Raw genomic sequence first — 144,179 nt, forward strand, 5'->3', positions numbered from 1 at the left:
TAAAGGTGATCACGTGATCAGGGACCAGAAAATACAGCCCTGTTTGTGTTCTCCATGGTCTCAGCTACCCCAGGTGGATGAAACCTAGAGCTTTTTGGACTCTGTGGGGGGGCGCTATACCCTTATAGCTGAATGCCATTTTAAAACGGCGATGAGGGAATAAGACCCCTTAGCGGCCACCATTTTAATGTGTATCGGCGGTCGTTAAGGGATTAAAGGTATGGAATCTTAGCAAACTTCTGACAGAGCTTTATAGGTGAGGGATAAAACTTTTTATGCATACCTAAGTTGATGGTTATGCTGCTTGCATGACTGATAAAATCAAGTATTGATTCCCTTTGTACTGCATTCACAAGTGTCCCGTGGGTCGTCACTTGATGAGAAGTGCCCTCACTGAATGTTTCTCAAACCTTTCCATCTGCTTTGAGTGATAACTGTATTGTCCAACATTGAGATCGCTAGAGCTTTCACATAAGAGTAGAAGGGAGGTGTTGGAAGCATTCAGTGCAAAGAGGCCAGCACTCTTCACACGAAGGGACTGCCAAACTTGTGATCTTAGCACATGTGAAAGTATAACATAACTTGTTTTCCATAGTATGCAAGTACTATAACCATCAACCTAGATATATGTAAACTGTTGCAGCCTTTACCTTTCTCCATTTAATATCAATTGAGTAAAACATACCCAATCCATAATGCACAGGCTGTCATCACAATAATGTAATATCTGAAGAATGAGCAAAAAAGTTCCAGTGACACACCAAATATCTACACATTATTACACAACTGGAAAAAATTGTTAGATATTCTTTCTCAATTAATTTACCCAAGTTAATGTAACTTTATTAGTTTAATATCCCCAAAAAGAACCCAAATATCCAGACGTAACATTATTTTTGCACAAAATAATTTTACATTACAATATTACCTCTTATCATACACTAAATAAAGTACTGTATATACCCAAGTAAAAGCCAAACCGAGTAGAGGCCGAGACACCTAATTTTATCACAAAAAAAAAAAACCTTATTGACTCAAGTATAAGCCGGGTATGCATTGTCCCCTCATCCCTATCCTGGTATACATTGTCCCCTCATACCTATCCTGGTCTGCATGGCTCCTCATCCTTACCTTGTATGCATGGCTCCTCATCCCCATCCTGGTATGCATGGCTCCTCATCCCCATCCTAGTATACATGGCTCTTCATCCCTATCCTTGTATGCATGGCACTTCATCCCCATCCTGGTCAGCAAGGCTCCTCATCCCTATCCTGGTATACATGGCTCCTCATCCCTATTCTTGTATGCATGGCTCCTCATCCCTATCCTTGTATGCTTAGCACCCATCAAAAAACATTAAAAAATCCCATCCAACTTACCTTCCCTGCGCTTCCTCGCAGAGAATTGTTCCGGTGCAAGCAGTTGATTTATACTTGTAAGAAGCACATGGCAGGGACGTAACGCGCTGCTTACAAGCGGAGGACAGCTGCCAGAATACTCACTGCTCTCCACGCCGGGAGGGCAGTGAGTATTCATTGCTATTAGCATGCACAGAGTCAGCTGCAGCCGTCGGTTCCAGCAGCAGCTGGACAATCACATGTGCCCATTACTTAAGACAAATTAATATTCATTTCTCTCCACTCCCATGCCAGCGCAGTGAATATTCATTTCTATTTAGCAGGGGGCACAGGCTTTAGCCACAGCAGTGGGCTCCTGCCTCCTGTGACCCACTGCTCCACCACTGCCGCTCCACCACTGCCACTCTCCCTCCATGTTCTGGGACCCTCACTTGAGTATAAGCCATGGGGGGCGTTTTCAGCATACAAAAAATGTGCTGTGAAACTCGGCTTATACTCAAGTATATATAGCAATATACTTTTTAACAATCTTAACTTACTGATATTACTTTGTTCCCAAATTGATAACCTACCTGGTCAGCTTTAATTTTTTTTAAGATTGATGAAAATGTGCAAAAAAATTTAACTTTAAATGAGGTTAGCCAATTTTATCATACTACAATTTACACTTTTGTCACAGATAACAATTTTTCCAATTTAATGAATGACACCATAATGAAAATGAAACAGTCTCTAAAATAATTATATATATTTATGTTTGCGTCCATCAACTACCATTGGTATCCATCATATGATGAATCTAACTCATGCTTGAATTCTGTTTTATTGCTATAAATGTGAAAGCGAAAGTACGTCATTAGTTTTTCTGTTTTCTACCTAAAAATATGTTTTCAATATAGGTTTTTAGTTTTTCAATGGACACAGACTAAATAGCACAAGTTATTTAAGTTTGGATCCACACATACTACTTTTAATGCAGTTTTTGTTGCCTTTTTTAGTTTCTTCATAATTTGTTAATTGTTTCAGGCTGAAAATATAATTGTTTCCTTTATACTAACCCTAAACCAATTCCATGCCCTTGTTTCAATCCACTACTGGAAAATTGCATGTGCAAATTCTAGCCAAAGAGCATGTATTTAATTTAAGTTCTTATTTTGCTTTTTTCTTTTTAGCTAATTTCCAGATTTTGGACGTTTACATACCTAGAATTTATGTTGTGCATTATGACATATCAAAACATAGAGTAAGCAAATAATGAACAAATCTACCAGGAAACTATATATACAACATTGTATTGATATCAAAATTTATTGATATTTGTAAAACACCAAAAATAATTAGATTGCGCACACAACACAAAAAAAAATGAAGATAAACACAAAGAAAATGAAGCAGTCCATTTTCCCTAAAAGCATGACCGTATTTTAACAGTGCTAGTAGTGGTGAGCTTGTTATACAGTAGCTTTTCAGATTAGCAATGTGTAGTATGTCAATGAACTGGCATAGCACAAAAGTCTGCAGACCTGTCAATCACACATTGCTGACTGTTACTGATAATCAAAAATTCCAGGTACCATAAACCTTAATAATACAAAATCACTTTTAGATCAGATCAGGAACATTGAGAATCTCGAGGGCAACAGACAATGCAAGGGATCATTTTTTATATTTTCCCATTACTTTCTGAAAAGTCTTCTAATTTACTTTGTTGATCACTGTACCAACAATTTTCTTTGCATTCTTTAGCTGCTAATGCCAAATGCAATGCAATGTCGTATTTTGTCTCTTCATTCAAGCTACTTTTATTAGTTCATTGATGCACAGTTATGGCCCACATATTTTATATAAATTATTTTCTACATACTTCCGGCACGTGGTGGATATACTCTTCTGTATGTGAAAACATTTCATATATGCAAGTGACAGTTAATGTTACTCAATCCGTATCAGCAAAAAAACTCATTGGGCTGGCCTTCTGGCTTTGGTATTGCTTCAGAATCCACACTGGACCGTGCAGACAGCAACCTATTTGATTCATTTAGATTATGTCGAGTCAAATATTCTCCTTCAGTGCCCTTTGCTTTGGAATTGGGTGCAAGGCTTTCAAATGTCACATAGGAGTCTTGTATGTCTTTAGATTTCTGACCTAGCCCCTTTTTGAATCTTCTTTTCAAAGCTCCACAGCAGACCGTCAGGGTTAATGGGACAGCAATGACACAAGCTACACTGATCACCACAACATTAATCAGTTTCTGCGTTCCACCAGCACTGACAGCTTCATCGGTGGAAAAGATGATGCATTGCTCTTTTTTAGGTACAAGACCTTTCACACAAACACATGCAATATATTTCGTTTTGGGAATTAGACCATCTATGGTAATTTTGGTTTTTCCAGGCTCTACATTGATCCTTCGCATTTCTTGCTCTCCAAAGATTGCATAGAGAACACTGAATACTGTTACATTTTTGGCAAGAGGAGCTTTCCAAGCAAGAGATGCACTGTGGTCGGTGTCACCTATAACTTTCACCCCTCTAACCATCCTTTCTGTCACTGGCTGTTCTGTTGGTGAACTGAGCATGATATTGCCTGGATCTTTGATGTCCGGTTTCATAGCAGAATTAGGATTAATATTCTGTAGCTCGCTTTCCTGCAGCCTATTACCAGCGACTTTAATTTTTTGCATTCCAATGATCTCCTCTGTTGACTGATATTTTCCTGAAAAAAAGCAGAAAATCAAGGGAAATAGCAATACAAATAACCAAGCAGAAGTTATAAAACATGTTCATCACCAAAATATATATTTTTTCAAAAATATAATTCTCATTGATGAATGAGATGGAGAATTGGATTGTTTAAAATCTTACTGGACTTCCTTGCCTTCTCCAATATGATGCCAATCTTTCAGCTTGATGCTAAAGAGACCCTCTTGTCCAGAGATAAACCATATATGATAGGTTCTAACATGGATTTTGACAACACATGTCCCCTCAGTGTTGTCACAATATGACCGTAGCACTTCCTAGACTACATGATAGTGGTCAAAAAGTCTGAAGCATCTTCTGATCTCAGTTTGCCAAGTAGCTAGTCACTTGAAATCCACTGCAGAGGTGCATAAAATGTCACCTGATAAAATGACTCCTTACATTATATTTTGTTATATTTTGTCCCTACTGGTGATGATTAAGTGTGCTCATTACTCGAGTTTTTCAAGCATGCTCGGGTGTTCTCCGAGTATCTTGGGCATGCTCGTAGATTATGTTTGAGTCCCCGCAGCTGCATGAGTTGCGGCTGCTAGACAGCCTGAATACATTGGGGATTCCCTAACAAACAGGCAATCCCTGCATGTGTTCAGGTTGTCTAACAGCTGCAAATTATGCAGCTGTGGGAACACAAACATAAACAACGTTCACACCCAAGATACTTGGAGAACATCCGAGCATGCTCGGAAAACTCGAGTAAAGAGCACACGAGCTCATTACTAGCCCCTACAACATAAAGCTACAATGCTTTTTCACTTAAGAAAAAAAATAGAAACTTATTGTTTAATGGCTTATTTCAGATATCACTAATGAGGTCAACTCCATACTCTTGCCAAAGGGAAATGAACTTCAAAGGGTTTGAATATGGGTGGATCAGCAGTATCCAACTAAAGCCATTATACAGTTGATGGAGCTGTGTAGTTCCGCTCTCCAGCTGACATCCAGTGACCGCCAGCACCGAGTAAAGCTGACAATGAGGGTGCCAGTTGTAGCTCCCCACCAATCTGATATTGGTGATATTGGTGACTTATGTGAAGGATAGACCCTCAACAAAAAGTACCAGAAAACCCCTTCAAATATCCTAATTGGCCTAGTCTTTCATCATCTTGCGACATGCACAACTGGAGTTCTTCAAAAGTAAGAAATTTGTGACATGAGGGAACAGAACACTACCACAACATCTCAGCCATATAACCGAATCCAAATATTATTATAACAGGTTGAGGATCCAGTCAACTGCGGCAAAAAGGTTACTTCTGGAAAGCATTGGTTTCCAACTTGCTACTTTTCAATAATCCAATTTTTCTGAAACTTTTTTTAGCCTTAGAATTACAGTTGTGGCCAAAAGTATTGACACCCCTACAATTCTGTCAGATAATACTCAGTTTCTTCCTGAAAATGATTGCAAACACAAATTCTTTGGTATTATTATCTTCATTTAATTTGTCATAAATGAAAAAACACAAAAGAGAATGAAGCAAAAAGCAAAACATTGATCATTTCACACAAAACTCCAAAAATGGGCCAGACAAAAGTATTGGCACCCTCAGCATAATACTTGGTTGCACATCCTTTAGCCAAAATAACTGCGACCAACCGCTTCCGGTAACTATCAATGCATTTCTTACAATGCTCTGCTGGAATTTTAGACCATTCTTCTTTGGCAAACTGCTCCAGGTCCCTGATATTTGAAGGGTGCCTTCTCCAAACTGCCATTTTAGATCTCTCCACAGGTGTTCTATGAGATTCAGGTCTGGACTCATTGCTGGCCACCTTAGAAGTCTCCAGTGCTTTCTCTCAAACCATTTTCTAGTGCTTTTTGAAGTGTGTTTTGGGTCATTGTCCTGCTGGAAGACCCATGACCTCTGAGGGAGACCAAGCTTTCTCACACTGGGCCCTACATTATGCTGCAAAATTTGTTGGTAGTCTTCAGACTTCATAATGCAATGCACACAGTCAAGCAGTCCAGTGCCAGAGGCAGAAAAGCAACCCCAAAACATCAGGGAACCTCCGCCATGTTTGACTGTAGGGACCGTGTTTTTTTCTTTGAATGCCTCTTTTTTTCTCCTGTAAACTCTATGTTGATGCCTTTGCCCAAAAAGCTCTACTTTTGTCTCATCTGACCAGAGAACATTCTTTCAAAACGTTTTAGGCTTTTTCAGATAAGTTTTGGCAAACTCCAGTCTGGCTTTTTTATGTCTCGGGGTAAGAAGTGGAGTCTTCCTGGGTCTCCTACCATACAGTCCCTTTTCATTCAGATGCCGATGGATAGTACAGGTTGACACTGTTGTACCCTCGGACTGCAGGGCAGCGTCGGCTGTCTTATAGCCAGTCAGCAATTCCAGTCACCCAGTCATCATCATTCTGCTCAGGTGCTTTGTAATCAGCCTCACTACCTTCCTTCACCAGAAGAGGGAGTTCATCAGACCTCAATGGTGAAGGGGAAAATGAACTCACAACATTAGCCACAGTGCCATGGGCTTTAAAGTTCTTGATGACACTGGCACGGTAGACACAGGAAAATTCAGGTCTTTGGAGATGGACTTGTAGCCTTGAGATTGCTCATGCTTCCTCACAATTTGGTTTCTCAAGTCCTCAGACAGTTCTTTGGTCTTCTTTCTTTTCTCCATGCTCAATGTGGTACACACAAGGACACAGGACAGAGGTTGAGTCAACTTTAATCCATGTCAACTGGCTGCAAGTGTGATTTAGTTATTGCCAACACCTGTTAGGTGCCACAGGTAAGTTACAGGTGCTGTTAATTACACAAATTAGAGAAGCATCACATGATTTTTTGAACAGTGCCAATACTTTTGTCCACCCTCTTTTTTATGTTTGGTGTGGAATTATATCCAATTTGGCTTTAGGACAATTCTTTTTGTGTTTTTTCATTTAAGACAAATTAAATGAAGATAATACTACCAAAGAAATTGTGTTTGCAATCATTTTCAGGAAGAAACTGAGTATTATCTGACAGAATTGCAGGGGTGTCAATACTTTTGGCCACAACTGTATGTGCGCTGACTTTAAAAGTGTTGGCCCACCATTATATATATTGCATCTTATTCAATGCATAAATGATAAAAAATGAACAATATTTCAAACATATGGTAGGTAACAAATGTGAAAACACCAGAAGAAAAGAGTACAGTATAAGTACCATAAAAATTGTTTTTATTAAATATATAATTAAAAAGATCATATATGAAATATACAATTGTAATACCAGAGGCTGCAAAAAACTGTATACTGAATCAGGGGAGGCCAAATCACATGTATTTTCCCCGAAAAAAAAAGATCCTACCATATGTCCACAAAATTTAGATCCATATGTCCACAAAATTAGTAATACTAATTACTAATGAAAGTGCATATAGGGTAAACAAGCTGCCTAGTAGTGTGCAAATGTAATAATGCATATTAATGAAGGGACTTACATTGGAGGACAGGGTACAGTGATGGTGCTCCCATCGCCCTAATGCACGTTTTGTTATGTAACTTCACAGTAGGCATGTGTTGGGAATGGGGGACATGGTATATATAAGTCCGGCCAGCCAATAAAGGCATAAATACACAAGTGATGCACTAAAATCTAGATTACCGAGGTAATCATAGGCTGGTGGCGTGTCCATGCCTGGCGTATGCGCAGTGTCCATCCGGCACCAATATGATACTTCGGCTTGCGGTCCAGTGGAACACAAGCAGAAGCACGTCATGCATGCGCAGAAGCCCAATTGGACCATTCACCAAAGCATCTGCTGCATACCCACCACTTAAGCGCACCAGAACATCAGAGCAAATAACAATGGTATGTGTCGTATGACAAATAAAAAGTTAAGAAAAATGGCTAAATATATTGGTGGGCTACAATGGGAAAGGAAAATAAAATAATCAAGTGGAAACATTGAAAAGTGAAAAAAGTGATATTGTAGAAAGAAAGGTGATCACGTATGGGATTAAAATATGAAAAACAATATATACGACAAAAATCATATATATAAAAAAAATTGCATGGAATAAAGACTATGTGAATGTGCAACCAATAAATATATAGTATATAGTGTGAGGGAGGATAAATATGATAGAAAATAAATATGTGAAGGAATAGGCATACTATAGTGATAAATGTGTAGATGGAGACAACCATATGTCTTGAATATGTCAAAAAAATAAAATGAAAGTGAAAAACATGAAAAAAAAATACATCGGGACAGAGTTACACGTTACATACTATAAAATACTAACATAAGGTACAAATATAAATAACCAAGATAGTCAAGTCAATAATCCACAAGTCCCATTGAAGCCAGATGTTAATCCGATGATGTATAAAACAAGAAGAACCTCTTCATGTCTAAGACACGATATTTGATCTTGACCAATGAAGGAGAAGGTAAATTAAAACAACAGCATAAGCAAAGTTGTCCCTTATGTTAGTATTTTTTAGTTTATATTATGTAACGTGTAATTCCGTCCCAATATATTTTTTTCATGTTTTTCACTTTCATTTTATTTTTTGACAATTTGACAGTGTGACAGTTTTTTATTTATTTAGAGCGCAGGTGCTGGTTGATGAATACTCCCATCCGCCGCTCCTGCTCTCACTGTTATTAGCGCCGGTAGCAGGCATGGGCTGATGGGAACAGTAGCGCCTTCAGCCGACACCAGTGACAGGAGGTAAAATTAATACTGCCGATCGCAGCTGCGGGCTCACACTGTAATTTGACAGTGTGGGAACCGTGGCTGTCTAACCGGCGGTAATTATTTTATCGCCGATCAAGAGCTGTGTTTGCCGCACTGTCATGCACATGACAGCATGACAAACACACAGTATTCGAGGGGGCCGAACCCAAACAGTAACACAGACTTCCAGGTGAAGTCTGTGTTCGGTCCCCGTGCCCGACCAGTAGGTGTTCTGTACGGATGGCAAACTTTACTGTTCGGGTTCGCCCATCTCTAATTATAAGTAAATGCAATAACTCCTCATTGGGTCGCTATTTTAACTGCAATGTTTGCTTGTTTATGATCTGCACAGTGGGTGTATTATGCAGTGTAAGGCCATCTACATTTATAAGAACCTGTCATGCTATCCATTCCTATCTGCAAACCTCATGGTATTAATCATAAGGCGATAAGGATATGATTGATATATAGGTTAGTGGGAAAGATTTTTTTGTAAATCGAGTAATAATTAGCAGTTGACAGCTATCTTTGTATGCACATATATAAAGGTACATTATCAATGACTAACTAGGACCACCCACTTGGCTCCTAAACATAAAAAGAGCAAAATTTATACTGTAAAACTATTACTTGATCTGTTCAGCACTTTTTGCTGTGTAATATGCTGCCTACAGTCCAGACACTATAGGCTTGATTAATCAAGACCAGCATTTTTCACTCCGATCTTGGTGAGACTTGCTGAAGTCAAACTCTCCTGATTCATGAGCATTCATAAATCAGGAACGTTGGACAAGTGGCATACACCTCTCTGTACACTTCCCCACAAATCCTACTCCAGTCCCTGCTAGATGAAGTGAAACAAACCAGATAGAGGGCATTACCATCAAGATAAAAAGGCAAATGGATCCGATAAGTGTAGCTAAAATAATAAAATTATTTTGTTTTATTATGCAAGAAATACAGTACATTGAAAAAACATTATGCATTATGGCTACATCCAGCCTTCCTTAGGTGCATGTATGCATGCATGTAAAAAGAATGCATGTAAAAAGTGATAAAAATGCATGTAAAAAAGAATACACTAAAAAAACTTGATGAAAAATGAATGTAACTTTAAAACGTGCAAAAAATTTAAAACATCAAAAACTCACAAAAAAATCATTGTGGCAAAGTAGCCTAATAGTATAAAGTTAGATTAGACTAAATAAATTAGTCACATTTTAAAACTGTCTAGTCTAAGTTTGTGTTGTCTAAATATATACTGATAATTGTTGTTTAATGTTTAATGAAGTCTCAGATATTAATTTATAACCCGCTTCAAACTGTTATTCTCAGAATGTTCCCAGAAATTGTTTTGAATGTAATAGCATTATTGTAGAAAATTTTTGGTGACTACTTTCAATGTTTAAAGTAATCTAGTTACCACATTTTTTCGGATTGTAAGACACCTTTTTTCCCAAAAAATTTGGGGGGAAAATAGGGGTGCATCGCACAATCCGAATATAGCTTACTGGAGGGCAGCTGCAGCGGAACGGGGTCCCAAGAGGCAGGGTCTCTACTGCAGGAAGCTCCAATCTGCACTGCACCGTCTTTGACAACCATTTTTCCTAAAATCCAGTGAAATTTATGGGAAATGAAGGGACTCCGTCCCTGGTATTTTTTGAAAGACCGGAGCCCGCAGCAGCCTTGCACCACCGAACACCCACTCCTTCCAGCCCGGGGCATGCAGCATCGCCCCACTACTGCCACCACCACCAGCTTTCTGCAGCAATGACCCTGCCTCCTAGGACCCTACTGCACTGAAGCTGCCTCCCTTCAGTAAGCTACCATAAAAGCGGACTATAAAAACACACCACAATTTTCTAAAAAAAAATTCCTACTTTCCTATCCAAAATTTGTGGTGTGTGTTTTGGTCCGATGCGTTTTATAATCTGCAGTATACTGTAGTTGTGTGTAGTAGAATTCATGTAATTGTGCTGTTTGTGTGTTTTTGTCCATTTATTGTGATAAATATGCATTGAAGGGGCTCGCTACCCCATTGTTATAAAAAAAACCTGTATGGCTCAAGTGTGCTATAAAAAAAAATAGAAAAGGTGCTTGCCAACTCCAAAAGAGAAGAGAGGAGATCAAAGGAGGACCAGGACAGCAGGACAGAGAAGTTGGGGGAGAGTACTTATTATAAGAAACCGGTAGAAAATCTCTTTAAGTGCTTTCTAACATACAGTATGACGTACTAGTGCGTTATATAAAATCAAGAATAAATATCATCTATAGATACTCTGCAGTAGGAAATAAGGAGCAGTAATATATGTCAAAAACATAGGGTACTTAGCTAAAACTGTTTTCATTAAAAAAAAAATAGGCCTTCTGGCACATAGTGACATGACTCACTAGAGTTAGGGATCAAGTTAATTAGGTACACTTTGTCACTGTGAGATGGCGTTTACAGTCTTTTGATTAAAATAGTGTTAACTAAGTATTCTATGCTTTTTACATGTATTACTACTCATTATTTACTTAGGCTAGTTTCACACTTGCTTTTTTTTGCAGCGCGTTTTTCCCGCAAAAAAACGCATTGAAAAAACGCATACATAAGCATACAACTGCTGCGTTTTTTTCAAGCATTTTTATGAGCATGCATGAAAAAAACGCAGCGTTTTTATGCGTTTGTATGCGTTTTTAGCGTGTTTTTACCGCGTTTGCGTTTTTTTCCAACATTTTTAGGTGGCCCCTCACACTACCCAAACCATGACTTTACTAACCCTAACCCTGACCCTAACCCTAACCCTAACCCTGACCCTAACCCTAACCCTAACCCTGACCCTAACCCTTAACAAAACCATACTTAACCCTAACCCTAACCCTAACCCTGACCCTAACCCTAACCCTAACCCTAACCCTAACCCTGACCCTAACCCTTAACAAAACCATACTTAACCCTAATCCTGACCCTAACCCTGACCCTAACCCTAACCCTAACCCTGACCCTAACCCTTAACAAAACCATACTTAACCCTAACCCTAACCCTAACCCTGACCCTAACCCTAACCCTAACCCTAACCCTAACCCTGACCCTAACCCTTAACAAAACCATACTTAACCCTAATCCTGACCCTAACCCTGACCCTAATCCTTAACAAAACCATACTTAACCCTAACCCTGACCCTAACCCTAACCCTGACCCTAACCCTAACCCTAACCCTGACCCTAACCCTAACCCTAACCCTAACCCTGACCCTAACCCTTAACAAAACCATACTTAACCCTAATCCTGACCCTAACCCTGACCCTAATCCTTAACAAAACCATACTTAACCCTAACCCTGACCCTAACCCTAACCCTGACCCTAACCCTAACCCTAACCCTGACCCTAACCCTAACCCTAACCCTAACCCTGACCCTAACCCTTAACAAAACCATACTTAACCCTAATCCTGACCCTAACCCTGACCCTAACCCTTAACCAAACCATACTAAACCCTAACCCTGACCCAAAACCCAACCCTAACCCTGACCCTGACCCTAACCCTAACCCTAAACCCCCTTAACTAACCCTAACTCTAACTCAAACCCCTAAATTCCATGGTTAAAAAAAAAAAACGCATATGCAAAAAAACGCTTACATGAGCATGCCAGTGCGCACATATGCGCATCCATAGGCTATAATGGCCCTTTTTAGCGCAAAACGTGCGCATATGTGCGCATGCGCTTTTTTGCAGGGCCAAAAAATGCAACATGATGCGTCTGGAAAATCCAATCGCACACCCCAAAAAAACGCAGCGCATGAAAATCGCATACATGCGCTTACAAGCGCGCAAGTATGCGCACCCATGTTAAAGATAGGGGAAAAAACGCATGCGCAGGTTAGCGTTTTTTTCCAGCGCTAAAAAACGCAAATGTGAAACCAGCCTTACTGCAGGGTATCTATTAATTGTTTTTATACTAGGCTTTGTTAGTTAATGGCTGCACTGTGAATGCAAATGTTCACATTCCACTTCTACTAAGTGTGAGTGTGCACCTACACATTGCACTTATAATTACAGGAATGCTGGCGCATGGTTTCATTTAGCTTCAGTTTCTTGTACTTAGTACATTTGGGGGTGGAGGGTAAAACCACTCCCATTTGGGCTGTGCATCTTGTCTATTTAGCTTTCCACAGTAAGGTTTGGGTCCTACTCTACCATCTTCGTTTCTGAGACCTGCAGGCACATATTGAGGTTAGTCAGTAGAGTTGGGGACCATCCCGATTGTGTAAACATAGTCACGGTGAGATGGCTTTTACGTGCTTTTAATAAAAAATGTGTTAACTAAGTACCCTATGTTTTAACATGTACAGTATAACTACTGATTTATTTACTACATGGTATCTATTCACTTTTTTTATTCTATGTATACTTATGGTTTATGTCTGACACATCATATGTCTGATCCCCATCTTAAATACAAGATCATGCACCCATAATTCATGGGTGACATGCGCTGTGATAAACAGCCAGAATTTCCCTTTAACAGCAGTGAGTGGAACTAAGCTCCACTTGAGGCCTTAAAACTTGAAAGGAAACCTGTCAGCAGGACTGTGCACAGTAACCTACAAACAGTGTCAGGTCGGCGCCATTATACTGATTAAAATGATACCTTGGTTGATAAAATCCATCCTGTGGTTGTTGTTTAATCTTTAGTTTCAGTTTTGAATTAATGACATGATCGTGCTTCGGGGTGGGGCTGTGTGGGGGGGTCTTTATGTGGTGCTCTGATTAGGTATTCACCAGAAAGGTTTCTGACTGGTCAGTGATCCCTCAGTGATCTGCCCCCAAGTTTACTTAATGAATGAATACATGTACATACTTAAAAAAAACAACCCTTCTGCAGGCTGGTGCCAGCAATAGCACCAGCACTGTAGCATAATCGCATGTTTAATGTGCAATTAATAACTGTGCTTGATGATTTCCTGAGAAGTATAAAAAAAATCCATTTTAAAATGGCGCCCGCCACACCTGCACAGTAGCAGCTATTGGTGTATATAGAGGTAATCCAATAGCTGCTACTGCGCATGCGCCAGCAGCTCCTTCTTGCTAGAGTAGAAAAAAAATTTCCTCCTCCAAGATGGCATCACCTGCGCTTGCAGAGTAGCAGCTATTGACAATCACCAGAAAATAAAGATTAAACAACAACCACAGGACGGATTTCATCAACTAAGGTATCATTTTAATCAGTATAATGGTACAGACCTGACGCTATCTGTAGGTTACTATGCACAATCCTGCTGACAGGTTCCCTTTAAATGCTACTGTCAGGCCTGGGGGGGGTCACCATTCCAAGCACCTATTGGCCCTTTTCAATGTGATCACTGACGGGTTCAACACTATTGGGTTTTCATGGCATCAAAGGGTTTGCTGAAGGTCCCCTTACCTACCAGGATGGTAATCCAGGGAAGATCACCCTGTGGTTGGCATTTATACAATAAACTTTGCTATATAATGCAAAGGTATTTTTGTATGTTATATAAGCAATTAAACAATCACAGAAACATAGTAGAACATAGAACTGAAAAAAGTATAAAAATTCACATCACCCTACCATTTCCCGATTCAAAAATAAAGAAATAAAAAATATAAATGAATAAACAAGTGGTCTTGCTGCCTCTGTAAAAGGTCAATCTATTCAAATCTATATATATTCAAATCTATAAAATCTATAAAATTAAAAGACTCGATCAGTAAATGCTGCAAAGAGAAAAAAAATCAGCACCACCACAAAAAATGCAGTTAGGGTATATGCACACGCTGCGGATTCTGCTGCGGATCCGCAGCGGTTTTGGGTCTGCGGGTCCGCAGCAGATTCTGCTGCATTGTACAGCAAGTTTAATTCCTATGGAAAAAAAAAACGCAGTGCACAAGCTGTGGATTTTTCCGTGCGGTTTTGCTGCGGGTTACAATCCACAACATGTCAATTCTTTGAGCGGTTTCCGCTGCGGTTTCACACCTTATCATTATAAGGTGTGAAACCGCAGGGCAAAACCGCCGGCCAATCCGCAGATAAACCGCAGGACTTTTGTCCTGCAGATTTACCTGCGGATTTTCCAACAAAATCCGCACACCCTAAAAACTACGTGTGCACTTACCCTAAGAAGCGGTGAAAAAATCCTATCTACCCCAATTCATATCAATAACAACATCACTTCAAAAAAGCTCTCCTACAGTTCCATTGAAGGAAAACTTAAAATGCTTTGGCTTTCTGAAAATGGTGACAGATGTCAATTTTTTTTGTTATTTTACGAATCTCCAATTTTTTATTTTCACCATTTAAATAAAAAAAACCCATAAAAGCTTGTCACCCTGTAATCATACTGACATGAAAAATCATAATGCCAGGTAATTTTTAGAGAAAAATGAATGATGTTAAATCCAAACCCAAAAAACAACTGCTGAATCGCAATTTTTAGCAAAATTTCACCATATTTGGAAATGTTCCTTTTGTTTCTAGCATGTTAAATGGCAAAATGAAGGAAATCATTCAGTAATGCAACTTGTGATGCAATTAAACAAGCTCTCATACAGCTATGTGGGCGAAAAAATTAAAAAGTTATGACTTGGAAAAAGGAGAGGAAAAACAAAACGGGCAAAAAAAAATAAAAAAATCACCTGGTCGGTAAGGGGTTAAATTGGGAAATTTAGAATGAGATAGCAAATGCTATAGCAACACATTACTTACATGGGCTACTTACCACTGTCATTTGGCTCATCAGTTGTGTTAGAGTCAGTGACTAGAACTGAAATAAAGGCTTCTGCCATTCCCATATTATTTCTAGCTTTACAGATATATTCACCAGAATCTTTGTAGGTAACAATAGGTAAGTTTAGCATGGACCAACTCATACCGTCACTTGAAATTTCTTGATGCACTGAAAAACAAAAGAAAACAAGCTTTATATTTCAATTTCAAATTATTATTACAAATTATTATTATGGATGTTGAAAGGGAAATAGGACTGTGGTGCTTGTTATGTTACTGTGCTTTCGCTATCTGTAATTCCAGATTCCCATCATCCCATCAATAATAACTGGGGATGGTGGTGGTGGAGATGGTTCAAAGGAAGCAATTTATTTTTTGAGAATTGATTGGTGAAACATGTTACAGTTGTGGCCAAAAGTATTGACACCCCTGCAATTCTGTCAGATAATACTCACTTTCTTCCTGAAAATGATTGCAAACACAAATTCTTTGGTATTATTATCTTCATTTAATTTGAAAATGAAATGAAAAAACACAAAAAGAATTGTCCTAAAGCCAATTTGGATATAATTCCACACCAAACATAAAAAAGAGGGTGGACAAAAGTATTGGCACTGTTCGAAAAATCATGTGATGCTTCTCTAATTTGTGTAATTAACAGCACCTGTAACTTACCTGTGGCACCTAAAAGGTGTTGGCAATAGATAAATCACACTTGCAGCCAGTTGACATGGATTAAAGTTGACTCAACCTCTGTCCTGTGTCCTTGTGTGCACCACATTGAGCATGGAGAAAAGAAAGAAGACCAAAGAACTGTCTGAGGACTTGAGAAACCAAATTGTGAGGAAGCATGAGCAATCTCAAGGCTACAAGTCCATCTCCAAAGACCTTAATGTTCCTGTGTCTACCGTGCGCGGTGTCATCAAGAAGTTTAAAGCCCATGGCACTGTGGCTAACCTCCCTAGATGTGGACGGAAAAGAAAAATTGACAAGAGATTTCAACGCAAGATTGTGCGGATGTTGGATAAAGAACCTTGACTAACATCCAAACAAGTTCAAGCTGCCCTGCAGTCCGAGGGTACAACAGTGTCAACCCATACTATCTGTAGGTGTCTGAATGAAAAGGGACTGTAAGGTAGGAGACCCAGGAATACCCCACTTCTTACCCCGAGACATAAAAAAGCCAGGCTGGAGTTTGTCAAAACTTACCTGAAAAAGCCTAAAATGTTTTGGAAGAATGCTCTCTGGTCAGATGAGACAAAAGTAGAGCTTTTTGGGCAAAGGCATCAACATAGAGTTTACAGGAGAAAAAAAAAGGCATTCAAAGAAAAGAACACAGTCCCTACAGTCAAACATGGCAGACGTTCCCTGATGCTTTGGGGTTGCTTTGCTGCCTCTGGCACTGGACTGCTTGACTGTGTGCATTGCATTATGAAGTCAGAAGACTACCAACAAATTTTGCAGCATAATGTAGGGCCCAGTGTGAGAAAGCTGGGTCTCCCTCAGAGGTCATGGGTCTTCCAGCAGGACAATGACCCGACCCAAAACACACTTCAAAAAGCACTAGAAAATGGTTTGAGAGAAAGCACTGGAGACTTCTAAGGTGGCCAGCAATGAGTGCAGACCTGAATCCCATAGAACACCTGTGGAGAGATCTAAAAATGGAAGTTTGGAGAAGGCACCCTTCAAATATCAGGGACCTGGAGCAGTTTGCCAAAGAAGAATGGTCTAAAATTCCAGCAGAGCATTGTAAGAAGCTCATTGATGGTTACCGGAAGCGGTTGGTCTGTTATTTTGGCTAAAGGTTGTGCAACCAAGTATTAGGCTGAGGGTGCCAATACTTTTGTCTGGAGTTTTGTGTGAAATGACCAATGTTTTGCGTTTTGCTTCATTCTCTTTTGTGTTTTTTCATTTAAGACAAATTAAATGAAGATAATAATACCAAAGAATTTGTGTTTGCAATCATTTTCAGGAAGAAACTGAGTATTATCTGACAGAATTGCAGGGGTGTCAATACTTTTGGCCACAACTGTATGAATCTTAAAAGTGTGTGGCAGAACAAGGCGAAACACTACAGGATTAACAACGGAAACTGTGTATGCAACATTCACATACAAAAATCAACAGCAAACTTATTTAATTGGAATATATTTTATATAAAGACATAATTAATAAACTGCACAACCTTGCAAGCTACATGTCTTTCAGCTGCCCACTGTGATTTACAGTGCCAGACAGTATTGATGCTGAGAAACGTATTTTCTTGAGGGTGCTCAAACATGAAACAGCATTGAAAGTAGGGTTCATTTTTGAATAAGCTTGTTGCCAAGCTCTTGCTTCATCACCCCTTGAAAACAGCTATGGTAGACTGTTCCTACTTCCTAAATGAAGGAATAATTTTTTGACTGCTTGATAAATATCATTTGATTTTGCTCAATAATTATGTTATACATCCCAAAGAGGTATAACTTTCTCAATCCTATTTGAGAAAGCATTCCTTCTTCACATTCAAAGTAGTACACCTGTTTTCTCTACTTAAATAAAGAGATAATTTTCCCATATATTTAAACCTTGCTACATTAAAGGTTGAGGTTACTTGGACAGTAAAAAGTCTGTAGTTGCATTATAGAGCTCAATATGGCTTCAATCCACACCTAGAATACCTCAGTGTGTTATACATTTATGGTCATGTAGTCACTCCTAAAGGTGGAGAACCCAGTTTCTCATACCTATCTATGCTCCTAATTTACCCTTACCTGATCTCTCCCCCATGCAGGAAAATGAGGGGCTGAAGTGTATAGAGAAACACTAACCAGACAGACAGGGGAAAAAGATAGGGATAAAATAAAACTGCAATCATACCAATATCCCCACCAAAACAACAGAGTGGGAAACAGAGGAGATATAGGAAGTGGAAACCATATGAAAGAGGATAAGGAAAAACATGCAAACCAACACCACACAGCAATCACCAGAAAAAGTTTCCAATGGCCAACTCCAAACACTGAACTTTCTCCTTCACCAAACCAGGAGGTAGAACTATCACTGGCAACTCCCCAGTGCCAGGGGAGAGCATATATACCAGAGGGGAGTGGCTAACATAGAACAGCTGACAATTCAGGATGGGGCAGAACAGTGGCTCGGTGGTTAGCACTGTTGCCTTGCAGCACTGGGGTCATGCATTGAAATCCCACCAAGGACAACATCTGCAAACAGTTTGTATGTTTTCCCTGTGATTGCATGGGTTTCCTCCGTGTACTCTGGTTTCCTCCAACATGCCAAAGACATACTGATAAGGAATTTAGATTATGAGCCTCAATAGCGTCAAAGATGATAATGTATGTAAAGCGCTGAGGAATGTAACAGCGCTATATAAGCAAAGCGTAATAAATAATAACTAAATGGAGAGCTACAGGAGATCTGTTCAACTAATTAACCCATGCCATGACAGCAAGGAAACCTTCCCTGTGTAACAGGATGGTGAAGCAGTTCTAATAGAATAAGTTCTGGAGTTTGTGTAACCAGACTCCATGATCATCTTGGCCCTCTCTGTCACAGTATCCCCTTGACAGTACCTCCCCTCCTAAAAGGGACCTACAGAACCTCAAACCAGGTTTATCTGGATGTGGAGCATAAAAAAACTGACAGAGCTATGACCTTGTTGTTTGCCAAGTATTCTAAAGCATTATACATTATATGGATCACTGCTCCAATGTCAGGTGTAGCCCTGTTTCTGAAAAAAAGCACCATGTTTTTCTAATCTTTTTCTAATTTTGGATAACCACTTTAATAGGTTAACAATTAGCTGCATGAAAAAGTGACATGCTTCCTTAAGCCCCCTTCACACATGGCGAAATCGCTAGTGATCTCGCTAAAGCGTCACCGATTTTGTGATGCAACAGCGATATCAGTAGCGATCTCGCTACATGTGACACTTACCTCCTACCTTCCTCCCCGCTGGATATCACTGATCGCGTGAGATCGTCCTGGTCCATTTCTCGTCGTCAGCTTCCTGCTGGCGCCGACGAGCGACTCCATGGACATGGGCGGAAGAAGTGGCTGCGTGTGACAGGTAAGTGGCGATCGCCGACCGCTGCTGCATCGCTGGTAAAATTTGCCTGTTTGGCAGCTTACTAGCGACCATTTAGTGATGCACCAGCGATCCTGACCGGGTCGTATCGTTGTCGGGATCGCTACATGTAACGGGACCTTTATTCTAAAACAAAATGTCTGCGGTGCCATTTTCCTCTTGCTATTCCATGACCAGCTTCCCCACCCAGCTTAGTGTGATTGACATGTTACTCCCTAAATGCCAAGTAGACATTTTGGCAGGGCCTACAGTGAAATTCAAATTACTTTTCAATGCGCACCGCCTTACCGTTGTACCATTGATAAGAGGGATTCAAAGGACCACCAGGGCTGCATACCCACAACCAGGAACTGCTGGGAGTTTGATGGTGCATAATGATGCAGTGTCAAACCCGCAAGCGGCCAGCTGTGACAGCATAGTTGGTGGGATTTCTATTTCCACTATGTGTGCACAGTTGCCTGAGCATCACCCGCGGACCCTGACATGCGGTGGGTGAGATGCTAGTCTCCACAACAGAAATTGCATCAACAGAAATGTATGAAATGCGGTAAATCCACATGGTTCAGTGAACTCATGCGGATCTACCTGTGTTCAATAGAAGGCAGCACTTTGGGCGCAGTGACCATACATTGCATCCAAATTGCTGCTAGTTCCAGATCATGGGCACATAGCCTAACAGTGACCAATTCTGACAATGTTCTATATATCATTTTAAATATTGTAGCTAAAGTTAAAAAAAAATCCTAATTTAGAGAAATGTTGCATTATTGTAGGTTGGTTAATGTCTTTTAGAAAATTTTGGGATACATTTCAGTTTTATTAACTATTTTAGTGTAGAATATCCATGAATTTTATCTTCTTCAAACTTGTTTTAATAAATTTTACTTACGGTATTTAGAAAATGCCTGGAATTTTCCTTGAGGTTATATGACTTAAAGGGGATGAAAATAAAAAACTAAAAGTTAGTAGTAAGGATGAATAAATCTTTTGAACTTCAGATTTGCCAGCTTTATCAAATTTTTCCTAGAAGTTCAATTTGGATTGCAATACTGCAAAGCCTCCAACTGACCAGAAATCACACGTATAACATTCTAAGGTCTCCCTTGACTCTGTTGATATTTTTTCTGTGTGGCAGCTCACTAGTGACCAATTAGAGATGCACCAGCGATCCATATCGTTGTCGGGATCGCTGGTGCATCGCTTAGTGAAACGGTACCCTTAAACTAATCTTGAATAATACATACTGTATATCTGTGATTTACCTTCGTCTACATACATTTTGAGTCTTTAACACTGTGTATAGACTCTTTCATGCTTTTACTGCAATGTTTACTTTACTTAGTAGTATTATTTATGAGTCATATAGCCACTTATTTTCTTGATTTGACTATGCTATGGTCTTTACCACTATATATTATTAACTATATGCATTTTACTTAAATATAATAGCACTAAAGTTTTATTTTTTTATAAATATTTTTGTCCAGCGATATCTTTTTCTAATTAAAGTCCTGTTTGGGGTGCAGCAACATAGCAAAATTTGTTGTTTGATAAATTAAGAAACTACAGATTCTTAACAAGCTTTCCTAAAAGTACCATATTTTTCGGACTATAAGACGCACTTTTTTCCTACAATATCATTAAATCAAAACTGAAAATAAAGATGAAAAAACAACCACAATTCGGATTTCATCAACCAGGTATCATTTTAATCAGTATAACGGCGCCGACCTGACACTGTCTGTAAGTTACTGTGCACAATCCTACTGACAGGTTCCCTTTAAGAATGATTTAAATTCCTAAATATTTCCCTGGTCATGCCAACTACTTTTTTAAAACGGTTATATTTCTCTAATACATTTTGCCTAAATTCAGTTGTGCGCCAGACAGAGAACTTGAGTTACTTTTCACAATTGCAAAGCAGCTATAAATGTTGTTGCTAGTGACAATTCTGCTCTCCACAGTGCAGCACCCCCCTACATCTCCTCCCTCATTTCTGTCTATCGGCCTAACCGACCGCTGCGCTCTGCAAACGACTATCGACTAACCTCTGCACTAATCTGTACCTCCCACTCCCGACTCCAAGACTTCTCCCGCACTGCGCCAACCCTCTGGAATGCTCTACCCCAAGAAATTAGGACTATCCACAATTTTCATAGTTTCAGGCGTTCCCTCAAAACAGATTTGTTCAGAGCGGCCTATCACGTTCACTAATCACAGTTCTTCTATGTGTAAGTGTGCATTTGTAGCCCATTCACTATCTCCATCCATCCCTCACTCCCTCAAGATGGCTGGACCATCATTGTAAATACTCCATTGTAAATACACACCTGTACTTTGTATCTCCCCCACCTCATTGTAGATTGTAAGCTCTCACGAGCAGGGTTGTCTTATTTTGCTTTAATTATTGTATTGTTAACGTTGTTACTTATGACTTGTGTTTTGAAACTGTTAAACTGTAAAGCCCGAAGGAATATGTTGGCGCTATATAAATAAAAATTATTATTATTATTAATTACAGTTGATGAGGAGCCATAAAGCGTGAGATTTGCCCCTTTATCCTGATGAGTAACTTGTCCTCTGTATAACTTTTGGAACCCATTTTCAGTTGTAATACTGTTTGACAGCACTTTGGGGAGCGGATGCAACATTGAGCACTGTTGCTGATGGAGATATGATTATGTTCACTAAGGAGGATGTGGAAAAGTTGTGGGTGAAGGTGGATAATTGTAGTGGTGGGGGGCTGACGGCTGAGGGTGGCGATTAAGGTGGTGCTGAGGAGATTCTGATGATAGTGCAGATAAGCGGGGAAGGTGTGCTGTGATGCTGATCCCACAGAACTGGGGGGTGACCCACCTCTTGGCGTCGACAGACACGAGACAGAGACAAGAGTTATATTCAACAGGCTCCGCATTTATTGGCCGCTCTTCTGACGACAAGCACACTTCTTGACAAGAATGTTACACAGTTCCTTTGTTCACAGGGCCAAGTACCTTCATTTATTGAATGTCACCGTCATGGTGTCCTTCATGGCTCTTTCCACCGTGGCTGCCCTAGGCCAATCCATCACGGCGTTTCACTCTTTGAAGTACACCGAACACCTGGTACTCACAGGCTGTCTCTGTCTGCAACCGCTGTCTTTTAGGGTCACCCCCCGTGACCGTCTCCACTGTCAGTTAGTCTCTGTAGGGGTATTCCACTTTCCTTCCTACAGAAGGTTCTCCTCTCTAGTGAGCTCCCTGGGCTGACTGAAGTTTCTAGAAGCTTACCTCAGGATTTATACTCTCAGCCCAGGTAGCCCTGCCCACTGTCACCTGACAGGGACCTCCGACCGATGAGAGTGACCTTGACCTCTGGCAGTTATGTAACACTCTCTTGACAGCTACATAACCACCCTTTGTCAGCTCATCACTGCCCTCTAATGGTCACTCTCATTACGGCACCCTATTTTTTTCATCTGAGTGCCTCTGTCAGGTCAACCTCCACACATAATCACCACCTGTTGGAAGAAACATAGCTAATGCCCAATTGTGAAAGTGTAAACACCTCAGTGTGCCATGAAAGACATATACTTCCCCTGTAATTAGTTGCTGCTTGTGTTATCTCAGAAAAGGAGAGAAATTATGGAGTCTGTGTATCTGGAAGGTGGCCAGGTTGGTAGTTGTGGCAACTGGCTGTACGGTTCTCACACCCTGACGCCCCACATATGAAATATAATATCTTTCCTGCTTCATGTGCAGCTTGTGCAGCACAGAAGAACACTCACATTCACTGCCAGAGTCCTCTCGGCTGCAATCACTCTGGTTCTGCATCCATGAACTTCCCAAACCACTTCAGAGTCAATGTCTTTTTCCAACAGTTTAACTTTTTCTGAGCAATAGGGTATCCATCACACATGCAGCACCATCTACACAGAGTGTCATTTCCTTAGCATTCCCTGATTCTCTTGCAGTCTCTTTCTCCTTCCGGCAATCCATGCCTTGTTTTGGTACAATATCTGTCCCACTCCTAGACAATCCCTGTCCAGCTTCAGGACAATCCCTGTCCCGTTCATGCTCCAGGCCCACCAGCTTCCTACCATTCCCAGGTCCGACTTCAATAGGAAAAGGTGCCAGGTTTGCCAGCTCAGTTTCACCTGCCCCAGTCGTAGACCCTGGATCCTCTTCGCGTTTGTCTCTGTTCTAGCCGGTGACTGCCTGCACGTTCCTCAGCCTGAGGCCCTTTCCTGCCATAGCAGCTTTAGCCCCATGGCTGGCAAACTGTCCTTTCTCACTGTTCACTGCTCCATCCTGACTGCACTCAGACGTAAGCAGGAAGTGCCATCCTATATCTCACTGCTCTGTGTTGCCCTGCTCTGTAGCCCCTCCCAACAGGAAAACCCCTATGCTAACTAATCCTAAACTAGTAATCCTATTCCCTCTATTTAATGTGCCCCATCAATCTAACCCCACTATTTTCCTATAGTAACTTCTATACTATCCCTACTTCTACACATATTAAATACATCACAATACAGTACACAAACAGTACAGCACATTACACTAACATTAGCAAACGACAGGTGCCGCACGTAAGACAGATGTACAGTATCCACAGGGGGAAAGAGACCTGACAGACCCTGTCACCTCCTTACATATCTTCAAGTAAGGTTAAGCACATGGCATAATTTCTCAAAAGGCAGAGAAGTTCACTAAGTAGTTCAGCAACGACTGCAGCAACGACTGCATCACCAGTACGTTGACCAAATAGGGATTGAGTTGGCACACAGGTAAATAATTAGGAATATCATCCTATTTTATACAATCAGAGGTAAATATTTGCTTATGTAACAGAGTATAACAAACAGTAATTGTGGATTATGATGTAACTGACCATGTATACACTTGAGGATATGGCCTGATTACCACAAATGCAAACAAAAGGAGAAAGGGCACGATGACAACTTGAGCCTTGCTCATATTGCCTCATTCCACACTCGTTCTTTGATGACAAAATCTCCTCAGGACCCTGATCTGTTTAACATGTTCTGTACACCACATACAGTGGAATGTAAAAGTTTGGGCACCCCTGGTCAAAATTACTGTTATTGTGTATAGCTAAGCAAGTTGAAGATGACATGATCTTTAAAAGGCCTAAAATTAAAGATAAAACACATCCTTTGTATTTGAGCCCCCAAAAATATTATAATGTTTTACATTATAAAAATTACAAACAGGAAAATGGACTGATGCAAATGTTTGGAGACTCTTGGAGATTTGTGTGCTCAGATAAGTTTGACCAAGGTTTTGGACCTTAATTAGCCTGTTAGGATTATGGATTGTCCACTATCATCAATCGGAAAGACCAAGTGATGCAAATTTCCCAGTTTCATAAAAACACAAACTCCTCTAACCTTGTGCCAAAAACAGCAGCCATGGGTTATTTTAAGCAGCTGCCTAGGACTCTGAAAATGAAAATGATGAAGGCTCGCAAAGCAGGGGAAGGCTATAAGAAGATAGCAAAGCGTTTTCAAGTTGCCCTTTCTTCAGTTCAAAATGTAATTAAATGGGTTTTCCCACAAACAAAAGTTAATTTTAATCAATAGATCTCAGAAAAATAATACATTCCACAATTGAATTTGCTTAAATAAAATGTTCTTGCTCTGAGATAATCTTACAAATGTGCGCCTGCTGTGTACTGTGTAATGGCTGTGTCTGACCGTACAGGAACATGGTACGATCATACCACAGGACCTGGGCAGGGTCAGGAGAAAAAAAGTATACAGTATTACAGCATGGGATCAAAATGATTCTTTATTTGAAGTAAACCATTGTTTAAAAACGAGCAGGAAAATGTTTTACTTCACAAAAATAATCAGCTGTGATCCCCTGCTATAATGTCTGTATACTCTTTTGCTTCCTCCCCTGCCCAGGAGATGTGGTGTGATCAAACCATTTTCTTGTACAGTGAGACACAGCCATTACACAGTACACAGCAGGGGCACATTTATAAGATTATCTCAGCACACGAATATTTTATTTGAACAAATCCAATTGTGAAAGTTATTTTTCCAAGATCTATTGATTAAAATCAACCTTAGTTAGTGGGAAAACCCTGTTAAGAAATGGCAGGTAATTGGAACAGTTGAGGTCAAGATAAGGTCTGGAAGACCAAGCAAATTTTCAGTGAGAGCTGCTCTTGGATTGCTAGGGAGACAAATTAGAACTTCTGCTTTACTTGACCTTTATACAGATTTAGCAGATTGTGGCACATTGTTCTAATGTTCAAAGACATCTGCACAAATATGACCTCCATGAAAGTCATCAAATGAAAACCTCTCCTGAGATCTCATCATAAAATTCAGGGTCAGAAGTATGCAAAAGAACATCTAAACAAGTGTGTTGCATTTTGAAATCAAGTCCTGTTGACCAATGAGGTTATAATAGAACTCTTTGGCCACAGTGATCAAGGGAATGTGTGGAAAAAAAAGGGTATAGAATTTCATGAATTTTCATGAAAAGAACATCTCGACAACCATTAAGCATGGGGGTGGATCAATCATGCTTTGGGGTTGTGTGGCAATCAATAGCATGGAAACATTTCATGGGTAGAGGGAATAATGGATTTAATGAAATTTCAACATATTCTTGATGCAAACATAACACTATCTGTAAAAAGCTTTAGTTGAAAAGCTGATGCTTCTACAAATTGTTAATGATCCTAAACACACGGCAAAATAATCCACAATAGATGACATCAAAAGGTGCAAGCTGAAAGTTTTACAATTCCCTCACAGTTCTCTGATCTGAATATCATTGAAAATCTGTAGCTAGAGTTCAAAATAGCAGTGCATGCAAGATGACCCAGGAAACACACACCTGGAAGAATTTTACAAGAAAATTTTGATGAAATTCCCTCAAACAAGAATTGAAAGACTCTTGGATTGCTACAAAAAGCATTTACAAGTTGTGATAATTTCAAAAATTGCTGCCATGTACTAACCATGCAGGATGCCCAAACTTTTGCTTTGGCCATTTTCCTTTTTTGTAGTTTTTAACCCATTAACCCCCGGAGCTTTTTTTGCATTTTTGTTTTTTGCTCCACTTCTTCTCAGAGCCATAACTTTTTTTATTTTTCCATCAATATGGCCATGTGAGAGCTTGTTTTTTGCAGGACGAGTTGTACTTTTGAACGACACCATTGGTTTTACCATGTCTTGTACTAGAAAGCGGTAAAAAAAATTCCAAGTGAGGTGAAATTGCAAAAAAAGTGCAATCCCGCACTTCTTTTTTGTTTGGCTTTTTTACTAGGTTCACTAAATGCTAAAACTGACCTGCCATTATGATTCTCCAGATCATTATGAGTTCATGGACATCAAACATGTATAGATTGTTCTAGGTTCTTTTTTATCTAAGTGGTGAAAAAAGTTTGTTAAAAAAAATTTGTGCCATTTCCGATACCTGTAGCGTCTCCATTGTTCGTGATCTGGGGCTGGGTGAGAGCTTATTTTTTGCATGCTGAGCTGATGTTTTTATTGATACCATTTTGGTGCAGATGCTATCTTTTGATCGCACATTATTGCATTTTAATGCAGTGTCACTGCGACCAAAAAAAACATAATTCTGGCATTTTGACTTTTTTCTTGCTATGCCATTTAGCAATTATTATTATTATTATTATTATTTATTGTTATAGCGCCATTTATTCCATGGCGCTTTACATGTGAGGGGGGTATACATAAAAACAAGTACAATAATCTTAAACAATACAAGTCATAACTGGTACAGGAGGAGAGAGGACCCTGCCCGCGAGGGCTCACAATCTTCAAGGGATGGGTGATAATACAGTAGGCGAGGGTAGAGCTGGTCGTGCAGCGGTTTGGTCGATCGGTGGTTACTGCAGGTTATAGGCTTGTCGGAAGAGGTGGGTCTTCAGGCTCTTTTTGAAGGTTTCGATGGTAGGTGAGAGTCTGATATGTTGTGGTAGAGAGTTCCAGAGTAGGGGTGATGCGCGAGAGAAATCTTGTATGCGATTGTGGGAAGAGGAGATAAGAGGGGAGTAGAGAAGGAGATCTTGTGAGGATCGGAGGTTGCGTGCAGGAAAGTACCGGGAGACGAGGTCACAGATGTATGGAGGAGACAAGTTGTGGATGGCTTTGTATGTCATGGTTAGGGTTTTGTAATGGAGTCTCTGGGCAATTGGGAGCCAGTGAAGGGATTGACAGAGGGGAGAAGCTGGGGAATAGCGGGGGGACAGGTGGATTAGTCGGGCAGCAGAGTTTAGAATAGATTGGAGGGGTGCGAGAGTGTTTGAGGGGAGGCCGCAGAGCATGAGGTTGCAGTAGTCAAGGCGAGAGATGATGAAGGCATGGACTAGGGTTTTTGCAGATTCTTGGGTGAGGAATGAACGGATGCGTGAAATATTTTTGAGTTGAAGTCGGCAGGAAGTGGAAAGGGTTTGGATATGTGGTTTGAAGGAGAGATCAGCATCAAGGATTACTCCGAGGCAGCGAGCTTGTGGGACTGGGGAGAGTGGGCAGTCATTTACTGTAATTGATAGGTTCGTAGGGGGGGTCACGTGAGATGGGGGAAAGATGATGAATTCTGTTTTGTCCATGTTGAGTTTCAGATATCTAGTGGAGAAGAAGGATGAAATAGTGGACAGACATTGAGGGATTCTGGTTAGTAGGGAGGTGATATCTGGTCCAGAGATGTAGATCTGTGTGTCATCAGCATAAAGATGATACTGAAAGCCATGAGATTCTATGAGCTGTCCCAGGCCAAAGGTGTAAATAGAGAACAGCAGGGGCCCTAGGACTGAACCTTGTGGGACTCCGACAGATAGGGGGCGAGGTGAGGAGGTGGTGTGTGAGTGGGAGACGCTGAATGTCCGGTCTGTTAGGTATGATGAGATCCAGGAGAGGGCCAAGTCTGTGATGCCGAGGGATGAGAGGGTCTGTAATAATAGGGAATGGTCCACTGTATCAAAGGCAGCCGACAGGTCCAGGAGGAGGAGGACAGAGTAGTGTCGCTTGCTCTTGGCAGTTAAGAGGTCATTGGTGACCTTAGTAAGGGCAGTTTCAGTGGAGTGGTGTGACCGGAAGCCAGATTGTAAGCGGTCGAAGAGGGAGCAAGAAGAGAGATGGGAGGACAGTTCAAGGTAGACGTGTTGTTCCAGTAGCTTGGAGGCGTATGGGAGAAGTGATATAGGGCGATAGCTAGATACAGAGGATGGGTCAAGAGAGGGCTTTTTGAGGATAGGTGTGATGGAGGCATGTTTAAAGCTTGAGGGGAAAACACCAGTTGTTAGTGATAGGTTGAAGAGATGGGTTAGGGTTGGGATGAAGACTGTGGTGAGGTTTGGGATGAAGTGGGATGGGATCGGGTCGAGTGCACAGGTGGTGAGATGTAATCAGGTTAATCCTTTTTTTTATTGATAGATCGGGCGATTCTGAATGCGGCGATACCAGATATGTTTATGTTTGATTTTTTTATTGTTTTATTTTGAATGAGGTGAAAAGGGGGTGATTTGAACTTTTATTTTTAATTTTTTTTTTATATTTTTAAAAACATTTCTTTTTACTTTTGGCATGCTTCAGTAGTCTCGATGGGATACTATAAGCTGCCTCTACCCGATCGGCTCTGCTGCATACAGTGGGTAAAAAAAGTATTTAGTCAGTCAGCAATAGTGCAAGTTCCACCACTTAAAAAGATGAGAGGCGTCTGTAATTTACATCATAGGTAGACCTCAACTATGGGAGACAAACTGAGAAAAAAAAATCCAGAAAATCACATTGTCTGTTTTTTTTTCATTTTATTTGCATATTATGGTGGAAAATAAGTATTTGGTCAGAAACAAAATTTCATCTCAATACTTTGTGATATATCCTTTGTTGGCAATGACAGAGGTCAAACGTTTTCTGTAAATCTTCACAAGGTTGCCACACACTGTTGTTGGTATGATGGCCCTTTCCTCCATGCAGATCTCCTCTAGAGCAGTGATGTTTTTGGCTTTTCGCTTGGCAACACGGACTTTCAACTCCCTCCAAAGGTTTTCTATAGGGTTGAGATCTGGAGACTGGCTAGGCCACTCCAGGACCTTGAAATGCTTCTTACGAAGCCACTCCTTTGTTGCCCTGGCGGTGTGCTTTGGATCATTGTCATGTTGAAAGACCCAGCCACGTTTCATCTTCAATGCCCTTGCTGATGGAAGGAGGTTTGCACTCAAAATCTCACGATACATGGCCCCATTCATTCTTTCATGTACCCGGATCAGTCGTCCTGGCCCCTTTGCAGAGAAACAGCCCCAAAGCATGATGTTTCCACCACCATGCTTTACAGTAGGTATGGTGTTTGATGGATGCAACTCAGTATTCTTTTTCCTCCAAACACGACAAGTTGTGCTTCTACCAAACAGTTCCAGTTTGGTTTCATCAGACCATAGGACATTCTCCCAAAACTCCTCTGGATCATCCAAATGCTCTCTAGCAAACTTCAGACGGGCCCGGACATGTACAGGCTTAAGCAGTGGGACACGTCTGGCACTGCAGGATCTGAGTCCATGGTGGCGTAGTGTGTTACTTATGGTAGGCCTTGTTACATTGGTCCCAGCTCTCTGCAGTTCATTCACTAGGTCCCCCCGCGTGGTTCTGGGATTTTTGCTCACCGTTCTTGTGATCATTCTGACCCCACGGGGTGGGATTTTGCGTGGAGCACCAGATCGAGGGAGATTATCAGTGGTCTTGTATGTCTTCCATTTTCTAATTATTGCTCCCACAGTTGATTTCTTCACTCCAAACTGGTTGACTATTGCAGATTCAGTCTTCCCAGCCTGGTGCAGGGCTACAACTTTGTTTCTGGTGTCCTTTGACAGCTCTTTGGTCTTCACCATAGTGGAGTTTGGAGTCAGACTGTTTGAGGGTGTGCACAGGTGTCTTTTTATACTGATAACAAGTTTAAACAGGTGCCATTACTACAGGTAATGAGTGGAGGAAAGAGGAGACTCTTAAAGAAGAAGTTACAGGTCTGTGAGAGCCAGAAATCTTGATTGCTTGTTTCTGACCAAATACTTATTTTCCACCATAATATGCAAATAAAATGGAAAAAAAACAGACAATGTGATTTTCTGGATTTTTTTTTCTCAGTTTGTCTCCCATAGTTGAGGTCTACCTATGATGTAAATTACAGACGCCTCTCATCTTTTTAAGTGGTGGAACTTGCACTATTGCTGACTGACTAAATACTTTTTTTCCCCACTGTAGAGGCGATGATCAGATCACCTCTCTATAGCATAATTGCTCACTTGCTATGAGCACCGACCACTGGGTGGCGCTCACAGCAAGCTGGCACTGACAACCATAGAGGTTTCCAGGAGATCTCTGGCTATCATGCAAATGAACTGGCTGAGCCAGGAAAGATGTGGGCTCAGCGCCGGAGCCCACTTCAAAGTGAGGGAGTCCGACAACAGCGTACTATTACACCTGATGTCGGAAAGGGGTCGGAATTGTGGTCTATAAGTAAGATACAAATATATATATATATATATATATATATATATATATATATAGTATATATAGCGTGGAAAAAACAAAGGCAATGTATCATCTTTAACTTCTGGCCTTTTAGAGATAATTTCATCTTTAACTTGATTATTTGTTCACCATAACGGTAATTTTAATCAGGATACCAAAACTTTCACCTGTCACTATACTCATTATTATTGTCATCAACATCCCTCACTCAGCTGAAAGTTTACTCAGTGTGGAAAATGCCCCGAGGTCCATCCATCCTGTCTGACTCACAATTCTAGATTTGTCATGCCATAGAATGCCACCAATACCACCACAACTAACAGAACGAGCAACACGGCTACGTATTTGACTTTTATCTTTTATCTAGGTAGTGGATTTTCTGAGCTTTTATTAAAAGGCTTTATTATTTTGCTAATAGTGTATTCACTTTTAATTGATCACTTAGATCAATGCAGATGTAGAAGTATTTTGAAATAATATTTATGTGTGTATTGGAAATCATGAGCATCATAAAAAGAAGAAAAGGCAGTTGTTAAAGGTTCTTACCTGTTCCATTAATTTGATTCCCATCAGCTCTTCTCCAGCTCAGTTCTGGGATTGGGATACCTATGGTGCCACATCGTAGTAAGACTGTGCTGCCAATCATTGTCTTGAGCTTTGCCACAGAAGTTTGAATTACAGGACTCTGACATTTCCTCAACTCCACTTGATTGAATGGTACTCCAGCAAGGCTGCGTGGTGAATAGCACTTTAGGCGAGGCTCTATGAAAGCTACTGATGGAGATGGGAAGTTGAGAAAATGAACCATTTCATACAGGCTGCAATCACATAACCAAGGGTTGTCCTGTAGACCTGAAAATAAAAGGATATTTTTATTTGTAGCATTTGCTTTACATCTTTTTCATTACCCAATCACAAACTTTTCTTATTAATTAACTTTTTATGTAGTTTTATTAACTGGAGAATCTGTACACTCAAAAACAGACACTGTATACTAATATCATGGTAAAATTGTAATTTTATTCGATACAATATCATAACAGTTCCATAAAACAAACACTAATGAGAATGTAAAGGGTGGCTAGGGTTCAGGTTGTAAGGAGCACAATACATACATCAAAAAAATGGAAAAAAAATCTACTTCAATTACATGTAAAGAATTGCACATTGTCTAGAGAACCAAGTACATGCGCAACAGCAAAGAGTCAAGTGTTCATACCCAATAAATATGTAGTGTGAAACTAGCAAACCCTCTGCACACTGACGTTTGGGGAAATGACTATGCCAATATGCAATTCATTAAATAAGCAATTTCAGCTCAAACATTTCTGTGCCTTGTCAGGCTGTTTGCTGTTGTTTATTTACAATGAAGGATTCATCCTCAGGACTAGAGTTGAGCGACTTTTGGTTTTTTAGGGTCGCGTTTCATTTCGTGAAACCCGACTTTTCCAAAAGTCGGGTCGAGCAAGATCGTCCGATTATAGGGAAAAGTCGGGGTCGTACCGAAACACGAAACCCAATGTAAGTCAATGGGGAATAAAAGTCGGCAGTGAGAGGAGGACAGGAAACACACCAACAGTGCCCATTTGAATGCCAAAAGCATCAATTCTTCTTACTTAAGCTTGTCAACCTTAATTAACTTCATAATACAAGTTACGCACTGAAAAATGGGGGTTATTTGGCTACAGTTGTGGGGGGGAGGGCTGGCTCCAGGTTTTCATGTGCCCTGGGCGAAAGAGCGCCCCTTTAACACATACCACAACTCATCATGCTCCGATACGGCAGAGAAATAGCGGTATAGTACAATGAAAAATACTTCACTTTTTACATCTCATGACAAGGCCCATCTATTTCTCCATACAGAATCATTGGTCCCATATAATGTTTGAAACAGTATATGATGAGCTCCACATAATGCTACAGTATATGTTGGTCCCCATGGATGAAGCTCCACTGTCTTATGGGCCCAAATAATGCTCCAAACATAATGGGCCCCATTTCTAATGCTCTAGTGTATAATGGGCCCTGTAAATGCTGCTCCAGTGTCTGATGTCCACCTTTGGAATGTTCCAGTGTATGGTGGGCCCCACCTATCATTCTCCAGAGTATAGTGCTCCCCAAAAATTGCTGTCCCAACATTGAAAACAATCAAATAAGTCTCCTCGCTAGGGAATCCCTGTACTTGTCTGGACTCCTCGTCGTCCCCATCTTCCATCTCACTGCACAGTATTTCAACTTTGCAAGTGCTGTGATCCTGAGCAAGCAGGGGGGGCCCACTCGTTGGCGATGGCACTGGCACAGGGCCCCTGATAGTACGGTGGTGTGTCTGATGGCGGGTGGGCCGAACCTGCACTTTCATCTGCAGCTTCCTCTTTGTCACCGTGTAAGATGGAACTGTATATGGGAAGGGTAACCTGAGTTTCATCAGGGTCAGATTCAGGCCGTGTAGCGTGCGAGGGGAATGTAGTGGTCTGGGTCAATGTACCAGCAGATTCATCGAGCAGTGGCTGGGCATCAGTGCACTTGTGTCGCCCCCAGGAGTACGGTCGCCACAGTGGCATTACCTTCTTCCTAGGGAGTGTGATGTCATGCTTGGGAGCAACGAACGATCTCTCTAGCAGGTTAACTGATTGGGCGGCGTTATTCCCACGAGTCATGACCCTCCAAACAGCGTTCGTGAAGGCAAAGTGTTTGTTTTACGTGGGCAGTATGGTTGCAAAGCTGAACCTTAAAGGAATGTCCAGAAGGGCACCACCAGGAGTGGAGCCTACGGTTAAATTCGACTCCACCTGGGAAACCTCAACCATGCCAGCTACAGAACAGATGCACACATTGCAAGCTTAATTCCGTTAACGAACGAGACTCCGTCATGCCCCGCGGTCCGAGTCCGGCTTAGTAGAGGGACACGTGAGGCTCTGGCACATGAGATTGGCCAATAACTGGTGTGTCATGCCCTTACATGTCCGTGGCTGCATGTGCGCTACACTGAAAAGGCCAGCGTTTGTCGCTTACATGTGCAGATAACCCGCTGAACAACGTTAGTGATGGGGATCACTGATTACAATTATTACCCGCGAACAATGATTTCCCAGTAAGTGCAGGTCAACCGCAGTTCCGGAATTAGGCCTAACCGTCATTCCTGAAAAAATGAAAAACTTACGTATGCAAACCACAGGTGCTATAGCTTGCTTAACAGCTCGCCAGCCGTTCTCACGCCCAGTATGGATTACACGTGATTGCACAAAGGTGAGAAAGGGTACCGTATCCCCATGTATGGATAGCGTACACATTCAAAATATATGTCTATACATCAGGAGGCAGGCTCAGACGGTGTTAGGCCCAGTATGGATTGCACGTGATTGCACAAAGGTTAGAAAGGGTACCGTATCCCCAGATAACATGTATGGATAGCGTACACATTCAAAATATATGTCTATACATCAGGAGGCAGGCTCAGATGGTGTTAGGCCCAGTATGGATTGCACCTGATTGCACAAAGGTTAGAAAGGGTATCGTATCCCCAGATAACATGTATGGATAGCGTACACATTCAAAATATATGTCTATACATCAGGAGGCAGGCTCAGACGGTGTTAGGCCCAGTATGGATTGCACGTGATTGCACAAAGGTTAGAAGGGTACCGTATCCCCAGATAACATGTATGGATAGCGTACACATTCAAAATATATGTCTATACATCAGGAGGCAGGCTCAGACGGTGTTAGGCCCAGTATGGATTGCACGTGATTGCACAAAGGTTAGAAAGGGTACCGTATCCCCAGATAACATGTATGGATAGCGTACACATTCAAAATATATTTGTATACATCAGGAGGCAGGCTCAGACGGTGTTAGGCCCAGTATGGATTGCACGTGATTGCACAAAGGTTAGAAAGGGTACCATATCCCCAGATAACATGTATGGATAGCGTACACATTCAAAATATATGTCTATACATCAGGAGGCAGGCTCAGACGGTGTTAGGCCCAGTATGGATTGCACGTGATTGCACAAAGGTTAGAAAGGGTACCGTATCCCCAGATAACATGTATGGATAGTGTACACATTCAAAATATATGTCTATACATCAGGAGGCAGGCTCAGACGGTGTTAGGCCCAGTATGGATTGCACGTGATTGCACAAAGGTGAGAAAGGGTACCGTATCCCCAGATAACATGTATGGATAGTGTACACATTCAAAATATATGTCTATACATCAGGAGGCAGGCTCAGACGGTGTTAGGCCCAGTATGGATTGCACGTGATTGCACAAAGGTTAGAAAGGGTACCGTATCCCCAGATAACATGTATGGATAGCGTACACATTCAAAATATATGTCTATACATCAGGAGGCAGGCTCAGACGGTGTTAGGCCCAGTATGGATTGCACGTGATTGCACAAAGGTTAGAAAGGGTACCGTATCCCCAGATAACATGTATGGATAGCGTACACATTCAAAATATATGTCTATACATCAGGAGGCAGGCTTAGACGGTGTTAGGCCCAGTATGGATTGCACGTGATTGCACAAAGGTGAGAAAGGGTACCGTATCCTCAGATAACATGTATGGATAGTGTACACATTCAAAATATATGTCTATACATCAGGAGGCAGGCTCAGACGGTGTTAGGCCCAGTATGGATTGCACGTGATTGCACAAAGGTTAGAAAGGGTACCATATCCCCAGATAACATGTATGGATAGCGTACACATTCAAAATATATGTCTATACATCAGGAGGCAGGCTCAGATGGTGTTAGGCCCAGTATGGATTGCACGTGATTGCACAAAGGTTAGAAAGGGTACCGTATCCCCAGATAACATGTATGGATAGCGTACACATTCAAAATATATGTCTATACATCAGGAGGCAGGCTCAGATGGTGTTAGGCCCAGTATGGATTGCACGTGATTGCACAAAGGTGAGAAAGGGTACCGTATCCCCAGATAACATGTATGGATAGTGTACACATTCAAAATATATGTCTATACATCAGGAGGCAGGCTCAGATGGTGTTAGGCCCAGTATGGATTGCACGTGATTGCACAAAGGTTAGAAAGGGTACCGTATCCCCAGATAACATGTATGGATAGCGTACACATTGAAAATATATGTCTATACATCAGGAGGCAGGCTCAGACGGTGTTAGGCCCAGTATGGATTGCACGTGATTGCACAAAGGTGAGAAAGGGTACCGTATCCCCAGATAACATGTATGGATAGTGTACACATTCAAAATATATGTCTATACATCAGGAGGCAGGCTCAGACGGTGTTAGGCCCAGTATGGATTGCACGTGATTGAACAAAGGTTAGAAAGGGTACCGTATCCCCAGATAACATGTATGGATAGCGTACACATTCAAAATATATGTCTATACATCAGGAGGCAGGCTCAGACGGTGTTAGGCCCAGTATGGATTGCACGTGATTGCACAAAGGTTAGAAAGGGTACCGTATCCCCAGATAACATGTATGGATAGTGTACACATTCAAAATATATGTCTATACATCAGGAGGCAGGCTCAGACGGTGTTAGGCCCAGTATGGATTGCACGTGATTGCACAAAGGTTAGAAAGGGTACCGTATCCCCAGATAACATGTATGGATAGCGTACACATTCAAAATATACAGTATGTCTATACATCAGGAGGCAGGCTCAGACGGTGTTAGGCCCAGTATGGATTGCACGTGATTGCACAAAGGTTAGAAAGGGTATCGTATCCCCAGATAACATGTATGGATAGCGTACACATTCAAAATATATGTCTATACATCAGGAGGCAGGCTCAGACGGTGTTAGGCCCAGTATGGATTGCACGTGATTGCACAAAGGTGAGAAAGGGTACCGTATCCCCAGATAACATGTATGGATAGTGTACACATTCAAAATATATGTCTATACATCAGGAGGCAGGCTCAGACGGTGTTAGGCCCAGTATGGATTGCACGTGATTGCACAAAGGTTAGAAAGGGTACCGTATCCCCAGATAACATGTATGGATAGCATACACATTCAAAATATATGTCTATACATCAGGAGGCAGGCTCAGACGGTGTTAGGCCCAGTATGGATTGCACGTGATTGCACAAAGGTGAGAAAGGGTACCGTATCCCCAGATAACATGTATGGAAAGTGTACACATTCAAAATATATGTCAATACATCAGGAGGCAGGCTCAGACAGTGTTAGGCCCAGTATGGATTGCACGTGATTGCACAAAGGTTAGAAAGGGTACAGTATCCCCAGATAACATGTATGGATAGCGTACACATTCAAAATATATGTCTATACATCAGGAGGCAGGCTCAAACGGTGTCAGGCACAGTATGGATTTGATGGCCCAGACTACACAGCGGAGGAGCAGGGAGAGGTAAAGATTGCAAATGCTGGGGCCCTGCCCAAGCAAGGGGGCCCACTCGTGGGCATCGGTACTGGCACTGGGCCCCTCATAGTACGGCGGTGTGTCTGACGGCGGGTGTGCACCACCACCATCAGAGACACTTGATTGCACTATGAGGGACCCTGTGCCAGTGCCCGCGCCCGCGCCCAAGAATCGGCCTACCCACCTGTCCAGGGCAACGGCACTCGCACGGTGTCGTGCGCTAGGTGGTGACCCTGGCCATGGGGGGGGAGGCAGCACAGTTAGGGAGTTTTAGAAAGTGGCATATGTTGATGTTGGACATTCAGCTGATGCAAAAGGTGAAATAGGTCAAGTCCCAGGAAGAGGTGGACCAAAGCAAGCCATTTTTCTGTCACCCTATGTGTCATCAGGGGAAGGTGGGACAAAATCCTTGGAAACCCATGCGTGGTTCATTTTAATGAAGGTTAGATCATCCACATTTTGGGTTGACAGACGGGTCCTTTTTTCTGTCAGGATTGATCCAGCTTCACTGAAGACTCTTTCCGATAGCACACTTGCAGCTGGGCAAGCGAGCTCCTGTAAGGCATATTGTGCCAATTCAGGCCAGGTGTCCAGTTTAGCGGCCCAATAGTCAAAGGGGAATGACCTGTGTGGGAGAACATCGATATGGGAGGAAAAGTAGTTTGTAACCATAGTTGACAACTGCTGTCTCCTGTCACTTTCCATCGATGCAGTATTACCAGTTGTGTGAGCGGTACTTGAAAAATCAGTCCACAACATTGTCATGAAACCCCTGTCTCCAACGCCACTTCTGCTGTGTGCACCACGAACACCTCTGCCAAGCTGCCCCCGGCCCGTATGGCTCGTGTGAGAACCATCACCGCTGCTGTGTGCTGGGAATGCCTCAAGCAACCGATTTACCAGAGTTGCTTGTTTATTAGCCAATATTAGGTCAAGGTTCTCCTGTGGCATGATGTTTTGTAATTTGCCTCTATAGCGTGGATCCAGGATGCTGGCCAACCAGTAGTCATCACCGTTCATCATTTTGGCAATGCGGGGGTCCCTTTTTAGGATCTGCAAGGCATAATCTGACATGTGGGCCAATGTTCCCGGTGTCAATGATGCACTGCGAGTGCTGGTTGGAGGAGCACTTTCTGGCAAATCCACATCCCTCCAGTCACGCACAAACCCTGTACCAGACCTTGCCACGCCAACATTTTCACTTGCCCCACGAGATGCATCCTCCTCCCCTAAGTAATCATCCCCATCATCCTCCTCCTCCTCTTCTTCCTCCACCTCGTCCAGGAGAGGTCCCTGAGCAGACAATGGCTGAATGTCATCAAGGATTCCCTCCTCCTCTTCCTCCTCATCAACATTGGCTGCAGAAGCCTGCTCCTTAAGGTGCGTCAAAGTTTGCATGAGCAGACGCATAAGTGGGATGCTCATGCTTAGGATGGCGTCGTCTGCGCTTACCAGCCGTGTGCATGCCTCAAAACACTGAAGGACTTTACAGAGGTCTTTCAGCTTCGACCACTGCACACCTGTCAACTCCATGTCTGCTCTCAAAGTGCCTGGCCATGTATCCTCCCACAAATGCATTATGGCCTGCCTCTGCTCGCACAGCCGTTCCACCATGTGCAGGGTGGAGTTCCTCCTTGTTGCAATGTCGATAATGAGGCGGTGGTTGGGAAGGTGGAGCAATCGCTGCAGCTTCTGCATACGAACGGAGAGTACAGGCGACCGGCGGATGTGCGCGCACAGTCTTCGCACCTTCTGAAGCAAGGCTGTTAACTCCGGATAATTTTTGAGGAAGCATTGCTCCACCAGGTTCAAGGTGTGAGCCAAGCAAGGTATGTGGCTGAGTTTTGAAAGGGCTATGGCTGCCACAAAATTACGGCCGTTATCACTATCTACCTTGCCTGCCTCAAGATGTACACTGCCCAGCCATGACTCAGTTTGTCGCTTCAAGTACTCGGCCAGCACCTCGGCGGTGTGTCTGTCGCCCAAACACATCATCTGCAACACAGCCTGCTGACGCTTTCCACTAGCTGCTCGATAGGGGGACACCTCGTGTGCAACAGTGGCAGCTGCAGATGGAGTGCTCGTACGACTGCGCTCTGTGGACGAGCTTTCGCTTCTGGAGGAGGAGGAGGAGGAGGAGGGTCGAACGCCTACAGCCAACTGTTTCCTATACCGTGGGCTAGGCAGCACTGTCCCACCACCGCTGTCCCCTGTGGACCCTGCATCCACCACATTAACCCAGTGCGCAGTGATGGACACGTAACGGCCCTGGCCATGCCGACTGGACCATGCATCAGTTGTGAGGTGCACCTTTCCGCTCACTGACTGCTTGAGTGCATGGACAATGCGGTCTTTCACATGATGGTGGAGGGCTGGGATGGCTTTGCGAGAGAAGAAGTGGCGACTGGGTAGGTCATAGCGTGGTACTGCATAGGCCATGAGTTCGCGGAAAGCTGCGCTTTCCACCAACCGAAAGGGCATCATCTCAAATGAGATTAGTTTGGCAATGTGGGCGTTCAAACCCAGTGTACGCGGATGAGAGACTGAGTACTTTCTTGACCTACTCATAGTGTCTGGGAGGGTGAGCTGGACTTGAGAGCTGCATATGGTGGAAGTAGCGGTGGACAGGGCGGACTGAGAGAGGGTTGATGATGGTGATGGAGTTGGTGTTCTTTCTGATGGCCTAGAATCAGTCTTTCGTTGATATAACAGTGGGATTCCCTGACTGCTGTGGCCTTGCAATGACACCTCAACATTTGCTGCTGTGCTAACCGGTGGGCTTACAGTGGGGGAAACAATGTAGCGTTGCTGACTACCTTCGTTGTGATCAGTTGCACATGTGGCACTTGAGGTTTGGTGTTGTGTCCACGCTTGCAAGTGCATGGTGTTTAAATGTCTAAGCATGCAACTGGTATTCAAATTTTTCAGATTTTTCCCTCGGCTAAAGGTCTTTGCGCACTTCTTACAGATAACCTTGGCCTGATCATGAGGATTTTGTTCAAAAAAGTGCCACACTGCACTCTTCCTACTTTGGCAGACATTTTGCGGCCTAGCACGCTGTGATCTTTTGACCCTCTGGACAAGCTGTCCAGCAACTCTTTTGATTTTTGGAACCTGTCTTTGGAGTGCTCCGGGCCTGCCAGATAACAGCTGTTGCGATGTCGATGTCTGCTGCGGATGCTCCTCATCTGAGCTATTGGAAGCAGCACCCTCTTCCCCCAATGGATGCCAATCTGGGTCAACAACTGGGTCATCCATCACCTCCTCTTCAATGTCATGTGCACCTTCCTCTGTGTCACCGTGTATGGTGGTATAGTGTGCGGGAAGGGGCACCTGAGTCTCATCAGGGTCAGAATCTGGCTCTGTACACTGCGAGGACAATGTAGTGCTCTGAGTGAATGTACCAGCAGAATCATCCATCAGCGGCTGTGCATCAGTGCACTCCATGTCAGATTCATCTTGGCCTGGGTAATTCACCATTTGACTTGATAATCCAGGCATGGTATGTGAAAACAGCTCCATGGAGTAATCAGTAGTATGGCCTGCGTCATCCTTCAATCTTGGTTGGGGTGAAGGACACAAGGAAAGGTGTGGTTCATGAACATGAGCCTCCAATGACGACTCAGTGCTTTTACTTTTTACAACTGAAGAAGAGGAGGCGATAGAGCTGGAGGCTGAGTCAGCAATGTAAGACAAAACTTTTTCCTGATGCTCTGGCTTTAAAAGCGGTTTGCCAACTCCTAGAAAACTAAGCCTTCGAAGCCTTATGGAGCCAGACGATGACGCAGGCTCAACACCTCCTGCATTTGGTCCTATTTTGCTCTTGCCACTACCATCAGATCCACCACCAACACCATCATTACCAGCTGCCAACCCCCGCCCAATTCCACGGCCTCTTCCACCAGCCTTCCTCATTTTTGGTAGAAATGTAGACAAAATCCAACAAACTATATAGTAATGTAAAACAAGGTACAAGGTGTCTATAGGACAGGGGAGATTTTGAATTTCTGCTCACACTAGTGGACACTGGACACTTTTGGATTGTGTGAGGCCCACTGAATATCTGAACGCTATGTCACAGGCTCGATGGCACAGCTGTGACCAAATTGACTAGAGGATAAGTGAGATTTTGAATTTCTGCAGACACTTGTGGACACTGGACACTTTTGGATTGTGTGAGGCCCACTGAATATCTGAGCGCTATGTCACAGGCTCGATGGCACAGCTGTGACCAAAGTGACTAGAGGATAAGTGAGATTTTGAATTTCTGCAGACACTTGTGGACACTGGACACTTTTGGATTGTGTGAGGCCCACTGAATATCTGAGCGCTATGTCACAGGCTTGATGGCACAGCTGTGACCAAAGTGACTAGAGGATAAGTGAGATTTTGAATTTCTGCAGACACTTGTGGGCACTGGACACTTTTGGATTGTGTGAGGCCCACTGAATATCTGAGCGCTATGTCACAGGCTTGATGGCACAGCTGTGACCAAAGTGACTAGAGGATAAGTGAGATTTTGAATTTCTGCAGACACTTGTGGACACTGGACACTTTTGGATTGTGTGAGGCCCACTGAATATCTGAGTGCTATGTCACAGGCTCGATGGCACAGCTGTGACCAAAGTGACTAGAGGATAAGTGAGATTTTGAATTTCTGCTCACACCAGTGGACACTGGACACTTTTGGATTGTGTGAGGCCCACTGAATATCTGAGCGCTATGTCACAGGCTTGATGGCACAGCTGTGACCAAAGTGACTAGAGGATAAGTGAGATTTTGAATTTCTGCAGACACTTGTGGGCACTGGACACTTTTGGATTGTGTGAGGCCCACTGAATATCTGAGCGCTATGTCACAGGCTTGATGGCACAGCTGTGACCAAAGTGACTAGAGGATAAGTGAGATTTTGAATTTCTGCAGACACTTGTGGACACTGGACACTTTTGGATTGTGTGAGGCCCACTGAATATCTGAGTGCTATGTCACAGGCTCGATGGCACAGCTGTGACCAAAGTGACTAGAGGATAAGTGAGATTTTGAATTTCTGCTCACACCAGTGGACACTGGACACTTTTGGATTGTGTGAGGCCCACTGAATATCTGAGCGCTATGTCACAGGCTCGATGGCACAGCTGTGACCAAAGTGACTAGAGGATAAGTGAGATTTTGAATTTCTGCAGACACTTGTGGACACTGGACACTTTTGGATTGTGTGAGGCCCACTGAATATCTGAGCGCTATGTCACAGGCTCGATGGCACAGCTGTGACCAAAGTGACTAGAGGATAAGTGAGATTTTTAATTTCTGCAGACACTTGTGGACACTGGACACTTTTGGATTTTGTGAGGCCCACTGAATATCTGAGCGCTATGTCACAGGCTCGATGGCACAGCTGTGACCAAAGTGACTAGAGGATAAGTGAGATTTTGAATTTCTGCAGACACTTGTGGACACTGGACACTTTTGGATTGTGTGAGGCCCACTGAATATCTGAGCGCTATGTCACAGGCTCGATGGCACAGCTGTGACCAAAGTGACTAGAGGATAAGGGAGATTTTGAATTTCTGCAGACACTTGTGGACACTGGACACTTTTGGATTGTGTGAGGCCCACTGAATATCTGAGCGCTATGTCACAGGCTCGATGGCACAGCTGTGACCAAAGTGACTAGAGGATAAGTGAGATTTTGAATTTCTGCAGACACTGGACACTTTTGGATTGTGTGAGGCCCACTGAATATCTGAGCGCTATGTCACAGGCTCGATGGCACAGCTGTGACCAAAGTGACTAGAGGATAAGGGAGATTTTGAATTTCTGCAGACACTTGTGGACACTGGACACTTTTGGATTGTGTGAGGCCCACTGAATATCACAGCGCTATGTCACAGGCAGAAATTGACTAGTGTATCACAAACTACAAGGTGTATGTAGAATTGGGCAGAGTAGGACTCTCCCTAGAGTGCAGGTCTGTAAGAACGGAACATGTCCTCGACTTATTCTCACAGAGTGACACAGATAGCTTCACTGTGGCTGTGATAACAGCCATTACACGGTACTGTGTGAGGAGCGTACAACGCTGTATGGTGTGAAAAAATGCACGCTCAGTACCTCAGCAGGACAAAAAAAAAAAATTGGGATTGCTTTTAAAAAAGCAGTTTGCAGCTCAGTACCTCAGCAGGACAAAAAAAAAATTGGGATTGCTTTTAAAAAAGCAGTTTGCAGAGCAGTGGGTAAACAGCAATGCAGCTGTCAGGAAGCCTTAGAAGGCAGCCCAACAACCAACACCACTGATACACCACAATATAGCCTCCCCTTGCACTGCACACACAGTGACTGGTGTGTTGTACAGGCACAATCGCTAGCAGCAGAAGCAGTTTTTATTTCTTCTTCCCTGCCTAACACTCTCCCTACAGAATCAGCAGCAACCTCTCCCTATGCTAAGATCGGCAGAAGTAAGATGGCGGTCGGCGTGCACGCCCTTTTATACCCCCTGTGACGCCCACCAAAGCAAGCCAATCACTTGCATGCCCTTCTGAAAGATGGTGGTGACCCGTGCCTATGTCATCACGTTGCCCACAGTGTCCGTGGATCCTGATTGGCTGAAAAAGAGCGCAAAACAAACTTTTGAAACGCGACTTTGGCGCGTAAGTCGCCGACCTCGTGGCCGACCTCATCCTAGGGTCGGGTTTCGTTTCATGAAACCCGACTTTGCCAAAAGTCGGCGACTTTTGAAATTTTTCGACCCGTTTCGCTCAACTCTACTCAGGACCTTATCATTGCCTGTAATACAGCAGCTACAGCAGCAGGGGCTTGCTAGTCTGACTCCGCCGCCTCCTGCGATAAGCAGCTTACTATCAATAGACGATATACATACAGAGCCTGGTGTGGACTGAGTCGACTTTCTCAGCTCTGCTGCAATGCTAAATCTAAGAACTCTGTGTCAGAACCTGTAAACTAAGTGATGCATCATTGGATTGAGGTTCTCTTTGCCTACATCATGCTGTTTTAAGATGAGGTAGCAAAAACCTGGTGATAGATTTCCTTTAATAAAAACCATTTTAAATAAAGGTACACTGATGCTAAAATAAATAATAAATAAAAATACCACAACTATATTACAGCAGTTGCAAGTAATCAAACAAGTGGTCCCGTGCCAAAGAAAAAAAAATTGAAGAATGCGGTCAGGGTTAAATGATAGTGGTTTACATTTTATAAAAGAATACAGTATGTAATGCACATACAAGAGTATACAAGGTTAAACTAGTAAGTGGGGATCAGCAATCTGTGTTTACCTTTAATTAGAGGTGAATCCTGACTCCTTGTGAGTGACGAATATTACACAGGGTTCTAATGATCAGAGATGGAAAATAGAAGAAGCACTGTTGTGGTGCATTTGAAGCATTCCTAGCAATGTGTCAAATAGTTCAGACTCCAAAAACAAAGTCTATCACGAGAATTCATTGCGGTATGGAACCAGGAGGCCCTGGATCATGGCATTCCTGGTAAAGACATATGCCTTCCTGGATCTGTCGTGTGACATCACTGATTCAACCCTACTGTGGCCTGGAAGATACACAACACAATTGCATTTAGGAAAAAAACTCTCTTACTTCGTCTTGTTATCTGATGAAAAACCTTTTTTACTTTGTCAGATGCCCTGATGAATGAAAAGAGTCGTTTTCTGAAACGCATTGATGTTTTCCTCTTTTAGGCCACCGTACCGTTGAGTCAGTGATGTCACATTCTGGATCCAGAAAGACATGTGCTGTTACCAGGAACACTACTTTTTATTCTATGCCGTAGAGTTTGCTTTTGGGGACTGACGTATTTGATACATTGAAAAAACATTTAATTTGTGCCACATCTTCCATCTCTGATCATTGGACACCTGTGTAATACCCCTTACTTGGAAGGAGTCAGGATTCACCTCTAATTATATAGGTAAGCACCGATCTCTGTCACCACGAACTAGCTTAACCTTAGATACTTCTGTATGTGCATTACCTACCCTATTCATTTATACACAGTATATCACGTTTTTTTTAAGTCATTTTACAGTGAGAGTGGTTTTCCATTCTTTGTTTTAATAAAAACATTTGTGCCATATCTACTTTACATTGGCATGATTTTACAAACATCCTTTTATGTTATTTGTATGTTAGAAGGCTTAAAAGTTTAGCAGGAAATTTTTGTTTTTTTCAAAGAAATTTACAAAATCTTTTTTAGCAATCAAATTCACTTTTGAAGTGACTTTGGTTGGCCTATACATTCAACACCTCAAAAGTGATGAGATTTTTAAAAATTCCATACCTCTCAGTATTCCAACTTTTGTCAGGAAGTTTGTCAGGTATTTCACAGGAAGTAACAAAAAAGTGAAATGAAAAATTATATATTCCTACTAAAATATTGCTTTAGTACTAAATTGTTCAATTTCACAAGGGATAAAAGGAGAAAATAGAAGAAACTACATTATTTGTTCCAATTTTCCTAAATGTAGTGATAAACCATATAAGGTCACAAGCTACTGTTTGGGCACACGGCCGGGCTCAGAAGGAACAAAGCGCTATTTTACTTTTTGAGCACAAATATTACAGATGGCATATCACATTTGCAGCTTGAGGTGCCTAAACAGCAGACACCTTTCACAAGTGAGCCTAGTTTGTAAACTACACCACTCAAGAAATTTGTTTAGTATGTGGTGAGCATTTTGAGCCTACAGATGCATCAATGAATTTTATAGCATTGGCCATAGAAAGCAAAAAATTATGTTTTCTCCACAAAACGAGGACGTACTTTATGTGTGCTATAATACAGCAGTATTTAATGTTTGGAGCATATGTTTTGCTAGAATAGTTTGTGAATGCCATTTTCAAAGATGCAATATGCCAGAACAGCAGAAACCCCCTCATTTGACCTGATTTTGACCATTACACCCCTCTGAGAATTCATGTATGGGTGTAGTGAGACTTTTGATCCCACTGTTTTTTCCAGAAATTTGTGAAAATTGCAAATATGATGGTTAAGAGTGTCTGGCTTCTGGAATGATATACCCAATGAACTGCTAAGTGAGGTCTTCCTGCACACTATGGGGATCAGAAGGGAGGGGGGCAATTTTCATTTGAGAGCCTGGATTTGTATGGAAGAATTTCTGAGGGGAACCAAATCACTTTTCCAGAGACTTTGTGCTACCAGTAACATCAAAACTCCCTATTTTTCTATTGACAGATGATGGAGATAAGCAAAGGGTTTGTTTTTGAAGGATGAATTGAAGTTTTCATTGGTAACACTTTGGGCTACATAAAAATTTTTGTTCACTGTTACGGCTAGATTCACATTTATCTTGTGATCTATGCTGAGCACTAACGTCATGGTTTCCATCCAAATCCAGGTGATTCATGCCAAATCTCCAAAACAGGGCAGAGATGAGGTGTAGACAGGGTAAGGACCAGCCTATGATGCTAACCCCTGCCTCCCCAGGGATGGGAAAGCGCCGCTTAACCCCTTCACGCCGTAGCCCTTTTTAATTATTGCTTTTCAGTTTTTTGCTCCCTTTCTTCCATAACTTTTATATTTTTCCATCAATTTTGCCATTTGAGGGCTTATCTTTTACATTGGTTTTACCATATCATGTACTCAAAAATGTGCGGTGAAATTACAAAAAAAGTGCAATTCCACAACTGTTTTTGTATTTTTTTTACCATGTTCACCAAATGCTGAAACTGACCTGCCATTATAATTCTCCACGTCATTACAAGTTTATTTATACCAAACATATATAGGTTGTTTTTTATTTAAATGGTGAAAAAAAATTCAAAGTTTGTTAAAAAAAAAAATTGCGTCATTTTTGTGTGCCGAGCTGACATTTTCAGTTATACCATTTTGGTGTGGATACAATATTTTGATCTCCTGTTATTGCATTTTAATGCAATGTTGCGGCGACCAAAAAAAATGTAATTCTTGCATTTTTACTTTTTTTTCGATACATTTACTAATGTAGATGTGCTTGAAGATTTAGTTTCTGTTGCCATAGCTGCATGATTTGTGGCTGCTAGACAGCCTGAATTCATGTGGGGATTGCCTGTTTGTTAGGAAATTCCCACATGTATTAAGGCTGTCTAGCAGCCTCAAATCATGCAGCTACAGCGACAGAAACTAAATCTCCGAGCACATCCAAATACTCGGAGATCACCCGAGCATGCTCGGGAAATCTCGAGTAACGAGTATACACACTCATCATTAGTGGTTATAGCTCATTAAGCTAGACTGTATGGAGGCCTGTGATGAAGGAGCGGCCGCCATCTTAGATGTGGGGCCACATATCTGAGCTTGGCATCCATTTTGGTCTAAATTCAGAAATTAAAGGCAGCTAAAGGCTTCTATACCCCCAGGCGCTGTGTACTTAGTGAATACAAGCAGGATTTAGTGTTCCAATGCTAAATAGCCAGGGCATTGGTGTGATAGTGAGGATAGGCCCAAAACAGAGCTTCAAAGCCCAGGTACGGAGCCGTGCCAGCAGGGGGCCAGATAAGGCCTGAGGGCTTCAATTAGAATGTGCCTGCTAGCAGACGCAGGAATATGCATCCTTTGTGTGTCCCAGACACTGTGGCTCCATCCTAAGAACACGAATTATGAACTCATCTTTCGAGTTATGGACACATGAAAATATCCGAATGACCCTGAGGGAATCGTGCATCTGGCAGTGTGACTCCCGAGTGGATGAGAGCACTGATTCCTGAGATATAGAGATTGGCCCTCTACAGTGACCCAATAGGGCCATGTTTGCACTCCACACGACCGGCAAAGCAAACCGCATTCACTGGTACCTCTCATGTTCTGATTCGATCATGCTGTAGAAAGTTATCCCCTTTCTTAGATATTGGAAATAAGTTCTGCAAAGAGCTAAAGGGTGGAGATTATTAGCCCACCCTCTGACACAGGGGGAGGAACCCAGCGTGTTTAAGGGCTGGCAGCCCCTGGCATTCAGTCATTCACAAAGAAGATCCAGACGATGATGATTTAAGAAGGACCTGGGGACAGACCTGCCGAGGGGAGCAGCGGCCCATGCTTTGGTGGTCTGTCCAGCAACTAAGATTCTTGTACCTGTGGACTGCAGAGCTCCCCGGCAATTGCATGCACCCTACAATACAATCTGGTAAATTGACCTCCAGCTTAATATCTCTAAGCCTTGTACCCTATTGTTATATTTTTTCTCTGACTGCAAATTTACTGTATATTTCTGTAATTATCTAGTGCGCCCTTAAGGCAATTAAACTATAAACTTAATCTTGGGCTGATGCTTTTACTCTGATCACGAATCTTAGAACCCCCAGCGGGTAACAGGACCTCCTCCCCGGCGACCATTTGCTCTAGGTGCAGTTCCCTTACTGACCTGAGAGACAAAGGGGGCGCCGGAGAGCTGTGCCTGTGTAGTTACGTCACGGTGGTGACGTGGGAGGAACGGGTCCGCGTGTGTGTTCCTCCACAAGGCCACATACTACAAGTGGCTTATTTAGGGCATAGCATAGACAGATATTTTTGTGCATAGTGCATTTTACTAACACTCTTACTTTTAAGGACACCATATTAGGATGTGCTGCAGAAGAGTGTAGAGAATGGATGTCTGCGGATAAGTGTTCTGGATGTGAAAAGTAGTGATGAGCGAGCATGCTCAAATAAGGTGTTATCCGAGCAAGCTCGTGTGCTAATAGAGTATCTTCAGAATGCTCAAATACTATGTTCGAGTCCCCATGGCTTTTTGTCTGTTGACAGCAACAACACATGCAGGAATTGCCTGGTTTTTCAGTACCATTGAATATAGTGAGACAAATGGAATCACTTCTGTTTTGTCCTGACTTTTTGAGCATGAAACTGTGGTTCACCACACTTTGCGATACAGCTGAAAAAGAGGCCAGATAGAGTCCAAAACAACTTTGCCTGCTTCATTTTATTAACTATTTCTGTCAGGGGCTCAATCTGAATCATGTTTTTTTGTGGATTTTGTGTTCAGCTTACAGCACAGGGTAAATGTGAACCGAGTCTTATTTTGACTTTTGGGAGGCAGAATAAAGAAATAAACAGCAGTTGAGGAATTTTGATATTTTTTTTGTACTATTAACCATTTAAAAACAATTTTAAGACAACTTTATTCTTCTGGCCATTACTAATACCAGATTTATAATGTTGTTTTCTTATGTTGTGCTACTTTTACATGCTAAATTCACTTTTTGAAAAAAAAAAGAAAATTGTGTTTGCATTGGCCCATTTTAAGAGAAAACTTTTTATCTTTTTGCAGACAGAGATCTATGAGAGCTTGTTTTTGTGCCATGGGTTTTTATTTGTACCATTTTACAATTTTACAAAAAATTAATTGCTATATTACTTCCAGCATTACTTGCTACATTGTAGCCAATGCAGCAGGGTGTCATCGGTAATATGAGCTGTCACCCGCTCAGACTGACTCCGAGCTTATCACTCAGCTCCGTAAAACCACGGTGTTGAGGAATAAGGACTCTTAATGGCTGCTGTGAAAAGGTATGTCGGTGGTCATTAAGGTGTTTCATTTGTACTATAAAATGTTACAAATTATTTGTGGTATATTTTATTACTGTTACTTACCGAGAATTAGAGTGGAATGATCATTTGAAAAATATGATGCAGAATGTAGATTGAGCCAAGAAGCAATAAGTTCTTGAGGAAGCGTCAGGAGTTTATTGCTGGACAAATCCAGGTAAGTTATATTTTTCATGTAGCGAGCTGCATCTTTAGGTATAGAAGATAGCTCATTATTGTGCAAGTCAAGCAACCTTAGTTTGGGTGTGCTGGCAAGAGAATCCCAAGGAAAAGATGTGAGAACATTTCCATCCAATCTAAGTTCTTGAAGTTTACGGAGTCCTCGTAATGTCACCAGACTCAAGCTAAATACTGAATTATAGGGCATCCAAAGAAACTCAAGGTTAGAGAGTTTTTGGAAAGCTTCTCCTTGAACACGCCTGATAGACGTCTTTTCTATACGAAGTTTAAAAGTGTCTGTAGGAATATTCACTGGTGTCAAGGTCATCTCAGGGTCATTGCAAAGTACTTCCCTGTAAAATGAAAAAAATTAAAATATCGTCAATGCAAAAAAAGAATAAATCTGATGAGCTGTCAAATCAGCAGAGTGTAAGCAAATTATTTGAAGCTAAGAAACATGATAAGGAAGCTGGTTTCTAGTTAACAACTGACCATGAAAAATAGGATTATGAAAATATAAGAGGTTCCTACTATCATGGAGTTTTTATCAAGTGAAACAAGTACAAACATAGTTATAGGGGTTGTCAGGGACTTTAACATTGATGACCTATCCTTAGGATCATTGTGGAGATACGAGGGTCAGTGGGTGCTCTCATCAGCTGACCCAGCTGTCTTTAGAAAGCCCACATAGACCAGAGCTCATCCCACTTACCGACTGCACTCCTTTACTGTGGGCAGAATACTACTCAGACAACACAGGGTGTTGGTAAAACAGTGTGGCAATACTTTATTAGATAATAAATAATAAATTTAAACAGATAATAACGTATAGTACAGTCCCAGCAAGTACATAAGATGGTGCAAATTGCAGAGTCTCACCCTTTCCTCTGGCTTACCGGGAATTAGAACATATGCAACTTTGGTCCAGGGCAGAATACCCCCACCAGTGGTATCCTGCTTTTGGCAGGCAACACACAGAGAGGAGATAATGACAAGCTTAGCAAGCTGACAGAGCCCAATTGAGGTATGTGGCCAAGTGACCTGATTGTCCCAACCTGGATTCTCTAAACGTATCTCAGTTCATGGAGCAGATCTGTATTCCTCCAGCTGGGGCCATGGTACATTGCCTACATGTAGCATATCTCTGAGAACAGAGGCAGATCCCTTTTATAGTTCACTGTCTTTCAGGCCATCATCCACATGTCAGTTGGAAGGTGGGATGAGGTCATCTCTTATTGATTGAGTATTCAATCAATCTGCATTGTTTGTCCTTTTGGGTAATCAACATATTAACAAACATCATTTGTTCCATTACTCTACATCCGTGTCCTACAAGGATATCAACACAATAAGCTGCAACAAACATCAATTCAACGTTCAGGCTCATATGAACACTGGGTTATGTCTCCTGACCTACCAAAAGATATACCTACTGTTTGTTCACGGACACCAAACTTGGACTTCACCAGGAATTCTGTGTTACTGTTCGGATTTGGCTGCCTGAACACCGGGTTTTTGTCATGCTGTCATATGCAATACAACACGGCAAACACCGCTTCTGATTGGCCGTGAAATCATCGTCGCCTGTCAGAGAGACGCAGTTCCCACACTGTCAAAAGATAGTGAGCGCTGTGCTGTAATCGGAGGTATAAAGTTTACCTGGTGTCTGTGGATGGAACTAGAGCTCACATCATCCGACACCTGCTGCCGCTAATATTTACAGCTAATAACGGCTCCTGCGCTGTAAATAAATAATTTATAAAAAACGGCATGGGTTTCCCTCTATTTTTGATAACTAGCAAGGCAAAACTCACAGCTGGGGGCTGCAAACCTCAGTTGTCAGCTTCAGCAAGGCTGGTAATCAAGAATAGAGGGGTCCACACTCTGTTTTTTTTTAATTATTTAAATAAATAATTAAAAGTAAACGGCATGGGGACCCCGCCTTTTTTGACAACCAGCCTTGCTAAAGCAGACAGTTGGGTGCTGGTATTCTTAGGCTGGTAAGGGGCCATGGATATTAGCCTCCCAGTCTAAAAATAGCATCCTGCAGCTGCCCAGAAAAGGTACAGCTATTAGATGCGCCAATTCTGGCGCTTTGCCCTGCTCTTCCCACTTTCCCTGTAGTGGTGGCATGAGGGGTTAATACTTCTGGGGTTGATGTCACCTTTATATTTCAAGGTGACATCAAGCCTACGGCTTAGTAATGGAGAGGTGTGTATACGATACCTATCTATAACTAATCCTATAGTTATATTGTAAATAAAGACTTTATAAAGGCATACAAACTTTATACCTCTGATCACAGCTGAGTGCTCACGCTGTCGTTTGACATCGTGGGAACTGCGGCTCTCTAACCGGCGGGGATGATTTCACCACCGATCAGAAGCAGTGTTTGCCGAGCTGTCATGCACGTGACTTGGTTGCAAACACTGGATGTTCGGGCCCCCCATTCAAGTGAATGGGGTCTGGGTTCGGGTTCGGGTCTTGGTACTGTTCTGATACCCGAACCCAAACTTTTTGTAACTGACTGACTGAACACGCCAGACCCGAACATTCAGTTGTCTGCCCATCTCTAATAATGGACAGCGGTGGTGCATCATTGCATAAAAAAATAGCCTAGAATGCTATACCTTTTAATCTGTCATTTATTATTGAATCTGCAAAGCAAATATAAAATGAAAAAAAAAAACCACTGTGGAGCTGTGTTCAAGGGAGAATTTGTCACTCCCGTGGTATGGACCAGCCACTGAAGGGATAACATGGTAGCATACTGGCTGCAGACTCTCAAACCTTAAGCAAGATCGAATCTATCGATTGATGAACCCTACATCTAAAGGGACAAATGTGCTAGAATTTCATGAAAACTAAATATGTCTTTTGAGTACCTTTTTATATATGCAGGATATACAGTAGTTCTTGATTTAGTGTTCTAGTTAAATGCTACTGAATCTTAGCACTCTATGCATTAACATTTTGCTGTTCTATTCTATGCATGCAATATCATGGTGAATTTGCTATATATTTATTAATACTACAATACCTAGTTGGTGACTCCTTATCACATTTGTTTCATTCTGTAGTATATATTCCTGCATAATGAGGGTTCTAACAGAGATATTAAGGGCACAGTTGATGACGAGGGAAAGCACCATCTAGTCATCTAGGGAGCAAACTTCTATGGTCAGGTAAGGTCTTATTAGTAGGGATAAATCTGAGCTAGATAACAAAGATCCCTCCTTGTTCCCATAACTTTATATCTATCATTATACTTTATCTGTTTGCTAGGCGTCAGGTTTCTGCTTCTGCTCTGCTGGAATACAGACCCTTACATTCTGCGGTCTCTTGCTGTTTATCTACCGCAGAGGAGATTGCCTTGCAGCAAATCTCTCCCGGGGCTAAGTCCCTCTGTCCTCCTACTGAGCAATCTCATGAGACGATTTCCCATTGGAAATCGGGAGTCATGTGCTCAGGTCCTGCTCCAGATCTCATTGGTCCATCTCGGAGATCTGGAAGCTTCCGGAAGGTCCCGGCTGCTATAAAAAGCACTCATGGCCGTTCCGCCATGCGCTAGTTTAAGACTATACTTGCTATGTGTGAATGGTGACGCATGTATGATTCTGGTGACTGACTCATTTGAAACCCCTTCCCTCTGATATTACTTATGTGGTTAGGGAGTTAGAGTTATAGTCAGCATCAGTCAGTGGCAAGCCATGCGCCACAGTGCATACCACACCGCTACACTAGTGTCCGATAGTGTTATGCCTCACGGCACTATCGTACAGCGGCAGTAGTGACTGCCGTGCAGCAGTTAGCAGCACTTACCGGCATCTGTGGTAGCGACGCCGCACGCATGGTAGGTCAAGACAGACACCGATATCTGCCTTGGGCCGTGTCCTGTGACCATATACCGTGTGTGCACACCAGCTGAGACTTGTGAAGCTAACAGGCTCGGCGTTTATGCTTTATTTATACTAAAGCGCCTCTGTGAGTTTAACAGAGTCTGCTCTGCGCACCTCGGGAGACGTTTAACCCGAGCGCAGTATACCACCATATAGCGAGTCTGCCATTACTCAGCAGCGGTTGTTACACCTACTGCACGGTGGACCCCGGGCAGCGATCGCACTTCCTATTATTTATATTTAGTGTGTTCCGCCGTCCCTAACATTATACTAGCGCCAGGGTCTGGCTAGTGATGGCAGAACAGCAGCAACTCTTACAGTATTTTCGGCAGCTAGAAGGCCGGTTGGCTACTCTTGAGAGTGATATCTCAGCTGCGAAATCCACTGAAGCTGCTGTACAGGCAATTGCAGACGCGGTTTCACGTATGTCCACGTCCTCCCACGCGCCGACAGTTACCCGCCTCCCATTGCCCGATAAATTTTCTGGCGATGGCGCCTCCTGTAGGGGTTTCGTCAGCCAGTGCTCTATCCTGCTGGAGTTACTGGCTGGGCCAAGGTGGAGTTTATTGTTTACCCTCTGTCGGGCAAGGCGTTGGAGTGGGCTACGCCACTATGGGAGCGTGGTGACCCAGAGTTTCGGACCGCTGCTCAGGAAAGATGTATATCTTTGTACCGTGTTAGCCAGTAGATAGAAAAATATTCAGGATTGAGAGTCCTCAGTAGTTGATACCTTTTAATGGCTAACTGAAAAGATGGTAATACATTGCAAGCTTTCGAGACTACTCAGGTCTCTTCATCAGGCTAGACTAATACAAAATCTGAAGTCACATATTTATGCACAATACAGCCTAGAAAAAATGCAATAGATAAGACAAGTGACGTGAAGCAGAACTATCAATATGGGAGAGGGAGAAACATAAATATAAACATTGGACCAGTTCATAGATAAGGAGTCTGGATGTTTTATGGTCCTCTGATTGGGGTCTAGTTCTGTGTTGCCCTGCAAGGTTTTAAAAGGAAATTCCTTAATTGATGTAAAAAGACATAAATCCATGCGACACATTCATTCCAGCACTGAGAGTGTCAAAGTTCGTCATAAATTTGTACTCCCAAACTCGTCTCTCTCTCTGAGATGTGAAGTTACCTTTCAATACCAGTAATTTCATATCCATGCTGCTGTGATCAGGGATACAGAAATGTTTTGCCACAGGTAGATCCATTCTTTTTTCTCTTATTGTGTGACGATGAGCATTCATCCTTGTTCTAAGCTTTTGCCCTGTCTCCCAGTTTTTAACAGCTATTAAGCAGGTCTTCCTGGGACCATGGGTCACGCATGACACCTCTCTTCAGCTACTTGCTTTGACTCAGGGATCCCTCTCGGTTAGTCAGTATGCCGTTCGTTTTCGGACACTGGCTTCCAAGCTGGAGTGGTCTGACAAAGCCCTCATCTCTGTGTTTTGGAGAGGTTTGGCGGAGCATGTTAAGGATGCTCTCTCTACCAGAGAGGTTCATGCAAGTTTGGAAGAGCTGATTGCCATTTCCACCCGCATTGATCTCCATTTTTCGGAGCGCGGCCTGGAGCGTGCTCAATCCATACGGAAGGTTACCTCGGCTCCCAACTTTTTTGAGCCTCTGGAACCACCCGAGCCAGGGACTCCACTCCCAGAGCCCATGGAGGTGTCTCGCGCCGTTCTCGAGTTGCGTCTGGCACAAAACTCCATTTGCGGTTACCATTGTCAACACGCTGTTTCTCAGGACAACAGTGCCCCGCAATGGCCAAACTCTGTGCTGCAGGGCAAGACCTTTATCCCTCCCTGCCTTTGGCTAAGGGTTCTCTCATGGGCACATGCCTCCAGGAAGGGTGGTCACTGTGGCTACATGCAGACCACAAAACTCCTGGTGGGGTCATATTGGTGGCTGCACAGGGCTTGGGACGTTAAAAAGTATATTCGGGACTGCGCCTTTTGTGCTCGGAATTGCTTCCTTAAACAGAGAGTGGAGATGCCAGCTGACACACTGTGGCGTTCCACTTTAGCTTCTGCTCCTGGCGATTTTGCCGCCCCCGTTGTCTCCCACGCATCCCTTCTCAAACCTGGCGACCTTGCCACCTCTGATGCCTTCCACATGTCCCGGTTTTCCTTATCACCTACCGGAACATCAGACTTGCCTTCGGACGGGTCTGAGGCCTATGCCCCTGATGGGCACTAGGTGGTGGATCAGAAGGCTCAGGGAGGAGGGGTCCTAGGAGGGGGGGTAATGTTAGGCTTCAGATTTCTGCATCTGCTCTGCAGGAATCCAGACCCTTACATTCTGCGGTCTCTTGCTGTTTATCTACCGCAGAGATTGCCTTGCAGCAAATCTCTCCAGGGGCTAAGTCCCTCTGTCCTCCTACTGAGCATGCTCATGAGACGATTTCCCATTGGAGATCGGGAGTCATGTGCTCAGGTCCTGCTCCAGATCTCATTGGTCCATCTCGGAGATCTGCAAGCTTCCGGAAGGTCCCGGCTGCTATAAAAAGCGCGCATGGCCATTCCGCCATGCACTAGTATAAGACTATACTTGCTATGTATGAATGGTGACGCATGTATGATTCTGGTGACTGACTCATTTGAAACCCCTTCCTTCTGATATTACATATGTGGTTAGGGAGTTAGAGTTATAGTCAGCGCCAGTCAGTGGCAAGCCATATGCCACAGTGCATACCGCACCGCTAAACTAGCGTCTGATAGTGTTATGCCTCACGGCACTGCCGTACAGCGGCAGTAGTGGCCGCCGTGCTGCAGTTAGCAGCGCTTACCGGCATCCCCAGTAGCGACGCTGCACGCACGGTAGGTCAAGACGGACACCGACCTCTGCCTTGGGCCGTGTCCTGTGACCATATACCGTGTGTGCACGCCAGCAGAGACCTGTGAAGCTAACAGGCTCGGTGTTTATGCTTTATTTATACTAAAGCGCCTCTGTGAGTTTAACAGAGTCCGCTCTGCGCACCTCGGGTGATATTTAACCCGAGCGCAGTATACCGCCATATAGCGAGTCTGCCATTACTCAGCAGCGGTTGTTACACCTACTGCACGGTGGACCCCGGGCGGCGAACGCACTTCCTATTATTTATAGTTAGTGTGTTCTGCCGTCCCTAACACTGTTGCCTACTCCCTATATCTGTATCTGTTTAACATCTACATGCAGGTCATGTTTCTACATATATACTGTACTTATCTCTTGTTCACAGATAGGGCCCTCCTTCCTACAGTGGCTTACCGTGTATACAGGCTTTGCCTTTATAAATTTTCTGATATTCTGCATGTAGATAGTACATTAATTTATTGTATATACTTCATGGAATATCATCACTTTTGTCATGTACATTACTTTCTTCTTGGCTCTATTTTGTCAATGTTTTGGATTTCTAATCCTATAAAAGGATTTTCAATTTATCAAAAGTTAAGTTTTAATACTAGGGTTTTGTCTTCATGAATTTTATACATATATGAAAAGACTTGAAATAAGATATTCTCTCCATCTTCATAATAAACTTGTACTTCACTTTGCCTAAGCATACCTGTTTCATGTTTTTTTTTTGTTCATTTTATTAAATGTAAGAGAATAATAAGAAACTCAAAATTTTGATATTCTTTTCTTATAGGAAAAAAACAAATTACCGTATATGGCATTTTGAATAAGAACATGCCTTAACATTATAACCCCAACATTTGCTGTCGGTGGATAGTCACTAGGCCCCCATACAAGTTCAGCCAACTTTTAGCAAAGTGTTTGGCCAGACTAAATCTTAAAATCAGTTCCCCATCTTAAAGAACATGCTATGAATACACTCCTCAAAATTGAAATTGCAACACAAGGAAAGAAAAGTCAAAATTTGCTAATTTGGGCAGAAATACACCCACGTACAGTGGGGCAAAAAAGTATTTAGTCAGTCAGCAATAGTGCAAGTTCCACCACTTAAAAAGATGAGAGGCGTCTGTAATTTACATCATAGGTAGACCTCAACTATGGGAGACAAACTGAGAAAAAAAAATCCAGAAAATCACATTGTCTGTTTTTTTTTCATTTTATTTGCATATTATGGTGGAAAATAAGTATTTGGTCAGAAACAAGCAATCAAGATTTCTGGCTCTCACAGACCTGTAACTTCTTCTTTAAGAGTCTCCTCTTTCCTCCACTCATTACCTGTAGTAATGGCAACTGTTTAAACGTGTCATCAGTATAAAAAGACACCTGTGCACACCCTCAAACAGTCTGACTCCAAACTCCACTATGGTGAAGACCAAAGAGCTGTCAAAGGACACCAGAAACAAAATTGTAGCCCTGCACCAGGCTGGGAAGACTGAATCTGCAATAGCCAACCAGCTTTTAGTGAAGAAATCAACTGTGGGAGCAATAATTAGAAAATGGAAGACATACAAGACCACTGATAATCTCCCTCGATCTGGTGCTCCACGCAAAATCCCACCCCGTGGGGTCAGAATGATCACAAGAACAGTGAGCAAAAATCCCAGAACCACGCGGGGGGACCTAGTGAATGAACTGCAGAGACCTGGGACCAATGTAACAAGGCCTACCATAAGTAACACACTACGCCACCATGGACTCAGATCCTGCAGTGCCAGACGTGTCCCACTGCTTAAGCCTGTACATGTCCGGGCCGTCTGAAGTTTGCTAGAGAGCATTTGGATGATCCAGAGGAGTTTTGGGAGAATGTCCTATGGTCTGATGAAACCAAACTGGAACTGTTTGGTAGAAACACAACTTGTCGTGTTTGGATGAAAAAGAATACTGAGTTGCATCCATCAAACACCATACCTACTGTAAAGCATGGTGGTGGAAACATCATGCTTTGGGGCTGTTTCTCTGCAAAGGGGCCAGGACGACTGATCCGGGTACATGAAAGAATGAATGGGGCCATGTATCGTGAGATTTTGAGTGCAAACCTCCTTCCATCAGCAAGGGCATTGAATATGAAACGTGGCTGGGTCTTTCAACATGACAATGATCCAAAGCACACCGCCAGGGCAACGAAGGAGTGGCTTCGTAAGAAGCATTTCAAGGTCCTGGAGTGGCCTAGCCAGTCTCCAGATCTCAACCCTATAGAAAACCTTTGGAGGGAGTTGAAAGTCCATGTTGCCAAGCGAAAAGCCAAAAACATCACTGCTCTAGAGGAGATCTGCATGGAGGAATGGGCCAACATACCAACAACAGTGTGTGGCAACCTTGTGAAGACTTACAGAAAACGTTTGACCTCTGTCATTGCCAACAAAGGATATATCACCAAGTATTGAGATGAAATTTTGTTTCTGACCAAATACTTATTTTCCACCATAATATGCAAATAAAATGAAAAAAAAACAGACAATGTGATTTTCTGGATTTTTTTTTCTCAGTTTGTCTCCCATAGTTGAGGTCTACCTATGATGTAAATTACAGACGCCTCTCATCTTTTTAAGTGGTGGAACTTGCACTATTGCTGACTGACTAAATACTTTTTTGCCCCACTGTACATGCCTTGACTGCTATCAAAGAGGTTATTATTGGCAGTCTGAGGCATGATATGCCACAGTGAATGCATTTGGTCAATTTTCCAAGATCTGCAGCTGGCAGCTCTTTTTGCAATTGCTGACCAATGACGTCCCAGATATGCTTTCCTGGAGACAAGTCCAGAGATGATCTGGTTTTGATAGTACATTTAGTCCACACAGACAGCTCACAGTAAAACTAGCAACATGCATTTTAATGTTGTGCTGTTGGAAAATTGCTCCTGGGACACTTTGGAGATATGGTCATTCCACTGGTTCCACGACTGATCCATTCTTTACTACAAGTGAAATGTCACATACCAAGAATAATGTGTCAAATAGTATCTGCACAAACCAGCAGAAGGTGTCTGTATGACAGTGGGCTTCTAGCCACACATAAAGAAAAAACACAAAAATTGAGCTTGGTTTGAGTTGGTACACATGCAGCATATAAATGCATGTTCACATGGCCAAAAAGCATACAAAACCTACAAAACACAATGTCTGGTGGTTTTGACCCAGTCCTTGTCTGCCCTTATTCACACAGACGTCAACTTTGACACTTGATAAGGTTACTAATACTAAACAGTGTAGTACCGCCCCGACCACAGAGTCACCTTGTCGATGGTGGGACGGCTTTTATGCTATGTTTGATCAAATACAGTATTACTAAGAACTCTGTATGATTTAAATGCACTTTTGCTTTTTACTTATTTAATTATAGCAGGGTTTTTTTCATTTTGTCTTTTGTAGGTTTTCTAGTCATACATGCAGCTACAGGTGTGTCATTGATATGTAGTAGGTGCCATATCTTATTACTATTATTTTACTCCCAGGTATTAAAAGCAGCATTATCAGAGTTGATGACATGATGAAATATGAATTTGCATTATCAAATATTTCGTATAATAGCCTAGAAAGAAAGGCAAGTATCCCATGTTTAAAGTCAAGAGTAAGTTTGACCTTCAAGTTTTGATACCAATATCCAACTAATATCTTAGTACAAAATAAGGGTGGGGACTTAATCTAAATTATGGCATCTATTAGTATTAACAGGGTACGTGGATAGTATTAATAGGGCACATGGATAGTATTAATAGGGCACATGGATAGTAATAATTGTGCACATGGTTATAATTGTGATATAAAATCTCTTTAAAATACCGATCATTTAACGATAGTTAAAAGTCATAGATAGTATTTAAATTTCATTAGTTAGCGACACTTTATGATAACTTGACACATAAAAAATAAGAAACTGCATCATGGTGACCCATAAACCATTACAACCAGAATACTTTATCAAATAGCCCCGGAAAAGATTGTTCAAGTAGAAAAGGTAACACAAGGAGGGCTAAAGACTAGAGGAGTATGTAAAAGAGGGAACAGAGCTAGAGGACAATTGTAGAATGAGTAGAAGATAGTATAAACAGTGACCTGAGGCCAAGTAATGGAATGTTTAACAAATTGGGAATAGGAACAAAGAGAATAAATTAAATAATAGTGATGACAGTGAAATTCATGTAGAAAAAAAACACAAAAAGTGCATGTATAAGGCTGGGAACCTCCACTGTGGATATTGTCCGCACCTAACCCTTTCACAATCTGCAGTACATCCATGTGATTTCACAATGGATTTGCAGTGGATTTCACCTCTCACAACAGAGGAGATTACATCTGCTACAAAACAGACTGTACTACAGATTTTAAAATCTATCATGTAGGAGGAATTTCTAAATCCATTTCACATGCGTTGTATTGTATTTTGCTGCTAATTTTCAGTACTGAATCTGAACAAATACTGTATATCGTCTAGGAATATGGCCTGGATCTGAAGCTCTCAAATAAATAATGTTAGAAAAGAGAAATAGATAAAGCTGGAAGGAGGCAACAGGATAGGCCAGAAGAGGGCATCAACAAGCAACTATACCTTACCAGAGTCAACAGAGGGCTAATGCACTGGACTTAACCTGGATGAAAAAAAAGCCTACCTATTCGTCTGAAGATATAAAAAGTAAGGATAATCAAGCAATGGCTTGATAGTAGCAAAATCACTAGGAAAGTTACAGAATATTCTGGAATTGCTATTAAAAAATGAAAAAAGGGACCTAAGCATTTATGTAAAGTACTAGCTAGAGCCTTCATGCCTAATAATAATAATAATTTTATTTCTATAGCTCCAACATATTCCACAGCACTTTACATTATAGAGGGGACTTATACAGATATTAGACATTACAGCATGCATAGCAATAAACACATAGATCAAATCAGATACCAAGAGGAATGAGGGCCCTGCTCACAAGCTTACAATCTATATGGAAAAATGATATTTGTAAGGGAAATTAATATATTGAATGATTTTGGATAGAAATATATGGAGTTACAAGGAATACTGGAATGTTCATATTATATATATTAAGTCTCAAAGCAGAATAGAAGAAACAGAAAATCTAAAATGGGTAACTCTAAAATTGGAAATTTTTTTGAACATTTACCAACAGATCTGGCAAACATATAGTACAGATTTAGTGTGTATCAAGGCCATGGTGATAACAGAAAAAAATGAACATTTTCTTTAGCTGAGAGGTATCCTTAATTTCATAAATTAGAATTTTGTGGCATATTTATCAATGTATTTACACCCATTTATTGTGAAAAAATAACATTGATGGTTGTACCTTTGTGGTTTTCTGCAGCAAAATGATGGAGATACCGAATTGCACTAAGAAAGATTAATTTTTGAACATTTTTGAAACTTTTCAATTTACTTTCCAACTTGGTACCCAAAGCGCATAATTAAAGATAATAATGGATAGCAGTCCCAAGAATAACTATGAAACTAGGGAACAGAGATACCAAGGCCTGCTACCAGGATCTCTTTTTTCTACATCCAATGTAAAGATGAGTTCACCCATCATAAATCTGAATACTCTTGTCTTAAAAAAAACAGGATGAAATCTGCATCCAAAATAGTATATTTGAATGAAAAGCTAATCAGCTAATAATTTGCCAAATTATACGTACAACAGTAATTGCCTTATTACTTCCGTATCTAAATATCGAAAGTACAAGTATTATGTTGCATCAAGTCCTTTGGCTCCATTTTCATTGCGATTCCAAGACTCCAAATTGATTAGCCCAGGGATGACAGCAACTGAATGCTCATAAAGAACCCAGTGACAAAAGATGGTAGCATATTTCTGAAGATGGAAGCATATTTCTGATCAGCAGGATGGGAATTACCGACAGGTTAGTCTGTATTAATGGGGTTTGGGATTGTGGCTGGTATTCATGAAGGGGCATTGCGACTGATGGGAACAAGGTGTCTGCCACTCATGATGGGGTAATTTATATAAGTATACAGACAATTCATTTAAAATCTAAAAAATGTATGTCAAAACTGCGAAATGATAGCCAAGCACTGAAGTCCTCAAATAAACTTCCGGATGAGTATTCTGGCACGATAAAAGCTGTAAGAAGTCCTAGTGCAGGTCCACGTGCTTATCGGATGGATCTAATCCAATTTGGACATCCGCATACGTAACTAAATTGACCACTGGTCTTGTCACTTGGCGCTCATGCTGAGCTGTATCATTGGCATGAGTTGCTTCTCAGATTATTCGTCAAAGACCCTATTTTTAAACCTAACTACAGTAAAAACACGTACGTATGAACCTTTACCTTTAAAGACAAATCATAATGTCCCTTTCTATGATTATTCTATAAACAGTTATAACTTTCTTTGCGAAAATGCACAAAAAATAGCAGAAAACAAAAGAGGATGTAAGGAATAGACAAATGAACATTATTGTACTATAGAATTGCCTAAACAACAGATTCTTATGATATATTTGCGCCGTGTACTCCCTTTACACATGGAGGCATTGTGGTACATGTATATGGCAAGGATTTGTGGAGAATGCAGATCATTGCGGTATTCTTGCTAGATTTTAGCAAACTATAGGCTTTTTTATAAAAATATGTAATCTGCAGTCTGTTAGTAACTTAATCTTGTCCTTGGTATATTTGGAAAATTCCTGGAAAAAGGGCAGAACTGATCTCCGTGAATGAAAAGATGGCAAATATCCAGAGAATCATCAGTATTTCTTGGAACTGATCTGAAACCAGAAGGCTTCTTCCATGTAGATAATACAGAATACAACAGGTTCAGAGGGGGCACAGAAAAGACGTTAAATAAAATGGGTAATCCTACAGAGAAGAAATGGAGTATAAAGCCCAAGAAAAATTCCTAAATGTTAATGTCATGAAAAATTCATAAATCTTTATTGAATCAATACAAAAAAAGTGATAAGACACTTATTTTAAAAATTCAGTAATATTGATCATGGAATAGTGATGACACAACAGACTCGGATAGCAGTAACATTTAGTGCTATATAAGCAAAAAGTAACTGAAGTCCCATATATATATAGATCATTTCTGCTGTAACATATTTATTTGCACATCATAATACTTAATACCAGCCAGGAAACACCGAGAGTCAAATTGAAATAGTCACTGGAAACATGATGAGTCAAAGACAGCAGAAATCGATATGCGCTGAAAAGCAAAGTGCCAAGTGCAAAGGGAGAGAGTGTTGATAGCCTAGCGATTACCCATGTGGGACATTAGATACTGCACACCGGGTCCCTAGCCCCAACGCACATTTCACGCTGGGCTTCGTCGGGGGGGCTTGTGTGGGTTGTTGCACGGTCGGGGGCTTTATATTCTAATGCCACAGCTGCCTGTAATTGTGACCGCTCCATTGGGCGCATAGGAGGTGAACCCCTGGACCGCAGCATCATCACATCTGGCTATCCTGGCGCTAGAGAAGGTCTGACATCAGTGACCTACTCCCAGCTGATTGGACGCCTTCAATCTACTAATGGCACATTTTCTTGTTTTCTATGTTATTTTAACATAGTGGAATCAGCAGCCAAAAGTGATGATGCACTGTTATGGGTGATCTGTGGTGATGCATTGTTATGGGGGATCTATGGTGATGCACTGTTATAGGTGATCTATTGGGGATCTATGGTGACGCACTATTATGGGCGATCTGTAGTGACGCATTGTTATGGGGATCTATAGGTTACAAACTTATGGGGGGATCTACAGATGATGCACTGTTATTGGGGATCTGTGAATTACAGTACAGTGCCTGGAGTACCATATATTGCGACTACCATCCCCATCAACATTAGGAATAGACCAATGTACTGTATACATGGGTATATTCTGAAAGATGAGGGAGGTGGTAGTCACAATCACAATAAACTCTTTGGCCACATTACAATCCCTCCCCATTTACACCAAATATGGCTACAACCCCCATCATCTGTCAGAATACATCCATTTGTACATTATATTCTGAAGGATGATGGGGGTTATACTTCCCTTCAATGTGTGCTGACCTCTCCCAAGGATCTCAGACTAGTGTTAATAAGAAGTGCTACACTATACATTGTGCAGGGATAGATATCTGATTGGTGGAGGCAGCTCAGCAACAGTTCCCTCCGCCAACCAATATTCATCCCTGCAGAGGAGGAGGAGAATTACGCTTCTCTTCCTCCTCTGCTTTAGGTCTCCATGTGCAGCGGAGCCTAGAATTCTGCCTGCTTCCAACTATTTGCCGATATCTACTGAAACGCATGCGCAGATCGAGAGCTCAGTGACCGAGAGCTCCATTTGCGCATGCGCTGGTTTGGCAGCTATTTACTTGAAGTCCTGTGTCGTAGACACAGGCGCTCATTAGGATATTCGTTCTCTAATCTGTAAACTCGCAGCCTGATCCCGAAAATGCAATGGTGCTTGCCTGCACTATGCCACCCACATACCAACGAACACCACCGATAACCGCACCAACACCCCCAGCTACAGGCCTGCTGTATTGCCGCTGCCTTCTACCAATCTGCTCCGCAGCTGTCGCCAGCCCCTCGGTAAGAAATATTTTTTCACTTTTTTCCCTATTTTTTCACTATTCGGATTGTATGACGCACCCCTCATTTCCCCCCAATTTAGGGGAAATTAAAGTGCTTCTTATAATCCAAAAAATATGGTGTATCTTAGAGATAGATTTGTAAAGCAATGGTAAAAAACATCTGACTTCTTGCAGTCCTACATATTTTTAAGGGGGGACATATAAATATTACTATAATATGCCAATTTCTAATATATTATTGAAGAACTTTTATGAATCTTTGTTCTTCATTGCTATTCTCCATCACTTCTGAAATATATAGTTGCTAATAAGCACTATTTGCAGGATTTAAATCATATAACATATCAAATATTAAAAACTGTGAATTACATTTTCTAACGGGCCTAGGTATATTGAGACAATAATTGCATCATGGAAATTTATACTAATAGAGCAATTCAAATAAAAACTTAAGTATATGAATAAAGGGTAATATTCACATGTGGTCAAAATTGTTTGTACCCCTCGTTTAATGACAGAAAAACCCACAATGGTCACAGAAATAACTTGAATCTGACAAAAGTAATAATAAATTAAAAATCTATGAAAATTAGCAAATGAATGTCAGACACTGCTATTCAACCATGCTTCCACAGAATTTTAAAAAAAAATAAAACTCATGAAATAGAATATAACCAAGAAAAGAAATTCCAACGGCCTAATCAATAGCACTTCCTATACACAAACAATTCCTACAAAAAACGGAAGTATACACCCAGTACAAATAAATCATAATCCATCTTTATTCAAACATATATATTAACATCAGACAATGGAGATACATATGCAAAAAATAGGACTACTAGCCACAGATCACTTTGGTACAATTAAAGGATTTTTGAAAAATTGCATACAATATTTAGAAGATTCTCCTCTAGTGAAGATAAATAGATATGACCAAATAATAGTCCATACTAGGAATAAAATTCCTCAAAAAATCCTAAAAAGACCATATTGGTATTTACACAATGAAAAACATAATGGTGTCTGCAGAAAAAATTGGATAAATATCCATAAGGTATTTGCAAGGAAAACATTTTTTAATAAAAAGCATCAATATATGCCAGCAGCACTTTAATAGGAAAAAAAAGTCCTTAATGGATTATTTAACATAATAAAGTGCAATAGTGCAAGCCAGCAAAGAAAGCTATTTTGTACATAGTCATTGCAAATGCCATATAATGAAAACAGCCTATAAAGTGCACAAGTGCAAAACACCTACAAAAAGTAGCATAGTTCAATAGACTATATATCGATTAGCATAATGGTAGTACGCCTGCAAAGTGCCAATAGTGTATAGCAGCTTAGGTAAACATATGAAGATTTAGTCCACTGAACACATCATTGTGCAAAAGATAACACCCGATAGATTATACCTGACCTGAGAGTGGTCCTGGTGCCCCGACGCGCGTTTCGCGTGTAGCTTCTTCTATGGGGGAAAGTACATGACACACGCACTCACATATACACACACACACACATGTACTCACATCTCCAGCACAGGCCGCAAACCACCCTCTTTCCTGCCGGCTGTGACTGCACGGAGGTGGGTGGGCAGGCAGCTGCGGGACATGCACACACGTACTCACACACACACATGTACTCACACACACGTACTCACCCACACATACATGTACTCACACACATGTACTCACCCACACATACATGTACTCACACACACGCACACACAAGTACTCACACACACACGTACACACACACGCACACACACACATGTACTGACACACATGTAAACACACACGTACACACACATGTACTCACACACACACATGTACACATACGTACTCACATACACACACTTCCCTCCCGATGCGATAGCAGCGGGCACACCTCTAGTCACATCTACTAATTGCTGAATTTTTGGTTACAACCTGGCAAAGCTGAATACAAATTTTCTATCATAGACCAAATTATAAATCCTGTGCAACTGCATCTTGCTTACAATTTTCCTATGATTTGGTTGTTTTTAGTCGTGCAAAAATTAAAAACCACCAACGTTGTTGTTTAGCCCAGGTTTTTTAGAAACCAAATAACCTCTTTCTGACATCTGAGACACTTGTATGTCCCATGTATGGCTCGGTAGCCTGCCCCTAACACTGGTGATCTGAGTTATTGTAGCAGCCAGAAGCCTGAGTTTCATGGAAGCTCACTAATTTCACAATTTATTGCAATAATTAAAGAGTATAATAATAATAATGATATTGAAAATACCTCCAATTAGAAATGTAGTATAGTTGTTCTGATTTGCTATGTCGCTTACCCTATGTGCAGGACATTGCAGTAGCTTAGGTATCTATGGTTATGGCCACTCATATAGTGACAGTTACTTAGATAGTTGGTAGTGCCCATAACCATGCAAACCTAAGCCACTGTAATGCCCTGCACATGGGGTAAGCGACATAGCAAACCAGAAGAATTATACTAATTTCTAATTGGAGGTATTTGCTAATATTAATATTATTACCCCTACTACATATTGGGATAGGATCTTGGAGATGGGAATACTCCTCTAACTATATCATAGACAATATAAAGCCATCAAAGGTTCGATTTTCCTGGGGAGAGTAAAAAAAAGTAGTTTGCATAAAAAAAAATACCTAAACTTTAAATCCCCTCCCTTTTCCCATTACAAAACAAAAATAAAAGAAACATAGTTGGTAAACTCTGATCTATCAAATATAAAATTATTTATAGCACCACGCCAGCATTTCTTTTGTTCACTGCTGGGGTGATGTCAATAATCTAAGTTCCCTGTCCCTAGAATTATTCTCACCAGACGCCGTCTTCATCTGTAATTGGTGCTGTTATAGTCATTCTTTTCCAGGTTGTGACCTGCCGGAGTGCTCAAGAGTTTGTTGGGTAATCTGGGAGTCACTAATCAATGTAAGTCTATGAGAGCCAGAATAAGGCCAGAGAGAGACACTCTAGATGTACATTGAGCGCTTGTGTCCATTACCTCTGATTTCTGGTCAGTCAGAAGTTGTGATCACAAGATGGGGACCAGAGCGGCGCTAGGAAGAGCTGAAGGCAGAGGCTGCTGAATATAATGCTAGGGTCAGGGAACCACTCCATTGCTAAAATAAAAAAATGCTGGAGTGGTATTTTAAAAGTGATCCTATCATGTGATACATGTATTTTCATCTGTGGACAGCATGGTATAGAGAAGAAACTGAGCAGAAAGATGTTTAAGTTTGTTGGAAAAGAATTAGTATATCTTGTATTAAATTTATTAAAATCCCTGGTGAGTTCAGTGGGCGGTCCTGCTCAGTGATTAACTTCTATCTCTGCATACATAGCCAAGCAGAGAAAACTGTCAATCACTGAATAGGACCACCCACTTAAAAATAGCAGCAATAGAAACTACAGCTCATCCCACAAAATACAAGCTCTTATACAGCTCCATCAATGAAAAAATAAAAAATGATGTTACTCAGAAACTATTGGCACAAACCATTAGAAAGTTCTAATTTTTAAAGCAGTAAAAAACAAATATATATTTGTGTGTATATATATGTCCAGTTGTGTTTAAAAGTTTACATACCACGGCAGAATTTTGCTTTCTTGGCCTTTTTTCAGAGAATATGAATGATAACACCAAAACTTTTTCTCCACTCATGATTAGTGGTTGGGTGAAGCCATTTATTGTCAAACTATTGTGTTTTCTGTTTTTAAATCATAATGACAACCCAAAACATCCAAATGACCCTGACCAAAAGGTCACATAGCCTGGTGATTTGGGCCTGATAACATGCACAGAAGTTGACACAAGTGTGTTTGAATGGCTACTAAAGGTAACATCCTCACCTATGACCTGTTTGCTTGTAATCAGTGTGTGTGCAGAAAAGCTGAGTGAGTTTCTGCGATCCAGACAGACTCTTGCATCTTTCATCCAGACACTCACATTTCTGGATTGTGAGTCATGGGGAAAGCAAAAAAATTATCAACGGATCTACAGGAAAAGGTAGTTGAACTGTATAAAATAGGAAAGTGATACAAAAAGATATCCAAGGAACTGATAATGCCAGTCAGCAGCCTTCAAACTGTTATTAACAAATGGAAAATCAGGGGCTCTGTAAGAACAAAACCACGGTCAGGTAGACCAACAAAAATTTTGTCCACAGCTTCCAGGAAAATTGCTCGGGATGCAAAGAAAAACCCACAAATAGCATAAGCTGAAATACTGGACTCTCTGAACACTAGTGGTGTGGCTGCTTCAAGATGTACAATATGGGGGCACTTAAAGAAAAATAGGCAGCATGGTCGAGTATCCAGAAGAAAGCCATTACTGTGCAAATGCCACAAAGTATCTCGTTTACAATACGCAAAACAGCACAGAGACAGGCCTCAAAACTTCTGGAACAAGGTCATTTGGAGTGATTAGACCAAAATTGAACTTTTTGGCCACAATCATAAAAGTTAAATTTGGAGAAATGGTCAAGGCCTATGCTATGATGAATGAAACACCAAATTAGTTTAACTTGCCTTATGGACTTACATTCTGACCAGATTTCTCCTCAAGACACACAGTTTATACATAATTTTAGTACTAAGAATCCTCATTTCTATCCGGTTCATGCGAGAACTGAAGTAGTGGATCGTTTTCAGGTGGCTATTGAACGTGATTTGAAAATGTTGCAAAATGACTCTGGTGCTCTACACAAAAAATTCAATCTGTCAAAATCTGAACGAATTCCCTTTGATAATATGAATGCAAGATCAGACATTACCATCAAAATGTTGGACATGGGGGACTCGGTGGTGGTATTAAACAGTGAGGATTATGCCTTTTATCATCAACTCTATGATAGCAGATACTACCACCTACACTCCTCTTGCTAATGACCTCACTATGTTTTTCTGAAAAAATGAAAAAATAAAACAAAATAATTCTGGATTGTGTATCCCTTGGTATTTTTTCAAAGAAAGAATCTGAATATTTAATTGTGGATTATCCTGTCGTACCCAATATGCATGGGTTACCAAAAACTCATAAATCTGGAACACCACTGCCTGTTGTATCAGGCATCGGATCTATTGGTGAGCTTCTTGGACAGTGCCTGGACTCTGCCTTACAACCCCTTGTACGTCAAATTCCAGGCTACATCCAAGATTCGTGTGATGTTTTGGAAACATTTAAGGACATAAATTGGTCTAATTCTTGGACATGACTCACTTGTGATGTTATCTCATCGTACACCATCATTCCCCACCACATAGCTATTTCTGCTATAAATCATCATTTAGCCAAATACAGTTTATGTTCACAAGATCTACAGGAATTTATTAAATTTGTTTTGACTTTTATTAACACATAATTATTTTATGTTTGACAAAAAAAAATTTCTGCAGAATAGTGGAGTTTCCAAGGTTGCAAAATTTTCTCCATCTGTTGCCAATTTAGTTATGGCATGGTGGGAGGAATGCTTGGTGTACAATTTTCATAATCCTCATCTAATGTCTATTGTTTATTTTACTAGATCTATAGATGATATATTAATTTTTTGGAGGGGCCCCATGTCTGATAATCCTTCTTTTTTACATAATCTTAATAACAATCATTTTAATTTACATTTCACTAATCATGTTCATAGTACTCGTATTTCTTTTTTGGATTTAGACCTCACAGGAATTCATAATTCACCTATTCATAGTACTACCTTCCATAAATCTTCCTCCGGAAACATTATTTTGCATGCACACAGTTTTCACCCTCCGCATACAATTAAAGCCATTCCGGTTGGGGAATTAATTAGTGCAAAAACAAAAGTTGTAGTGATCAGGAATCCTATTGTAAAGAATCTAAAATCATTAAGTCCAGACTCAAATCTAAAATTTATCCAAACTCATCACTGGATCGTGCAACCAAAATTGCTGATACCAAGATCAGGAATAATCTCATTCAGACTAATTCCATGATACCTACTTTAAAACTCACCTATATCACTTTTTTTCCAGCTATTTCCAATATTGTCAAATGAAATTTAAAAATATTAAGGGATGATGATCATATAACAGATCAACTATTGAGTAAAGGTATTAGAATTGTTTCTCACAAAGCCCTTACCATTGGAAATCGTTTTTCATGCAGTCTTTTTTAAGTCACACTCCGCTACTATTAAAAAAACTGGTTATCAACTAGCGGTTTTCACAGGTGCGGTTCTGCTACTTGTAAAACCTGTCCACATGCCATTAAAATGTCCACCTTCTCCAGCAGTCACATTATCCTATCAGGAGCTTCCTAAATTGTAATACAGATCATGTTATCTACATACTGTAATAGAGTGTACCACCTGTAAATTACAATATATAGGTTCCACAGCTAGAGAGCTTAAAACACGCATAAGGGAACATCTATATGACATTGAACATCCCTCTAATCATACCATGTCCATGCCTCTAAGCATTTTGTGGATGTTCACAATAGGAAGACAACCAGTTTTACAATCTATGTGATTGAACACATATTTAAAAATGTGCGCTGCAGCAACAGAAATGACACATTACATAGTAGAGAAGCATATTGGTTTTTTGCTTTAGATACATGGCTTCCTCGAGGTCTAAACTTTCGAAAAAAAAAAATTGTTGCATTATTAGTTATATTACATTATTTCTTGTTTTTGTTTTTATTTATTTTTCATGTTTATTCATAGGTACATTTTTTGGCTATTCCATTATGTCTCCCCCCCATTTTTTCTCTTTCCTGAATGCTACACACCTGTTTTCTAATTAACCTGATGGATATATAAGGTTCCCCCCATGGTTTAGTGTTCATTCACACCATGTCCTGTTCGAAACGCGTCTGGTGAATATATGTCTTTCTTCCTCGCATGTTTCCACCCCCCCTTTTGTTTTCCAAATATCCTTTGGCAAATGTTTTTTTGAATATTTCTTTTTTAAAAGAATAAGAATAAGTCTTGGATTTTATCTATAACGTATCGGGAGCTGGATCATTTTTTCTTTCTCTTGTATCGAACTGAGCGCTTGCAGCAGCGCTGATCACAGACTCCAGAACCTGCTGCAGCTGGTGGAGGGTGAGCTGGTTTATTGCCTTGCATGCAAGTATTTTTCACAGAGCCCATACATCTGAATGGGTTTCATAAACACGTGCACAATCTGCAGATGTGTGAAGTGCATGTGCAATCACAAAAGTTACTGCAACTAATGTGTGAACTTGCAATAGGATATAGCTATGGGATACAGCTTTTGTAAGAAACATGTGGAAGTGACAATGACCAGAAATATATTACCAGGAAATGTGTCCTTAGCAAGATAGGTATCTCATGGTTAGTAAAACATATTCCTAAGACCAACTTCACATGTCCTTGAGGCTGCTGAATACATGTATGAGTATTAGCAACTTGGGATATATTAAACATTAACTTTTATTGAGTTATTAGATAAAACTCCTATTAGACAAAGACATATACATAAACTGCATATGTGCAAAAAAATGTGCAAAAAGTAGCTATTTACCACCATACATCTACTCCTGCATCTACATGAAGTGCAGAAGTGAACCCGATAGTGGGACCTCTAGTCTAGTCCTGTATCCCAGACTTAAGACACTTGTAAGATGTTTTCTGTTTTCCAGATGGTATTAACCGACTAATTGGTTAGGGTCTGTGATTTATAGAGGTGATACCAGGTCCCGATCCTTGTCTTTGCCTACCTTTTCCTAAAAGGGGTTTTTTACCAGATCATTATCCACTTTGGACATTTCAGGTCCTATTGAACACTATAGAGGGCAAGTGGTATATCCCCCATTCTAGAGATGTGACCTACTGATCCTGTAGTTGGATAATAATCAAAGGACATAGTAATCCTACTTTACCCTATGTTATTGGATGCCATATTGTGATGAATTTTGAGGCTTTGTGGATCTTGTATATGGCTCTAATCTATTGAACCTGCATGATAACAATTTGATGTGACAATTCTTTGGCATATAAATATACATACAATTTGATGAACTCATTAAGTCTGGTATCTCAAGCTCCTAATACTCAGTTTAATTTTCTTGGATTTCAATATTTGCCCCTATCTTTGAATACATGTATGGTCCATGTGCTCAACAGCCTCATAGACATACCTGACTCTGTGAGTAAGGGTCAGGAGACCTGCAGCCAGTTCAGAAATCTCAATTGGAACAAGTACAATAAAACTCAGGACTCCCAATGCAGTTTTGGTAGACTCATTGCCTGGACTGGATATGCAGTACTGGTAGACCTAACACCCAGACTAAATATGCAGTACTAGTGAACACAATGCCTGTCCTCACCAGTCAGTGTCAGTATTCCTGGTGTCTGAACTCACTATGCAGTGCTAGTAAACCCAACCCCTGGGTCCCCATGCAGTGCTGGTAGATCCTGCATCCAGACTGGATATGCAGTGCTGAAGTAAACAATGTCTGGTCTCGCCATTCAGTGTTGGTATTTCTGATGCTGGACTCCCTGTATAAAGCTAGTAAGCCTAACACCTGGGCTCTGTATGCAGTACTGGTAGACTCCTTGCCCAGACTGGATATGCAGTTCTGGTTGACACAATGCTTGGCCTCATCATTCAGTGTTGGTATTCCAGGTGCCTAAACTCACAATATAGTGCTAGTAAATCCAACACCTGGAATCCATATTAAGTGCTGATAGACTATATGACTGAATTGACTATGTATTGCTGGTAGACCCCTTGCCTGTGTTGTTTATGCAGTGCTGATACGCCCTTTATGCAGACTGGCTATGAAGTGCTGGTGGACAGAATGTCTGGCCATACCATTCAATGTTGGTGTTCCCGATGCCCAAACTCCATATGCAGTGCTCATGGATCCTATGCCTGGACTGGCTATGTAATGCTGGTAGACCCAATTCTTGTGTTGTCTCTGCAGTGCTGTTAGGCCCTATACGCAGACTGGCTATGAAGTGCTAGTAGACACAAAGTCTGGCCTCACCATTCAATGTTGGTATTCCTGATGCTTAAACTCCATACGCAGTGCTAGTAAACCCAACACATCTAAGAAGTGCTTGTGTACTCTGTGCAGTATTCTACTAATTTCTAATACAAAATAGAAGGAATGTGTCATTGCAAGGAGACTTAGCAAAATGTTGCAAAATCTACTCGTTCAATCAAGATCAATTTTTATGAAATGCAGCCATTTTGGGCAAAATATCCTTCCTGCCTGGCTCTGCCAACATTCCATTGTGTTGCCAGCCTTAGAAGGAATAAAATTAAATTATAAATATAATACATCAATGTTTTATCATTTCTATCTTATCTTTATTATTTTAAACACTTTACATGGATGATAGCAGATTTCACACTTTATTTTCTGTAGTATTATGCAATCAGATTCAAGTACTCTACATGTTGTTTGGATGAAGGCCAAAACAGCCATAAACCATAATGCACATGGGCTGACAGCAATTAGAGTTATTGGCCGCCTGAGCCGCAGTGACCTTCTCTCCGGCCGTCACTACAGTAATTACAGTAAATGGATCGGTGACTTGTTTTGCAGTAAAGCACCTTTTGATTGAATTAATAGCTGTTATGTGTACCCCTAAGACAAATAGGTACGACAAACCCAACAATGCTAACACAGTGTAGTCTCATGGAATATCCAGCATTTACTTACCAAGCTAATTTATAGATACAGAACTGTTTCTTTGAAATTAGCAATGCCCACGTTTTTAATTAAAATAGTCTCTGTAAAAAATCACTGGGCCACAAAATAATCAAAGGGATATTCAATTAAGGCGGAATGGATTCAGTCACAGACCAGGGTTGTTAACCCATTTCCCCCATGCTCTTGCTGGCATTACAACATGCTTTATAATTCAGACTTATGTGCAAGCTAAATATGCTCTAAACTGTAACATACATTATATTGTAAATGACCATAAGTGGAGCCATAGCGGTATAATTATGCATTATGTACATAAAATTGTTGTCAGTACTGATTTTCTATGAACTCTTCATATAATTATGTGCCCATATGATAACATATAAACATGGGGAAAATGTCAGTGCAAAGTAAAAAAAAATTTCCGGTACATTTGCATTAAAATATATGCCATTTACTACGGTCATGGTTATAACCTCTGCCCTTTTTTCTGCCATAAATAAAAAAATAAATTGTCAGAAAAATTGCGTGGCCTTTGAATGTAACATACTGCAACTGATTTTTATTCTATTCAGCAATAAAAAAAAATAAATCAGCAGAGCCCCAATAATTTCTGCCCAAAAACTGTAATTATTCTATTCCTTAATTATAAAAGGCAACATTTATAAAATACAATATGCACATGTCAATACTATGGCTTATATTGAGCCATGGGTCCTCTTCTGCCCTAGCACTAGAACAACATGACAAAAGAGCAATGCAAATGTTTGTTGTTGTTGTTGTTGTTGTTGTTGTACCTCTTTATTTCTATAATTTTGCATTTACATAAAAATTTAACAAAACAACTGTCATTTCCACCAAACTCCATGCTGCAAATGTAGTCATTCAGCATGTATGCTTCTAAAGGAAAATCTGCATGGCACTGCATGGAAGCTATCAGGTTCTAAACTCCACATACAGGCACATACCTGCATATATGAGCCCTATACATCATGTTATAGACAGCTAGGAATATTTAGGTAAGTAAAATAAATGAATGAATGAAGAATATATGTAATATAGTTATCTAAAATTACAATTCTAAATCACTTGTTGAATACATATTTCATTTACTGTTCATTTGTAATACTGTCCGCATTTTTCCAGATACCCATGGCATAAATATACAGTCTCTATGTGCTACAGAAGGCATTCAATGCTTTCTTTGAAATCAGATTACAAACTGCTCAGAAGTTAATCCTTTGGCCACAGGAAGTGGCAGGATAACTGAATCAGGAAAATAAAAAAAATAGCGTACAAGCAATATATTATGCACAGGTTAGAAGCAAGTAGCTACATACTTGATAGATATATGAACAGAAGACATAGGGGTGACATACCTTGATTTAGATTCATCACTGAGTGAGTGAAATGTACAGCTGCACTGAGATGGACAGGAAAAGCAAAAGAAAGGAAGGCTTCCAAACACCAGGCAACCAAAGATGACCAAAGAGACACACATGGTGAAAACTAACCATGAGGAGCACCTTGGGGAACCCAGCGATATTTGTAGGTGGCACCTGGTCACATTTTGTTGAGTGTCTTCAGCTTCCAGTCGGAGACTGATGCTTTAGCTGCAGCTCAATCCATCAGATAAAATAGGATAGGGGATTAGTGAGAGGACTTGGTTATTTTCCTGTCGCTGCCTATTGCTTCCTGGAATGTCATAGGAAAGCGTCTATCTTAGCTGTTACATGAGAATGCCACAGTGTTATGCATGTTACAGGCGAGATATCTACACAAAATAATTATAAGCACTACCATTTCTTATTTTATCTGTTGTCTTATCAAAATCTGTAAAAATATTTAAAGATATATCATTGTTGTTACCAATCTGGGAAGAAAACACATACAGTATCTCAGCGGCTCCTAGAATCCTGTGGGACGTGGTGCAAAATTTGGGCCTGGGCTCCCACCAGCATGTTGGTCAGATGTTGAGATGAGCGACTTTGCCTTTTTTAGGGTAGAGTCCGGTTTCATGAAACCCAACTTTCGCAAAAGTCGGGTCGAACGAAATCGGCCGACTATAGCGAAAAGTCGGAGGCCGACTGAAACACAAGACCCAATGCAAGTCAATGGGGAAGCAAAGTCGGCAGGAAGTGGAGGACAGTAAACACACCTTCAGTGCCCATTTCAATGCCAAAAACATCAATTCTTATTACTGAAGCTTGTCAACCTTAATTTACATCATAATAATAGTTGCGCATTGAAAACTGGAGGTTATTTGGCTAAAGTTGTGGGGGGTAGGGCTGGCTCCAGGTTTTCATGTGCCCTGGGCCAAAGAGTGTCAGTGCGCCCCTTTAACACATACCACAACTCTTGATGCTCCGAAATATAGGTATAGTACAATGACAAATACTTCACTGCTTACATGACATAACTGATCTATTTTAAATTGTACAAAAGCTCAAAAACAGGACAGTATTATGGCCACCACATTGTGCGCCATACAGAATAATGAGCCCCATATATTTCTCCATACAGAATAATTGGTCACACATAATGTTACATACAGTATATGATGAGCTCCACATAATGCTACAGTGTATGATGGTCCCTATGAACGATGCTCCAGTGTGTTATGGGCCCAAATAATGCTCCATATACAGTGGGGCAAAAAAGTATTTAGTCAGTCAGCAATAGTGCAAGTTCCACCACTTAAAAAGATGAGAGGCGTCTGTAATTTACATTATAGGTAGACCTCAACTATGGGAGACAAACTGAGAAAAAAAATCCAGAAAATCACATTGTCTGTTTTTTTTTTCATTTTATTTGCATATTATGGTGGAAAATAAGTATTTGGTCAAAAACAAGCAATCAATATTTCTGGCTCTCACAGACCTGTAACTTCTTCTTTAAGAGTCTCCTCTTTCCTCCACTCATTACCTGTAGTAATGGCACCTGTTTAAACTTGTTATCAGTATAAAAAGACACCTGTGCACACCCTCAAACAGTCTGACTCCAAACTCCACTATGGTGAAGACCAAAGAGCTGTCAAAGGACACCAGAAACAAAATTGTAGCCCTGCACCAGGCTGGGAAGACTGAATCTGCAATAGCCAACCAGCTTGGAGTGAAGAAATCAACTGTGGGAGCAATAATTAGAAAATGGAAGACATACAAGACCACTGATAATCTCCCTCGATCTGGTGCTCCACGCAAAATCCCACCCCGTGGGGTCAGAATGATCACAAGAACGGTGAGCAAAAATCCCAGAACCACGCGGGGGGACCTAGTGAATGAACTGCAGAGAGCTGGGACCAATGTAACAAGGCCTACCATAAGTAACACACTACGCCACCATGGACACAGATACTGCAGTGCCAGACGTGTCCCACTGCTTAAGCCTGTACATGTCCGGGCCCGTCTGAAGTTTGCTAGAGAGCATTTGGATGATCCAGAGGAGTTTTGGGAGAATGTCCTATGGTCTGATGAAACCAAACTGGAACTGTTTGGTAGAAACACAACTTGTCGTGTTTGGAGGAAAAAGAATACTGAGTTGCATCCATCAAACACCATACCTACTGTAAGGCATGGTGGTGGAAACATCATGCTTTGGGGCTGTTTCTCTGCAAAGGGGCCAGGACGACTGATACGGGTACTTGAAAGAATGAATGGGGCCATGTATCGTGAGATTTTGAGTGAAAACCTCCTTACATCAGCAAGGGCATTGAAGATGAAACGTGGCTGGGTCTTTCAACATGACAATGATCCAAAGCACACCGCCAGGGCAACGAAGGAGTGGCTTCGTAAGAAGCATTTCAAGGTCCTGGAGTGGCCAAGCCAATCTCCAGAACTCAACCCTATAGAAAACCTTTGGAGGGAGTTGAAAGTCAGTGTTGCCAAGCGAAAAGCCAAAAACATCACTGCTCTAGAGGAGATCTGCATGGAGGAATGGGCCAACATACCAACAACAGTGTGTGGCAACCTTGTGAAGACTTACAGAAAACGTTTGACCTCTGTCATTGCCAACAAAGGATATATCACAAAGTATTGAGATGAAATTTTGTTTCTGACCAAATACTTATTTTCCACCATAATATGCAAATAAAATGAAAAAAAAACAGACAATGTGATTTTCTGGATTTTTTTTTCTCAGTTTGTCTCCCATAGTTGAGGTCTACCTATGATGTAAATTACAGACGCCTCTCATCTTTTTAAGTGGTGGAACTTGCACTATTGCTGACTGACTAAATACTTTTTTGCCCCACTGTATAATGGGCCCCATTTCTAATGCTCCAGTGTATAATGTGCCCCATAGATGCTGCTCCAGTGTCTGATCTGCCCCATTTACAATGCTCCAGTATATGATGGGCCTCATGGATGATGCTCCAGTGTATGATGGGCCCAAATAATGCTCCATATATAATGGGCCCCATTTCTAATGCTCCAGTGTATAATGTGCCCCATAGAGGCTGCCTCAGTGTCTGATCTGAACCATTTACAATGCTCCAGTATATGATGGGCCTCAAGGATGATGCTCCAGTGTATGATGGGCCCAAATAATGCTCCATATATAATGGGCCCCATTTCTAATGCTCCAGTGTATAATGTGCCCAATACATGCTGCTCTAATGTCTGATCTGCCCCATTTACAATGCTCCAATATATGATGGGCCTCATGGATGATGCTCCAGTGTATGCTGGGCCCAAATAATGCTCCATATATAATGGGCCTCATTTCTAATACTCCAGTGTATAATGTGCCCTATAGATGCTGCTCCAATGTTTGGTCTGCCCCATTTACTATGCTCCAGTATATGATGTGCCTCATGGATGATGCTCCAGTGTATGTTGGGCCCAAATAATGCTCCTTATATAATAGGCCCCATTTCTAAAGCTCCAGTGTATAATGTGCCCCATAGATGCTGATTCAGTGTCTGAACTGCCCCATTTATAATGCTCCAGTATATGATGGGCCCCATTTTTAATTAACCCAGGCATGGTATGTGAAAAGATCTCCATGGAGTAATTTGAAGTGTGTGTTGCCGCATCCTTCACTTTTGGTGTGGTTGAAGGACACAAGGAAAGGGGTTGCTCCTGACCAGAAGCCTGCAGTTACGACTCAGTGCTTGCATTTTTTTAAACTTCAGAAGAGGAGGCGATAGAGCTGGAGGCTGTTTCAGCAATGTAAGCCAAAAACAGTTCCTGATGCTCTGGCTTTAAAAGCAGTGTACCTACTCCCAGAAAACGGAGCCTTTCAGGCCTTCCATAGCTACACCATGACGCAGGCTCAACACCTCCTGTGTTATGAATGAGTCACCGGAGGAGGAGAAAACAAAAATACTAGCTAAGTCCAGAAAACCGGAGAGGTTGGTAGCTATCGGATTGCAGACCCCTGATCCTATTCACCACAACTAACAGTAGCCGTGGGGGGTTTCTACGGTGCCCTAGACCCCTCATCACAGCCGGAGAACTACATAAGCCTAAAGAAAGAAAGGGGAAATCTAAACTGCCCCAGAGCAGACCCCAAAGCAATAGACAGCCCCCAACATGTATTGTCGGTGAAAAACAGATGAAAACACAAACACAGACAGAAAGACAGGCTGAGCAAACGATGGGGCCCAACTAACTGGATAGGACAGGACAGAAAAGATGCTGGCTGCAATCCGCAAAAAACCCTACAAAAATGTCCCAACCGTCTGATAGGAAAAAAGGCCCTGATGTCGCTAGACTTCAAAATCACTATATCAGCACTCAGGTATATTCTGAAAACAGAGCAAAGAGATCAACTGATCAGAGACAAAAATGGAATTCAGCCAGTACCAACCAGGACTGGCTGAATACAAACCCTAAGGAAACCAGACAAAATCTCATGGAATAATAGTAGGGCAAAAACTTAGCTTTTAGTAGACAGGAACTAAAACTGGATGCCAGAGCTCAGAGCAGAAAGGATCACCAGCAAACCCTGTAGGGCGTTGGCTGCCTTATATCCACTCAGAAATTCCAGATGTCCAATCATACTCCGCCTGTTCAGATAACAGGTTCTTCCCATCCCAATCAATTTCACTACCTCTCTTCACCAGCAGAGGGAGTTCATCAGACATCAAAGGTGAAGGGGAAAATGAACTCACAACACTTCTGCCTTAGCTGCTATTGTGTTTTTGGCACTACCAGCAGATGCACCACCACCACCATCAGTATCAGGTGGCCCCCCCACATCCGCATCCTCTTCCACCATACTTCCTCATGTTTTGGAAAATGGACCCAAAATACCAGCAGATATATGGTACTGTATCAGAAGCATACAGCTCTATACAGTCTAGGGATAGCAGTAAATCTCCGTATATATTTCATGAGTCATACACAGACGCTCACAGGCTCAGTATGGATTACCCAATAAAATAAAAAGTTGAAAAAGGTTACAGCTCCAAATATATTGCCGGAGTAACAGACAGACGTTCACAGGCTCATCATGGATTACACCAGAATCTAAATAGCTAAAAAGGTTAATGTATCAGAAGTGTACAGCTGTATACAGTGTTGGCCAAACTTTAAATCTCGGTATATATTTCCGGAGTCACCCTCAGACGCTCACTCAGTCTGGATTTTACCATAATAAAAAATGTTGTAGAAAAGGTACTGGATAACAAGATAGCAAGTATATATATTATAGGGTCCAATTGAAATCTCCATATACTTAGTCCCGTAGTCACTGTCAGACGCTTACTCAGTATGGATTTGACCGTATTACTAAATGTCAAACAAAGGTACTGTATTACAAGATACAAGCTGTATCGAGTATAGGATAAAAATTGGTATTTCCGATTCACCGTATACATATAAGGCGTAAACCACACACGCTCACTCACTATGGATGATACCGTAATATAAAATTTTGAACAAAGGTATTGCATCAGCACATACCAGGTGTATCCAGTCTAGGGGTAATTGTTAATTTCTGTCTAAGCTTCCGGATTCAGACACAGACACTCACAGGCTCACTATGTATTACACCAGAATTTAAAAAGTAGAAAAAGGGAAAGGTAGTTGAAACGTACAACAGTATACAGTGTTGTGGTACTGTTAAATCTTCGTATATATTTCAATCTCAGTAAGCCAGTCCAGACTCTCCGCTACTGGAAACTACATGGATACAAGTACAGACGGAAAGTCGAGTGTTAGCAGAAATTTGGGAATTACTCACCGTGGGAAACCTCCTGGTAGATGTTGCAGAGGCGATGCAGACCCTCAATTACTGTGTCTGTGGAGACAGTGAAAACGTTTTTTTGTGAAGAAAGGATTGCTTTATCGCAGTAGCGTGGATCACATCACCATTACTCATCTCCATCAAATTTTGATCACAGGGAGAGATGTAGACATGGTCCTCACTTCCTATCATGATGTGTCTGGTCATTTTCGACTACAAAAGACAGAAGCCACAGGCCCTAGGCGATTCTATTGGATTGGCATGAGAGGAGACGTTGAAAAATGGTGGCAGGAATGTCACATGTCTGTGACTATCACAACTGTGAAAGGTGATCATAAAGCACCACTGCATCCGCTTGTAAGTTGACGTCCATTACAAATGGTAGCCATTGATCATCTGAAGGTAGAGGCCAGCAGGACAGGGCATAGCTACATCTTAACCATCATCGATTAATACACCAAATTTCTAGTGGCCATCCAAGTGAAGGATTTAACTGCCCAGACTACACAGCGGTGGAGAAGGGAGAGGTAAGTATTGCAACTTGCAAGTGCTGTGGCCATGACTAAGCAGGGGGGGCACACTCGTGGTCGACGGTACTGGTACAGGGCCCCTCATAGTATGCTGGTGTGTCTGATGGCAAATGGGCCCCCCACCATCAGAGACACTGTATTGTACTTTGAGGGGCCCTGTGCCAGTGCCGTCGGCCATCAGTGGGCCCATCCACCTGTTCAGAGCAACGGCACTTGCCTGGCTGCGCCAAGTGTTCGAACCCTGCCCTTGGGGGGGTGGGCAGCCCAGTTAAGGAGGTTTAAAAAATATCATATGTTGATGTGTTGGCTGGACATTCAGCTGCTGCAAAGGACAGAATTGGACAAGTCCGAGGAAGGGGAGGACAAAAGCGAGGCAGTTTTCTGGCAACCTATGTTTCATCAGGGGAAAGTGGGACAAAATCCTTTGAAACCCATGCATGGTTCATTTTAATGAAGGTTAGATCATCAACATTTTGGGTCGACAGACGAGTCCTTTTTTCTGTCAGGATTGATCCAGCAGCACTGAAGACTCTTTCAGATAACACACTAGCAGCAGGGTAAGCGAGCTCCTGTAAGGCATATTGTGCCAATTCAGGCCAGGTGTCCAGTTTAGAGACCCAATAGTCAAAGGGGAATGACCTGTGAGGGAGAACATCGATATGGGAGGAGAAGTCGTTTTTAACCATAGTTGACAACTGCTGTCTCCTGTCAATTTTAATCGATGCAGTATTAGCAGTCGTGTGAGCGGTATTTGAGAAATCATTCCACAACATGGTCATTAAACCCCTGTCTCCAACACCACTTCGGCTGTGTGCACCATGAACACCTCTTCCATTGTGCCCACTACGGCTCGAGGGAGAACCAGCACCACTGCTGTGTGCTGGGAAAGCCTCAAACAAACGGTTTACCAGAGTTGCTTGTTTTGTTAACCAATATTATCTCTAGGTTCTCCTGTGGCATGATGTTGTGTAATTTGCCTTTGTAGCGAGGATCGAGGATGCTGGCCAGCCAGTAGTCGTCATCCCACATCATTTTGGCAATGCGGGGGTCCCTTTTTAGGATCCGCAAGGCATAATCGCTCATGTGGGCCAATGTTCCAGGTGTCAATGATGCACAGCCTGTGGTTGGTGGAGGAGCACTTTCTGGCAAATCCACATCCCTGCAGTCACGCACAAACACTGTACCTGACCTTAAAATGCCAACATTTTCTCTTTCCCCCTGAGAAGCATCCTCCTGCCCAAAATAATCATCCCCCTCATCCTCCTCCTCTTCCTTCACCTCGTCCAGGACAGTTCCCTGACCAGACAATGGTTGACTGTCATCAAGGCTTCCCTCCTCCTCCTCCGCTGCAGACGCCTGATCCTTAATGTGCATCAAACTTTGCATGAGCAGACGAATAAGTGGGATGCTCATGCTTATGATGGCGTCGTCTGCGCTTACCAGCCGTGTGCATTCTTCAAAACACTGAAGGACTTTACAGAGGTCTTTCAGCTTTGACCACTGCACACCAGACAATTCCATGTCTTCCCTCAAACTGCCTGCCCGAGTATCCTCCCACAAATGCATTACAGCCTGCCTCTGTTCGCACAGCCTCTCAACCATGTGCAGGGTGGAGTTCCACCTTGTTGCAACGTCTATGATTAGGCAATGCTTGGGGAGGTGGAGCAATCACTGCAGCTTCTGCATACGAGTTGAGTGGACGTTTGAGTGACGGATGTGCAAGCACAGTCTTTGCACCTTATGTAGCAGGGATGTTAACTCCGGATAATTATTAAGGAAGCACTGCACCACCAGGTTCAAAGTGTGAGCCAGGCAAGGTATATGTGAGTTTTGCATGGGTTATGGCTGCCACAAAATTACGGCCGTTATCACTGACTACCTTGCCTGTCTCAAGATGTAGACTGCCAAGCCATGACTCTGTTTGTCGCTGCAAGTAGTCGGCCAGTACCTCCGCGGTGTGTATGTTGTCGCACAAAGACAGAATCTTTAACACAGCCTGCTGACGCTTAGGAGGAGGAGGAGGAGTGAAAGCCTACAGCCAACTGTTTCCTATACCGTGGGCTAGGCAGCACTGTACTACCGCCGCTGTCCCCTGTGGAGCCTGCATCCACCACATTAACCCAGTGTGCAGTGATGGACACGTTACGGCCCTGGCCATGCCTACTGGTCCATGCATCTGTTGTGAGGTGCACCTTTCCACTCACTGATTGTTTTAGTGCATGGACAAATCGGTCTTTCACATGCCCGTGTAGGGCAGGGATGGCTTGTCGAGAAAAGAAGTGCCGACTGGGTTGGTCATAGCATGGGAAAGTGTAGGCCATGAGCTCGTGGAAAGCTTCGATTTCAGCCAAACGGTAGGGCATTATCTCTAATGAGATTAGTTTGGCAATGTAGGCGTTCAAACACAGTGTACGCGGATGAGAGGATGAGTACTTTTTTGTCCTACTCAGAGTGTCTGGTAGGGTGAGCTGGACTGGAGAGCTGCATATGGGGCAAGTAGCGGTGGACCGGATGGAGTGAGAGGGGGTTGGTGATGGTATTGGTGGTGATGGCCTAGATTCAGTGATGTGTTGCAAAACCATTGTGATTCCCTGAGTGCATTGGCCTTGCGACGACATCTTCTCATTTAGTGCTGGTGGTGTGCTTAACGGTGGCGGTGGTCTTACAGTGGGGGAAGCGATGGAGCATTGCTGGCTACCTTCAGTCGGAGCAGGTGCACATGTGCTACCTGAGGTTTTGTAGTCCGTCCACGCTTGCAAGTGCATGTTGAGCTAATGTCTAAGCATGCAACTGGTATTCAAATTTCTGAGTTGTTTACCTTGGCTAAAGGTCCTTCTGCACTTCTTATAGGTATCCTTTGCCTCATCAGTAGGATTTTGGACAAGGAAGTGCCACACTGCACTCTTCCTACTATGGTATACATTTTCTGGCCTTGCACGCTTTGCTAAGTTGACCGTCTGGCCAAGCTGTCCTGCAACTCTTTTAGTTTTTGTTCCACATTTTTGGACAGCTACAGGCCTGCCAGATAACCGCTGCTGCGATGTCAATGCCTGCTGTAGATCCTTTTCCTTATCTGAACTATTGCCAGCACCACCCTCCTCCCCCAATGGATGCCAATCTGGGTCAAGAACTGGGCCTTCCATCACCTCCTCTTCAACGTCATCTGCACCTTCCTCTTTACCTTCCTCTTTGTCACCGTGTAAGGTGGTATAGTATGTGGGAAGGGGCACCTGAGTTTCATCAGGGTCAGATTCTGGATCAGTAGACTGTGAGGGCAATGTACTGCTCTGGGTCAATGTACAAGCAGAATCACCTTGCAGTGGCTGTGCGTCAGTGCACTCCATGTCAGATTAATCTTGGACTAGGGAATTCAGGATTTGACTGGATAACCCAGGCATGGTATGTGAAAAGAACTCCATAGAGTAATCTGAAGTGTGGGCTGCCGCATCCTTAACTTTTGGTGGGGGTGAAGGACACAAGGAAAGGTGTTTTTCCTGACCAGAACCCTGCACTGACGACTCCATGCTTGCAGGTTTCGAACGTTCAGAAGAGGAGGCAATAGAGCTGGTGGCTGTTTCGGCAATGTACGCCAAAACCTGTTCCTGATGCTCCGGCTTTAAAAGTGGTTTTCCTACTCCAAGAAAAGGGAACCTTACAGGCCTTCTTGGGCCAGACAATGACGCAGGCTCAACACCTCCTGCCTTAGCTGCTATTGTGCTTTTGCCAGAACCAGCCGATGCACCACCACCATCAGTACCAGCTGAGCCCCCCTGCCCCCTGGTTTTTTGCCTCTTGAGGCCTGTAGATTTTTATTTGACCCATTGTCTTACCCTGACATAATTGGTCCCTGTCCACAAGCTCCTCATCCTCCTAGGTAAACAATTTAAGAGAAGTTACTTGACCCCTGAGCTATTGTGAGCCTGTGTATCTGGCCTGGTTGCCCCAATTATATATGCCACCCTGGGTAGAAAGCTCACCCTAGAAGGCCACATGACTATGCAAATTTTTGCAAATTTTATTTAGCAAATATATGAAATTTAGAATATTTCCTTTCACATTGCAGTTGAAGATGTGATGAGACGCTGGAGCAGCATCCGTGACCAGTACAGGTGGGTTCGTCAGCAGCGGGCCAGGAGTGTTGATGCAGGCCACACAAAGAGAAAATACTGTATGTGTATTATGATCACCTCTCCTTCCTCGCTCCAATTCTGGATCTGAGACCTTAAGTAGATACCTCACACCACATTACACAGATACTTTACAGGGCCAAAACTAATGTTCTTTATTTTGGCTATTTTATATTTCATAACAGAACTCAGTCTAACCATACGGAAAGGGAAACTGGGTCAGATACAGACCCATCTTCTCCCCCTCCTAGAAGCATGGGTCAAGTTTCTTCTCCTGATCACCCTGCGCCTGCCCTTGCATGTGGACCTGCACCACAAACCCCACCACCAGGACCACATCCACAAGCAGGACAGTCTGATGCAGCACCATCCGCCATACAGGATGATCAGGGCAACATCAGCAGCAGCCCAACTGCTCAGCTACAGGGCTCCCCACAACCTGCTGGACCATTCCGGCGAGGAAGAAGGCACCAGATCCCTGCCCAAGATATCCATACAAATGTTGACACAGGGGTACTCAATTATCTTGCTGGAGTGAATAATGATGATGGGGAGGAGGCGTACTCACACAGCCTGGCCCGTTATCTTCGATCCCTTCCCCATGAGGTGAAGCTATGTATTCGAGGATGTTTTCAGATCCTGCTTGACGCAAGCACACCCCCCAATATCCCATATGAGTTATTTGAATATCTGGAGAGGTGGCAGCTTTCCCCATCTGATACGCCTTAGACCACACACACATGCTTGCTCAATCTGGCTCTGAGGATCCTCCATCACGTTGGCCTACACCTCACCCCCAACCTTGCCCACAGCAGCCACATATGTCTGCCTTTAGCCAACCTCACCAATATGGCCACTTGTTCCCACCCAGTGTTGGAGGCTGGTCCCAACCTGGTTGGGGACGACATGGTTATTTTGGTGGGTATGAGCCACAGGCCTACCAGCCCCAACAGGAGGCCCCTCTCCAGTGTCAGTCTGCGCAGTACCCACCACAATCACAGGAGGCAGTACACTACCAACATCATGGGCAACAGTATGCCCCCACAAAGGGTGATGGCCAAGTTGGGCAAAATAGCCAGCAGCAAACACAGGCTGGTCTTCCGCCTTCTCCTCCCCCGACCTACCACCATTTGTAATGTTGGAATATTGTTTGTGCAATTTTTTTGTTTTTTTATTTTTATGTTTCTGCAAATGTGTTGTTTGTTACGTTTATAATCTGCAAAAAGACCACTTTGTGCCATTGCCACATTTACCATATGGCAATAATATGGTTTGAAAAAAAACCTGGCAAAAGTAAAAATCTGTCAACACAATTTTACGTCTCTGTCTCAATTATGCAAAAAGTTCATGACATACTAACATACACTTACCAAGGCAATTACAAAGTGAGAGAAACATAAGGGGTTGAAATATATATATTTACACAGACAAAAAGCAAAAATTTACAACATAGACACAGCATGATCGTGCCAAGAAGTTTCCCCCTCAGGTGACATAAAATAATTTGTCAAAATATCATACACTTTGAGACCAGAGAGTGGTGTACGTTGAGGGTTGACATGTGATCTCGCCCTACGCACATTATCTGACTCATGCACAACACCAGCAGAGGATGAACAATCATGTATCCTGGTGAAGTTATGAAGAACAACACATGCTTTTATAACTTCATTCACATTTTGTTCACTCAGCTGAATGGCAGACTGGAGGACCCACCATTTGACACAAAGAATGCCAAAGGAACACTCTACCAGTCGCTGAGCACGTGATAGGCGCAAGTTAAAAATTCTCCACCGGTGGTCCAGGTTGCGTCGGGGATATGGCCTCATTACATTGCGCGTTAACTGAAACGCCTCATCTGCCACAAGGTCATAAGGGACTGATTCTTGAGTCGAGCCTGGTAGCTGGCGTGGTGGGGGTAGATCCAACTGGTTGGTGCGTAGCCGCCGACCCATAATGGAAGTATTGAAGACTCTTGAGTCTCCCATCCTTCCATAGGCCCCAATGTCGACAATTATAAACTTGTATTGAGGGTCGACCAGAGCAAACAATACAATAGAAAAGTATTGCTCATAATTGAAGATTTGGGAGCCAGAGTTCGACGGCTTACGCACCTGGATATGTTTCCCATCAAGGGCCCCAATACAGCTTGGAAACTGGCATTCCTCCTCAAAGTCCCTTGAGATCCTCAACCAGTCTTTCATCCTGGGTTTGGGCATGACGAGTTGATGTAGTCTTGACCAGATTTCACTACATGTCGACCTGACTATGCCAGAAATGGTAGATCTTCCAATGAGAAACTCATGGTGGAGGGTGGCATAAGACAGGCCAGTGGACAGGAAGCTGAAGAACAACAGAAATGTAACATTTAGAATCCAAAAATGAGAAAAACAACAGCTACATACATACCAAACATTTTCTTTTTTCATATCTACTAACACACATATTTTTTCAAGCATAATGACTACGTGATATTCAGTACATATTACACACAACATTCTGGTCTGTAAGTTTAAATATATACGGACTAAGATGAGGCCAAAAAAATGAGCACAAATAAGAAAATACACATCCTTTGGCAACACATCATGAACATAGAGAATGTGGTTATGTAGTACATACCGTAATGTGAGTAGAAGTCGCTCCTCTGCAGATATAGCTTTGCGCATCCTTGTATCCTGAAAGGTTATCCCAGGGCGCACTGTCTCCAAGAGTAGATCAAATGTTGCAAGGTTCATGCAACAGTATTGAAAAAATTTTTCTGGATGATCCTGCAGAGAAGAATAGAGCCGGTAGAAATTACCTCTTGTGAGTCGTTGCCTCAAAAGTGGATGTACCCACATGCGTCTCCTCCTCCGCGGATCCACTATCACAGGGTATGGCTGACCAAAGCGGCGTGACAAAAGCCAGTAGAAGAGAACCTCCTCAGTTGTGTTGAAACTCAGACTGTCTGTCATGTTGACCATACAACACCAACACACCTAGTCAAGGCATGGTCAAAGATGGACAGAATAGAGGCAGCCACCTGTTACAGAGCCATTAAATAGGGTGTAGGCTAATGATTTAAATAGTTTGCAGGCCTCAAAACCGTTAAATGTCCATTTTGCAAGTTGGCAAGAAAATCTCGCAATACGGATTCCTTACGGATTACATACGGATGCTTACATGCGCAAAATACGAGACCACACCTTGATTACGGATGACATACGGAGCACTATTTAGGGGATATTTCTCCATATTACGCATGTAAAATACGGACCTTATTGTGCGTCGGTTAGTGTGACCCCGGCCTAAGTGTTTAATACATCAGTCTTTGGGAAAATAAAAACAGTAAATTGCATCAAATTTATTGAAAAGTGCATATCTCTAATAAAGTGAGTGCATTTTGGAATGTATGAAATTCAGAATAGAACATCTATTCCGGCAAACTAACTCTATATAAAGGCCATCCTTACTTTCCTTTCCATTCTAAAATATTTCTGTGCCATAAACCACTTAGAAAATATAGCTTATGTATTTCTTTTCTGCCCACCAGAAAAAAATCGATATGAAACTTCTAGCATATTTTTGTATTAAACTGATTTCTATCAGCTCTGCAGCAGTCTCTCTGGTGAGTACTTTCATTTCAAAGAATGTACATCTCGTAAAAGAAATAGCCAGTCTAATCCCAGAGACTTTCATGCATTACATTGTATATGCAGAGGTCAACTACTGCAACCCGGGTGTGTACGTGTTACAGCAGCTATTTAATTATAGATAAATGTCTTTCACACAATGTTACATGGACACTTGTGGAACTGGAAAAAACATTGCTTTATAACGCAAACCTTGAAACAGAATTGAATGCAAACGTTATGGAAATGTTATTTATTTAAAAGGCACCAATATAATAGATGGAAAATGAACATTATGCAATTCATAATAAAGACAGGCTTAAAGAGGATATATCACCTTTACACTAATTAGCATATATCATAGTAAGGAGGATGTATGTAAAAATAAACATGGAAAAAATCACTTTTGGAAAAATAATGACTGTGAATAATTTGTTATGAAAGAATCCCAGTTCATGGGAATGACCATCTTGAGGCTGAAAGCTCAGCATGCTGTGTTCTAATATGAGATATGGCCTTATATTAAAGGCTGGTTGCTCTGTAGCACCTGAGACTACAGAGTAAAGCACAAAATGTATTTGTTTAAAAAATTAGATTTTTTTTTATTTTCGCAACTCAACATTTTAAATTTCTGTGAACCACCTGGAGGTTCATGGTGCTCATCACTCATCTAGATAAGTTACTTGAAGGTTCTAGTTTCCAAAATGGTGCCACCTGCATGGTGTTGGGCTGTGAGCACAACCCCCATCTGTGGATGTCAGGCACTCAGACCATCCCCATGGAGTTTCTAACCGTTTGTGCAGACACATGCACATTCGTGGCCTGCTGGAGGACATTTTGCAGGGCTCTGACAATGCTCCTCCTGTTCCTCCTTGCACAAAGGCTGAGGTAGCGGTTCTGCTGCTGGGTTGTTGCCCTCCTACGGCCCCCTCCACATCTCCTGATGTACTGGCCTGTCTCCTGGTAGCGCCACCAGCCTCTGGACTACGCTGACAGACACAGTAAACCTTCTTGCCATAGCTCGCATTGATGGGCCATCCTGGATGAGCTGCACTACCTGAGCCACTTGTGTGGGTTGTAGAGTCCATGTCATGCTACCATGAGTGTGAAAGCACAACCAACATTCAAAAGTGACCAAAACAGCAGCCAGAAAGCATTGGTACTGAGATGTGGTCTGTGGTCTCCACCTGCAGAACCACTCCTTTATTGAGCGTGTCTTGATAATTGCCAATAATTTCCATCTGTTGTCTATTCCATTTGCACAAAAGCATGTGAAATTGATTGTTAAACAGTGTTGCTTCCTGGATTTACTTGGAGTTATATTCTGTTGTTTAGTGTTCCCTTTATTTTTTTGAGCAGTGTATATGTAATTATACTATGCACAGAGCTCCTGTGTATTATGTCTCTAGTGGTGATAGTAGTTTTTACTGTGGTTTTTGATAACGATCATTATTGTCATATTATACAGTTACTTTATAGTGGTAATATGTGGTCTGGTCACAGTGTGTTATTATTGCTATTTTGGTCTTGATATAGTGTATTTTGTTCAGTAACAGGATGGTGATTATACTCGCCGAGTGGTAATAATATATTGTCATTGTGTAGCGGTATTTATTCGGTCTCCCATGACAGCACCACGAGGGAGGGGATCCGCCCTTCAGGGACAGGAAACCTACAGATATAAAAGGGTGGCACCTCTCCCACACATCAGTTGATTTCCTGTCCCTGACGGGAACTGGTTCCTACAGACATACCTGGGAAGGAAGATTTAATGGATCTCAGGCCAGGCCATTTGGTTCAGGTATTGGGTGTCCCCTGCCTTGGCTGATGTGGGGTCCCTGGTAGTACCACGGTGGGTCCATGGTGAACCGCATGACAGTGAGTGAGCAGGTGGAGGGGTGTCCAGTGGATCACCAACTCTGGAGGGCCAGCATTGGAAGAAGGTGAGCATGCCCCTGAAGATTCTGTGGCTCCGGTGTGGTGCTGCCCTGGGCTGTGGTGTGTCCTGGGGCCAGTGGCATCCGGAGATGTGCCGGGTGATGCAGTCAGGGGAGAGGTTTGGGTGCCGGCCGTGGGCTCAGCAATTGATGCGTCCTGGGTGGGCCTTGTGATGCGGTCAGCATCCCCAGTGACACGCCGGGGTCACTGTGGTGATGCGTTGGGGCAGAGCCAGTGGGCGCAGCGTGGGGGCGCATCCGGGTTGAAGGATTTCGGCAAGCTAAACTGGATAGCTGCGCCTGTATCTGGGGAACACCCAGCCCCAGTGCGGGCCAGGACTGGTGGCTCGGTCTGAGGTCTACAGGGCTTGTGGCGCTTTGGGGGTCACCGTGCTGGGGGCAAGACAAGTCTGGGGGAGGAAGAGATGCCCAGGCCAGGACCTGCTAACCTGGATATCCAGGGGGAGGATAAAGGGGAACACTGCCCAGGCTCCAGTGCTTCTTAGACCATTTCCGAAATGGAAGCAAGTGTGCAGCAGGAGCAGGTAATTCCTGCGAAGCACCAGACTAACCAGTTCAGAAGCCTCATAAAGCCCAGTGAAGGACCCTTGATGATACAGGTAATGGCCAGGCATGTGATCGGTCCAGCCGCGGGAGCTCCTCCAGAGTGGACGAATCAGCAGCATCGGCTGAGATGTACCCCCCTCGTAATCCATTATCTAATCACTGCAACACAGGTAAGTCATCTTCGTGAATGTTCACTCGGTGATGCAGTCTTCTCCTTATTTCTCCTGTCCTGCCAGGGAAAAAAATGTACAGGGAAGTCAAGACACAAGGAATGCATCCTTTGCAAGTCACCCTTGCCGGACTCCTGTCCAAAAAGTCCATGAGGTTCCTGTCCAGGGAGAGTACCCCAAGGGGAAGGAAAAAGAATGTAAATCAAGGTTTCCAGAGTCAGACTCCTCTATTGACTATATGGGAAATGAAGACTCTTCCGACTCATCACCTTCAACTTCCTCTTCTCTGAAGGTTTACTCTGGCCGCTTTTGCTATCACATAAACCGCATGGATAAGTTGGTGAAAGCGGTCGGAAACACTATGGAGTATAGGCCAGAATGTTCTGTTCAGGATGTCATGCTTGGGGGGCTGGATCAAAAGAAACACAGGTCCTTCCCCTTGAATGAAAAAATCCAAGCTCTGGTACACCGGGAGTGGAAGAGGCTGGAGAAGAGGGGCATTTAAGAGAAGATACTCCTTTGAGGATCCTGCAGCCAAACATCTGGGATAAAGCCCCAAAGCTTGATGCAGCAGTGGCTAAGGCATCAAAAAAATTCTCATTGCCCTTTGATGACCTGGGGACCCTAAAAGACCCTCTAGATAAAAAGGCAGACATGTTCCTTAAGGTGGCATGGGAGATGTCAGCAGGATCCTTGAGACCAACAGTGGCATCCACATGTATGGCCAGGTCAATGATGGTTTGGCTGGACAAAATAGAGACTCAGTTGAAAGGGGAAGGCCTTGCATAAGACTATTCTAAGCACATTATCTGTGATTCAGGGTGCTGCAGCGTTTTTGTCTGATGCCTTGGCGGATTCAATCAGGATGGCAGCTAGAGCAGCGGGCTTTTCTAACGCAGCTCGGAGAGCATTATGACTAAAGTGCTGGCCGAGAAATATTCAGGCCAGATCCAGACTTTTTCCCATTCCATGTGAAGGGGAGTACCTCTTTGGACTGGTCCTGGATAAACTTCTGGAGAAAGCAGGGGACGATAAAAAGAAATCCCCCAGCTTGTCCACCCCTTCCTACCGGCGACCCTTCAGTACGAGAGGGTTCAGTTGTAGGAAGTCTTCCAGGGCCTGAGCCAAGTGAAATAAGGGGAAGAAAAGAGGTACAGGGTTCTTGTTTGGAGGCTCATCACGAGAGCGTAAGAAACCACCCCAATGACTGGCTGCCCACGTGGGGGGTAGACTGTCGGCCTTCTACCCAGCCTGTAGTGCTATAGCATGCAAACATGAAATATGAAAATTGAATTGCATTACTGCACAAGAAATGTGAAAAATTGAGAATGCTTAGTGCATAAATTGGACAATTCATGTGTACCTGGCAGCCACGGTAAGATGATTCTCGTTTGCTAGAAATGCCAAGCCTCTCTTAGACAGTCTACATCTCTCTGGGAACCTAATATGAATCCTCTCTTGGACTAAAGTCTATATCTTTATGGAGGGGTAGGATCCTGTTGCAATTAAAAACGCCTGAGGATAAGGGGTGGAGTGCTCAATCAGAAGGCTAGAACAAATATCAAAAAACTGACCGTCACATCCAAACCTAAATCAGGTCTGAACAAGGTGCTTAGCTAGAGTAGCCAACTCAAATACAATCAAACAAATAAGGCAGCACTCTGTAGCGCTATAGCATGCAAACATGAAATATGAAAATTGAATTGCATTACTGCACTAGAAATCTGAAAAATTGAGAATGCTTAGCACATAAATTGGCCAGTTCATGTGTTCCTGGCTGCCACGGTAAGGCGATTCTCATAAGGCGATTCTCATTTTCCAGGAATGTCAAACCTCTTTTAGACAGTCTACATCTCTCTGATCACCATGGACGGTAGCCCGACTGGTTGGGAGACACATATGAGGGAGGTCAAAGTCCAGGGCCTATGGGAGCAACAGTTAGAGAGTTCACCGTTCATCTAACCTGAATGTCCTCAAGGCAGTAGAACTTGCAGTTAAGGGGCTCCTTATATACCTGCAGGATCATCACGTAAGGATCCTCTCTGACACTCTGACAGTCAGGTTGCGGTGGCCTACATCAACCACAAGGGTGGAACTCAAACCATACCCCTAATGGAAGTGACAGAGCGGCTCTTTCAAATTGCAGAGAGGCATTTTCTATCTTTGACAGTGCTGCACATAAGAGGAAAGGACAACATCAGGGCAGACTTTTTGAGCCGCAACCTACTGAAGCAGGGAGAATGGATGCTGAAAAGTGCCGCCTTCCACCAGATTGTGCGGATGTGGGGTCAGCCAAAAGTAGACCTCTTTGCCACCAAGAACAGAAAATTGAAACGGTTCTGTTCTCTTGACCCCAGAGAGAAACCTCTGGTAGTAGATGCCTTCTTGATAAAGTGAGACTTCAGCCTGAGTTGTACCTTTCCCCCCTTAGCCCTTTTGCCTCTAGTGGTGAGAAAGATCAGGGAGGGCAGGGCAAGGATTATAGTAATTGCCCCTTTTTGGCCCAGGAGGGCGTGGGTCTCATGGCTAAGGACCATGTTGCCCTCCGATCCATGGGTGCTACCGAGTCATCCGGATCTCCTCTCCCAAGGTCCAGCCTACTATCCATGAATGGTGGGGCTTGACATGATGGTGTGGAATTCGATTTGTCATTACTGAGGGATAAAGGCTTTTCCCCCAATTTAATAGCCACTCTCCTAATTAGAAGGAAGATAATTACGACCAGGATCTATTCCAGGACCTGGAGGAAATTTTTCGCTACCTCCGAATGAAGAGCCATTAGGTCAAATTCTGGAGTTCCTTCAAAAGGGTCTGGAAATGGGTCTTTCCACAAGTACCCTTAAGGTTCAAGTGCCAGCCCTGGAGTCTTATTTAGCTGTGACATCACAGGTAGAGTTGAGCGAAACGGGTCGAAAAAATTCAAAAGTCGCCGACTTTTGGCAAAGTCGGGTTTCATGAAACGAAACCCGACCCTAGGATGAGGTCGGCCACGAGGTCGGCGACTTACGCGCCAAAGTCGCGTTTCAAAAGTTTGTTTTGCGCTCTTTTTCAGCCAATCAGGATCCACGGACACTGTGGGCAACGTGATGACATAGGCACGGGTCACCACCATCTTTCAGAAGGGCATGCAAGTGATTGGCTTGCTTTGGTGGGCGTCACAGGGGGTATTAAAGGGCGTGCATGCCGACCGCCATCTTACTTCTGCCGACCTTAGTATAGGGAGAGGTTGCTGCTGATTCTGTAGGGAGAGCGTTAGGCAGGGAAGAAGACAAAAAAACTGCTTCTGCTGCTAGTGATTTGGCCTACACAACACACCAGTCACTGTGTGTGCAGTGCAAGGGGAGGCTATATAGTGGTGTATCAGTGGTGTTGGTTGTTGGGCTGCCTTTTAAGGCTTCCTGACAGGCTGGCATTGCTGTTTACCCACTGCTCCGCAAACTGCTTTTTTAAAAGCAATCCCAATTTTTTTTTTTTGTCCTGCTGAGAAGAAAAAAAAACTGCTTCTGCTGCTAGCAATTTGGCCTGCACAACACACCAGTCACTGTGTGTGCAGTGCAAGGGGAGGCTATATAGTGGTGTATCAGTGGTGTTGGTTGTTGGGCTGCCTTCTAAGGCTTCCTGACAGGCTGGCATTGCTGTTTACCCACTGCTCCACAAACTGCTTTTTTAAAAGCAATCCAATGTGTCTCCCAACCAGTCGGGCTACCGTCCATGGTGATCAGAGAGATGTAGACTGTCTAAAAGAGGTTTGACATTCCTGGAAAATGAGAATCGCCTTATGAGCATCGCCTTACCGTGGCAGCCAGGAACACATGAACTGGCCAATTTATGTGCTAAGCATTCTCAATTTTTCAGATTTCTAGTGCAGTAATGCAATTCAATTTTCATATTTCATGTTTGCATGCTATAGCGCTACAGAGTGCTGCCTTATTTGTTTGATTGTATTTGAGTTGGCTACTCTAGCTAAGCACCCTGTTCAGACCTGATTTAGGTTTGGATGTGACGGTCAGTTTTTTGATATTTGTTCTAGCCTTCTGATTGAGCACTCCACCCCTTATCCTCAGGCGTTTTTAATTGCAACAGGATCCTACCCCTCCATAAAGATATAGACTTTAGTCCAAGAGAGGATTCATATTAGGTTCCCAGAGAGATGTAGACTGTCTAAGAGAGGCTTGGCATTTCTAGCAAACGAGAATCATCTTACCGTGGCTGCCAGGTACACATGAATTGTCCAATTTATGCACTAAGCATTCTCAATTTTTCACATTTCTTGTGCAGTAATGCAATTCAATTTTCATATTTCATGTTTGCATGCTATAGCACTACAGGCTGGGTAGAAGGCCGACAGTCTACCCCCCACGTGGGCAGCCAGTCATTGGGGTGGTTTCTTACGCTCTCGTGATGAGCCTCCAAACAAGAACCCTGTACCTCTTTTCTTCCCCTTATTTCACTTGGCTCAGGCCCTGGAAGACTTCCTACAACTGAACCCTCTCGTACTGAAGGGTCGCCGGTAGGAAGGGGTGGACAAGCTGGGGGATTTCTTTTTATCGTCCCCTGCTTTCTCCAGAAGTTTATCCAGGACCAGTCCAAAGAGGTACTCCCCTTCACATGGAATGGGAAAAAGTCTGGATCTGGCCTGAATATTTCTCGGCCAGCACTTTAGTCATAATGCTCTCCGAGCTGCGTTAGAAAAGCCCGCTGCTCTAGCTGCCATCCTGATTGAATCCGCCAAGGCATCAGACAAAAACGCTGCAGCACCCTGAATCACAGATAATGTGCTTAGAATAGTCTTATGCAAGGCCTTCCCCTTTCAACTGAGTCTCTATTTTGTCCAGCCAAACCATCATTGACCTGGCCATACATGTGGATGCCACTGTTGGTCTCAAGGATCCTGCTGACATCTCCCATGCCACCTTAAGGAACATGTCTGCCTTTTTATCTAGAGGGTCTTTTAGGGTCCCCAGGTCATCAAAGGGCAATGAGAATTTTTTTGATGCCTTAGCCACTGCTGCATCAAGCTTTGGGGCTTTATCCCAGATGTTTGGCTGCAGGATCCTCAAAGGAGTATCTTCTCTTAAATGCCCCTCTTCTCCAGCCTCTTCCACTCCCGGTGTACCAGAGCTTGGATTTTTTCATTCAAGGGGAAGGACCTGTGTTTCTTTTGATCCAGCCCCCCAAGCATGACATCCTGAACAGAACATTCTGGCCTATACTCCATAGTGTTTCCGACCGCTTTCACCAACTTATCCATGCGGTTTATGTGATAGCAAAAGCGGCCAGAGTAAACCTTCAGAGAAGAGGAAGTTGAAGGTGATGAGTCGGAAGAGTCTTCATTCCCCATATAGTCAATAGAGGAGTCTGACTCTGGAAACCTTGATTTACATTCTTTTTCCTTCCCCTTGGGGTACTCTCCCTGGACAGGAACCTCATGGACTTTTTGGACAGGAGTCCGGCAAGGGTGACTTGCAAAGGATGCATTCCTTGTGTCTTGACTTCCCTGTACATTTTTTTCCCTGGCAGGACAGGAGAAATAAGGAGAAGACTGCATCACCGAGTGAACATTCACGAAGATGACTTACCTGTGTTGCAGTGATTAGATAATGGATTACGAGGGGGGTACATCTCAGCCGATGCTGCTGATTCGTCCACTCTGGAGGAGCTCCCGCGGCTGGACCGATCACATGCCTGGCCATTACCTGTATCATCAAGGGTCCTTCACTGGGCTTTATGAGGCTTCTGAACTGGTTAGTCTGGTGCTTCGCAGGAATTACCTGCTCCTGCTGCACACTTGCTTCCATTTCGGAAATGGTCTAAGAAGCACTGGAGCCTGGGCAGTGTTCCCCTTTATCCTCCCCCTGGATATCCAGGTTAGCAGGTCCTGGCCTGGGCATCTCTTCCTCCCCCAGACTTGTCTTGCCCCCAGCACGGTGTCCCCCAAAGCGCCACAAGCCCTGTAGACCTCAGACCGAGCCACCAGTCCTGGCCCGCACTGGGGCTGGGTGTTCCCCAGATACAGGCGCAGCTATCCAGTTTAGCTTGCCGAAATCCTTCAACCCGGATGCGCCCCCACGCTGCGCCCACTGGCTCTGCCCCAACGCATCACCACAGTGACCCCGGCGTGTCACTGGGGATGCTGACCGCATCACAAGGCCCACCCAGGACGCATCAATTGCTGAGCCCACGGCCGGCACCCAAACCTCTCCCCTGACTGCATCACCCGGCACATCTCCGGATGCCACTGGCCCCAGGACACACCACAGCCCAGGGCAGCACCACACCGGAGCCACAGAATCTTCAGGGGCATGCTCACCTTCTTCCAATGCTGGCCCTCCAGAGTTGGTGATCCACTGGACACCCCTCCACCTGCTCACTCACTGTCATGCGGTTCACCATGGACCCACCGTGGTACTACCAGGGACCCCACATCAGCCAAGGCAGGGGACACCCAATACCTGAACCAAATGGCCTGGCCTGAGATCCATTAAATCTTCCTTCCCAGGTATGTCTGTAGGAACCAGTTCCCGTCAGGGACAGGAAATCAACTGATGTGTGGGAGAGGTGCCACCCTTTTATATCTGTAGGTTTCCTGTCCCTGAAGGGCGGATCCCCTCCCTCGTGGTGCTGTCATGGGAGACCGAATAAATACCGCTACACAATGACAATATATTATTACCACTCGGCGAGTATAATCACCATCCTGTTACTGAACAAAATACACTATATCAAGACCAAAATAGCAATAATAACACACTGTGACCAGACCACATATTACCACTATAAAGTAACTGTATAATATGACAATAATGATCGTTATCAAAAACCACAGTAAAAACTACTATCACCACTAGAGACATAATACACAGGAGCTCTGTGCATAGTATAATTGCATATACACTGCTCAAAAAAATAAAGGGAACACTAAACAACAGAATATAACTCCAAGTAAATCCAGGAAGCAACACTGTTTAACAATCAATTTCACATGCTTTTGTGCAAATGGAATAGACAACAGATGGAAATTATTGGCAATTATCAAGACACGCTCAATAAAGGAGTGGTTCTGCAGGTGGAGACCACAGACCACATCTCAGTACCAATGCTTTCTGGCTGCTGTTTTGGTCACTTTTGAATGTTGGTTGTGCTTTCACACTCATGGTAGCATGACATGGACTCTACAACCCACACAAGTGGCTCAGGTAGTGCAGCTCATCCAGGATGGCCCATCAATGCGAGCTATGGCAAGAAGGTTTACTGTGTCTGTCAGCGTAGTCCAGAGGCTGGTGGCGCTACCAGGAGACAGGCCAGTACATCAGGAGATGTGGAGGGGGCCGTAGGAGGGCAACAACCCAGCAGCAGAACCGCTACCTCAGCCTTTGTGCAAGGAGGAACAGGAGGAGCATTGTCAGAGCCCTGCAAAATTTCCTCCAGCAGGCCACGAATGTGCATGTGTCTGCACAAACGGTTAGAAACTCCATGGGGATGGTCTGAGTGCCTGACATCCACAGATGGGGGTTGTGCTCACAGCCCAACACCATGCAGGTGGCACCATTTTGGAAACTAGAACCTTCAAGTAACTTATCTAGATGAGTGATGAGCACCATGAACCTCCAGGTGGTTCACAGAAATTTAAAATGTTGAGTTGCGAAAATAAAAAAAAATCTAATTTTTTAAACAAATACATTTTGTGCTTTACTCTGTAGTCTCAGGTGCTACAGAGCAACCAGCCTTTAATATAAGGCCATATCTCATATTAGAACACAGCATGCTGAGCTTTCAGCCTCAAGATGGTCATTCCCATGAACTGGGATTCTTTCATAACAAATTATTCACAGTCATTATTTTTCCAAAAGTGATTTTTTCCATGTTTATTTTTACATACATCCTCCTTACTATGATATATGCTAATTAGTGTAAAGGTGATATATCCTCTTTAAGCCTGTCTTTATTATGAATTGCATAATGTTCATTTTCCATCTATTATATTGGTGCCTTTTAAATAAATAACATTTCCATAACGTTTGCATTCAATTCTGTTTCAAGGTTTGCGTTATAAAGCAATGTTTTTTCCAGTTCCACAAGTGTCCATGTAACATTGTGTGAAAGACATTTATCTATAATTAAATAGCTGCTGTAACACGTACACACCCGGGTTGCTGTAGTTGACCTCTGCATATACAATGTAATGCATGAAAGTCTCTGGGATTAGACTGGCTATTTCTTTTACGAGATGTACATTCTTTGAAATGAAAGTACTCACCAGAGAGACTGCTGCAGAGCTGATAGAAATCAGTTTAATACAAAAATATGCTAGAGGTTTCATATCGATTTTTTTCTGGTGGGCAGAAAAGAAATACATAAGCTATATTTTCTAAGTGGTTTATGGCACAGAAATATTTTAGAATGGAAAGGAAAGTAAGGATGGCCTTTATATAGAGTTAGTTTGCCGGAATAGATGTTCTATTCTGAATTTCATACATTCCAAAATGCACTCACTTTATTAGAGATATGCACTTTTCAATAAATTTGATGCAATTTACTGTTTTTATTTTCCCAAAGACTGATGTATTAAACACTTAGGCCGGGGTCACACTAACCGACGCACAATAAGGTCCGTATTTTACATGCGTAATATGGAGAAATATCCCCTAAATAGTGCTCCGTATGTCATCCGTAATCAAGGTGTGGTCTCGTATTTTGCGCATGTAAGCATCCGTATGTAATCCGTAAGGAATCCGTATTGCGAGATTTTCTTGCCAACTTGCAAAATGGACATTTAACGGTTTTGAGGCCTGCAAACTATTTAAATCATTAGCCTACACCCTATTTAATGGCTCTGTAACAGGTGGCTGCCTCTATTCTGTCCATCTTTGACCATGCCTTGACTAGGTGTGTTGGTGTTGTATGGTCAACATGACAGACAGTCTGAGTTTCAACACAACTGAGGAGGTTCTCTTCTACTGGCTTTTGTCACGCCGCTTTGGTCAGCCATACCCTGTGATAGTGGATCCGCGGAGGAGGAGACGCATGTGGGTACATCCACTTTTGAGGCAACGACTCACAAGAGGTAATTTCTACCGGCTCTATTCTTCTCTGCAGGATCATCCAGAAAAATTTTTTCAATACTGTTGCATGAACCTTGCAACATTTGATCTACTCTTGGAGACAGTGCGCCCTGGGATAACCTTTCAGGATACAAGGATGCGCAAAGCTATATCTGCAGAGGAGCGACTTCTACTCACATTACGGTATGTACTACATAACCACATTCTCTATGTTCATGATGTGTTGCCAAAGGATGTGTATTTTCTTATTTGTGCTCATTTTTTTGGCCTCATCTTAGTCCGTATATATTTAAACTTACAGACCAGAATGTTGTGTGTAATATGTACTGAATATCACGTAGTCATTATGCTTGAAAAAATATGTGTGTTAGTAGATATGAAAAAAGAAAATGTTTGGTATGTATGTAGCTGTTGTTTTTCTCATTTTTGGATTCTAAATGTTACATTTCTGTTGTTCTTCAGCTTCCTGTCCACTGGCCTGTCTTATGCCACCCTCCACCATGAGTTTCTCATTGGAAGATCTACCATTTCTGGCATAGTCAGGTCGACATGTAGTGAAATCTGGTCAAGACTACATCAACTCGTCATGCCCAAACCCAGGATGAAAGACTGGTTGAGGATCTCAAGGGACTTTGAGGAGGAATGCCAGTTTCCAAGCTGTATTGGGGCCCTTGATGGGAAACATATCCAGGTGCGTAAGCCGTCGAACTCTGGCTCCCAAATCTTCAATTATGAGCAATACTTTTCTATTGTATTGTTTGCTCTGGTCGCCCTCAATACAAGTTTATAATTGTCGACATTGGGGCCTATGGAAGGATGGGAGACTCAAGAGTCTTCAATACTTCCATTATGGGTCGGCGGCTACGCACCAACCAGTTGGATCTACCCCCACCACGCCAGCTACCAGGCTCGACTCAAGAATCAGTCCCTTATGACCTTGTGGCAGATGAGGCGTTTCAGTTAACGCGCAATGTAATGAGGCCATATCCCCGACGCAACCTGGACCACCGGTGCAGAATTTTTAACTTGCGCCTATCACGTGCTCAGCGACTGGTAGAGTGTTCCTTTGGCATTCTTTGTGTCAAATGGTGGGTCCTCCAGTCTGCCATTCAGCTGAGTGAACAAAATGTGAATGAAGTTATAAAAGCATGTGTTGTTCTTCATAACTTCACCAGGATACATGATTGTTCATCCTCTGCTGGTGTTGTGCATGAGTCAGATAATGTGCGTAGGGCGAGATCACATGTCAACCCTCAACGTACACCACTCTCTGGTCTCAAAGTGTATGATATTTTGACAAATTATTTTATGTCACCTGAGGGGGAAACTTCTTGGCACGATCATGCTGTGTCTATGTTGTAAATTTTTGCTTTTTGTCTGTGTAAATATATATATTTCAACCCCTTATGTTTCTCTCACTTTGTAATTGCCTTGGTAAGTGTATGTTAGTATGTCATGAACTTTTTGCATAATTGAGACAGAGACGTAAAATTGTGTTGACAGATTTTTACTTTTGCCAGGTTTTTTTTCAAACCATATTATTGCCATATGGTAAATGTGGCAATGGCACAAAGTGGTCTTTTTGCAGATTATAAACGTAACAAACAACACATTTGCAGAAACATAAAAATAAAAAAACAAAAAAATTGCACAAACAATATTCCAACATTACAAATGGTGGTAGGTCGGGGGAGGAGAAGGCGGAAGACCAGCCTGTGTTTGCTGCTGGCTATTTTGCCCAACTTGGCCATCACCCTTTGTGGGGGCATACTGTTGCCCATGATGTTGGTAGTGTACTGCCTCCTGTGATTGTGGTGGGTACTGCGCAGACTGACACTGGAGAGGGGCCTCCTGTTGGGGCTGGTAGGCCTGTGGCTCATACCCACCAAAATAACCATGTCGTCCCCAACCAGGTTGGGACCAGCCTCCAACACTGGGTGGGAACAAGTGGCCATATTGGTGAGGTTGGCTAAAGGCAGACATATGTGGCTGCTGTGGGCAAGGTTGGGGGTGAGGTGTAGGCCAACGTGATGGAGGATCCTCAGAGCCAGATTGAGCAAGCATGTGTGTGTGGTCTAAGGCGTATCAGATGGGGAAAGCTGCCACCTCTCCAGATATTCAAATAACTCATATGGGATATTGGGGGGTGTGCTTGCGTCAAGCAGGATCTGAAAACATCCTCGAATACATAGCTTCACCTCATGGGGAAGGGATCGAAGATAACGGGCCAGGCTGTGTGAGTACGCCTCCTCCCCATCATCATTATTCACTCCAGCAAGATAATTGAGTACCCCTGTGTCAACATTTGTATGGATATCTTGGGCAGGGATCTGGTGCCTTCTTCCTCGCCGGAATGGTCCAGCAGGTTGTGGGGAGCCCTGTAGCTGGGCAGTTGGGCTGCTGCTGATGTTGCCCTGATCATCCTGTATGGCGGATGGTGCTGCATCAGACTGTCCTGCTTGTGGATGTGGTCCTGGTGGTGGGGTTTGTGGTGCAGGTCCACATGCAAGGGCAGGCGCAGGGTGATCAGGAGAAGAAACTTGACCCATGCTTCTAGGAGGGGGAGAAGATGGGTCTGTATCTGACCCAGTTTCCCTTTCCGTATGGTTAGACTGAGTTCTGTTATGAAATATAAAATAGCCAAAATAAAGAACATTAGTTTTGGCCCTGTAAAGTATCTGTGTAATGTGGTGTGAGGTATCTACTTAAGGTCTCAGATCCAGAATTGGAGCGAGGAAGGAGAGGTGATCATAATACACATACAGTATTTTCTCTTTGTGTGGCCTGCATCAACACTCCTGGCCCGCTGCTGACGAACCCACCTGTACTGGTCACGGATGCTGCTCCAGCGTCTCATCACATCTTCAACTGCAATGTGAAAGGAAATATTCTAAATTTCATATATTTGCTAAATAAAATTTGCAAAAATTTGCATAGTCATGTGGCCTTCTAGGGTGAGCTTTCTACCCAGGGTGGCATATATAATTGGGGCAACCAGGCCAGATACACAGGCTCACAATAGCTCAGGGGTCAAGTAACTTCTCTTAAATTGTTTACCTAGGAGGATGAGGAGCTTGTGGACAGGGACCAATTATGTCAGGGTAAGACAATGGGTCAAATAAAAATCTACAGGCCTCAAGAGGCAAAAAACCAAGCACAGGAAGGAAAGGGGGGCCTTATTCCAAAAGCCTTTTTGATGTGAGGTAATTTTCAACCCATTTTTTTGGTATATACCCCAGTGTCTGCCCCAGTGATGTATATACCCCAGTGTCTGCCCCAGTGATGTGTATATACCCCAGTGTCTGCCCCAGTGATCTGTATATACCCCAGTGTCTGCCCTAGTGATGTGTATATACCCCAGTGTCTGCCCCAGGGATCTGTATGTACCCCAGTGTCTGCCCCAGTGATATGTGTTATGATTGAGTCACCGCAGGAGGCAAAAACAGAAATGCTAGCTAAGTCCAGAAAACCAGAGAGGTTGGCAGCTATCAGATTGCAGACCCCTGAACCTATCAACACAACTAGCAGTAGCCGTGGGGGGTTCCTACGATGCCCTAGACCCCTCGATCACAGCCGGAGGACTAAATAGCCTAAAGACGGAAAGGGAAATCTAAACTGCCCCAGAGCAGACCCCAAAGCAAAAGGCAGCCCCCACATATAATGACGGTGAAGCAAGAAGAAAGAACACAACACAGACAGAAAGATAGACTGAGCAAAGACGGGGCCCAAGCTAACTAGATAGGAAAGGACAGGAAGGCTGCTGTCTGCAATCCGTGAAAAACCCTATGAAAATAAGAGCCAACAGACTGACAGTGAAAAAGGCCCTGAAGACGCTAGGCTTCAAAAAGCTATGTCAGTACTCAGGAATATTCTGAAGACAGAGCAACCGGCAAAAGGAGATTCAGCTCACCCCAGCAGGGAATGGCAGAATCCAGAAAAGCAAGGCAAACAAAAACAAAACACAAATGCTAAAAGGCAACGCAGAAAACTTAGCTTTAGAGGAGCAGGAATCAGACTGGTCTCCGAGAAGTCCACAGAGAAATCACCCGCAGGGCAGAAGGGCGTCGGCAGCCTTATATCCAGTCCGTGACTCCACTCAGCCAGTCATCATCATTAGGCTCAGGTGCCTGATAATCAGGCTCATTACCTTCCTTTACCAGAATAGGGAGTTCACCAGACCTCAGTGACGAAGGGGAAAAATGAACTCACAACAGATATGTGTGTATACCCCAGTGTCTGCCCCAGTGATGTGTATATACCACAGTGTCTGCCCCAGTGATGTGTATATACCCCAGTGTCTGCCCCAGTGATGTATATACCCCAGTGTCTGCCCCAGTGATGTGTATATACCCCAGTGTCTGCCCCAGTGATCTGTATATACCCTAGTGTCTGCCCCAGTGATGTGTATATACCCCAGTGTCTGCCCAGGAATCTGTATATACCCCAGTGTCTGCCCCAGTGATATGTGTGTATACCCCAGTGTCTGCCCCAGTGATGTATATACCCCAGTGTCTGCCCCAGTGATGTGTATATACCCCAGTGGTTGCCCCAGTGATCTCTATATACCCTAGTGTCTGCCCCAGTGATGTGTATATACCCTGGTGTTTGCCCCAGTGATGTGTATATACCCTGGTGTTTGCCCCAGTGATGTGAATATACCCCAGTGTCTACCCCAGTGATGTGTATATACCCCAGTGATCTGTATATACCCCAGTGTCTGCCCCAGTGATGTGTATATATCCCAGTGTCTGCCTCAGTGATGTAAATACCCCAGTGTCTGCCCCAGTGATGTGTATATACCCCAGTGTCTGCCCCAGTGATGTGTATATACCCCAGTGTCTGGCCCAGTGATTTTGGGAGGCTTCGCTGATGTCACTTGTCATGTCCTGGTTGGTGGGGGGGTGAGTGATGTAATGGCACAGGAATGGTTCGGAGGCTGCACACAGAAGTCTGCGCCAGCTCATGTATATGATGATGGACCATTACCGGCTCACAGATGTTCGGTGAGGACGGGAGCCACTCTCGTTATTCTCATACATTATCATCCCAAATGAAAACCATTGTTTCCTAGAATAGAGATGGATGTCTTACATACATTGTTCACACACTGCAATCTTTGCAATTTGCAGATTGATAGCGCAGGGTCTGTGAGTCACTGTGTGTGAGGCCGGTTTCACACGTCCTGATATTTCTGTTACCAAGAAAAACCGGTACCGGAGATATCCGTGACTGAGTGTGTAATACTTGCGGCACACGTGTGGCAGCCGTGTGCCGCCCGTGTGCTACATCAGTACAACACAGGAGGCCGCCGGGGAAGAAACGCTACAGTAAGCACTGTTCCCCGGCAGCGGGTGCTGAAGATGGCTATCATCATTCTCCCCTGCTGTGCCGGCGATCGGCGCGAGCAGGGGAGAATGATGAGCATTATATTAAGGTGAGAACAATGACAGCAAGTGGAGGCTTTTGGGACTATTACTCCTATCAACCTACACCTGCTGCCGCTAATAACAGTGACATGAGGACACGTTTATCTAAGTTTATCTAAAGTATTCAGCATGTTAAAGTTCGGGGGGGGGCTTTTTCGATGTTCGCCATGTTGGCAAAATTCCCTAGAAACTGCCCTGTACCAATCCTTAATTTTTTCACACTTTTTTGTTTTGTGCAGCAGCTCTGTTGGTTATTAGGCTGCCTTATAAGGCTCCCTGATAGCTGCATTGCTGTTTGCACACTGCTGTGCAGACTGCTTTTTTAAAAGCAAAAATCCTTTTATTCCTTTTTTTCCGCACAGTAGATACTGAGCGTACATTTTTTCACACACCGTATAGAGGTGTACGCTCCTCACACACTACCGTGTACCAGCTGGTATCAAGGACAAATACATGCTATATGTGTGTGACTCCGAAAAAAATACACGGAGATTAACATTTTTCCATACATACACCGTATAGAGGTGTCCGATTATCAAACAGTATCGATATCTGCTGTTCTTATTACTGTGACATCTACACAGAGTCAGCGTGTGTGTGACACTCCATAAATACATATACAGACAGTTCCATTTCTTTATACACCGAATTGAGCAGTCCGATTGTCAAACGGTATCAGATATCTGCTGTTCTTATTACTGTTACTTCTACACAGAGTCAGCGTGTGTGTGACACTCCATAAATACATGTACGGACAATTCCATTTCTTTATACACCATATTGAGCAGTCCGATTGTCAAACAGTATCGGATATCTGCTGTTCTTATTACTGTCATATCTACACAGAGTCAGCGTGTGAGTGTGACACTCCATAAATACGTATACGGACATTTCGATTTCTTTATACACCATATTGAGCAGTCCGATTGTCAAACAGTATTGGATATCTGCTGTTCTTATTACTGTCACATCTACACAGAGTCAGTGTGTGTGTGACACTCCATAAACACATATACAGACATTTCCATTTCTTTATACACCGCATTGAGCAGTCCGATTGTCAAACAGTATCGGATATCTGCTGCTCTTATTACTGTCACATCTACACAGAGTCAGCATGTGCGACATTCCATAAATACATATACATACATTTCCATTTCTTTATACTCCGTATTGAGCAGTCCGATTGTCAAACAGTATCGGATATCTGCTGTTCTTATTACTGTCACATCTACACAGAGTCAGCGTGTGTGTGCGACATTCCATAAATACATATACGGACATTTCCATTTCTTTATACACCGTATTGAGCAGTTCGATTGTCAAACGGTATCGGATATCTGCTGTTCTTATTACTGTCACATCCACACAGAGTCAGCGTGTGCGTGTGACATTCCATAAATACATATACGGACCTTTCCATTTCTTTATACACCGTATTGAGCAGTCCGATTGTCAAACAGTATCTGATATCTGCTGTTTTTATTACTGTCACATCTACACAGAGTCAGCGTGTGTGTGTGACACTGCATAACTACATATACGGACATTTCCATTTCTTTATACACCGTATTGAGCAGTCCGATTGTCAAACAGTATCGGATATCTGCTGTTCTTACTACTGTCACATACGGACATTTCCATTTCTTTATACACCGTATTGAGCAGTCCGATTGTCAAACAGTATTGGATCTCTGCTGTTCTTATTACTGTTACATCTACACAGAGTCAGTGTGTGTGTGCGTGATACTCCATAAATACATATACGGACATTTCCATTTCTTTATACACTGTATTGAGCAGTCCAATTGTCAAACAATATCGGATATCTGCTGTTTTAATACTGTCACATCTACACAAAGTCAGTGTGTGTGTGTGACACTCCAGAAATACAAATGCGGACATTTTCATTTCTTTATAAAGCGCATTGAGCAGTCAGATTGTAAAACAGTATCGGATATCTGCTGTTCATATTACTGTAACATCTACACAGAGTCAGTGTGAGTGTGTGACACTCCATAAATACATATACAGACATTTCCATTTCTTTATACACCGTATTGAGCAGTCCGATTGTCAAACAGTATCGGATATCGGCTGTTTTAATACTGTCACATCTACACAAAGTCAGTGTGTGTGTGTGACACTCCAGAAATACATATGCGGACATTTCCATTTCTTTATACACCGTATTGAGCAGTCCGATTGTCAAACAGTATTGGATATCTGCTGTTCTTATTATTGTTACATCTACACAGAGTCAGTGTGTGTGTGTAACACTCCATAAATACATATACGGACATTTCTATTTCCTTATACATTGTATTGAGCAGTCTGATTGTCAAACAATATCGGATATCTGCTGTTCTTATTATTGTTACATCTACACAGAGTCAGTGTGTATGTAACACTCCATAAATACATATACGGACATTCCCATTTCTTTATACACTGTATTGAGCAGTCTGATTGTCAAACAATATCGGATATCTGCTGTTCTTATTTCTGTCACATCTACACAGAGTCAGCATGTGCGACATTCCATAAATACATATACAGACATTTCCATTTCTTTATACTCCGTATTGAGCAGTCCGATTGTCAAACAGTATCGGATATCTGCTGTTCTTATTACTGTCACATCTACACAGAGTCAGTGTGTGTGTGTGACACTCCATAAATACATATACAGACATTTCCATTTCTTTATACACCGTATTGAGCAGTCCGATTGTCAAACAGTATCGGATATCGGCTGTTCTTATTACTGTCACATCTACACAGAGTCAGCGTGTGTGTGCGACATTCCATAAATACATATACGGACATTTCCATTTCTTTATACACCGTATTGAGCAGTTCGATTGTCAAATGGTATCGGATATCTGCTGTTCTTATTACTGTCACATCCACACAGAGTCAGCATGTGCGTGCGACATTCCATAAATACATATACGGACCTTTCCATTTCTTTATACACCGTATTGAGCAGTCCGATTGTCAGACAGTATCTGATATCTGCTGTTCTTATTACTGTCACATCTACACAGAGTTAGCGTTTGTGTGTGACACTGCATAACTACATATATGGACATTTCCATTTCTTTATACACCGTATTGAGCAGTCCGATTGTCAAACAGTATCGGATATCTGCTGTTCTTGCTACTGTCACATACGGACATTTCCATTTCTTTATACACCGTATTGAGCAGTCAGATTGTCAAAGAGTATTGGATCTCTGCTGTTCGTATTACTGTTACATCTACACAGAGTCAGTGTGTGTGTGTGTGTGTGACACTCCATAAATACATATACGGACATTTCCATTTCTTTATACATTGTATTGAGCAGTCCGATTGTCAAACAATATCGGATATCTGCTGTTTTAATACTGTCACATCTACACAAAGTGAGTGTGTGTGTGTGACACTCCAGAAATACATATGCGAAAATTTCCATTTCTTTATACAGCGCATTGAGCAGTCAGATTGTCAAACAGTATCGGATATCTGCTGTTCTTATTACTGTCACATCTACACAGAGTCAGCGTGTGTGTGTGGCACTCCATAAATACATATACGGACATTTCCATTTCTTTATACACCGTATTGAACAGTCCGATTGTCATACAGTATCGGATATCTGCTGTTCTTATTACTGTCACATCTAAACAGAGTCAGCGTGTGTGTGTGACACTCCATAAATACATATACAGACATTTCCATTTCTTTATACACCGTATTGAGCAGTCCGATTGTCAAACAGTATTGGATATCTGCTGTTCTTATTATTGCTACATCTACACAGAGTCAGTGTGTGTGTGTAACACTCCATAAATACATATACGGACATTTCTATTTCCTTATACACTGTATTGAGCAGTCTGATTGTCAAACGGTATCTGATATCTGCTGTTCTTATTACTGTCACATCTACACAGAGTCAGCGTGTGTGTGCGACACTGCATAAATACATATACGGACATTTCCATTTCTTTATACACCGTATTGAGCACTCCGATTGTCAAACAGTATCGGATATCTGCTGTTCTTATTACTGTCACATCTACACAGAGTCAGCGTGTGTGTGACAATGCATAACTACATATACGGACATTTCCATTTCTTTATACACCGTATTGAGCAGTCCGATTGTCAAACAGTATCGGATATCTGCTGTTCTTACTACTGTCACATACGGACATTTCCATTTCTTTATACACCGTATTGAGCAGTCCGATTGTCAAACAGTATTGGATCTCTGCTGTTCTTATTACTGTTACATCTACACAGAGTCAGTGTGTGTGTGTGACACTCCATAAATACATATACGGACATTTCCATTTCTTTATACACTGTATTGAGCAGTCCGATTGTCAAACAATATCGGATATCTGCTGTTTTAATACTGTCACATCTACACAAAGTCAGTGTGTGTGTGTGCCACTCCAGAAATACATATGCGGACATTTCCATTTCTTTATACAGCGCATTGAGCAGTCAGATTGTCAAACAGTATCGGATATCTGCTGTTCTTATTACTGTCACATCTACACAGAGTCAGCGTGTTTGTGTGACACTCCATAAATACATATACGGACATTTCCATTTCTTTATACTCCGTATTGAGCAGTCCGATTGTCAAACAGTATCGGATATCTGCTGTTCTTATTACTGTCACATCTACACAGAGTCAGCGTGTTTGTGTGACACTCCATAAATACATATACGGACATTTCCATTTCTTTATACACTGTATTGAGCAGTCTGATTGTCAAACAATATCGGATATCTCCTGTTCTTATTACTGTCACATCTACACAGAGTCAGCGTGTGCAACATTCCATAAATACATATAAGGACATTTCCATTTCTTTATACTCCGTATTGAGCAGTCCGATTGTCAAACAGTATCGGATATCTGCTGTTCTTATTACTGTCACATCTACACAGAGTCAGTGTGTGTGTGTGACACTCCATAAATACATATACAGACATTTTCATTTCTTTATACACGTATTGAGCACTCCGATTGTCAAACAGTATTGGATATCTGCTGTTCTTATTACTGTCACATCTACACAGAGTCAGTGTGTGTGTGACACTCCATAAACACATATACAGACATTTCCATTTCTTTATACACCGAATTGAGCAGTCCGATTGTCAAACAGTATCGGATATCTGCTGTTCTTATTACTGTCACATCTACAAAGAGTCAGCGTGTGCGACATTCCATAAATACATATACGGACATTTCCATTTCTTTATACTCCGTATTGAGCAGTCCAATTGTCAAACAGTATCGGATATCTGCTGTTCTTATTACTGTCACATCTACACAGAGTCAGTGTGTGTGTGTGACACTCCATAAATACATATACAGACATTTCCATTTCTTTATACACCGTATTTAGCAGTCCGATTGTCAAACAGTATCGGATATCGGCTGTTCTTATTACTGTCACATCTACACAGAGTCAGCGTGTGTGTGCTACATTCCATAAAAACATATACGGACATTTCCATTTCTTTATACACCGTATTGAGCAGTTCGATTGTCAAATGGTATCGGATATCTGCTGTTCTTATTACTGTCACATCCACACAGAGTCAGCGTGTGCGTGCGACATTCCATAAATACATATACGGACCTTTCCATTTCTTTATACACCGTATTGAGCAGTCCGATTGTCAAACAGTATCTGATATCTGCTGTTCTTATTACTGTCACATCTACACAAAGTTAGCGTTTGTGTGTGACACTGCATAACTACATATATGGACATTTCCATTTCTTTATACACCGTATTGAGCAGTCCGATTGTCAAACAGTATCGGATATCTGCTGTTCTTGCTACTGTCACATACGGACATTTCAATTTCTTTATACACCGTATTGAGCAGTCAGATTGTCAAACAGTATTGGATCTCTGCTGTTCGTATTACTGTTACATCTACACAGAGTCAGTGTGTGTGTGTGTGTGACACTCCATAAATACATATACGGACATTTCCATTTCTTTATACATTGTATTGAGCAGTCCGATTGTCAAACAATATCAGATATCTGCTGTTTTAATACTGTCACATCTACACAAAGTGAGTGTGTGTGTGTGACACTCCATAAATACATATACGGACCTTTCCATTTCTTTATACACCGTATTGAGCAGCCCGATTGTCAAACAGTATCTAATATCTGCTGTTCCTATTACTGTCACATTTACACAGGGTCAGCGTGTGTGTGTGACACTGCATAAATACATTTACGGACATTTCCATTTCTTTATACACCGTATTGAGCAGACCGATTGTCAAACAGTATTGGATCTCTGCTGTTCTTATTACTGTTACATCTACACAGAGTCAGTGTGTGTGTGTGTGACACTCCATAAATACATATACGGACATTTCCATTTCTTTATACACTGTATTGAGCAGTCCGATTGTCAAACAATATCGGATATCTGCTGTTTTAATACTGTCACATCTACACAAAGTCAGTGTGTGTGTGACACTCCAGAAATACATATGCGGACATTTCCATTTCTTTATACACCATATTGAGCAGTCAGATTGTCAAACAGTATTGGATCTCTGCTGTTCGTATTACTGTTACATCTACACAGAGTCAGTGTGTGTGTGTGTGTGACACTCCATAAATACATATACGGACATTTCCATTTCTTTATACATTGTATTGAGCAGTCCGATTGTCAAACAATATTGGATATCTGCTGTTTTAATACTGTCACATCTAAACAAAGTCAGTGTGTGTGTGTGACACTCCAGAAATACATATGCGGACATTTCCATTTCTTTATACAGCGCATTGAGCAGTCAGATTGTCAAACAGTATCGGATATCTGCTGTTCTTATTACTGTCACATCTACACAGAGTCAGCGTGTGTGTGTGACACTCCATAAATACATATACGGACATTTCCATTTCTTTATACACCGTATTGAACAGTCCGATTGTCATACAGTATTGGATATCTGCTGTTCTTATTACTGTCACATCTACACAGAGTCAGCGTGTGTGTGTGACACTCCATAAATACATATACGGACATTTCCATTTCTTTATACACCGTATTGAGCAGTCCGATTGTCAAACAGTATTGGATATCTGCTGTTCTTATTATTGTTACAGCTACACAGAGTCAGTGTGTGTGTGTAACACCCCATAAATACATATACGGACATTTCTATTTCCTTATACACTGTATTGAGCAGTCTGATTGTCAAACAATATCGGATATCTGCTGTTTTTATTACTGTCACATCTACACAGAGTCAGCGTGTGTGTGCGACATTCCATAAATACATATACGAACATTTCCATTTCTTTATACAACGTATTGAGCAGTCCGACTGTCAAACGGTATCTGATATCTGCTGTTCTTATTACTGTCACATCTACACAGAGTCAGCGTGTGTGTGTGACACTGCATAAATACATATACGGACATTTCCATTTCTTTTTACACCGTTTTGAGCACTCCGATTGTCAAACAGTATCGGATATCTGCTGTTCTTATTACTGTCACATCTACACAGAGTCAGCGTGTGTGTGACAATGCATAACTACATATACGGACATTTCCATTTCTTTATACACCGTATTGAGCAGTCCGATTGTCAAACAGGATCGGATATCTGCTGTTCTTACTACTGTCACATACGGACATTTCCATTTCTTTATACACCGTATTGAGCAGTCCGATTGTCAAACAGTATTGGATCTCTGCTGTTCTTATTACTGTTACATCTACACAGAGTCAGTGTGTGTGTGTGTGTGACACTCCATAAATACATATACGGACATTTCCATTTCTTTATACACTGTATTGAGCAGTCCGATTGTCAAACAATATCGGATATCTGCTGTTTTAATACTGTCACATCTACACAAAGTCAGTGTGTGTGTGTGCCACTCCAGAAATACATATGCGGACATTTCCATTTCTTTATACAGCGCATTGAGCAGTCAGATTGTCAAACAGTATCGGATATCTGCTGTTCTTATTACTGTCACATCTACACAGAGTCAGCGTGTTTGTGTGACACTCCATAAATACATATACGGACATTTCCATTTCTTTATAAACGGTATTGAGCAGTCCGTTTGTCAAACAGTATTGGATATCTGCTGTTCTTATTATTGTTACATCTACACAGAGTAAGTGTGTGTGTAACACTCCATAAATACATATACGGACATTTCCATTTCTTTATACACTGTATTGAGCAGTCTGATTGTCAAACAATATCGGATATCTCCTGTTCTTATTACTGTCACATCTACACAGAGTCAGCGTGTGCGACATTCCATAAATACATATAAGGACATTTCCATTTCTTTATACTCCGTATTGAGCAGTCCGATTGTCAAACAGTATCGGATATCTGCTTTTCTTATTACTGTCACATCTACACAGAGTCAGTGTGTGTGTGTGACACTCCATAAATACATATACAGACATTTTCATTTCTTTATACACCATATTGAGCACTCCGATTGTCAAACAGTATCGGATATCTGCTGTTCTTATTACTGTCACATCTACACAGAGTCAGCGTGTGCGACATTCCATAAATACATATACGGACATTTCCATTTCTTTATACTCCATATTGAGCAGTCCAATTGTCAAACAGTATCGGATATCTGCTGTTCTTATTACTGTCACATCTACACAGAGTCAGTTTGTGTGTGTGACACTCCATAAATACATATACAGACATTTCCATTTCTTTATACACCGTATTGAGCAGTCCGATTGTCAAACAGTATCGGATATCGGCTGTTCTTATTACTGTCACATCTACACAGAGTCAGCGTGTGCGTGCGACATTCCATAAATACATATACGGACATTTCCATTTCTTTATACACTGTATTGAGCAGTCCGATTGTCAAACAATATCGGATATCTGCTGTTTTAATACTGTCACATCTACACAAAGTCAGTGTGTGTGTGTGACACTCCAGAAATACATATGCGGACATTTCCATTTCTTTATACACCATATTGAGCAGTCAGATTGTCAAACAGTATTGGATCTCTGCTGTTCGTATTACTGTTACATCTACACAGAGTCAGTGTGTGTGTGTGACACTCCATAAATACATATACGGACATTTCCAATTCTTTATACACCGTATTGAGCAGTCCGATTGTCAAACAGTATTGGATATCTGCTGTTCTTATTATTGTTACATCTACACAGAGTCAGTGTGTGTGTGTAACACTCCATAAATACATATACGGACATTTCTAATTCCTTATACACTGTATTGAGCAGTCTGATTGTCAAACAGTATCGGATATCTGCTGTTTTTATTACTGTCACATCTACACAGAGTCAGCGTGTGTGTGCGACATTCCATAAATACATATACGAACATTTCCATTTCTTTATACAACGTATTGAGCAGTCCGACTGTCAAACGGTATCTGATATCTGCTGTTCTTATTACTGTCACATCTACACAGAGTCAGCGTGTGTGTGTGACACTGCATAAATACATATACGGACATTTCCATTTCTTTTTACACCGTATTGAGCACTCCCATTGTCAAACAGTATCGGATATCTGCTGTTCTTATTACTGTCACATCTACACAGAGTCAGCGTGTGTGTGACAATGCATAACTACATATACGGACATTTCCATTTCTTTATACACCTTATTGAGCAGTCCGATTGTCAAACAGTATCGGATATCTGCTGTTCTTACTACTGTCACATACGGACATTTCCATTTCTTTATACACCGTATTGAGCAGTCCGATTGTCAAACAGTATTGGATCTCTGCTGTTCTTATTACTGTTACATCTACACAGAGTCAGTGTGTGTGTGTGTGACACTCCATAAATACATATACGGACATTTCCATTTCTTTATACACTGTATTGAGCAGTCCGATTGTCAAACAATATCGGATATCTGCTGTTTTAATACTGTCACATCTACACAAAGTCAGTGTGTGTGTGTGCCACTCCAGAAATACATATGCGGACATTTCCATTTCTTTATACAGCGCATTGAGCAGTCAGATTGTCAAACAGTATCGGATATCTGCTGTTCTTATTACTGTCTAGTGTTGAGCATTCCGATACCGCAAGTATCTGGTATCGGCCGATACTTGCTGTATCGGAATTCCGATACCGACTTCCGATATTTTTTCAATATCGGAATTCGGCATCGGAATCGGAAGTTCAGTTGATTGACGGCCTGACGTCATCATGATGCGCGGTGTGTGCGCATCATGATGCGCCATCATTTCGGGCCTTCCGGGGGTCTCTGCCGGCCTGCCGGGGGGCTGTGCCGGCCTGCTGGGGGGCTGTGTGGACTGCCCGGGGTCTGTACCGGCCTGCCGGGGGGCTGTGCCGGCCTGCCGGTGGTCTGTGCACCCTGTGGGGGTCTGTACCGGCCTGCCGGGGGGCTGTGCCGGCCTGCCGGGGGGCTGTGCTGATGTCCGGGGGTCTGTGCAAGCATCGTCCGATGGGACTACAAGTCCCATCGGGCGATGCCTGCTACCATGACAGTGATTGACACATTAGCCAATGATGGGACAGTAGTAGTCCCATCATCCGGCTAATGTGTTAAATGTTAAAAAAAAAAAAAAAAAAAAAAAAATACTACATACATACTACATGCATGCTACATACATACTACATGCTACATACATACTACATACATGCTACATACATACTACATGCATGCTACATACATACTACATATATACTACATATATACTACATGCATGCTACATACATACTACATGCTACATACATACCACATACATACTACATATATACTACATGCATGCTACATACATACTACATGCTACATACATACCACATATATACTACATACATACTACATATATACTGCATGCTACATACATACTACATATATACTACATGCATGCTACATACATACTACATATATACTACATGCATGCTACATACATACTACATACATACTACATGCTACATACATACCACATATATACTACATACATACAATACATTCATACAATACATACATAGACATACAGTACATATAACATAGAGTAACATACTTACCAATACTTGTCACATTGTTCCCCGAAGCCATTGTCGTCTACGGAATAAATATTAACATAACAAACCACAAAAATACTCACCCACGATCCGAAGCAGTCCACGAGTGTGTCCCACGACGATCTTGGGTAGAGAACGGCAGCATCAGATGATGCTGCCGTTCTCTACGGGCTGCAGGAATCCAATGACGGAAGGTAGGTATCCTTCCGCACTGTATTCCTCCGCCACTTAAAAAAAAAAGTCCCTAGTCTCACTTTATGCCATTGCTGTGTGGGAAATTCCCACGCAGCAATGGCATAAAGTGAGACTAGGGACTTTTTTTTTTTAAGTGGCGGAGGAATACAGTGCGGAAGGATACCTACCTTCCGTCATTGGATTCCTGCAGCCCGTAGAGAACGGCAGCATCATCTGATGCTGCAGTTCTCTACCCAAGATCGTCGTGGGACACACTCGTGGACTGCTTCGGATCGTGGGTGAGTATTTTTGTGGTTTGTTATGTTAATATTTATTCCGTAGACGACAATGGCTTCGGGGAACAATGTGACAAGTATTGGTAAGTATGTTACTCTATGTTATATGTACTGTATGTCTATGTATGTATTGTATGAATGTATTGTATGTATGTAGTATATATGTGGTATGTATGTAGCATGTAGTATGTATGTAGTATGTATGTAGCATGCATGTAGCATGTAGTATGTATGTAGCATGCATGTAGCATGTAGTATGTATGTAGCATGCATGTAGTATATATGTAGTATGTATGTAGCATGCATGTAGTATATATGTAGTATGTATGTAGCATGCATGTAGTATATATGTAGTATGTATGTAGCATGTAGCATGTATGTAGTATGTATGTAGTATGTATGTGGTATGTATGTAGCATGTAGTATGTATGTAGCATGCATGTAGTATATATGCAGTATGCATGTAGCATGCAGTATATATGTAGTATGTATGTAGTATATATGTGGTATGTATGTAGCATGTAGTATGTATGTAGCATGCATGTAGTATATATGTAGTATGTATGTAGTATGTATGTGGTATGTATGTAGCATGCAGTATGTATGTAGCATGCATGTAGTATATATGTAGTATGTATGTAGCATGTATGTAGTATGTAGTATGAATGTAGCATGTATGTAGTATGCATGTTGTATGTATGTAGCATGTAATTTTTTTTTTTTTTTTTACATTTAACACATTAGCCGGATGATGGGACTACTACTGTCCCATCATTGGCTAATGTGTCAATCACTGTCATGGTAGCAGGCATCGCCCGATGGGACTTGTAGTCCCATCGGACGATGCCTGCACAGACCCCCGGAGCCTGCACAGCCCCCCGGCAGGCCGGCACAGCCCCCCGGCAGGCCGGCACAGCCCCCCGGAGCCGGCACAGCCCCCCGGCAGGCCGGCACAGCCCCCCGGCAGGCCGGCACAGCCCCCCGGAGCCTGCACAGACCACCGGCAGGCCGGCACAGACCACCGGAGCCTGCACAGACCCCCTGGCAGGCCGGCACAGCCCCCCGAAAGGCCCGTACAGACCCCAGAGAGGCTGTACAAGGGCAGGAAAGGGTTTTTCTTATTCCGATACCGGAAGTCCCATAGACTTGAATGGGACTTCCGGTATCGGAATCGGCGATACCGATACTTTTTTTAAAGATCGGCCGATACCATCCGATACGATACTTTGAAGTATCGGACGGTATCGCTCAACTCTATTACTGTCACATCTACACAGAGTCAGCGTGTTTGTGTGACACTCCATAAATACATATACGGACATTTCCATTTTTTTATACACGGTATTGAGCAGTCCGTTTGTCAAACAGTATTGGATATCTGCTGTTCTTATTATTGTTACATCTACACAGAGTCAGTGTGTGTGTAACACTCCATAAATACATATACGGACATTTCCATTTTTTTATACACTGTATTGAGCAGTCTGATTGTAAAACAATATCGGATATCTCCTGTTCTTATTACTGTCACATCTACACAGAGTCAGCGTGTGCGACATTCCATAAATACATATAAGGACATTTCCATTTCTTTATACACCGTATTGAGCACTCCGATTGTCAAACAGTATCGGATATCTGCTGTTCTTATTACTGTCACATCTACACAGAGTCAGTGTGTGTGTGACACTCCATAAACACATATACAGACATTTCCATTTCTTTATACACCGAATTGAGCAGTCCGATTGTCAAACAGTATCGGATATCTGCTGTTCTTATTACTGTCACATCTACACAGAGTCAGCGTGTGCGACATTCCATAAATACATATACGGACATTTCCATTTCTTTATACTCCGTATTGAGCAGTCCAATTGTCAAACAGTATCGGATATCTGCTGTTCTTATTACTGTCACATCTACACAGAGTCAGTGTGTGTGTGTGACACTCCATAAATACATATACAGACAATTCCATTTCTTTATACACCGTATTGAGCAGTCCGATTGTCAAACAGTATCGGATATCGGCTGTTCTTATTACTGTCACATCTACACAGAGTCAGCGTGTGTGTGCGACATTCCATAAATACATATACGGACCTTTCCATTTCTTTATACACCGTATTGAGCAAACCGATTGTCAAACAGTATCTGATATCTGCTGTTCTTATTACTGTCACATTTACACAGAGTCAGCGTGTGTGTGTGACACTGCATAAATACATATACGGACATTTCCATTTCTTTATACACCGTATTGAGCAGACCGATTGTCAAACAGTATTGGATCTCTGCTGTTCTTATTACTGTTACATCTACACAGAGTCAGTGTGTGTGTGTGTGACACTCCATAAATACATATACGGACATTTCCATTTCTTTATACACTGTATTGAGCAGTCCGATTGTCAAACAATATCGGATATCTGCTGTTTTAATACTGTCACATCTACACAAAGTCAGTGTGTGTGTGTGACACTCCAGAAATACATATGCGGACATTTCCTTTTCTTTATACAGCGCATTGAGCAGTCAGATTGTCAAACAGTATCGGATATCTGCTGTTCTTATTACTGTCACATCTACACAGAGTCAGCGTTTGTGTGTGACACTCCATAAATACATATACGGACATTTCCATTTCTTTATACACCGTATTGAGCAGTCCGATTGTCATACAGTATCGGATATCTGCTGTTCTTTTTACTGTCACATCTACACAGAGTCAGCGTGTGTGTGTGACACTCCATAAATACATATACGGACATTTCCATTTCTTTATACACGGTATTGAGCAGTCCGATTGCCAAACAGTATTGGATATCTGCTGTTCTTATTATTGTTACATCTACACAGAGTCAGTGTGTGTGTGTAACACTCCATAAATACATATACAGACATTTCTATTTCCTTATACACTGTATTGAGCAGTCTGATTGTCAAACAATATCGGATATCTGCTGTTCTTATTATTGTTACATCTACACAGAGTCAGTGTGTATGTAACACTCCATAAATACATATACGGACATTCCCATTTCTTTATACACTGTATTGAGCAGTCTGATTGTCAAACAATATCGGATATCTGCTGTTCTTATTTCTGTCACATCTACACAGAGTCAGCATGTGCGACATTCCATAAATACATATACAGACATTTCCATTTCTTTATACTCCGTATTGAGCAGTCCGATTGTCAAACAGTATCGGATATCTGCTGTTCTTATTACTGTCACATCTACACAGAGTCAGTGTGTGTGTGTGACACTCCATAAATACATATACAGACATTTCCATTTCTTTATACACCGTATTGAGCAGTCCGATTGTCAAACAGTATCGGATATCGGCTGTTCTTATTACTGTCACATCTACACAGAGTCAGCGTGTGTGTGCGACATTCCATAAATACATATACGGACATTTCCATTTCTTTATACAACGTATTGAGCAGTTCGATTGTCAAATGGTATCGGATATCTGCTGTTCTTATTACTGTCACATCCACACAGAGTCAGCGTGTGCGTGCGACATTCCATAAATACATATACGGACCTTTCCATTTCTTTATACACCGTATTGAGCAGTCCGATTGTCAAACAGTATCTGATATCTGCTGTTCTTATTACTGTCACATCTACACAGAGTTAGCGTTTGTGTGTGACACTGCATAACTACATATATGGACATTTCCATTTCTTTATACACCGTATTGAGCAGTCCGATTGTCAAACAGTATCGGATATCTGCTGTTCTTGCTACTGTCACATACGGACATTTCCATTTCTTTATACACCGTATTGAGCAGTCAGATTGTCAAACAGTATTGGATCTCTGCTGTTCGTATTACTGTTACATCTACACAGAGTCAGTGTGTGTGTGTGTGTGTGTGACACTCCATAAATACATATACGGACATTTCCATTTATTTATACATTGTATTGAGCAGTCCGATTGTCAAACAATATCGGATATCTGCTGTTTTAATACTGTCACATCTACACAAAGTGAGTGTGTGTGTGTGACACTCCAGAAATACATATGCGAAAATTTCCATTTCTTTATACAGCGCATTGAGCAGTCAGATTGTCAAACAGTATCGGATATCTGCTGTTCTTATTACTGTCACATCTACACAGAGTCAGCGTGTGTGTGTGGCACTCCATAAATACATATACGGACATTTCCATTTCTTTATACACCGTATTGAACAGTCCGATTGTCATACAGTATCGGATATCTGCTGTTCTTATTACTGTCACATCTAAACAGAGTCAGCGTGTGTGTGTGACACTCCATAAATACATATACGGACATTTCCATTTCTTTATACACCGTATTGAGCAGTCCGATTGTCAAACAGTATTGGATATCTGCTGTTCTTATTGCTACATCTACACAGAGTCAGTGTGTGTGTGTAACACTCCATAAATACATATACGGACATTTCTATTTCCTTATACACTGTATTGAGCAGTCTGATTGTCAAACAATATCGGATATCTGCTGTTTTTATTACTGTCACATCTACACAGAGTCAGCGTGTGTGTGCGACATTCCATAAATACATATACGAACATTTCCAATTCTTTATACAACGTACTGAGCAGTCCGACTGTCAAACGGTATCTGATATCTGCTGTTCTTATTACTGTCACATCTACACAGAGTCAGCGTGTGTGTGCGACACTGCATAAATACATATACGGACATTTCCATTTCTTTATACACCGTATTGAGCACTCCGATTGTCAAACAGTATCGGATATCTGCTGTTCTTATTACTGTCACATCTACACAGAGTCAGCGTGTGTGTGACAATGCATAACTACATATACGGACATTTCCATTTCTTTATACACCGTATTGAGCAGTCCGATTGTCAAACAGTATCGGATATCTGCTGTTCTTACTACTGTCACATACGGACATTTTCATTTCTTTATACACCGTATTGAGCAGTCCGATTGTCAAACAGTATTGGATCTCTGCTGTTCTTATTACTGTTACATCTACACAGAGTCAGTGTGTGTGTGTGACACTCCATAAATACATATACGGACATTTCCATTTCTTTATACACTGTATTGAGCAGTCCGATTGTCAAACAATATCGGATATCTGCTGTTTTAATTCTGTCACATCTACACAAAGTCAGTGTGTGTGTCTGCCACTCCAGAAATACATATGCGGACATTTCCATTTCTTTATACAGCGCATTGAGCAGTCAGATTGTCAAACAGTATCGGATATCTGCTGTTCTTATTACTGTCACATCTACACAGAGTCAGCGTGTTTGTGTGACACTCCATAAATACATATACGGACATTTCCATTTCTTTATACTCCGTATTGAGCAGTCCGATTGTCAAACAGTATCGGATATCTGCTGTTCTTATTACTGTCACATCTACACAGAGTCAGCGTGTTTGTGTGACACTCCATAAATACATATACGGACATTTCCATTTCTTTATACACTGTATTGAGCAGTCTGATTGTCAAACAATATCGGATATCTCCTGTTCTTATTACTGTCACATCTACACAGAGTCAGCGTGTGCGACATTCCATAAATACATATAAGGACATTTCCATTTCTTTATGCTCCGTATTGAGCAGTCCGATTGTCAAACTGTATCGGATATCTGCTGTTCTTATTACTGTCACATCTACACAGAGTCAGTGTGTGTGTGTGACACTCCATAAATACATATACAGACATTTTCATTTCTTTATACACCGTATTGAGCACTCCGATTGTCAAACAGTATTGGATATCTGCTGTTCTTATTACTGTCACATCTACACAGAGTCAGTGTGTGTGTGACACTCCATAAACACATATACAGACATTTCCATTTCTTTATACACCGAATTGAGCAGTCCGATTGCCAAACAGTATCGGATATCTGCTGTTCTTATTACTGTCACATCTACACAGAGTCAGCGTGTGCGACATTCCATAAATACATATACGGACATTTCCATTTCTTTATACTCCGTATTGACCAGTCCAATTGTCAAACAGTATCGGATATCTGCTGTTCTTATTACTGTCACATCTACACAGAGTCAGTGTGTGTGTGTGACACTCCATAAATACATATACAGACATTTCCATTTCTTTATACACCGTATTTAGCAGTCCGATTGTCAAACAGTATCGGATATCGGCTGTTCTTATTACTGTCACATCTACACAGAGTCAGCGTGTGTGTGCGACATTCCATAAAAACATATACGGACATTTCCATTTCTTTATACACCGTATTGAGCAGTTCGATTGTCAAATGGTATCGGATATCTGCTGTTCTTATTACTGTCACATCCACACAGAGTCAGCGTGTGCGTGCGACATTCCATAAATACATATACGGACCTTTCCATTTCTTTATACACCGTATTGAGCAGTCCGATTGTCAAACAGTATCTGATATCTGCTGTTCTTATTACTGTCACATCTACACAGAGTTAGCGTTTGTGTGTGACACTGCATAACTACATATATGGACATTTCCATTTCTTTATACACCGTATTGAGCAGTCCGATTGTCAAACAGTATCGGATATCTGCTGTTCTTGCTACTGTCACATACGGACATTTCAATTTCTTTATACACCGTATTGAGCAGTCAGATTGTCAAACAGTATTGGATCTCTGCTGTTCGTATTACTGTTACATCTACACAGAGTCAGTGTGTGTGTGTGTGTGACACTCCATAAATACATATACGGACATTTCCATTTCTTTATACATTGTATTGAGCAGTCCGATTGTCAAACAATATCGGATATCTGCTGTTTTAATACTGTCACATCTACACAAAGTGAGTGTGTGTGTGTGACACTCCATAAATACATATACGGACCTTTCCATTTCTTTATACACCGTATTGAGCAGCCCGATTGTCAAACAGTATCTGATATCTGCTGTTCTTATTACTGTCACATTTACACAGAGTCAGCGTGTGTGTGTGACACTGCATAAATACATTTACGGACATTTCCATTTCTTTATACACCGTATTGAGCAGACCGATTGTCAAACAGTATTGGATCTCTGCTGTTCTTATTACTGTTACATCTACACAGAGTCAGTGTGTGTGTGTGTGACACTCCATAAATACATATACGGACATTTCCATTTCTTTATACACTGTATTGAGCAGTCCGATTGTCAAACAATATCGGATATCTGCTGTTTTAATACTGTCACATCTACACAAAGTCAGTGTGTGTGTGACACTCCAGAAATACATATGCGGACATTTCCATTTCTTTATACACCGTATTGAGCAGTCAGATTGTCAAACAGTATTGGATCTCTGCTGTTCGTATTACTGTTACATCTACACAGAGTCAGTGTGTGTGTGTGTGTGACACTCCATAAATACATATACGGACATTTCCATTTCTTTATACATTGTATTGAGCAGTCCGATTGTCAAACAATATCGGATATCTGCTGTTTTAATACTGTCACATCTAAACAAAGTCAGTGTGTGTGTGTGACACTCCAGAAATACATATGCGGACATTTCCATTTCTTTATACAGCGCATTGAGCAGTCATATTGTCAAACAGTATCGGATATCTGCTGTTCTTATTACTGTCACATCTACACAGAGTCAGCGTGTGTGTGTGACACTCCATAAATACATATACGGACATTTCCATTTCTTTATACACCGTATTGAACAGTCCGATTGTCATACAGTATTGGATATCTGCTGTTCTTATTACTGTCACATCTACACAGAGTCAGCGTGTGTGTGTGACACTCCATAAATACATATACGGACATTTCCATTTCTTTATACACCGTATTGAGCAGTCCGATTGTCAAACAGTATTGGATATCTGCTGTTCTTATTATTGTTACAGCTACACAGAGTCAGTGTGTGTGTGTAACACCCCATAAATACATATACGGACATTTCTATTTCCTTATACACTGTATTGAGCAGTCTGATTGTCAAACAATATCGGATATCTGCTGTTTTTATTACTGTCACATCTACACAGAGTCAGCGTGTGTGTGCGATATTCCATAAATACATATACGAACATTTCCATTTCTTTATACAACGTATTGTGCAGTCCGACTGTCAAACGGTATCTGATATCTGCTGTTCTTATTACTGTCACATCTACACAGAGTCAGCGTGTGTGTGTGACACTGCATAAATACATATACGGACATTTCCATTTCTTTTTACACCGTTTTGAGCACTCCGATTGTCAAACAGTATCGGATATCTGCTGTTCTTATTACTGTCACATCTACACAGAGTCAGCGTGTGTGTGACAATGCATAACTACAAATACGGACATTTCCATTTCTTTATACACTGTATTGAGCAGTCCGATTGTCAAACAATATCGGATATCTGCTGTTTTAATACTGTCACATCTACACAAAGTCAGTGTGTGTGTGTGCCACTCGAGAAATACATATGCGGACATTTCCATTTCTTTATACAGCGCATTGAGCAGTCAGATTGTCAAACAGTATCGGATATCTGCTGTTCTTATTACTGTCACATCTACACAGAGTCAGCGTGTTTGTGTGACACTCCATAAATACATATACGGACATTTCCATTTTTTTATACACGGTATTGAGCAGTCCGTTTGTCAAACAGTATTGGATATCTGCTGTTCTTATTATTGTTACATCTACACAGAGTCAGTGTGTATGTAACACTCCATAAATACATATACGGACATTTCCATTTTTTTATACACTGTAATGAGCAGTCTGATTGTCAAACAATATCGGATATCTCCTGTTCTTATTACTGTCACATCTACACAGAGTCAGCGTGTGCGACATTCCATAAATACATATAAGGACATTTCCATTTCTTTATACTCCATATTGAGCAGTCCGATTGTCAAACAGTATCGGATATCTTCTGTTCTTATTACTGTCACATCTACACAGAGTCTTTGTGTGTGTGTGACACTCCATAAATACATATACAGACATTTTCATTTCTTTATACACCGTATTGAGCACTCCGATTGTCAAACAGTATCGGATATCTGCTGTTCTTATTACTGTCACATCTACACAGAGTCAGTGTGTGTGTGACACTCCATAAACACATATACAGACATTTCCATTTCTTTATACACCGAATTGAGCAGTCCGATTGTCAAACAGTATCGGATATCTGCTGTTCTTATTACTGTCACATCTACACAGAGTCAGCGTGTGCGACATTCCATAAATACATATACGGACATTTCCATTTCTTTATACTCCGTATTGAGCAGTCCAATTGTCAAACAATATCGGATATCTGCTGTTCTTATTACTGTCACATCTACACAGAGTCAGTGTGTGTGTGTGACACTCCATAAATACATATACAGACAATTCCATTTCTTTATACACCGTATTGAGCAGTCTGATTGTCAAACAGTATCGGATATCGGCTGTTCTTATTACTGTCACATCTACACAGAGTCAGCGTGTGCGTGCGACATTCCATAAATACATATACGGACCTTTCCATTTCTTTATACACCGTATTGAGCAGCCCGATTGTCAAACAGTATCTGATATCTGCTGTTCTTATTACTGTCACATTTACACAGAGTCAGCGTGTGTGTGTGACACTGCATAAATACATATACGGACATTTCCATTTCTTTATACACCGTATTGAGCAGACCGATTGTCAAACAGTATTGGATCTCTGCTGTTCTTATTACTGTTACATCTACACAGAGTCAGTGTGTGTGTGTGTGACACTCCATAAATACATATACGGACATTTCCATTTCTTTATACACTGTATTGAGCAGTCCGATTGTCAAACAATATCGGATATCTGCTGTTTTAATACTGTCACATCTACACAAAGTCAGTGTGTGTGTGTGTGACACTCCAGAAATACATATGCGGACATTTCCATTTCTTTATACAGCGCATTGAGCAGTCAGATTGTCAAACAGTATCGGATATCTGCTGTTCTTATTACTGTCACATCTACACAGAGTCAGCGTGTGTGTGACACTCCGTAAATACATATACGGACATTTCCATTTCTTTATACACCGTATTGAGCAGTCCGATTGTCATACAGTATCGGATATCTGCTGTTCTTTTTACTGTCACATCTACACAGAGTCAGCGTGTGTGTGTGACACTCCATAAATACATATACGGACATTTCCATTTCTTTATACACGGTATTGAGCAGTCCGATTGCCAAACAGTATTGGATATCTGCTGTTCTTATTATTGTTACATCTACACAGAGTCAGTGTGTGTGTGTAACACTCCATAAATATATATACGGACATTTCCATTTCTTTATACATTGTATTGAGCAGTCTGATTGTCAAACAATATCGGATATCTGCTGTTTTTATTACTGTCACATCTACACAGAGTCAGCGTGTGTGTGCGACATTCCATAAATACATATACGGACATTTCCATTTCTTTACACAACGTATTGAGCAGTCCGACTGTCAAACGGTATCTGATACCTGCTGTTCTTATTACTGTCACATCTACACAGAGTCAGCGTGTGTGTGTGACACTGCATAAATACATATACGGACATTTCCATTTCTTTATACACCATATTGAGCACTCCAATTGTCAAACAGTATCGGATATCTGCTGTTCTTATTACTGTCACATACGGACATTTCCATTTCTTTATACACCGTGTTGAGCAGTCCGATTGTCAAACAGTATTGGATATCTGCTGTTCTTATTACTGTTACATCTACACAGAGTAAGTGTGTGTGTTTGACACTCCATAAATACATATACGGACATTTCCATTTCTTTATACACGGTATTGAGCAGTCCGATTGTCAAACAGTATTGGATATCTGCTGTTCTTATTATTGTTACATCTACACAGAGTCAGTGTGTGTGTAACACTCCATAAATACATATACGGACATTTCCATTTCTTTATACACTGTATTGAGCAGTCTGATTGTCAAACAATATCGGATATCTGCTGTTCTTATTACTGTCACATCTACACAGAGTCAGCGTGTGCGACATTCCATAAATACATATAAGGACATTTCCATTTCTTTATACTCCGTATTGAGCAGTCCGATTGTCAAACAGTATCGGATATCTGCTGTTCTTATTACTGTCACATCTACACAGAGTCAGTGTGTGTGTGTGACACTCCATAAATACATATACAGACATTTTCATTTCTTTATACACCGTATTGAGCAGTCCGATTGTCAAACAGTATCGGATATCTGCTGTTCTTATTACTGTCACATCTACACAGAGTCAGTGTGTGTGTGACACTCCATAAACACATATACAGACATTTCCATTTCTTTATACACCGCATTGAGCAGTCTGATTGTCAAACAGTATCGGATATCTGCTGTTCTTATTACTGTCACATCTACACAGAGTCAGCGTGTGCGACATTCCATAAATACATATACGGACATTTCCATTTCTTTAAACTCCGTATTGAGCAGTCCAATTGTCAAAAAGTATCGGATATCTGCTGTTCTTATTACTGTCACATCTACACAGAGTCAGTGTGTGTGTGTGACCCTCCATAAACACATATACAGACATTTCCATTTCTTTATACAACGAATTGAGCAGTCCGATTGTCAAACAGTATCGGATATCTGCTGTTCTTATTACTGTCACATCTACACAGAGTCAGCGTGTGCGACATTCCATATATACATATACGGACATTTCCATTTCTTTATACTCCGTATTGAGCAGTGCAATTGTCAAACAGTATCGGATATCTGCTGTTCTTATTACTGTCACATCTACACAGAGTCAGTGTGTGTGTGTGTGTGACACTCCATAAATACATATACAGACATTTCCATTTCTTTATACACCGTATTGAGCAGTCCGATTGTCAAACAGTATCGGATATCGGCTGTTCTTATTACTGTCACATCTACACAGAGTCAGCGTGTGCGTGCGACATTCCATAAATACATATACGGACCTTTCCATTTCTTTATACACCGTATTGAGCAGCCCGATTGTCAAACAGTATCTGATATCTGATGTTCTTATTACTGTCACATTTACACAGAGTCAGCGTGTGTGTGTGACACTGCATAAATACATATACGGACATTTCCATTTCTTTATACACCGTATTGAGCAGTCCGATTGTCAAACAGTATTGGATCTCTGCTGTTCTTATTACTGTTACATCTACACAGAGTCAGTGTGTGTGTGTGTGACACTCCCTAAATACATATACGGACATTTCCATTTCTTTATACACTGTATTGAGCAGTCCGATTGTCAAACAATATCGGATATCTGCTGTTTTAATACTGTCACATCTACACAAAGTCAGTGTGTGTGTGTGACACTCCAGAAATACATATGCGGACATTTCCATTTCTTTATACAGCGCATAGAGCAGTCAGATTGTCAAACAGTATCGGATATCTGCTGTTCTTATTACTGTCACATCTACACAGAGTCAACGTGTGTGTGTGACACTCCATAAATACATATACGGACATTTCCATTTCTTTATACACCGTATTGAGCAGTCCGATTGTCATACAGTATCGGATATCTGCTGTTCTTGTTACTGTCACATCTACACAGAGTCAGCGTGTGTGTGTGACACTCCATAAATACATATACGGACATTTCCATTTCTTTATACACGGTATTGAGCAGTCCGATTGTCAAACAGTATTGGATATCTGCTGTTCTTATTATTGTTACATCTACACAGAGTCATTGTGTGTGTGTAACACTCCATAAATACATATACGGACATTTCCATTTCTTTATACATTGTATTGAGCAGTCTGATTGTCAAACAATATCGGATATCTGCTGTTTTTATTACTGTCACATCTACACAGAGTCAGCGTGTGTGTGCGACATTCCATAAATACATATACGGACATTTCCATTTCTTTACACAACGTATTGAGCAGTCCGACTGTCAAACGGTATCTGATATCTGCTGTTCTTATTACTGTCACATCTACACAGAGTCAGCGTGTGTGTGTGACACTGCATAAATACATATACGAACATTTCCATTTCTTTATACACCATATTGAGCACTCCAATTGTCAAACAGTATCGGATATCTGCTGTTCTTATTACTGTCACATACGGACATTTCCATTTCTTTATACACCGTGTTGAGCAGTCCGATTGTCAAACAGTATTGGATATCTGCTGTTCTTATTACTGTTACATCTACACAGAGTAAGTGTGTGTGTGACACTCCATAAATACATATACGGACATTTCCATTTCTTTATACACGGTATTGAGCAGTCCGATTGTCAAACAGTACTGGATATCTGCTGCTCTTATTATTGTTACATCTACACAGAGTCAGTGTGTGTGTAACACTCCATAAATACATATACGGACATTTCGATTTCTTTATACACTGTATTGAGCAGTCTGATTGTCAAACAATATCGGATATCTACTGTTCTTATTACTGTCACATCTACACAGAGTCAGCGTGTGCGACATTCCATAAATACATATAAGGACATTTCCATTTCTTTATACTCCGTATTGAGCAGTCCGATTGTAAAACAGTATTGGATATCTGCTGTTCTTATTACTGTCACATCTACACAGAGTCAGTGTGTGTGTGTGACACTCCATAAATACATATACAGACATTTTCATTTCTTTATACACCGTATTGAGCAGTCCGATTGTCGAACAGTAACGGATATCTGCTGTTCTTATTACTGTCACATCTACACAGAGTCAGTGTGTGTGTGACACTCCATAAACACATATACAGACATTTCCATTTCTTTATACACCGCATTGAGCAGTCCTATTGTCAAACAGTATCAGATATCTGCTGTTCTTATTACTGTCACATCTACACAGAGTCAGCGTGTGCGACATTCCATAAATACATATACGGACATTTCCATTTCTTTATACACCGTATTGAGCAGTCCGATTGTCAAACAGTATCGGATATCTGCTGTTCTTATTACTGTCACATCTACACAGAGTCAGCGTGTGTGTGTGACACGCCATAAATACATATACGGACATTTCCATTTCTTTATACAACGTATTGAGCAGTCCGATTGTCAAACAGTATCGGATATCTGCTGTTCTTATTACTGTCACATCTACACCGAGTCAGTGTTGTGTGTGTGACACTCCATAAATACATATAAAGACATTTCCATTTCTTTATACACCGTATTGAGCAGTCTGATTGTCAAACAGTATCGGATATCTGCTCTTCTTATTACTGTCACATCTACACAGAGTCAGCGTGTGTGTGCGACATTCCATAAATACATATATGGACATTTTCATTTCTTTATACACCGTATTGAGCAGTCCGATTGTCAAACAGTATCGGATATCTGCTGTTCTTATTACTGTCACATCTACACAGAGTCAGTGTGTGTGTGACACTCCATAAATACATATACAGACATTTCCATTTCTTTATACACCGTATTGAGCAGTCCGATTGTCAAACAGTATCGGATATCGGCTGTTCTTATTACTGTCACATCTACACAGAGTCAGCGTGTGTGTGCGACATTCCATAAATACATATACAGACATTTCCATTTCTTTATACACCGTATTGAGCAGTTCGATTGTCAAACGGTATCGGATATCTGCTGTTCTTATTACTGTCACATCTACACAGAGTCAGCGTGTGACATTCCATAAACACATATACGTAACTTTCCATTTCTTTATACACCGTATTGAGCAGTCCGACTGTCAAACAGTATCTGATATCTGCTGTTCTTATTACTGTCACATCTACACAGAGTCAGCGTGTGTGTGTGACACTGCATAAATACATATACGGACATTTCCATATCTTTATACACCGTATTGAGCAGTCCGATTGTCAAACAGTATCGGATATCTGCTGTTCTTATTACTGTCACATCTACACAGAGTCAGTGTGTGTGTGACACTCCATAAATACATATACAGACATTTTCATTTCTTTATACACCGTATTGAGTAGTCCGATTGTCAAACAGTATCGGATATCTGCTGTTCTTATTACTGTCACATCTACACAGAGTCAGTGTGTGTGTGACACTCCATAAACACATATACAGACATTTCCATTTCTTTATACACCGCATTGAGCAGTCCGATTGTCAAACAGTATCGGATATCTGCTGTTCTTATTACTGTCACATCTACACAGAGTCAGCGTGTGCGACATTCCATAAATACATATACGGACATTTCCATTTCTTTATACACCGTAATGAGCAGTCCGATTGTCAAACAGTATCGGATATCTGCTGTTCTTATTACTGTCACATCTACACAGAGTCAGTGTGTGTGTGTGACACTCCATAAATACATATACAGACATTTCCATTTCTTTATACACTGTATTGAGCAGTCCGATTGTCAAACAGTATCGGATATCTGCTGTTCTTATTACTGTCACATCTACACAGAGTCAGCGTTTGTGTGTGACACTCCATAAATACATATACGGACATTTCCATTTCTTTATACACCGTATTGAGCAGTCCGATTGTCAAACAGTATCGGATATCGGCTGTTCTTATTACTGTCACATCTACACAGAGTCAGCGTGTGTGTGCGACATTCCATAAATACATATACAGACATTTCCATTTCTTTATACACCGTATTGAGCAGTCCGATTGTCAAACAGTATCGGATATCGGCTGTTCTTATTACTGTCACATCTACACAGAGTCAGCGTGTGTGTGCGACATTCCATAAATACATATACAGACATTTCCATTTCTTTATACACCGTATTGAGCAGTTCGATTGTCAAACGGTATCGGATATCTGCTGTTCTTATTACTGTCACATCTACACAGAGTCAGCGTGTGCGTGCGACATTCCATAAACACATATACGGACCTTTCCATTTCTTTATACACCGTATTGAGCAGTCCGACTGTCAAACAGTATCTGATATCTGCTGTTCTTATTACTGTCACATCTACACAGAGTCAGCGTGTGTGTGTGACACTGCATAAATACATATACGGACATTTCCATTTCTTTATACACCGTATTGAGCAGTCCGATTGTCAAACAGTATCGGATATCTGCTGTTCTTATTACTGTCACATCTACACAGAGTCAGTGTGTGTGTGTGACACTCCATAAATACATATACAGACATTTTCATTTCTTTATACACCGTATTGAGCAGTCCGATTGTCAAACAGTATCGGATATCTGCTGTTCTTATTACTGTCACATCTACACAGAGTCAGTTTGTGTGTGACACTCCATAAACACATATACAGACATTTCCATTTCTTTATACACCGCATTGAGCAGTCCGATTGTCAAACAGTATCGGATATCTGCTGTTCTTATTACTGTCACATCTACACAGAGTCAGCGTGTGCGACATTCCATAAATACATATACGGACATTTCCATTTCTTTATACACCGTATTGAGCAGTCCGATTGTCAAACAGTATCGGATATCTGCTGTTCTTATTACTGTCACATCTACACAGAGTCAGTGTGTGTGTGTGTGTGACACTCCATAAATACATATACAGACATTTCCATTTCTTTATACACTGTATTGAGCAGTCCGATTGTCAAACAGTATCGGATATCTGCTGTTCTTATTACTGTCACATCTACACAGAGTCAGCGTGTGTGTGTGACACTCCATAAATACATATACGGACATTTCCATTTCTTTATACACCGTATTGAGCAGTCCGATTGTCAAACAGTATCGGATATCTGCTGTTCTTATTACTGTCACATCTACACAGAGTCAGTGTGTGTGTGTGACACTCCATAAATACATATACAGACATTTCCATTTCTTTATACACCGTATTGAGCAGTCTGATTGTCAAACAGTATCGGATATCTGCTCTTCTTATTACTGTCACATCTACACAGAGTCAGCGTGTGTGTGCGACATTCCATAAATACATATACGGACATTCTCATTTCTTTATACACCGTATTGAGCAGTCCGATTGTCAAACAGTATCGGATATCTGCTGTTCTTATTACTGTCACATCTACACAGAGTCAGTGTGTGTGTGACACTCCATAAATACATATACAGACATTTCCATTTCTTTATACACCGTATTGAGCAGTCCGATTGTCAAACAGTATCGGATATCGGCTGTTCTTATTACTGTCACATCTACACAGAGTCAGCGTGTGTGTGCGACATTCCATAAATACATATACAGACATTTCCATTTCTTTATACACCGTATTGAGCAGTTCGATTGTCAAACGGTATCGGATATCTGCTGTTCTTATTACTGTCACATCTACACAGAGTCAGCGTGTGCGTGCGACATTCCATAAACACATATACGGACCTTTCCATTTCTTTATACACCGTATTGAGCAGTCCGACTGTCAAACAGGTTCTGATATCTGCTGTTCTTATTACTGTCACATCTACACAGAGTCAGCGTGTGTGTGTGACACTGCATAAATACATATACAGACATTTCCATTTCTTTATACACCGTATTGAGCAGTCCGATTGTCAAACAGTATCGGATATCGGCTGTTCTTATTACTGTCACATCTACACAGAGTCAGCGTGTGTGTGCGACATTCCATAAATACATATACAGACATTTCCATTTCTTTATACACCGTATTGAGCAGTTCGATTGTCAAACGGTATCGGATATCTGCTGTTCTTATTACTGTCACATCTACACAGAGTCAGCGTGTGCGTGCGACATTCCATAAACACATATACGGACCTTTCCATTTCTTTATACACCGTATTGAGCAGTCCGTCTGTCAAACAGTATCTGATATCTGCTGTTCTTATTACTGTCACATCTACACAGAGTCAGCGTGTGTGTGTGACACTGCATAAATACATATACGGACATTTCCATTTCTTTATACACCGTATTGAGCAGTCCGATTGTCAAGCAGTATCGGATATCTGCTGTTCTTATTACTGTCACATACGGACATTTCCATTTCTTTATACACCGTATTGAGCAGTCCGATTGTCAAACAGTATTGGATATCTGCTGTTCTTATTACTGTTACATCTACACAGAGTCAGTGTGTGTGTGTGTGTGTGACACTCCATAAATACATATACGGACATTTCCATTTCTTTATACACTGTATTGAGCAGTCCGATTGTCAAACAGTATCGGATATCTGCTGTTCTTATTACTGTCACATCTACACAGAGTCAGCGTGTGTGTGTGACACTCCATAAATACATATACGGACATTTCCATTTCTTTATACACCGTATTTAGCAGTCCGATTGTCATACAGTATCGGATATCTGCTGTTCTTATTACTGTCACATCTACACAGAGTCAGCGGGTGTGTGTGACACTCCATAAATATATATACGGACATTTCCATTTCTTTATACACCGTATTGAGCAGTCCGATTGCGAAACAGTATCGGATATCTGCTGTTCTTATTACTGTCACATCTACACAGAGTCAGTGTGTGTGTGACACTCCATAAACACATATACAGACATTTCCATTTCTTTATACACCGCATTGAGCAGTCCGATTGTCAAACAGTATCAGATATCTGCTGTTCTTATTACTGTCACATCTACACAGAGTCAGCGTGTGCGACATTCCATAAATACATATACGGACATTTCCATTTCTTTATACACCGTATTGAGCAGTCAGATTGTCAAACAGTATCGGACATCTGCTGTTCTTATTACTGTCACATCTACACAGAGTAAGTGTGTGTGTGTGTGACACTCCATAAATACATATACAGACATTTCCATTTCTTTATACACTGTATTGAGCAGTCCGATTGTCAAACAGTATCGGATATCTGCTGTTCTTATTACTGTCACATATACACAGAGTCAGCGTGTGTGTGTTACACTCCATAAATACATATACGGACATTTCCATTTCTTTATACACCGTATTGAGCAGTCCGATTGTCAAACAGTATCGGATATCTGCTGTTCTTATTACTGTCACATCTACACAGAGTCAGTGTGTGTGACACTCCATAAATACATATACAGACATTTCCATTTCTTTATACACCGTATTGAGCAGTCCGATTGTCAAACAGTATCAGATATCGGCTGTTCTTATTACTGTCACATCTACACAGAGTCAGCGTGTGTGTGCGACATTCCATAAATACATATGCAGACATTTCCATTTCTTTATACACCGTATTGAGCAGTTCGATTGTCAAACGGTATCGGATATCTGCTGTTCTTTTTACTGTCACATCTATACAGAGTCAGCGTGTGCGTGCGACATTCCATAAACACATATACGGACCTTTCCATTTCTTTATACACCGTATTGAGCAGTCCGACTGTCAAACAGTATCTGATATCTGCTGTTCTTATTACTGTCACATCTACACAGAGTCAGCGTGTGTGTGTGACACTGCATAAATGCATATACGGACATTTCCATTTCTTTATACACCGTATTGAGCAGTCCGATTGTCAAACAGTATCGGATATCTGCTGTTCTTATTACTGTCACATCTACACAGAGTCAGCGTTTGTGTGTGACACTCCATAAATACATATACGGACATTTCCATTTCTTTATACACCGTATTGAGCAGTCCGATTGTCAAACAGTATCGGATATCGGCTGTTCTTATTACTGTCACATCTACACAGAGTCAGCGTGTGTGTGCGACATTCCATAAATACATATACAGACATTTCCATTTCTTTATACACCGTATTGAGCAGTCCGATTGTCAAACAGTATCGGATATCGGCTGTTCTTATTACTGTCACATCTACACAGAGTCAGCGTGTGTGTGCGACATTCCATAAATACATATACAGACATTTCCATTTCTTTATACACCGTATTGAGCAGTTCGATTGTCAAACGGTATCGGATATCTGCTGTTCTTATTACTGTCACATCTACACAGAGTCAGCGTGTGCGTGCGACATTCCATAAACACATATACGGACCTTTCCATTTCTTTATACACCGTATTGAGCAGTCCGACTGTCAAACAGTATCTGATATCTGCTGTTCTTATTACTGTCACATCTACACAGAGTCAGCGTGTGTGTGTGACACTGCATAAATACATATACGGACATTTCCATTTCTTTATACACCGTATTGAGCAGTCCGATTGTCAAACAGTATCGGATATCTGCTGTTCTTATTACTGTCACATCTACACAGAGTCAGTGTGTGTGTGTGACACTCCATAAATACATATACAGACATTTTCATTTCTTTATACACCGTATTGAGCAGTCCGATTGTCAAACAGTATCGGATATCTGCTGTTCTTATTACTGTCACATCTACACAGAGTCAGTTTGTGTGTGACACTCCATAAACACATATACAGACATTTCCATTTCTTTATACACCGCATTGAGCAGTCCGATTGTCAAACAGTATCGGATATCTGCTGTTCTTATTACTGTCACATCTACACAGAGTCAGCGTGTGCGACATTCCATAAATACATATACGGACATTTCCATTTCTTTATACACCGTATTGAGCAGTCCGATTGTCAAACAGTATCGGATATCTGCTGTTCTTATTACTGTCACATCTACACAGAGTCAGTGTGTGTGTGTGTGTGACACTCCATAAATACATATACAGACATTTCCATTTCTTTATACACTGTATTGAGCAGTCCGATTGTCAAACAGTATCGGATATCTGCTGTTCTTATTACTGTCACATCTACACAGAGTCAGCGTGTGTGTGTGACACTCCATAAATACATATACGGACATTTCCATTTCTTTATACACCGTATTGAGCAGTCCGATTGTCAAACAGTATCGGATATCTGCTGTTCTTATTACTGTCACATCTACACAGAGTCAGTGTGTGTGTGTGACACTCCATAAATACATATACAGACATTTCCATTTCTTTATACACCGTATTGAGCAGTCTGATTGTCAAACAGTATCGGATATCTGCTCTTCTTATTACTGTCACATCTACACAGAGTCAGCGTGTGTGTGCGACATTCCATAAATACATATACGGACATTCTCATTTCTTTATACACCGTATTGAGCAGTCCGATTGTCAAACAGTATCGGATATCTGCTGTTCTTATTACTGTCACATCTACACAGAGTCAGTGTGTGTGTGACACTCCATAAATACATATACAGACATTTCCATTTCTTTATACACCGTATTGAGCAGTCCGATTGTCAAACAGTATCGGATATCGGCTGTTCTTATTACTGTCACATCTACACAGAGTCAGCGTGTGTGTGCGACATTCCATAAATACATATACAGACATTTCCATTTCTTTATACACCGTATTGAGCAGTTCGATTGTCAAACGGTATCGGATATCTGCTGTTCTTATTACTGTCACATCTACACAGAGTCAGCGTGTGCGTGCGACATTCCATAAACACATATACGGACCTTTCCATTTCTTTATACACCGTATTGAGCAGTCCGACTGTCAAACAGGTTCTGATATCTGCTGTTCTTATTACTGTCACATCTACACAGAGTCAGCGTGTGTGTGTGACACTGCATAAATACATATACAGACATTTCCATTTCTTTATACACCGTATTGAGCAGTCCGATTGTCAAACAGTATCGGATATCGGCTGTTCTTATTACTGTCACATCTACACAGAGTCAGCGTGTGTGTGCGACATTCCATAAATACATATACAGACATTTCCATTTCTTTATACACCGTATTGAGCAGTTCGATTGTCAAACGGTATCGGATATCTGCTGTTCTTATTACTGTCACATCTACACAGAGTCAGCGTGTGCGTGCGACATTCCATAAACACATATACGGACCTTTCCATTTCTTTATACACCGTATTGAGCAGTCCGTCTGTCAAACAGTATCTGATATCTGCTGTTCTTATTACTGTCACATCTACACAGAGTCAGCGTGTGTGTGTGACACTGCATAAATACATATACGGACATTTCCATTTCTTTATACACCGTATTGAGCAGTCCGATTGTCAAGCAGTATCGGATATCTGCTGTTCTTATTACTGTCACATACGGACATTTCCATTTCTTTATACACCGTATTGAGCAGTCCGATTGTCAAACAGTATTGGATATCTGCTGTTCTTATTACTGTTACATCTACACAGAGTCAGTGTGTGTGTGTGTGTGTGACACTCCATAAATACATATACGGACATTTCCATTTCTTTATACACTGTATTGAGCAGTCCGATTGTCAAACAGTATCGGATATCTGCTGTTCTTATTACTGTCACATCTACACAGAGTCAGCGTGTGTGTGTGACACTCCATAAATACATATACGGACATTTCCATTTCTTTATACACCGTATTTAGCAGTCCGATTGTCATACAGTATCGGATATCTGCTGTTCTTATTACTGTCACATCTACACAGAGTCAGCGGGTGTGTGTGACACTCCATAAATATATATACGGACATTTCCATTTCTTTATACACCGTATTGAGCAGTCCGATTGCGAAACAGTATCGGATATCTGCTGTTCTTATTACTGTCACATCTACACAGAGTCAGTGTGTGTGTGACACTCCATAAACACATATACAGACATTTCCATTTCTTTATACACCGCATTGAGCAGTCCGATTGTCAAACAGTATCAGATATCTGCTGTTCTTATTACTGTCACATCTACACAGAGTCAGCGTGTGCGACATTCCATAAATACATATACGGACATTTCCATTTCTTTATACACCGTATTGAGCAGTCAGATTGTCAAACAGTATCGGACATCTGCTGTTCTTATTACTGTCACATCTACACAGAGTAAGTGTGTGTGTGTGTGACACTCCATAAATACATATACAGACATTTCCATTTCTTTATACACTGTATTGAGCAGTCCGATTGTCAAACAGTATCGGATATCTGCTGTTCTTATTACTGTCACATATACACAGAGTCAGCGTGTGTGTGTTACACTCCATAAATACATATACGGACATTTCCATTTCTTTATACACCGTATTGAGCAGTCCGATTGTCAAACAGTATCGGATATCTGCTGTTCTTATTACTGTCACATCTACACAGAGTCAGTGTGTGTGACACTCCATAAATACATATACAGACATTTCCATTTCTTTATACACCGTATTGAGCAGTCCGATTGTCAAACAGTATCAGATATCGGCTGTTCTTATTACTGTCACATCTACACAGAGTCAGCGTGTGTGTGCGACATTCCATAAATACATATGCAGACATTTCCATTTCTTTATACACCGTATTGAGCAGTTCGATTGTCAAACGGTATCGGATATCTGCTGTTCTTTTTACTGTCACATCTATACAGAGTCAGCGTGTGCGTGCGACATTCCATAAACACATATACGGACCTTTCCATTTCTTTATACACCGTATTGAGCAGTCCGACTGTCAAACAGTATCTGATATCTGCTGTTCTTATTACTGTCACATCTACACAGAGTCAGCGTGTGTGTGTGACACTGCATAAATGCATATACGGACATTTCCATTTCTTTATACACCGTATTGAGCAGTCCGATTGTCAAACAGTATCGGATATCTGCTGTTCTTATTACTGTCACATCTACACAGAGTCAGTGTGTGTGTGTGACACTCCATAAATACATATACAGACATTTTCATTTCTTTATACACCGTATTGAGCAGTCCGATTGTCAAACAGTATCGGATATCTGCTGTTCTTATTACTGTCACATCTACACAGAGTCAGTGTGTGTGTGACACTCCATAAACACATATACAGACATTTCCATTTCTTTATACACCGCATTGAGCAGTCCGATTGTCAAACAGTATCGGATATCTGCTGTTCTTATTACTGTCACATCTACACAGAGTCAGCGTGTGCGACATTCCATAAATACATATACGGACATTTCCATTTCTTTATACACCGTATTGAGCAGTCCGATTGTCAAACAGTATCGGATATCTGCTGTTCTTATTACTGTCACATCTACACAGAGTCAGTGTGTGTGTGTGTGACACTCCATAAATACATATACAGACATTTCCATTTCTTTATACACTGTATTGAGCAGTCCGATTGTCAAACAGTATCGGATATTTGCTGTTCTTATTACTGTCACATCTACACAGAGTCAGCGTGTGTGTGTGACACTCCATAAATACATATACGGACATTTCCATTTCTTTATACACCGTATTGAGCAGTCCGATTGTCAAACAGTATCGGATATCTGCTGTTCTTATTACTGTCACATCTACACAGAGTCAGTGTGTGTGTGTGACACTCCATAAATACATATACAGACATTTCCATTTCTTTATACTCCGTATTGAGCAGTCTGATTGTCAAACAGTATCGGATATCTGCTCTTCTTATTACTGTCACATCTTCACAGAGTCAGCGTGTGTGTGCGACATTCCATAAATACATATACGGACATTTTCATTTCTTTATACACCGTATTGAGCAGTCCGATTGTCAAACAGTATCGGATATCTGCTGTTCTTATTACTGTCACATCTACACAGAGTCAGTGTGTGTGTGACACTCCATAAATACATATACAGACATTTCCATTTCTTTATACACCGTATTGAGCAGTCCGATTGTCAAACAGTATCGGATATCGGCTGTTCTTATTACTGTCACATCTACACAGAGTCAGCGT

General features: G+C 41.8%; 1 protein-coding gene across 1 annotated transcript; it reads right to left on the reverse strand.

Moving 5' to 3' along the window:
- Positions 1-2,637: 2,637 nt before the first annotated feature.
- Positions 2,638-76,969, reverse strand: LRIT1 (leucine rich repeat, Ig-like and transmembrane domains 1). The gene is made up of 5 exons (XM_073574829.1): positions 76,680-76,969; positions 50,148-50,614; positions 31,682-31,987; positions 15,529-15,705; positions 2,638-4,074 (listed from the first exon to the last, which is right to left on the reverse strand). Exons 1-5 carry the CDS (start codon positions 76,799-76,801, stop codon positions 3,305-3,307), a joined length of 1,842 nt encoding a protein of 613 aa, XP_073430930.1. The 5' UTR covers positions 76,802-76,969; the 3' UTR covers positions 2,638-3,304.
- Between the last annotated feature and the right edge of the window lie 67,210 nt (positions 76,970-144,179).

The sequence above is a fragment of the Dendrobates tinctorius genome, unplaced genomic scaffold, assembly GCF_039654945.1.
Source record: "Dendrobates tinctorius isolate UK_male_01 unplaced genomic scaffold, ASM3965494v1 ptg000040l, whole genome shotgun sequence".
In the NCBI taxonomy this organism is placed as follows: Eukaryota; Metazoa; Chordata; class Amphibia; order Anura; family Dendrobatidae; genus Dendrobates; species Dendrobates tinctorius.

Excerpts from the sequence above, each read along its gene's own strand:
- LRIT1 (XM_073574829.1), bottom strand. The coding sequence starts at position 76,801 with ATGTGTGTCTCTTTGGTCATCTTTGGTTGCCTGGTGTTTGGAAGCCTT. Across the intron at positions 50,615-76,679 it reads AGTGATGAATCTAAATCAAG|GGAAGTACTTTGCAATGACC; the intron begins GTATGTCACCCC and ends TTCATTTTACAG. Across the intron at positions 31,988-50,147 it reads TCATTCCACTCTAATTCTCG|GTCTACAGGACAACCCTTGG; the intron begins GTAAGTAACAGT and ends TTTTATTTTCAG.